Below are 142,962 nucleotides of genomic sequence, written 5' to 3'. Positions count from 1 at the left end.
GTCCTCTGGGGGAGGGGTGCTGGGCAGGGACCCCAGGAGGGCCTGTCTCCTCTGAGTTAGCAAAGTTTGGAGCAGCCAGTTTATTTACCACATGGGCGATAGGAGTCAGCCAATTAAATTTCCTTGCCGCTCTCTGTTCTTTTTTTTTCCTCCCCTTTTTTCTTCCATCAGGAAGCTCCATTCGGAAATGCAGCCTCAGGTATTCTGAGAGAGAGAGAATGATTCCTGTTTATATAACTCGGGCAGCAGCCGGTGTGGCTCAGCCTGGGAGGGGGTGGGAGCTGAGAATGGAGTCAGTGTGGTTCAGGAAAAGAAGAGCCCCTGAGGAGATGGCTTGGGCTGGGGCCTTAGGCCTGGGAGCTCCCTCATCCTGCCCTGGGGTGACCCAAACAGGGCACTAGGGGCTGGGGACAGAGAATCCACCCTGCAAAGTCTTGAGGAGACCCAGGCCTCAGGCTAGGCTTAGGGAGTAAAGTTTCATGCCCCCAGCGAGGGTTGGGTGTACCCTCCACTGCCCCTGGACTCCTCCAAGCGCCCTTAAGATGGAGCTCTTGACTAGAGGCCTTTGCTTCCTAGAAGCTTGTGTTTCGATATAGGCCTCTCTAGAGAAAGTCTAACCACCAAGGACAGGCTCTGACCTTAATTTTTTTATCAGGGCAATGGGCATAATTGAATTTTGTCTTTTCTCCCATGGAGGAGTCAAGGACTAATAAGAAACTTGTTTGAAAGATTGGCTGAGCTCTAGGTATCTGCCAGAGGGAATGTTTTTCTCTTTGAGAATGATGCAGAGTGGCTTGCTGGACAAGTTGGATGGAGGCATGACTGTCATGTACAGTTGGGTAGGTTGTTGACTGTTCAAGGAGGCTCAATACAAAAGGAGACTAGGGCCCGAAATCCATCTTAAGCTCCACTCAGCAAATCAGGTGCCCTAGTGGTAGACCATGTCCTTCCTCTGGAGGAAGGGACACTGTTCTCTAATTTACAAAATAGTTTTCATATACCCTCTGGCCATGGGCCTGTACTGCAACAGGGCCTCAGAGGAAGATATTTAATTCCCACAAAAGTAGCCCTCCTAGGGGTTAGGGATATACATGCTGCTTACTCTTTAGCCCAGTTCTTTTAACCTTGTGGACACCCTCCTGAATACGTGAGTCTGGGTCTGAACACATGGTGTGCAGGGACCTGGAGGTATTCCCTTCCACCCCCAAGTCTCTTTCCATACCCCATCAGCAGGCCCCTGTCTGTGGTCACACTGAGATTAAGTGAGGAGCTTCTTGGTTTCTCATCAGACCCAGAGCCTTCAGCCATCCACTTGCAGCTAGCAACCTCTTTTGTGTAATATAAACAGCTAATTAAGAACGTGGGCCTTGGAGTCACACTAGCCTGAATTTGTGACTTGCTAGCTGTGTGACTTCAGAAAAGTTATTTTGCCTCTCTGAGTCTCAGTTGCCTCCCTTGAGAAAGGGAGGGAAAAGGTTCTACCTGCCTTATTGAGTTGTGAAGATTACAGGTGCGTGAGTATGTAGGGTGCTTAGCAGAGTGTTGTTGCTGCTATTATCCCTCTGTCTGTCCCTTGGTTTTCACAGGGCTGAAGGCAGCAATTCCTCTGTTTAGTTTTCACATGACTTTGACCGTCTGCACCCCTGACCAGTCAGGACCACTGGGATCTGTCTCTGACCTCCTTCAAGGGACAGGCCAGTCCCTGAATGTGCCCGGGGCATCAGAACACGTTTGAGATTCCCACAGGTTCATTTCACTCTAGTTTCTGCCTCTTTTCTCCTCTCCCATCTGTCCCATGGTCCTTTGCTCTGGCTCAGACCTCACCAGCTTTGCCTAAATTGTTGTGGCAGCCCCCTTCCTGGTCTCCCAGTCTCTGATCCCCTCCCCACCGCAATCCCTGCTGCAGCCAGAACGATCTTTCTCTAACGCAGGTGGGATCGTGTCACTTGCTTGATTAAAACCCTTCCATGGCTCCCCATCGCCTACTGAATTAAGTCCAGACTCCGCACCGTGACATTCAAGGTCCTTGTAATCCGTCTGCATCCTCCTTTATCTCCCACTGTGCCTCCAATCCGACACTCCCGTGTTCAGCCACACCTGCCCTTCCACCTGAATGCCCTTCCCCTGAAGATCTTTCAGTGCATTAAAGACCCAACTCAAATAGTACCCATCCCGTGCACCCACCAAGTTGTCTGTCTGACTATCCATCCCTTCGTTATCCAGTTTAAAATATATATTTACACATCCTTGTCAGATGTTTACTATGTGCTAAGCACTGTGCTAAATGCTAGAGATACAACAGGGAACAAGCAGACAGGATCCCAGCCAACCGGAATCTGATGGTCCCGGGAAGGAGACAGACAATTAAACAATTCTCATAAGCCATGCTAAGAGCCAAGCCTCAGCAGAGGCTTCCAGGAGGAAGTAGTGGTTAAGCAGGGGCCTGCAGGTCGATTAGCAGCTATCTAGGAAATAAAAGGAGTGGGGCAGAGGAAAGATGGGGACAGGCTCCAGTCCAGGGAGTGAGGGGTACCCAGGTCCAGAGGTGAGAGAGAATATTGGAGGAACTGCAAGTTCATTTGACTGAAATGGAATGCAGAGAGCTTGGGGTCCAGAAAACAAGGCCAGCGAGGTGGGTGGAAGCCCAGTCCTGTGGGTCTTGAGAGCCAAGAAGAGCAGCTCAGGCTGCATCGTGAAAGCCTTGGGGATCAACTCAGGGTTTTCAGCAGGGGAGTGCCATGATGACACTGCCTTGAGAAACCTCACTTTGCTGCTAGATGGAGGATGGATTGAGGGGGAAGATGGTGTTGAGTGCTGCCTGTGGCCAGGTCTGGGGAGTAGAGGAAGATGGTGAGGTTGGAGGAGGAGGATGGCAGGGCTGGGAGATTGGGTAGACGTGGCAGACAGGAGGAGTCCCTGTTTCTAACTTGGGAAGCTGTGTGGGTCATGCAAGGAGTAAAGCTTTCAAGAGGTAGAAATCAGCTGTGGACAGAGCCTATGGGAGGTGCTGTAGGGGCAGGCCGTGGAGATGCCTGATGGATAGTTGTACAGAAAAGACTGGGCCACCCTGAGAGTTCTAGGCCAGAAATAGATCTTTGAAGCTGCAAGGATGGATGCGATCACCCAGGATAAGTGTAGAATGAAAAGAACCTTGAGGGACCCTCAAATTTCAAGGACAGGGACACCCCAGAAAGGTTTCTCTGATCCATCCAGATACACAGAAATGGCTTTCATCTGTACTGAGCCCCCAACAATTAGGTTTGGTTTTGTTTTTCCTATCTGCCATGTATCATCAACTGAATCCACAGTTCTTAATCAGGGGTGATTTTGCACCCTCCCCCCCCCCCCCCGGCTCAGGAGACATTTGGCGATGTCTAGAGACTTTTCTGGGGCTTCCTTGGTGGCTCAGTAGTTAGACTCCACCTGCCAGCACAGGAGTTGCCAATTCAATCCCTGGGTCAGTCAGGTCCTCTGGAGAAGGAAATGGCAACCCATTCCACTAGTCTTGCCTAGAAAATCCCATGCTCAGAGGAGCCTGGCGGGCTGCAGTCCTTGGAGTGGCAAAAGAATTGGACATGACTTAATGGCTAAAGAACAACAGAAGACTTCTCTGGCTGTCACAGGTAGGTGAGGGACTGCCCCTGGCATCCAGTGGGTAGGAGCCAGGGTTGCTGCTAAACATCCTACAATGCACAGGACAGGCTCCACAGAGAAGAATTATGCAGCCTCGAATGTTGATAGTACAGAGGCTGAGAACCCTGCCCTGGGTGAGAAGATCCTGAAGGTAGGCTGAGTTGTTTGATTTTTTTCGCCTGGCATCCAGCACAGCAAGTGACTTAGAGCTAACTACCCCCGCTGAATCAAATTTGGGTTTGAGGAGTGGGGGGTGCAGGGGTTTAGTTCATTCAGCAGTGAAGCCTACAATACCCACAACCCAGCCTCACCCAGGGTTGCCCGGCCCATCTCCAGCAGGCTGGATCAGCCCACGATACACGATGGACGGAAGGATGACTCGATGGGACAGACCCGCTGAAACACTGCCAGAAACCCCAGAGACTGAGGGCATATTGCTGTGTATATTTTGCCAGCCTTGTTTTTCCCTTGTCTTGTTAGCTTCTGTCATTTCTTTATCACCCGAGTAAATACATGTTATTTTTTTCTAACCAGGCAAGTTACAGATAAACAATCTGAGAAGCACGACAGCCCGCTGATTAAGAGCAAGGGCTCTGGAGCCAGAGGAAGCCAAATGTAAATCCTGGCTTTGCCACTTACTGAGTGAGCCTCTGTTTCCTCGTCCGTAAGGTGGTTTTAATGAACCCACCTTATGGGATTGTAGAAGAGTAAGTGAAGTGATAAAGACAAAGGGCTTAGCCCAGCGCTGGGTTTGTTGGAAGTCTTCAATACGGAGTCACTACATATGTGTGTGGGCTTCCCAGGTGGCTTAGTGGTAAAGAATCTGCTTGCCAATGCAGGAGACCCGGGTTCAATCCCTGGGACAGGAAGATCCCCTGGAGAAGGAAATGGTCAACCCCCTCCAGTAATCTTGCCTGGGAAATCCTATGGACAGAGGAGCCTGGTGAGCTACAGTCCTTGGGGTCACAAAAGAGTTGGACATGTCTTAGTGACTAAACAACAACAACTTGTGTGTGTGTGTCTGTGTGTGTAAATTTATATGTATGTATATAAATGTGTCTTTTTGTACACAAAGACATTTTTAATTAGCCATCATCCCACCACCATTTGGCTAACATTTTGGTGCATATCTTCCTGACTTATGTGGATTTTTTAAAAATAAAAATGGCATCTTGCTCTATCCATAGGCCTTTGTAACCTGCTTTTTCCCTATTCTCTATAATATATTGTAAATGTCTTGCCATTTCGATAAATATACATCTACATCATCATTTCTTAAGAGCTACATGACTCTCCACTGTGTGGCTGGACCATCATTTGTTTAACCAGCCCCCACTGTTGGACATTTGGGTTGTTGCCAGTCCTTTGCGATTACAAACAATTCTGCCACGAACATCCTTGTACACACGCCTTCATGCTCTTGTCCGATGATTTCCTTGGGGACCACTCGGACATTTTTGGCAGGAGGCACGTGGCCCTGACCAGATTCCTCAAGCAGAAGCCCTGGGGCCCAGAAAGGAGGGGCCGGGGGTCCCCAGGGTAAGGAAGAGGATGCTGGATGGCCAAGAAATGTTTTCGTCCCCTGGAAAGCAGGTTCTGATGTTAACACTGGGCTTCTCTAGGAGCGAAATAGCCCCACCCTCTCTCTCTGCTGTCACTGTGGTGCCTGCAGAGAAAGGTGCCGGGGGTGGGGAGGTGGGCTCTGTGTGTGTGTGTGTGTGTGATGGGCAGAGTGACAGGTACCAGGCAGGCAGGGGGACACAAGGTGGAGAGGCCCGGACAGGCTGATGGATGAGCAGCTGAGGCAGATGGATCCAGGTCAGTGGGCAGACAAGATGATGGGCAGTGATGGGCTGGACAGATTCAGGGGACCACAGACATAGGACCGCAGCTTCACAGTGAGCCCACAGGAGCCAAGAGCTGAAATCCTGTATTCAGGGACAACAGGGAGTTCCTGGGAGATGCAGCCAGGGTCCGAGGCCAAGAGGCTCCTAGGAATCCTTCTAGCATCCAAGTGGCCGTTCAGGATTTAGCACATCAGAGCTGAAAGAATCTTTAGGTGTGGATGGGCCCAACCCTCCTCTACAGATGGGGAGCTGAGACCCAGGGGAGGAGGGAACGTGCTGAGGGTCCTATAGGGTCTTGGCAACAAACTGGTTCCTCTGCCTCTAATTGAGTCCTTTTTCGTTTCCATTCTTTGAAACGAGCCTCTCACCTGGGCTTGAAAGGAAGAGGACCAGACTGGCAGAGGGGGAGGCTCTGACCTAGAAGGGGAGGGGAACCGGGAGGTCAGAGTGAGGCTGGCTGTGAGTCAGTCTGTCCTTCTGTCCCCCTCCCACCATTCTCGTTCTGCCGCCCTCCCGCGTACTTCTGAAAGCACAAACCCAGAAGCCGGACGGAAAGTTCCTGCCATGGCTCTGTCACCACCTCCATGACCTCTGGGTCATCTCATTTGTGCCTCAGTTTCCCTCCAGTACTTAACCTCAGAGATTTGTTGAGAGGATTACACGAGTGAATAGAAGTACAGCCTGGTTAAGAGTCTGCTTTGTAATGCAGGGTACGCAGGTTCGATCCCTGGTCAGGAAACTAAGATTGCACCCCCAGGGCTGGGGGGTGGGTACTAAGCCTGCACACTGCAACTACTGAGCTCACGCACTCGGGAGCCTGTACTCCATGACGAGAGAAGCCCATGCACCACGACTAGAGAGGGAAAAAAAGAAAAATAAAGAAGCCCTTAAGGGGTGCCTGGCCCCTGGGAGGTACTCCCTGATGTTAACTGCTTATACGCCATGGTCTTGCCTTTATTTTCCCTTTGACTTCTGTGTGGGTGGATGTGCACTCACAGGCGCTCCCACAAGCAGGCTGTATCCTCCTTGACAGCAAAGACTGCGTCTCTCTCGTCCTGTCTCTCATCTTTGCTTCTCGCCACCAGGGCCCTCTTAGCCAGCGGGGCACGTACACAGTAGGCGCTGACTAAAGGTGTCTCTCAAAAACGTATTATTTGTTTTTGGTTGCACTGGGTCTGCGTTGCGGCCCTTGGGTGTTCTCTGGTTGCGGCAAACAGGGGCTACTCTCTGGGTGCCGTGCACGGGTTTCTGACTGGGGTGGTGTCTCGTCTCTTCTCCTGGTTGCAGAGCTCCACGGCTTCAGTAGTTGTGGTGCTCGGGCTCACTTGTCCGGTGGCGTGTGGGATCCTCCCAGACAGGGGGTCTCACCTGTGCCCCCTGCATTGGCAGACAGAGGCTTCACCACTGGGCCGCCAGGGAAGTCCTCAACGAATGTGTCTTGACGTGGCTCGTGGACTATATGCTGTTGAAGGAATTGCGGGAAGTTCATCTGGGAGGCAGTCTTGGAGCTGTGTGTTGAGGTCCAGGAAGGCAGGGTCACGGAAGGGGTCAGGGAGAGGGTGGTGGGACAGCATGAAGGAAGCAGGGAAGCTTGGGGAACATTTGGGTGACAGCTCCTCACCTGCTGTGACCAGAGTCCCAAGCCCACAAAGGGAGGTGTGAGAGGCTGAGAAAAGGGGGGGGGTTAGCAGAATTCAGAAAGGTGGGCCTCTAGGCGGGGGAACGTAGGCCATAGGGAGCTGTTGATGAGAGTTTTAAGGATGATCAGGCTGCTGGCGTTGTTTTAGGATTAACTTGAATGGAAGAGAAAGGAAGCGGTGGGCAGGGGCAGCTGACAATTCCAGACAAGGGGGTTTGGGGCTTAAATGATGCTGAGGGGACCAGGGACCAGGGGGCCAAGGTACCGGGAAAACAGGATCAACAGGGCTGCTGCTTATGGAAGATGAGAGAGACAGAAAAATGAAAAATGATGTGGTCTCGGGCCTGGGTGTCTGGGAGAACTGGGGTGCCGTCAACCACGTTAGGGGACTATACTTGGGTGATGTGGGGAAAGCTGAGATGCCAGCTAAGATTATTCATCCATCCAGCCTCCCATCTAAGCTGTCTATCCATCCACCATCCCATCCATCTTCCTCCTGCCCACCCGCCTCCATTTAAACATTCAACCACCAAGTCCACCCCTTCCTTCTTCCTCCACCCCTCCATCCATTCACCCGTCATCCACCACACAGGTACCACCACTCCCATTCTTTCCATCTTCTGCTGTCCATTTGTCCACACTCATCCATCCATAATCCTCCAACTTATTCATTCATACGACTTACATTTCTTGTGAGCCTGCAATGTGCCAGGCTCTGGTAAAATATTTTGCTAGCTTGATAATTAAGATAGTGATTAGAAAAGCGAATGAAAGGGACCAGAATTCTTTTACCTGAAAAAAGGAAATTTGAGAGGACACTATCTGTGGCTAAAGTTATAGGGGATGCCCTGAAAGAAGGTGGCCTGCCAATCAGCTATGTTCTATTCCCAGGATAGAATAGAGGACATTGACTGCACTTGCAGCTGGAGGGATTGTGGTTAGCTTGCAGGGAGGACTACCTTAGTGATCATTACAGGTTTCTGAAGTACCTCCCTGATCATGTGTTTGGGCTAAAGGGGGAAACGAAATCTATAGGGGTGACTTAGAGGGCATGAGCATAGACTGGGGCATTGATGGAGACATGGGAGGAGAAGGACTCAGGACTTGCCTTGAAGAACAGTAGGGGATCGGAAGAGAGGAGGACCAAGGCGAAGGGAACTTGAGGGGAGGCAGACAAACCTGTGGCTGGGATGAACCAGGACACAGTAGGGCCCCTTAGTTTTGAAAACAACCCCTCACTCAGCCTCCTTCCCTTCATAGGCCAACATCTCTCTCTGATCCCCCAGCTCTTACACAGCCCTGTCCTCTTCCCAAAGCCTCTGCCCCGCATTTAGTTCTTGATCCCTTCCCAGAGTCCCTGTTCCCTCTTCAAGCCTTTGTTCCCCCAAGACCCTCAATCTCCTCACAAATCCCCACTCTCAGAGCCCACACCTCTTCTCTGAGCCCCCATCTCTTTGTGGGAGCCCTCTCCTCTCATGGCAGAGAGCCCCCAGACTCCCGAGCAGAGCTCTCGCCCCCGCTGCAGAGCCTCCACTGCCTCCTGGATCCCCAGAGCCTTTCGCTGAGCCCCAGCCCCTCCTGGACACCCAGGTCCCTTGCAGAGTACGTACCACTTCACTTCGCTCCAGGCCACTTTCTGCATGCATTTCCCTTGTTCTCTAACTGCACCTCTGTCCCTGCACCTCTGAACCCTCCTCTTCTCTCTGAGTGCCTTGCAGTTCCCTCATGGAGCCCTTCCTGCCACCCCCATCTCAGGGACCAGACCACACTCTCCAGGTTCTGTCTGCCAGCAGGCACTGACTCCAGCTCTATAGCCGTCCCTGGAGCTCTGTATCAACCCAGTGAACCCACAAGATCCTCCCTGCAGCCTGTGCAGTACTCTGGGGGGCTTTGGGGATGGCAGGGTCCTTCAAGTGGGCCGGACTCAGGGCGGAGACCAGGAGGTTTGGCAGCTCGGCTCGATTCCATTCTTGGGCTGGGAGAAGCTGGAGACTCTTGACTGCTTCTGGGTTAGGAAAACGACCACAAATTAGAGAAAATGCTTTGGGAAATTGCTCTGCTGGGGGAGAGGGAGGTCACCTCAGAACGGAGGGAAAAAAGCCCAAAGCCAGCACTGACTCCCTGTGGCCTCAACCGTAGGCTCCAAACCATCTGCTTGGCATTTGAGGCCCCAGTGTGTCATCTGACCTGGTCACCGGCTGAGTGCAAATGCCCACCTGGCCCAGCTAAGCCGTTGCTCCCAGGTCTGTCCTCACCTGCAGGCCTTTGTGCACCTGGGCTGGTCTCTTCCCCCTACTCAGCCTGAGTGCCCACTCAACAATGAGCCATTGTTACCCATCTTGACTCTGACAGTCCCTCAAGGACAGAAGGGCTTCCCCGGGGCTCAGCAGTACAGAATCCCCCTGCAATGCAGGGGATGTGAGTTTGATCCCTGGGTCGGGAAGACCCCCTGAAGAAGGCAATGGCTACCCATCCCAGTATTCTCGCCTGGAGAATCCCATGGACAGAGGAATCTGGTGGGCTACTGTCCATGGGGTCCCAAAGAGTCAGACACCACTTAAGCAACTGAACATGCACACACAAGGACAGGACCGATGCCTTCTACGAATGGCAGACAGGCAAATGGATCTAGGCACCCATCCTCATCTGTTACATACTGGCTGAGTGGCTTTGGGCAAGACTCTTTGACTTTCTGAGCCTCAGTTTCCTCATCTTAAAATAAGAATACTTTTCTTCTTATTCTTCTTATTTGTGATACAAGATAATCACAGTACCTGCTTCGTAGGGTGTAGTGAGAATTAAATGAACTAATATTTTTAAAGAAAGCAGTGCCTGGTACCTACTGAGCTCTAGAGAAGGGTTTGTCAAATGAAACTGATGAAAGATTCAGGGACGCAGGTGTGGACAGCACAGGTGCTCAAGCAGGGTAGGGAACGGGCTTTCAGAATTGGGCTTTTGCAGAGCTAAAGTTCAGCCAGTTGCCCATCAGACTGGCCTCTTCCTGAAGAAGGAGGGTGCGGGATGTTCTCTAAGTGAAAGGGCTTTTTCTGGAGACCACTGGAGTGCTTTGTTCAGAGGACGATGGGCCCAGGCACTCTGCACAGAGGCGCCTCTGCAGAGGGCAGCAGGGAAAGGCAGCCGGGCTTCTCAGAGGCACCTCTGAGCCCCGAGGGCCTCCCCTGCCCGTTTCTCTGGTCCAGGGGAGTCTCCTGGCATGACTGTTCTCTCCCTGCCCGTGGCAGGTGATTGCTATGTTCCTATGACCAAGACATCTGTCAGGGCATCTCAGAGAATTCCCTCCCACAGTCTGGCTGAGCAGGGAGTGAAGGGTGCGTCCTGGAACCCGCTGCTCTCTGTAGCACCGGGAAAGTACAGTGACCCAGGCATGGTCCTGGCCCTTGAGGAAATTTGGGAGAAACAGCCCATTCCTGGGGTCCCTCTTCCCCTGGGATTTCCGTTTCCTCGTGTGTCCTCTTCCATTTTACAGAGTGGTCCCTCCACCTGCCCCTCTTTTTCTCCTCCTCCCAAGGCTTCTCCCCAAGCAGAGGATGGGAGGGGCTCCCAGGGAGGAGAGGGAGTTTGTACAAACTGGGGGCATGACTGGAACTTCTGATTGGCTGGTCAGGGCTATTCTTTTCCCTGGTTGCCATAGCAGCCATTTCCTGAGGTTGTCAGTGATGAAACTCGTAACATTGTTTTCAAATAATCCGTGTAATTGAAATAACAATTGAGCTGTTAACTCGTCTCTCACACCCAGACTGGGACAGATTCTCCTTGCCTGATACCCTTCTGCCCACCCTAGGAAGCTCTGGTCCCTGTCCACCTCTCCAAGAGTCCAGCTCCTTCCTTGGTTTGGAGGAAAGAGGAGGAGGTAGATTTACTATAAAACCCAGGAAACCCAGGCCCCTAGAGTTGAATTAGAACTCAGAAACCAGAATTCACACCGCCCCCCCCCACCCCTGATCTTTTGCAGCCAGAGGTGCAGAGGAGGAAACCAGAGGTTAATCAGGGTCCCAGAGGAAGGAAACAGCTGAACTAAGATATGCAGTTTGGTTCATTGTTGGAAGTTGAACTTGATGTGTTACACTGAGGGACTTAAGCTTATACAAACTTTAAGGACTTGTCTGAATCTTTACCCACCTCTACCCCCATTTTTCAAGTGAATAAATGAGGACCCGGGAAGTTAAGTTTAATACGAGTGTTTTTTTTAAATAACTTTTCAGAAAATACTTGTTGAATAGGTGGATCTCAAAGAGAATAGACCACTTCTCTCTCTCTCTTCACTACCCCCTGCCCAAGCCAGGAACTAAGATCTAGCATCCTCATTCAGAGGACTTTTTAGAAAAGGGGGTTGAGAGCGATTCGGGGACTTGTGGCTTTAGAAAAAGAGAAGGACAGATTCCTGGAGGAGATAATGGGAGACATTCCTGAAATACTGAATCCCCATGCCCCCCCCACCACCATCCACCCCTGGTCAGAGGTGTGTATTCAGAAGCATAAATGTGAGGAATGAAGATCCTTGTTCAATCCTCAGTTTGGGATGGATTGGAAAATGGAAGAAGCAAAGCCTCTTCTATTAGTAAATGTCTCTGTGCACACGTAGGGAATGCAGGTCTGCACAGACAGCTCCCTGTAGTGGCAGCTCCACCAAGGATAAAAGCCTTAAGAAAAAGAAAAAAAGCATATCTGGTCGCTGTCCAAGGTACTTGCTGGGGCTGCAGACTGTGTGGGTGGCTGGGGCGGCAGGCACTTGCTGGGACTGGGGGTGGGGACAGTTCTCTGAATGTGAGACTGGGTAACAGCAAGAGGTTGGCTTCCTTCCCTGGATTCTGGAGTGCTGGAACCGCTAAGGGTCTTGGCAACCATCTACTCCCTCCATTCATTCATTCTTTCTTATTCAACATTTATTGAGCACCTACTCTGTGCCAGGCACTATGCAGGCCATGAGGATGTGAGACCTAGGGATACCCAGTTTTCTCCACCTTCAAGGACTCTTTCAGTCTTTTGGGGAATACACACACATACACACACCCTTCGTGGGGGAAATGACTTGGGCCCAATCTTGAAGGATGAATTGGAGTTCTTCAGGTGGATAATGGAATAAATAGCATTTCAGAGGGGCAGCATAAGCAAAGAAAAAGGAGTATTCACAGTTTAGAGAACAACAAGAAGTTCTGTGTGGCTCAAGTATTGGTTGCCTTTGAAGAAAACGAGTTCTGAAAAAGGTCGACTTATCCGAATTGCCACCCGGAGCTGGGGCTAAGACACAATACCTTGGTTTTTCAGAGAACCAGAATTTCAGAGCTAGCTGGGTCTTTGAAAGACTCTAGTCCAATCTGCCCATTTTTCGGATGGGAAAATAGAGGGTCAGGGATGCTCAGTACTATGCTTGGGGTCACATAATAAGGATGCAGCGGAGCTAGGATTTGAAATCTTGTCTGTTTGTTATCAAAGCCTGAACTGTTTTCATGAAACCAAAGCTGGGAGCGGAATGCACTCTCAGGGGCAAGTTCTGGTTGCCCCAGTAGGACCAGTGTGTGGAGTGGGATAGACAGCCAGGGCCAGCTCCTGTCGCATCATTGGCACTGAATACTTGCACAGGAGGAACACAACTCCAGCAGGAAAGCTCGGAAGCAAGAGGTTCCTCTTGGCTGGAGTGAGCTTGGTCCTACTTGCTGTCCTGCCCCGACTCTGGGTGACCTTGAGCAAGACGTTACCTCTCTTCAGGTCTCAGTTTCCACGATCATTTGTATCATAGCATGCTCCTCCTTGCCTTCTCTCTGGGGCAGTTGTTCTCAATGGCGAGGGGGAATGGGACACAATTTGGACCCCCCAGGGGACGAGTTGCAGTGTCTGGAAACAGCCTGCTTGACGGGCAGTGCTCTTGGCATCTAGCGGGTAGAGGCCAGGGATGCCGCTCAGCACTCTATACATGGAGGACAGCCCCCACCACAGAGAACGATCCAGTCCAAAATGTCAACAGAGCCAGGAAGGAGAGGCCCTGCAGCCTGAGCCTTGTTGGTGAAGACCAAGTGAGGCCACCAGGGCAGGCACCGAGTGCTGTGCAGAGATGCACCCCAAGCTGTAACGCAGAGAATCCGAAGTGGCCTTGATGTCGGGCAGCCCTGGCTGTGTTGAGAAGTACTTAACCTCTCTGAGCCTCCATCGCTTCATCAGTGAAACAGAGGCAGTAATAATAGCACCTATCTCCGGAAACTGTTGAGAGGGTGTGATGAGAACATGTATGCAGATGGCAGAGGAAGACGGCAACACGGGAAGTTGGGGGGGCCCACTTCCAGGGGGCCACCCCAAAACCCTCTGCTGCAGACGAAAACCCTGAGCCTTTCAGCTCCAACTCCAGAGCCAGCTCTGCCATGCAGAGCAATGGGATCTTAGGCATCTTAACCACTCTGTGCCTCAATTTCTCACCTGTAAAATGGGGATGACAATAGTACCTACCATAAAGGCTTGGGGGGAAGGTTAAAAATGAATTAACAGAGGTAAAGCCCTTAGAATGGCACAGAGTAAGTGCTATGCAAATATTAGCTACAAATGTTGTTATGGTGGTGATTGCTGTTTCTATTATTATTATATGGATTCTCTCTGGAGCAAGGCACCCACACAAGTTGCAGAAGGTGCCTCAGACCCTGGCCTATCCAGATGCCATCTCTCTATACCTTTCTGCCTGTCCCTCCCCCCAACCCAAGACCCTGCCCCCCATGGACCCAGCCTGGGGGCCCTGCAAGCCTTCCACAGCCGCTGCTGCTCTCTCTCAATCACTCCCACCCTGCTTGTCTATAGCTTCATGAATCCCATCTCCACCCTCACCCTCCTCCTCTCCTGTTGAATCTGCCAGAGCCAGAGATAGCTATTAGAAGCTGAATCTATGGGGAGGGAGATACAAGGTACCTGCACCTCACTCTATAACTCAGGCCCCATCACAGCAGCCCCTAGGCCCGAACACTCACATCCTGGGTCCTGGCCCACCAGGACTAGCCCTTGGCTAAGCCTTCAGAGAATGGGTACATTCTTGAGCACAGGGCTTCTCAGCCTCAGCACGACTGCCATTCAGGGCTGCATCGTTCTCGGTAGAGGAGGGCCTCTCACTGCACTGGAGGATGTTTAGCAGTCTCTGCCTTCGTAGAGACCATCCTCCAGCTGCAACAACCAAAAATGAGCCCAGACATTGCCCACTGTCCCCTGGTGGGAGAATCACTGTTAGAACCTTTTTATAAAACGTGAGTTTCTGTCTTAAACTGATAGTATCTTGGCAGAGATGCTTCTAAGACCCAATGAACATCCTTAAATTGGGCCCCTGATACCACCCTCAACTTTGTCTCATTTTCCAACCAAAATTCCGATCCTTTGACCCAGAGTCAAAACCAACTGGCCACAAGCATCAGCTTCAACTCCCAGACTCTCGGCCCTAACCCCGAATCTTTTCTTTTTTACTTTAAAAAATCTCATATATTTGGTAATTAAATGTCCACTTCTAAATGATGAGTAAATCTAAGAAGTTGTAACAAGGAAAATTAGAAAAAATTTGTAATAGAATAAAAATAAAAAGAAAATTTACCAGAATTTGCCCAAACCCTGAATCTTAACCTTAAATCTAAAACTTCAACCTGTTTCCCAAACACCACTCCTTAATTCAAATCCTATTTTTAAACACTTGACCTGTTCCAAAACTTCAGATTTCTTAGCCCCTGCCAGGTTCCTCTGTCCATGGATTTCCCAGGCAAGAATACTGGAGTGGGTTGCTATTTCCTTCTCCAGGGATTTTCTTGACCCAGAGATTGAACCCAGGTCTCCTTCATTGCAGGCGGATTCTTTACCATCTGAGTCAGGAGGGAAGCCCCTCTATATCCATCCACAGGTATATATATATATAGGCTTCCTAGGTGGAGCTACTGGTAAAGAGCCCACCTGCCAATTCAGCAGACATGGGAGATGCTGGTTCCATCCCTGAGATGGGAAGCTCCACTAGAGGAAGGCATGGCAACCCACTCCAGTATTCTTGCCTGAAGAATCCCATGGAGAGAGGAGCCTGGTGGGCTATAGTGCATAGGGTCCCAAAGAGTCAGACACGACTGAAGTGACTCAGCACGAACGCATGCACACGTGCGAGCGTGTGCGCGCGCACACACACACACACACACACACACACACACACACAAAACTGAATCACTTTGCTGTATACCAGAAACTAACACAACGTCGTAATCTACTTTGATTTCAAAAGAAGGAGAAATCAGTCAGTCAATCCAGAGTTTAGCTCCAATAGGAAATCTACATTTCCAGATCCTTCGAGCACCAGCTCCTAATACTGATCTCAGTCCCTTCTGGCCTCTGGAGATTCTTAGGTCAAGCTCTAGCCTCCTCCCCTCCAAGGTAACCTCAGGTCTCCAGGGAGAGGCAGGAAGGGCTGCAGGAGATAGAGGCTCCAGGAGGCAACTGTCTCATCACCCCTCCCTTGCACCACTCCTGGCAACCCATCTGGAAATTCTATTATTTATTCATCTGTTTATTCAAACATTTAATGAGTATCCACTCTCCAGGCTTTGTATTGGACACTGGAAAAACAGTGGAGAATTGAATCCATTGCTGCCTACTGTCTACTGGGGGAGAGAAAGAAATAGACAAACAAGCAGACAGCTAGTTCAAAACAGTGATTCCAGAGTCATTCGAGAAATGGCCACCGAGCACCTATTATATGGCAAGTGCCTTTCTAAGTGCTGGCGATACAGCCTTGAGCACAAAAGACAAAGCTCCTAGCAAGCTTCCATTAAAGGGCAAGGAGGCAGGTGATAAATCAGGGCTGTTTCAACAGTGCTGAGTTCTTTGGGGGCTGGGGCAGGGAGCAAGCAGGCCGAGAGGATGGGGGGTCCTGAGAATGGAGGGGCTGTTCTCTCTCAGGTTGTCCGGGAAAGTCTCACATTTAAACAGACATCTGAAGGAAGGGAGAAAGTAAACCTTGCAGGTAACAGGGGCAGAGGTGTTCCAGCAAGAGGACCAGCAAATGCAAAGGCCCTGAGGTGGGAATCTGCCCATTGGATTCAGAGAACTGTGTGACTGGAATGTGGGGGAGGGGTGGTGACGGGAGGAGGTGTTCAGAAATAACCAGCGGCTGTATCCTGTTGGGTCTTATGAACTATTTTACCCAGAGAAACGCGAGAAAGGAATTTGGAGAGAAGGAGTGTTATGATCTGATTTATGTTTTAACACCAAAACCAAGAGCAGTCTGTAGGGGGTTACTGGCAGAAACAGGGAGACCAGCGAGGAGGCTGTCACAATAACCCAGGTGAGAGATGCTGGTGACTTGGACCAGGCTGTAAACAGTGAAGGTGGTGAGAATAGTCAGATTCTGGATCTATTTTAAGGTAGAGCTGGCGGGATTTGCTGATGGATTGGCTGTAGGGTGTGAGATAGAGTGATGTCAAGAAGGACTCGAAGGCTTTTGGCAGAAGCAGCTGGGATCATGGAGTTGTCAGTTACTGAAATGGAAACGCTAGAAGAGGAGCAGCTTTACATTTATTTTCTTTTATTATTATTTGTGTGTGGAGGCGGGCGATGGGTAGATAGAAGTCAGGAGTTCTGCGTTGAACATGATGAGTTTGAAATGCATTTTAGACTTTCAAGTGGAGATGTTGAACAGGTAAGTGGATTTAGGAGTTGGGGTTGTGGGAGAAATCTGAGTTGGACACACACACGTGGGCATCATCAGCAAATCCATGGGGCTTCAAATTGTGGGATTGCATGTGGTGATGTAGTGAGTAGGTGTAGACAGAAAAGATAAGCGGCCCAAGGACTGAGCCCTGGGGCCCGTCAGCATATGGGGGGCGGGGGATGGGGAACAAGGTGGAAACAGCAAAAGGGACAGTGAAAGGCACAAAGTGGCAAGGTACGGGATGCTGGGAGGGTCGCGTGATGCTGTCTCTGCTCCCGGTCCCTCTCTTTTGCAGTTGCTCTCACACCTTTTAATGAAGTCATGAGTTAACACAGAGAAGTTGCTAACAGAGAAGGGAGTTGATCCTGGACGAAGGGAGACACCAAATTTATGGCAGTGGAGGAAGGCTTCATATATCAGAGGTGACATTGGAGCCTGGCTTTGAGCAATTAGTAAAGATCCCCCATCAGACAAGATTGGGGAAAAGCACATGTGAAGGCTCAGAGTCCTACGACCACCAGGGCGTGCAAACTGAGCCCCTGGTTCCTGACCCTCCAAACCCGCGACTCACTCCCCCTCGGGGAGTCGCCACTGGGGCCACCTTGGAGTCCTCCCGACAGGTCCCTCACCCTCACTCCTGCTGTGTCCGGAGGGCTCAGCCTCCTGTAGATCTCTAAACATAGTCCTCTCCTCTCCTCTTCCCTGCCCCGACCCCAGACCAGTTCCCCATTGTCATTCACCTGGACAGCAGTTACTTCTCCCTTGTTCCCCCCTCTCCGCCCACCGTTTCTTTCTCAGCCACCCCTTGAGGGGCCCTGCAGAAGGAGGGTGGGTGAACCACCGACTTTACACATGCAGCAGCCTGAGTGAGTTTAACAACAGGATAAGGTTCATGGCGACCCTCTGTTTCAGAAGCTTTCAACAACTTCCCCTTACTCTCAGGACAGAATTGACAGTTTAACGAGACCCACGAGGCCCCACGTGGTGTGGCCCCCTGTCTGCTTCTCCGGGCTCCTTTCAGCCCTGCTTCCCCATCACTACTGACGCGCCAGCCTCTCGCTGCCTTTCATGTTTCTCGACTCCGCACTCCATCCAGCCTCAGGGCCTTTACCCGTGCTGTTCCCTCCACTTCTCTGCTCTCTCCCTCCCCACCTCCACTGTTTCAGTTAACACCCACTCAGCCCTCCTGTTTGAGAAAATCAGACATCCTCAGGGAACCCTTCCCCAGCCCCAGACTGGACCAGCTCCCCTGTTTGATGCCCTGCTTGCTCCCTTGTAACTTTATTTGGTCATCATCATCATTTGTTTTTGTGGGTTTGTTTTTGGCCTCGATCAGTGATCAAACTCCCACCCCCGAACGGTAAGCGCAGAGTCTCAACCGCTGGACCACTAGGGAAGTCCCATCGCCATTTGTTGTAATGCTATCCAGAGTTGATAACGATAATGATAGCTAACAATTATTGAGAACTTCATGCTCAATAGTAAATGATGCTGTATTACATGTTTTCACATGTTTTTAGTCATCTAATTGTTCAAACAACCCTCTGAGGTAGCTACTATTCATGTTCCCATTATACAGAAGAAGAAACTGAGGCCCAGGAAGAGGTTATTTGTGCTGTAAGATCACACAGATATCTTTAAAAAAGAGTGGGTATAGGTGTACGTATAACTGATTCATTTTGCTGCGTAGCGGAAACTAACACAGCATTGTAAATCAACTATACTCCAATTAAAAATTTTTTTTAAAGATGAAACAGATAGTAAAGTGCCAAACTGGGATATGGACCCAGGCAGCCTGGCTCCAGAGCCTGCCAACATCTGTCTTTTCTGCTTGATGTTAAACCCAGGAGATGAGGGACTGTGTTTGTCTTGTTCACAGCTTCGTCCCCTGCACCTTTCAGAGGGCTCAGTAAATGTTGAATGAATGAATGAATAAATGAATAGGAGTTTGAGCGGTACAAGGTTCGTGGTGTGGGAATGCAAGCAAGGAGGCTGGCGTGATGGACAGGACGAGACGTGAAAGGCCCTGTGTGGCAGCCGCAGGAGTCCGGACTTGGCCCTGGTCCCTGGGAACCTTGGGGCTTCCTCCAGCAGAGGAGGGTGGAGCTCAGATGAATATGTTAGCGAAATCCTGCTGCTGGCTGTCGAGGAGGACAGCCAGAGGTAGGGTCCTTTCCTGCCCAGCAGCCAGGCGAAACTGGCACCTGCCCCCTCCCGCTTGGCCCTATTAGCATTCCACATGCGGCTTGGGCTCCACAATTAACACAAAGGTACAGTCATTCATTCTGACTGGCGGACTCGGGGGATCAGCCGATCGGGGGCTGGCTGCGCGGGGCTTCTGCTGGGAAGGCATGTCACAGCACAGCGGCCACCGAAATGAAAAGCTATTAATAATGATCCTGGAACTTCACTCCCATCAGCTGTTTGTTTAAAGGTGTTCCGTACTTGGAACCTCCTGATTTATGTGGGCAATAACGCGCCCGGGTCGGTCCGTACTTTTTAAAGCAGCGCTAATGGGGTGAGACGGAGACCCTGGGGGTTGCTGGGGGATAAGACTTGAAGGCCAGGCCTGGTCAGCCTCAAACCTCAACTTGCTGCCCAGCACCATCTTAAAAGGCCCTGGAGATGGCAAAAAAGAAGAGCTGAAAGAGTCAGGAGAGCTGGGTTCAAATCACAGCCCCTACACCTGATCAGCTTAAGCGTGTTTGTTTCCCATCCCACTCCCTCCAGCCTCAGTTTTCTCGTCTGCACTTTGAGTAAAAGAAAGTGAAAGTCACTCAGTCGCTTCTGACTCTTTGCAACCCCATGGACTATACAGTTCCTGGAATTCTCCAGGCCAGAATACTGGAGTGGGTAGCCTTTCCCTTCTCCAGGGGATCTTCCCAACCCAGGGATCGAACCCAGGTGTCCCACATTGCAGGTGGATTCTCTGCCAGCTGAGCCACCAGGGAAGCACTTGAGTAAAAGAACTGCAACCGAATTTGTTAGGAGCATTCAGCAGAAGCACATGAAGCTCAATAACGTCTTCATTTTCTCCCCCCTTCTCTTTGGAAAACTGTCTGCACCACCTGTCCAGTTCTCTCCAGGAAGGAGAAGCAGTCAATCCACTTCTGTGGTTGCAATTTGACATTTAAATTTCTGAAGGCCTCACAACAACACAGGGAGAGGGTATCGTGCCCATTTTAAAGGTGGGAAAACTGAGGCTGAAGGGAGAAAGAGATACGTCTAAGGTGACCCAGCTCAAAGTCCATATGATGTGAGTTCCAAATGGGCAGAGATTGGATGTCCACTACTGAGTACCCAGCTCTATGCACAATGCCTGTCACAGAAGTACAATGTATGATTGTTGAATTGAAAACAAAAGCTGTCAGAAGCATGAATCTTTGACTTGGAGGCCTATTGCCCTTTCCACGTTGAATCCCAGGAGTAGTCATAAGAGCTAGGTGCTGTCCCCACCTCCTGGATAAGTTAGATAATGGGGACATTGGATCAGATGACTCTACCACCTCCTGGATAAGTTAGATGATGGGGACATTGGATCAGATGACTCTACCACCTCCTGGATAAGTTAGATAATGGGGACATTGGATCAAATGACTCTGCGAGTGGTTGCTCAGCCTACTGACACTTTGGGTTGGATAATTCTCTGTTGTCGGGGGCTGCCCTCTGCACTATAGGATGTTTCACAGTGTCCCTGGCCTCCACCTGCTAGATCCCAGTAGCACCCCTCCAACTTGGACCTGCAAAAGTGTCTCCAGACATTGCAAATGTCCCCGGGGGTCAAAATCATCCCTGGTTGACAACCACTATTCTAGGAGCGTCCTTGAAACATCACACAAGCTGTTATGTTGTAGAGGTCTCGGGGGTTGGGGAGAAGACAACACTTGAACTCATGACCCCACCATGACCCAAGGAGAAATATCAGGTTGATATTTTCACAGAGTCACCTTTTCCCACTTGTCCTGTTAGAGGACAATTCTTCTCCTTGCCAGAGCCAATTGCCTGGCAGTTTCTGCTGATGATGCTAACCTGGTCCACACACAGGAAGTCACTTCCTTTTGTGTAAGGTGAAGTTCCCAGAACGCGTTGCAGTGAAATCTGGGGGCTGCTGGGTCCCTCTCAGGTTCAGAGGTGAAGGTGAGATCTCAGGCTGTTGGGGATGAAGGCTAGAAATGATGTGACCTGGTCTCCAGGGAGGCTCTGGAGGATTTGAAGAGACAAGAGAGAGTCATAGGCAGATCAGGGGGCAGGTACCACTTCAGCAAAGATGAGGCAGGAATGAGCTTGTATAAAATGGCCTGTATCCATTCTGGAAGGTTAAACATGAGGGCATCATTCTCCCACAGACCCTGCCTCTCACTGTCCTACCTGGGGAAGCCACCCCTTTTCCCAGGGGACACAGCTCCTCCTGGCTCCAAGTCCTTCCCTCCAAGCCTCTCTCCCACTGGGACTCATTACCCCGAGGAGGCCTGGAGGGGCAGGGAAGGTGGATACTTTGATGTTGGGCCCCAAGGGTTTCAATTGTAGCTGCAGTGAAACTTACAGCTGGGTGGCCTTGGCTGCAGCTGCATCACATGATCAAGGGTGACTGACATTCAAAATAGTTAACAACTGGAACTGCACAGGCCCTGACCAGTCAGAACAGATGACACCTGGAAAGGAAAAAAGGGCCAGTAGGACTGGCTGAACACCATCAGGCCTGCCTCTGCGCCTCTCCATCTCCATAGGATAGCGACATCCACCCCTGTGGGGCTGTGGGATGAAATAGAGGGAGAGGGCCCAGTACCGCAACTTGCAATCAATAAATGCCCCTTTACTTCCCCAGAAGATGCAGAAGGTGCTGAGGTTTGCATGCCCTGCAGTGGACCCCGATCCCAGCAAAGACTTCTCTTTCCAGGTGTTGAGGAAACTGTCTAACGAGCCCTCCCGTTCCCACCCCATCCAGGGCTCAGGAGCACAGGGTCTGGAGAGGTGTTCAGGGTCCAGATACAGCTACCATCAGCGAGCTAAGACTGTGGGCCCTGCATCCTTGCCCCCAGGAGTCTTCATCCTGGGGCCCAAAGGCCCTGCAGCCCCTCCATCACCCATCCCTGGAGGACCTGGAGCTGTCACTCCATCCTGGCCCAGCCAGCCCCCCTCTCAGTGTGTTTAGGCAGCTTGTCATTACGAAATCCATTTTCTTATCTCTTACCATATCTATTTTTCTAATTCTTACTTAACGAGCTCCCCTGAAAATAAGAAAATCATTGGAACAATTTCCTTAAGTGTGAAAGATTAGTCTGAAATCGGCATTAAGGGGACTAATTACCTTCATTCTCCCACCTTTCCGACAGCCGTTTGTTAGCAGCAAGGACTCATTCATCTGCTGCTCAGGGAAGGCCGTCAACATTTGGCTGCGATGGGATTCTCTGCTCCTGCTTTCACTCACAGGGCGTGTGTGTGTGTGTGTGTGTGTGTGTGTGTGTGTGTGTGTGTGTAAGATAGAGGGACAAATGAATGCCCCATGGGTAGGAATGAGGGTGAGGGTGGTGCCATATTCAGAATCAGGGGTGGATGGGTTCCTGGGGGAGGTGGAGGCTGGATCCTGCCACACAGGTTCTTGACTAGCGCCTCCCCAGGGACCATAATTCCCAGCCACTGACTCATTGAATGGCTTTGAGAAGTCACTTTGTGTCTTTGGGCATCTGTCTTCTCATTGGTAAAATAAGGGTAGGGAATTCCCTGGTGCTCCAGTGGTTAGAACTCCGAGCTTTCACTGTCAAGGGCTTGGGTTTGATCCCTAGTTGGGGAACTAAGATCCCACAAGCAGAAAAAAAAAAAAAAACACAAGTAAAATCAGAGTAATCTCCTGTAGCTACAGAAACATCTCTGTCAAGCTTTCCTGGAGACCAGGCTCACACAGGCAACTCTGCCCACTCTTAATCCTCACCATACCACCCAAGGACAGCTATCATCATTAGTGCAGTGTACAGAGACGAAAACAGAGGATCAGAGAGGTTAGGGAACCTATCCTAGGTCACACAGCGAATTCAGAGCCAGAGGTGGAACTGGGGTCTAATTCTGGAGTCATTCCCTATCCTCTCTATCTGGAGGTCAGACCTTCAGAATCACACTCCCAGCGAACATGGAGTCTGAAGACCTAGGCCCCAGCCCTATCTGGAGCTCATGCCAGTGGGATGACCAGAGGCACTCCAGGCATCTCTCTGAGCCTCGGTTTTCTCCTCTGTGAAATGGGAGTGGTTATCATGTTTCCCACCATTGAACGGTGTGGGGAGACCCACACATTGGAACCTGCCCTGTGAACTGAAACATGAGGTAGCCGAGAGGAGGATGGCAGGGGAGCAGCTCATCTGAGGGCAGAGGACTCAGGGAGAGGGAAAGATTATACAAGGACATCCTTGGAGTCGGCGGAAGCTGGGGACACAAACCCAGGGGTCTGGCCCCCAGGTGCCCTGCCCCTGGTCAGCTGCCCCCACTCCTGTGCCCAGCATCGAGGGGCTGCCTTCTGGAACAAGGCTCTGAGCAGCAGGAAACAGACAGACAAACGGGGACGCCCAGAGCAGCGCGCCAGGGATTATGGGCTCCAGCGTCCAGGCTGGTACCTGGTGTGGGGGAGGGGCCCTCACCCACCGCCTCTCCCAGGGAAAACTCATTGGGGGAGGCGGATAGGCAGAGAAGATGACGGGAACATCTTCCATTTTCCATTTAACCACCTGATATTGAATTATAAATAATTCATACACCTGCCAAACATTTGATTAAAAGAACCCAATTCGCACTGCATTTGTCAAGGGGTAAGAATTGCATTTGGTGTTTTTATTTTAATCTGTCCTTTAACTCTTTTACGAATATTTATTTATACTAGGCTGTCAGGTTTTATTCTATTTGCCCTGATTTTATTCTGGCTGTAGCTGGCGTTTTCTCCTTTCCCTTTTTATTTTGTCACTTCTGCCTAGTAGTCATGCATTTGAGAGCTCAGAGGTAATAAATAAGGAAGCGGGATTCCCTCTCTGCTCTCGGCATGCACTCCTACCCCACCTCTGTCTACACCCACTGTTTATGGACCCCCCCCCCTTACCCTGATCCTCTCCCCACCCATCCAGGCTAAGCTACTCTGGATGTAACTCACCACGTCCAGGGTGTCTGGATGTGTCCCACACATACGCACACATCTCTGTTTCCTGACCTCTGCCCATGCTCTTTCCTACCATCTTTCTTTTTTTAAAAAAAAAATTCATTTATTTGGCTATGCCAGCTTAGTTACAGCATGCAGGATCTTTAGTTGAGGCATGCCAACTCTTAACTTGTGGCACATGGAATCAAATTCCCCAACCAGGGATCAAACCCTGGCCCCCTGCATTGGGAGCGTGGAGTCTTAGCCATTGGACCATCAGGGAAGTCTTGCCGTCCTTCTTTGCTGCCAAGCATAGAGGAGGTCCTCTAATAATTATTTTTTGAATAAACGAAGCCACATCATTAAAATAATCAGTATTATTGTCTTTGGGGACAAAATGGAAAGTGTTGGTATTCACCAAGTCTGGTGATGAGAATTCACTGTCACCATGGACCTCGCACTCAACCAGCTTGAAACCTCTGCCCTGTCACGTACCAGCTGGTGAATGTGGGTGAAATACTTCAGTTCCTTAGGTCTGCACTCGCCCATCTGTAAAAGGCATATATTAAAATAGCACCCACGTCAGAGATTGATACAAGAATTAGTGCATACGCCCAGCACATAGTAAGCATTCAAAAGCTGGCAGCTGCTATTTTTATTATAAACTGCAATCTCTCTCTCTCTCTCAATGCTGCCCGTGTTCCCACCTGCCCTCCCTGCTTCTCCCTTGAGTCTGAAGTCTTGGTGTTTGTGATATTATCCGCAATGCCGGGTGGAGGTCGACAGATGTGTCTGACAAACAAGGGAGAGAAAAGCAGGCCATTGCTTTTGGCGGGCTACCTGATTTCCCAATAATGTGCTGTGTTTGTCGGAGGGCTTACACCGGTCGGTTTGTGAGTTGACATAAAAACTTGTTTCTGCCAAGTGATTCAGGTGAGCTGGGAATTTACTTGAGACCTTCTCAATGCTCTCTGAATACAAAGGGGCTGGGAGGCTGTATGCCTCAAAAAGCCCATGATTGTGACATTAAGAGCATCAGGGTGGGGATATGCGCTTTTTTTTTAAGTTTATGAGACATGTTCTCCTATACATCATGTGTATATCTCAAGCTCCTATAAAATTCTAGCATCTGTCAAAATCCAGCCAGCCGTCCCTCTCTCCCCTGGCTTATGCCAGCCCACCAGTTATCAGGATCAAAAAGGACCTTGGGCCCTACCTCTCACCTGAACTGTTCACCAGAGCCTTGCCACAGGTCTCCTCGCCTCTGGGCTTGTGCCTTCCAAAGCCACACTCCACACTGTGCATTCTTACTGAGACTTATCCAACCCCATCCCTCTCTTGATTAATCTTTCGATGGCTCCCACTTCCCTCAAAGTAGAGTTCAGGATGGCCCTTGCTTGTGACTGGGGTCTGCCACCCCAGTTAGATGGTGGAGACTTTTTCCTTTGTCATCAATAATTTAATCCTGGGGACTTCCCTGGTGGTGCATTGCTTGAGACTCCACACATTCACTGCAGGGGGTGCGGGTTCCATCTCTGGTTGGGGAACTAAGACCCCACACGCTGTGTGGTGCAGTCAAAAAAATAAATACATAAAACAATTTTAAAAATAATAATGGAACCTAATGAGAAACCAAGTCACAGCTTCCCTGGGGACCTACTTTATGTCAGGTACTGTGCCTGACACAGGGTTCAGAGGTAAATCAGGCTTCTTCGAAGAGTCAGGGAAGCTGTGAGAAGAGGGAAAGAACAGGAACCAACACTCACGGATCACCTCCTGTGTACCTTTTGCCCACTGCAACCTGCAGACTAGGTATCATTGTGCAGAGCAAGGAAGTGGCTTGTTTGAGGTTGCAGGCTGGTAAGTGTCGGAGCTGGGATTCAAACCCAGGTGTCTCTGAGTCTAATTCATGTGTGTGTGTGTATGTTTCCCCACCACTTTTTTTGCCACTGCCTCCCAGGAGCTAGTGGGTGAGGGTCTCGAGAGAGGGTGGGGCTTCCCTGGTGGTCCAGTGGTCAAGAATCCCCCTGCTGATGCAGCGGACATGGGGTCGATCCCTGGTAGGGAAGAGTCCTCGTGCTGTGGAGCAATTAAGCCCACGAACCACAACGACTGAAACCAGGGTGCCTAGAGCCGGAGCTCCCCAACAAAAGAAGCCACCACAACAATAAAGCCGAGCCCCCACTCTCCACAGCTAGAGAAAACCCACGCACAGCAGCAAAGACTGAGCACAACCGAAAATAAACAACTCTTTGATAAAAAGAAGAAGAGAAAGAGAAGAGGGGGCGACTCCCAAGCCAGCTGTCCACGGCCGTTGGGGCCAGACAGCGCGGCGGGGCTGTGGGCCTTCTGGGTAGAGGCTGCAGGCCCCCCTGAGAGGGAGCTCAGGGTCGGGTCGGGATGGTGCCCCCACCAAGATTATCCTGTGACAACAGTGACAAAGGCATTCTCATTCCAGAGCCTGAAGCCACAGAAAGAGGGGTCCAAGCTAGGCAGCCAGACAGCCCCAGGCTGGAATCCCGGTTCTGTCCCTACATGTCCCGCGTGTGACCTGGGAAACAGTCACATCACCTCTCTACTCCCCGATTTCCTTCTCACTAGAATAGAAATTACAATTCATCCCTCAAAGTCTCGTTGAGAGGATGGAGTAAGGTCACATGGGTAAAAAATGCTCTGTCAACTAGAAAATGAATTATACATTCACATATAATTCGGTCCTCCAAACAATTTCGTGAAATGGGCAGGGCAAGAATTTTTTAAATTTAATTTCTTTTCTTTCTTTCTTTCTTTTTTTTTTGACTGTGTCAGGTCTTAGTTGCAGAATGTGGGGTCTAGCTCCCTGACCAGGGATCAAAGCTGGGTCCCCTTGATGCATTGGGAACATGGAATCTTAGCTACTGGACTACAAGGGAAGTAAGTCCCTATGTTGATTTCTTTTTAAAAAAAATCAATTTTATAAGAAATGCATGAATCCATTCTCTTAGAAATCAGGACATTGTTGCTGAAACTTAGGTCCCCTTGGGGGAATTCCCTAGTGGTCAAGTGGTCAGGACTCCATCTTTCCATTGCAAGGGTCATGGGTTCCATCCCTGGTTGGGGAACTAAGATCCCACAAGCCGCAGGGCACCATCAGATAAATAAAGTCCCCTTTATTGCCACCTCCAATCTGGTCTCTTCCCCACTTCCTTAGAAATCACTCCTGTGATGAGTTTGATTTGTATCATTTCACACCATTTTTATACTTGAGCATACATGACATGGACCTCCAGAAAATAAGGAGCGTTGTTTTGTATTATTTTCATGTTAATGGATTCCTACTAGATGTATCATCGCCCGGCAACTGGCTTTTTTCTCTCCAACAATGTGTTTGAAAGCTATCCGTGTTGATAGATCTGGTTCATTCCATTTAAGTGGCTGTGTTCCATGGTATGAATATACCCCATTTTATGTGTTCCCTCTTTTACCAATAGACATGTAGAATGTTTTCTCTTTTCCCCTTATTACTAGCAGTGCTTCTGTAAATGTTACGTGCGCATCTCCTGGAGCACGTGCTGAGGTTTCTCCGGCACAGATGTGATCATAGATCCGGGCAGGGCTTGTGAATAATGATGATAGTTGTCCTGTACTGAGCGTTCGCTGTGTTCTAGAAGTATCACACGCATTATCTCATTTAACCCCCACCGAAAGTCATGTGTGAGCAAAGATCATGTCCAGTTTTCAGATGAGAAGATTGAGGCCCAGAGACATGCAGAATTTCCTCCTCGTTACACAGCTGGCCTTGATTTTCCTCAGCCCAGCACACACCTTGCACCAGCAGTGGTGTTCCCCCTCTGTTCATGGGGGTTTAGAGCAAGAATCTGGAAAAACCAACTGGGCACGTCTGCACCCAGAGCCCAGAATCCACAAAATTCCGAGTGACAGGTGTCCTCTGGTGATAGGAAAGGTGCCCGGTCATTTCTGGGACAGGAGGCTCAGCTTGTCAGCTGGGAGGACCAGCTTCCCACCTCCACCATTTGTTGTCATTGTTCAATAGCCAATTTGTGTCCAGTTCTTTGAGACCCCATGGACTGCAGCATGCCAAGCCTCTCTGCCCTTCACCATCTCCTAGAGATTGCCCAAGTTCATGTCCATTGAGTGGTGATGCTATCCAACCATCTCATCCTCTGTTGTCTCTTCTCCTTCTGCCTTCAACCTTTTCCAGTATCAGAGTCCTTTCCAGTGAGTCAGCTGTTCACATCAGGTGGCCAAAATATTGGATTCAGCTTCAGCATCAGTCCTAATGATGAGTATTCAAGGTTGATTTCCTTTAGGATTCCCCCCACCATGAGTTTTCCTTAGGCAGGGGCTGAAGCAGTCAAGATGTGAACTGGCAGAGACACTGAACCATGAAATGGTAGACTCCTGGAGCTGGACCTGGGAGGAGAAACTGAGGCCTGGGGAAGGGGTGAGGAGGACTCACTGATGGCCACATGGCCATCCAGAGGAGGAGCAGGGTGAGGAGGCTGCCCTCTCCCTGTCCAGTGGACGCAGAAGTCTAGAGAAGGGGCGTGGAAGCCTGGGCCTCGATTAAGGGTCAAGGAGAGGTGCAGAGTCAGCAGGGTCCCCAGGAGCCCAGGGCCACAGGGGAGAGTTGGGGGCGGTCCCTGTTCCCCCTCCACCCTCTCTCCTCCAGTTAGGTCAGATGAGCCTTGCTCTCTGCCTGTGCTCCTGGCTCCACTCTCCTGCTTCTGCCCTCTGGATTCCACTCTCAGCCCCTCTGTCTCTCCCCTCAGCCCCTGTCTCTGCCCTCAGCCCCTCTGTCTCTGCCCTCAGCCCCTCTGTCTCTGCCCTCAGCCCCTCCGTCTCTCCCCTCAGCCCCTCCGTCTCTCCCCTCAGCCCCTGTCTCTCCCCTCAGCCCCTCTGTCTCTCCCCTCAGCCTCTGTCTCTCCCCTCAGCCCCTCTGTCTCTCCCCTCAGCCCCTCTGTCTCTCCCCTCAGCCTCTGTCTCTCCCCTCAGCCCCTGTCTCTCCCCTCAGCCCCTCTGTCTCTGCCCTCAGCCCCTCTGTCTCTCCCCTCAGCCCCTGTCTCTCCCCTCAGCCCCTCTGTCTCTCCCCTCAGCCTCTGTCTCTCCCCTCAGCCCCTGTCTCTCCCCTCAGCCCCTCTGTCTCTCCCCTCAGCCTCTGTCTCTCCCCTCAGCCCCTGTCTCTCCCCTCAGCCCCTGTCTCTCCCCTCAGCCCCTCTGTCTCTCCCCTCAGCCCCTGTCTCTCCCCTCAGCCCCTCTGTCTCTCTCCTCAGTCCCTCCGTCTCTCCCCTCAGCCCCTGTCTCTCCCCTCAGCCCCTCCGTCTCTCCCCTCAGCCTCTCCGTCTCTGCCCTCAGCCCCTCCGTCTCTGCCCTCAGCCCCTCCGTCTCTCTCCTCAGCCTCTGTCTCTCCCCTCAGCCCCTGTCTCTCCCCTCAGCCCCTCTGTCTCTCCCCTCAGCCCCTGTCTCTCCCCTCAGCCCCTCCGTCTCTCCCCTCAGCCCCTCCGTCTCTCCCCTCAGCCCCTCTGTCTCTCCCCTCAGCCCCTGTCTCTCCCCTCAGCCCCTCTGTCTCTTCCCTCAGTCTCTGTCTCGCCCCTCAGCCCCTGTCTCGCCCCTCAGCTCCTCCATCTCTCCCCTCAGCCCCTGTCTCTCCCCTAAGCCCCTCCGTCTCTCCCCTCAGCCCCTGTCTCTCCCCTAAGCCCCTCCGTCTCTCCCCTCAGCCCCTGTCTCTCCCCTCAGCCCCTCCGTCTCTCCCCTCAGCCCCTGTCTCTCCCCTAAGCCCCTCCGTCTCTCCCCTCAGCCCCTCTGTCTCTGCCCTCAGCCCCTCTGTCTCTCCCCTCAGCCCCTCTGTCTCTCCTCAGCCCCCGTGGCCTCCCCTACTGCGATGCTTCTGTTCCTGGCCTCCGATTCCTGCGTCACAGTCATCCCCTTGGTCCTTTATGGACACAGGACACCCATGGCCACAGCATCCTCCCAAATCTCCCTTCACTGACCTCCAAGATCCCCCTTCCCTCCTGGATCCCTTCCTGCCTCTCTGAGCATTCCTTCTCCATCACCTTTGCCATCTCCTCCCCACCCGCCCCTCCATTTGTTTAAAAACATTTTTCTAAATATACCAAAATAGTATACAGAGGAAAAAAATGAACGAAAATGATTTGAAACCTCACCAGTTATTTTCCCCTGCCGATATATTTTTTTAAATAGATGTGGCGCATGAACCACACATCCAGGAATATGCTGTGTCCAGAGAGGCCCCCCCACAACCACTCTCCAGAGGCAAACCCTGATCACCCTGTCTCATAATTCTTCTAGAAAAATGTTTTGTTCATACTCCAGTGCCTATGTCTTTATGTTATTTTTATGTGCTCTGAAGGGATCATCCTAACACTCTGTTCTGTGTTTCTATCACCCTTTAAATCTTGGGGTTGGCCTGGGCCTTTTCTCATTCTCATTCCTCATTCTTGACCCAGGGTGGTGTCTTGGGGTGGAGTGGTGGGGCATGATGCCAAGTCACCTGTTGCCAGCTCTTGTTTCTTCTCTGGGTTCCAGACCCACACACTCAGTTGTGTAGTTGGCATCACCACTTGGGTGGCACCTCACACTTTTTGTGGGTTTAGCATCTTCCTGCCCACTCCCAGCCCCATCTTCCCATCACTCACCCAGATCAGCCACTGAGGTCACCGCCTGAAAGCCTGACTCTGTCTCTAGCCTGCGTCTGAAGCCTGGACGCCCCACTTCCGCCATGGAACCCCCCTGTGTTTCCGGTCCCTGGTGTGCCGTGTGGATTAAGAGCTGGGACCTGCCAGGTGCTCAGAGCCTTCCCTGGCACACAGTACCTGCCCTAGAAATGCTGGCTGTGATTATGGATATTACCCACGACCCCTCCCTTTCCTGACCACCTACATCCAATCCATCGCCTGCAACGGTCCATTCTCCCAGGCAGACTGGCTTAAAGCCCCCGTCCAACCTCCCTCCAATCAATGCATGCCACTCCAATCCATTCTGCTCCTAAGTGATCCTTCCCTAAACCTGATTACAGCCTCCCATGATCACCACCACGTGTTAGCTCCACGGTCTCTCCCACGGCTTAGTGCACAGCAGAGATTCAGCAGGGGATCCCATCTGTGTATGGACAGTGTCTTTTCTAATTGGTTGGTGCCCGGCTGAACTGACTGTTATATCTTTCGATGTGCCCCAAGTCCTGTACAGTCCGACTCTTGCACACCTCACCAGCCCCATCTCTCATGCCATTCCCCTTAAGGTTCATGCTTGACTGGAACAAACATCTTACAAGTCTCCAAACAGAACACCCTCCCTCTCTGGGCTCTGGACCTTCTCACATGGTGTTGCCTGGGCCTGAAACTCTCTTCCCTCCACCCCACCCGGCCAATTACTTATTCAACAGGTCACTCCCCAAAAGGATCCTCCCCACCCATCCCGCACCCATACCAGCCTTTTGTCAAGTTTATCACACTCATGATTTCTTGGTGATGGAACTCAGGGTCACCCTCCATTACTGGTTTACAATTTGTTCTTGCCTATGGCCTTTCTGCTTTTCTGAAATGCATGCCATCTGGGGGTGTGAGATCTGTTCACCCATTCACTGCTGTCTGCTCAGCTCCTGACACAGAGAGCGCATTCAGAAAATGTTTGGTGAATCACTTACTAATTCTTCCACTTAACAAATATTTGTTGAACTCTTCTGTGTCAGGTATTGTTCTCTGCCAAAAGGGTGCATCAGGGAATCAAACCAACATGAATTTTGATCTCAGGGAAGCACCTATGATGGGGTCGAGAGAGAAACAAGCATTAAACATAATAAAGAAGTAAATCGTATGTGAAAAGGTGATAAACACTTTGAAAAACCAAGAGGAGGGAAAGTGGGTTGGGAGAGTCTTGGACAGGGGCTGTAATTTCAGATGGAGTGGTTGGGTTGCTTTGCACTGGAAAGGTGACATTTGAGCAAAGATATTAAAATGTTAAGGGAGGGAGCCCTGCAGATATTTAGGGGAAAAATATTCCAGGCAGAGGGAACAGCCAGCGCAAAGGCAGTCAGATGGGAACACGTTTGCTGTGTTCAAGGAAAACCCAGAAGGCCAGCGGGGCTGGAGCAGAGGGAAGGGGGGACAGGATGGGAGGGAGAATGAAGTCAACCAGGCCGTGATCACAGACCACATAGGGCCTTGTAGAAACTCTGGCTTTTATGCTGAGAGAAATGAGAGCTTTTTTTTTTGACAGCTTTATTGAGGTGTAATTTACATACTATAAAATTCATTCATTGTCAGCATACAATTCGATGATTTTTAGTAAATTACAGACTTGTGCAACTCACATCACTATCCAGTTTTAGAACATTTTTTTTTTATCCCAGGAAGATCCTTCGTGCCCATCTGCAGTCAATCCCCGTTCTCACCACCAGCCCCAGGCGGCCACTAATCTGTTTTCTGTCTCCAGAGATTTGCCTTTTCTGGACATTTCACATAAACAAAACCATACAGTATGTGTGTGTGTTTTTTTTTCCATCTGGCTTCTTTCATTGAGCATAGTATTTTTTGAGATGTGTTCCATATGATAGCATATATCAGCAGAGCGTTCCTTTTTATTGCTTAATAGTATTCCTTTGTGTGGCTGTATGTTTTCACTTCTCTTGGGTTGATACCTAGGAGTGGACTTGCTGAATCATATAACAAATTTATGTTTAACTTTTTGAGAAACTCCCAAAATGTTTTCTGATGGTTCAGACAGTAAAGAATTTGCCTGCAACGCGGGAGACCTGCGTTCTGTCCCTGGGTTGGGACGTTTCCCCTGGAGAAGGGCATGGCCACCCACGCCAGTATTCTTGCCTGGAGAATTGCATGGACAGAAGACCCTGACGGGTTATAGTCCATGGGGTGACGCAGAGTTGGACACGACTAAGCGACTAACACTTTGACTTTTCGCTTTCGAAGTGTTTTCCATATGGGCTGCTATGTGGAGAATAGTCTACAGTGGATCAAGGGTGGAAGCTGAAAGACCAGTTGTTTGATGAATATAAGTAAGTGAGTAAACCCACTGCATCTGCGGAGAGAGAAATTAGGACTGTCACCAGACTGGTACCAAAGACGCTCATGCAAGACCCTCATGCAGGCCCCAGGCCAGGAGACCTCCCCAGCTGCAAACCCAGCCTTCCCAGGCCCAGAAAGGTACCGGGAGGACTGTCTCATACCTACCCCTCCCTCCACACCACCCAATCCCCAGACAGCTTCCACGAAGCCAAACCGTGAAAATCCCCAGTATGGAGAAGAATCAACGTTGGGACATGACTGTTCCGAGCCATGGAGCCCTCTCCCCCCCAGGGAGATGACAACATTTTCTTTGCAATTAAAATTCCTTTGAAACTGAGACCAAGGAAAATGCAGAGGAGAAAGCCTTTTAAACTAGGGGAAATACTCTTCTTAGCAATTACTATGTGTGCATTTCAACAAAAGCTGTTTCTCCTCCCTCCTCCTGCCGGCTGCAGGGAGCTGACTCTGCCGAGGCTTGGGTTCCACATCCACAGTGAAGCCAGTAGTCTCCCTTGGCCTCCGAAACTTTTCCCTGTCTGGTCCTTGCTTCTCTGCCCACCACCCACACTTATCTCCTGGATCCCTTACACCTTCCAGACTTCATTCCAGGCTTCTACTTAAAATGTCACTTCCTGTGAGTCCTCCTTTCCCAGTCCAATGCCTCACCTGCTAAAATGTTCTTCCGTCTCTGTGCTCCCTATCACTCTGTCCCCTACCCCCTGCTAACTGCCCCTCCCCATCCCACTTAGATCTTCGCTCCTCTGAGCGCACAGCCCTCTCTTCTGACCACAGCACTCTGGTAATATTAATATCTTGGCCGGGAGTGTGATGTCCCACACATTAGAAAGAATGGGGACATCGGAGAGCTGGATTCACTTCATCCATTCGATCAACAAATATTCATCGAGTCGTCACGATGTGCCTGTGCCCGTTGCCAAGTCCCAGGGGTGGGCAATTTCTGTGTTTAGAAACAGGAGGCTAGTTTTTTGGAACAACCCTTCAGCTGAAAAGAAGAGCTAAGAATACTGGATAAAATAGAAAAAGCATCTTATTAAAGCATCATCAAAGAGCTGACAAGCAAGCTCTTTGTAAGGAGTTACCAGGAAATATTAGGTCAAAACTGAGGGGAAGACAGAAACCCAGAGAAGTTCGAGAGCACAGAAATCTGTTTTTGTCCTGAGGGCATTTGCCGATCTTGAAAATTTTGAATTTGTTTTTTGAGGATCTCCCAGCATAAAGGGAATTGAAACTGAAGTCTGCAGCCTGTACAAAGTGGGCAGTCAAGTAGGAGACCCTCACCAAAATAAGCTGAGGCTCCAGGGGGCTTCACCCTTGCATTAAGGGTGAACCAAAGGTAACTCGAGTTTGAGTAAACTCCAGGAGTTGGTGATGGACAGGGAGGCCCGGCATGCTGCAGTCCATGGGGTCTCAAATAGTTGGATACAACTGAGCGACTGAACTGAACTGAACTGAAAGGTAACCCAGCCTTAAATCATGGATTGGTAGCCTCATCCACACTACCAGGGTATTCCAGGGAACATCAAACCCCGAATTTTGCTTAAAGCAATCCCAGAATGGTAGCACTGCAGCCAAATGCTAATCCTTTTTAGAAGCAAATGCTTTCATCTGAGGCATAAAATTCCTCTTAAAAATTCTTCCCCCCCAAAATTTCCAAGTACAATGGCGAACACATAGTCAAAGATAACCAGACATGCCAGAAAGCAATGCTAGTAAGCTAAGTAAGCATTAGAGGTACAGTGTGAGCAAACAAATACCATCCCCCTGTCTCAGAGGGCTTATAGTCCAGCAAGGAAGACAGACACCAAGACTCTTACCAAGGCCACTAGCAACCTCCACATTGCCTACTGGAGTCATTCTCCTCCTCAGTTTACTTTGCCTCTCAGCAGCTTTCCACATGTTGACCTCTAGTTACCGTTCTTGGTTTCCATGACACCAGTCTCTTGAATGGCCTCCAGCCTTACTGGGAGCTTCTCAGTCTTTCTCCTTCCTTTTCCTCCTCTGTTTTATCTCTAATGTTGGCGGGCCTCAGGAACCATTTCTGGGTCTGCTCTCTGTCTCACCCCAGGTGATTGCATTCATTTCCTCAGCATTAAATATCAACTACAAGCTGATAAGCCTCAGATTTATATCCCTTCTCCTCGGAGTCCAGACTGTTCCATCCAACTGTCTGCTACGTACCTCCTCTAGCATATCTTGTGAATGTCTCAAACATAACATACCTAAATAGAAACTCTTGCTTCTTACTGCCAACCCTTCCTTCATTTGCTCAATCACGGTGTCACACCATCCAGTTTTAGGCCAAGAATCTAAGAATCATCTAGAATCCCTGGTTTGAATTAGGGTGGTGATAAAGATTATGCAAAATGTCAACCTAGAGAGTTATTTATGGAGTAAAGTGAACCAGACTTAATAATAGATTGGGTGCAGAGATGAGAGTTGTCAAGTATGACTTCCAGCCTTCCGGCTTGGACCACTTGACGGATATGGATGCCATTCACTGACATGGAGCACCCAGGAGATGGGCCAGTATGGAGGAAGAAGAACATATGTTTGGCTTTTCACATGTTAGATTTGAGATCTCACAGAGGCATCTAAGTGGAAGTATTGAGAAGCTATTGTATCTTTATCTCTGGACTTCTTCAGGAGGGAGGGCAAAACTAAGCTTGGGAGTCATCATAGCATTGATGGTAATTGGAGCCATTGGCATGGCTGAGATCACCCAGGAAGAGATTGAGGAGCTTGAAAGTGGCATACAGGATGATAAACCTGCAAAGGAGATGCAGAAAGTATTGTTAGAGAGGTGGGAAGGAACCCAATTGCTTAGTTTCATGTTTCAAATGCTGCTGCGAAGTCAAGTAAAATGAGGCGTGGGAAACATCCATTGGATTTAGCAAGATGGAGGTCAGTGGTGACCTCTGTGAGCTGTCTCAATGCAGTGCTGGGAACAAAAGCCAGATGACTGTGGCTTAAGAGGAGAGTGGGAGGTGAGTAAAGGAATTGTGAAGCTACCTCCCCCGCCCCTCCCCTGCAGAGAAATTCTGCCATTAAAGGAAGGGGCTGAGAGGTGTCAGGAGGGGTGTGCCTATTTTTGTTTGTTTATTTTAAGATGGGATCTTCTTGAAAGGGGGTTCCCTGGTGACTCAGATGGTAAAGAATCTGCCTGCAAGGCAGGAGACCCAGGTTCAGTTCCTGGGTTGGGAAGATCCCCTAGAGAAGGGCATGGCCACCCACTCCAGTATCCCTGTCTGGAGAATTTCATGGACAGAGGAGCCTGGCAGGCTACCGTCCATGGGGTCACAAAGAGTTGGACATGACTGAGAAAGGAATCTTCTTGAGCACGTGTAAATGCCAGGAGTCCATCAGAGACTGGAGAAGATAAGGCAGAAGAAGGGGGAATTTGCAGAGTAAGTTTTCTCAGATGCCAGGAAGATGTGAGTGGGTTTCAGAACCCAGATAAGGGACCTGTCCTCAGACAAGAGAGACATTTTCTCTGTTGTAAAGAGCAAGAAAGAGGAGAGAGGAGATGTGTTCCCTCATCTATAAAATGGGGATAATAATAGTGCCTACCTCTGGGGCCAGTGGGGTGGGAATTCCATGAATGGATGCTTATAATGGGCTCAGCCTGGGGTAGTAATGGCAGGTAGTTAAAACTCTACAGATAGCAGCCACTATTATTATCTTTCACTCTCGAAGCTCTGATCCACTCTCGTGTATGGATAATAATCATCAAACCTCACCTGGTTATAGCACTTAACTCTTTCCAGAGGATTACTTAGATATTCATCTATGTGAGTCTCACAGTGAAACCTGGGAGGATTTATTTTCCCTATTCTACAAAGGAGAACACTGAGGCTCAGAGAAGTGAAGAAACCTGCCCAAGGTCACAAAGTTGGCAGCCACAGAGTTGGGAGGCCAGGTTTAATCCCCAATCCACTCCTTCTACACCAGCTCCTGCTTTCTCCACCAAGACAAACTCTGACTTAGGTCTCGCCTCTCCCCCATGCAGCTTCTACAGTACAGCCCTCTGTGGGAGCTCTGTTTTCCTCAGTGGTTGCAGTGTCCCCTAGAGAAAGGGCTGGGGAATCCATGGCTCGAATCTACAGCTTTAAGCTCAGGAAAGAGAGGATTAAGTTTTGAACAAGGTGCCGAGCTCAGCTTGCTTTCTTCTTCCAGCCGGAGACAGGAGATTAGGGAAGACGATGCCCTATCTGCCAGCTCCATCACTTGTCAGGAGAGAGAAGAAAGTGAAACCTCCTTCAAGGCTTGGCATCGGTGCTGCCTATCTGTCACCCCAGAGGAGGCCGTGCTCACAGTCAGGAGGGTGATTTGGCCAAACTAGTTTGCAGCTTGCAGCCCCAACCGTCCCAACCTGGGGATGTAGCACTTGTGAGAAATATTCTTTCCCGGTTCCCTTCTCCCATCTGTTGCAGGCACAACGAGGTCATAAGGAGTGTTTCCGCCTCTAAGTTTAAGACCTAGCCCCTTGAATTTCCCTGGTGGTCCACCTGCCAATGTTGGTGACACGTGTTCGATCCCTGGTCCGGGAAGATTCCACATGCTGAGAGGCAGCTAAGCCTGTGTGCCACGACCACTAAGTCTGGTGCTCCCTGGAGAAACCATCGCAGTGAGAAGCCCATGCAGCACAATCAGAGAGTAGCCCCTGCTTGCTGCAACTCGAGAAAGCCCACGCACAGCGATGAGGGCCCAGTGCAGCCAAAAATAAAGAAATAAAAATTTTAAAAAAGACCTGATCCCTTGCCAAGATGCTTAGCCTGGCCACAGCTTACTTTTCCATCCTCTTCTTCACCTCACAGTCCCACCCCTGCCCCGCAGCCTGAATGTTCCTTCCTCTAGGACATTGCCCAAGTCGTTCCTTCTGCTAGGCACTCCCCTTCTCCTTTGTTCTAAACGGTGAACCCCTCCTTATCCTTAAAGGAGCAATTCAAATGTCACCTGCAACAAAAAGTCTCATGTGACTTCCTTAGAGAAAATTGTTAGTCTTTCAGTCGTGTTGGGCTCTTTATGACCCCCATAGACTGCAGCCCTCCAGGCCCCTCTGTCCAGGGGATTCTTCAGGCAAGAATACTGGAGTGGGTAGCCATTCCCTTCTCCAGGGCATCTTCCCGCCCCAGGGATTGAACCTCGGGTCTCCTGCATTGCAGGCAGATTCTTTACAGTCTGAGCCACCAGGGAAGCCCTCCTTAGAGAAAAGCAGGCCTTTATTGAGCACCTACTATGTGTGGTCCGCAGGTTAGGCTCAGAGATGTGTCATATCGTGGCCTTGCTTCCAGGGGCTCGGGGTTGACAGTCTGGTAGGAAGAAGAGGCATGGCTGGAGGTCCCTGGGGATGTGAATGTGAAACTGCAGAGGAGATGGGAAGTGTCGACCGGGAATGGGTAGGCTGGGGCAGGCGGAGTGTTGATTTCAGGCCCCAGGCCTGATAGCGCAAGTGACAGGTCACTTTCCCTGACAAAGCAGCCACCTGTGCTTCTCCTTGGTATGCTGGCTCCTCTTGGCGTCTTCTGTCTGCTAACTGTTCACAAACAAGCCAGGTGGAGTGGAACAGGGGGAGCACCTGGTGAGAAGCATGGCTCTGATGGCAGACCACCTGTGTGACCTTGGGGACGTCTCCTGACCGCTCTGTGCCTTGTCCCCTCCACAAAATGACAATAGAAATAGGGCCTGCCTTGTAGGGATGTTTGAGAAAGTGCATTACACACAAGGTGCTTAGGATGGTGGTATCAGGCCCTCAGTGGATGTCGGCTATTTTATTACTATTTATTATTTTCATTGGCAGAAGATTTGGGCCCATTATCAGCTCCCACCATGTGCTGGAGAAATTCACTCTCTCTGAGCCTCTCTCCATCAGGAAAATTAGGAAAATAGTAGATTTCTAGCTCCGATATACGAGGATAGGAATAAAAGGGGGATAGTAATTATAAGGGGCCGGGGGAATAGAAAGACCCAGTGAGAAACCCCTCCCGTCCCCCAGGAAGCCTACCATATTGGTGAGCCACAAAAGGTGAGTATTGAGAAGGGAGTGAGCAGCTGGATCACAGAGAAACTCAAATGCCAAAGCAATGCTTTCGAGAGGTGACAGGGCTTGATCAATAATTTGGAGACCGTGTCTAATCATTAGAGAGATAATGGGTCCTTCAGAGAGGCAGCGATCTCCCCATCCCCAGGGGAAAGCGAGCAGAGGCTGAGATCTAAGAGAGGGTTCAGACATCAGATGGTGGGCTAAGGTCTTCTTGTCTTCTTTTACTTATTTATTTGGCTGCGCTAGGCCTTAGTTGCAGCACCCAGGATCTTTGGCCTTTATTGCAGCATGCACAATCTTTTAGCTGTGGCACGACGGATCTAGTTCCCTGACCAGGGATCGAACCCAGGCCCCCTGCATTGGGAGCAAGGACCACCAAGGCCACTGGACCACCAAGGAAGCCCTCTGGGTGGGCTAAGGTCTTAGAGGGCATGGAACCTGCTCAGATACTGCAGCCCTCCAGGAGCGGCCGTTGCAGGAAGAGGCAGTGACCGAGGAGCTTAAGTGCGTGCTGCAGCCCTGGGGTCACCTGCTTCCACAGTGAGTGACCCCATGCTCTCTGGCCCCAGTTTGCCCAGCTGTCAAATGGGGGTGATGGTTGCGTCTCGTATCGCAGACAGTGTGAGGACAGATGGGATAGCATGGACGTGCTCCTTTATTGCTGGGGTTCCTGTTATTGCTCCGCCATGGCCTCCAGAAGCCCCATTCTGCTGTCTTGGCCTCTCCTCTCTCCCATCCTAGGAGGAAGCGGCCGCACTAGAGTCTGGGGCTGACGAGGCTCCAGCCTGAAGCCTCCCTAAGGAGCTTGCCATGGTTACCAGCTGCCTGCAAGGGGAGGCCATAAATCCTGAGCCCGGGGTGGTAGGAGGGAGGGAACCCGTGTGTGGGGTGGGAAGGGGGGCAGCTAAGTGGAATTGAATCTTGTTTAAGGAGGAGGCCCACGCCTCTCCGGGCCTGTAATTTACTGCGAGGTTGACAAGATGAAAGCGGAATTTTCAGTGGCATAATCGCTGGGACCTCGGGGAGCCGTGGGAGACGAGCCGCGAGGCAGGCAGTGGCAGCAAAGGCTTTAAGCGAGATCTGGGGTGCTGATCCCGCTGTGATCACAGCGGAGGGCGGCAGACCGGGGGGCACAGGGCTCCGAGCAGGGCCAGCCATGCCAGCTAAGCCCGGGGCTCAGGCCACATCTTGTCCGCTGTCGTCTCCAGAGCCGAGGTCAGGCCCCGATTTTTCAGCCAATTTTATGTAGCGGAACATACCGCCCAGGACAGCTGTGACCGTGGCTGCCAACAGCACTCAGCTGAGCACCTTCTTTGGCATTGCCCTCAGCCAAAGGGAGCTGTCCAGCTCAAGGTCATGCCCGCTGGAGGGGAGGGCACAACTCATGTCCAATATCTGATAGGTGCATGGATTCAAAGGCGGGACCCCTTGACTCAACCTGGAGCATCCCAGCTCCGGAGCACCCCATGGAAGCAGCTGGGGCCTCTGTTGAGACAGCCTCATGGTTCAAGTTCTCCCTCTGCTCAGCCTTGCCTCTCTCACCCCTTCTCCCGTGTTCCCTTCAGCTCTCCCCAGTAAGCCTCCCACAGGCACATCTCTACCCTGGAGCCTACTTACAGGTAATCAGACCTAAGGCTTTCTCTCACCAGCGGGGTTGTTGTAGAACAGCTTTTGTGTGTAGTGCTGGAAGAGGATCACAGAGCCTCCTTTTCCAGATGGGGAGACTGAGGCCCAAAGAAGCAGAAAACTTACTCAAGAACACTTGGTGTTAGGGGCAAAAGCTGGAACACCAGACTCCCAGCCCACTAGCCCAACTCCTCCATTTTACAGATGGGAAGACTGAGGCCCAGAGAGTTACAAGGTACAGGGGAGAGTAGGGCATGGAGGCAGTGTGCTAGGGTGAAAGCTCACAGCTTTGGAGCTGGATACTAGCCACATGATCTTGAGCAAACCACCTCTTCTTAAGTGCTTCTATTTTTCATCAGTAACTAGAGAGACCATTCCCATCTCATGAGGATAGGGTGAGGCTTGTGTAAGTAACAATAAGAGCTGGCCCTCGCTGTGTGTTAGATGAGCCCTTCACACACGTCTTGATGAACCACTGTGAAAACATGTCGCTCATAGTAGGTACATGATGCTTTGTTACACAACATCCTGACCACATGGTCCAGGGGCTCCAAAATCAGCTTCAGAATCTGAGAGTAGGCTGTCCCAGGCCTAGGACACACTCTGGGCCCAGAAGTTCCTACATCAAGCCCTAGGTCCCCACCTCCTGGCTATGAGTTTGGGCAAGTTACTTCACCTTTCTGTGCCCCAGTGTCATCCTCTGTAAAATGATAATAATAACTAAAACAGACTGGCACAAATTAAACAGGGTAACTCCGGCAAAGTGCTTAGCACAGCGGTCAACAAGCACAGCTTCTTACTTTTAGTTCATCAGATACCCACATCTTGGCATGTAGAAAGCACTCTATAAAAGTTGCCTATTAGTGTTATTGTCACTGTTAGTGAATCAGATGCCCTGGGAACCTGGGGATATGGATTTTGAAAGAGTCCCTCTTATTATACTGCCAACATGACCCTGCTTCCAACAGGTTATTGGACGAGCCCTGGGAACCACAGTTTGACCTTCCATTGTACCGAAACCCGGAGAAGGTGGGGTCTTGCCCAAGGTCACCCAGCACAGCGGGATCATAGCCAACCTCCAACCCAGTCCACTTGCCTTCCATCCTGGAGAGCTTCCTCCTGCCTGTGCCGCAGAGGGACAGATCCCTTAATGTCATCTGCTCGGGTTGCAGTAAAAATTAACTACCCTGAATATGTGCATCATCAATGCAGCTCCAAGACAGAGAAGGGATGGAAATGAGATGTGTCACACACACTCCTGGGGTATCCAGGCAGGCTCTTTAATGACTCCTTGGAGGGCCCTCCACTCTAGGAGGACACCTCCCCCCAGAGCCTGCTGGTCTCCTCTGCTTTGGCCTGGGTGGGACCCGATGCTAGGCACAGGATGGGTGCCCCAAGAGGCCTTGAGTGAACAGGGCTGAGGGTGGGGCTTCACCCTTGACTCCCCTGGTTCCAATCCCCCCTCCCAACCCACCTGTAGTTCTTACTAGTACATCCTGCCCATCACCTCGGTTCTCATCCCAGCCAAGACGGCAGTGTTTTACTGTCTGAGTGAAGGTGATGGGTGAGAACTCCTCCCCCAAGTTTGCTAGAAGGAAAGCTGATGCCCAGAGGGCAAAGGATGGTGCTGTGGGTCTCAGTCTCAGCTCCTGAATATCCTCTACAACAGATAAACTTTAATAGAATCAGGTCTGTGGGAATTTCCCTCTGGCCTAAGCCACACATTCCAAGAACTGAGCGGGGGAGGCACATTCCAAGAACTGATACCAGAGGAAGTATCCAGGCCCCTGGTAGCATGGAGGAACTGGGATCAGGGATGTGTGATATGAACAGATATAGCAGACAGAACAGTGAGAGACAGACAACCAAGGAGGCAAAATGAGGAGAAGATAGAAGGGTTGGAAGAGACAGACTAGAAGAAAGAGCAGGAGAAAGGAGGAAAGCAGAGGAAAAGGGGGAATGACTAGAATGGATATTCACACGATGGAGTACTATATAGCAGTGAAAAGAAACACGCAAGAACAAAAATGAATCTTAAAAACAAAGCTAACAGGATACAGAAGAGTGTATACAGGATGATTCCATCTATCTCAAGTTCAAAAACAAACCTGACTGTTGGAATGCATAATGAGGTGGTAAACTGTATAAAAGGCAAGGGTCTGGTTATCACAAAAGTCTGGGAGAAGGGAAGCAGTGCGTTATAGTCAAAAAGGGGCACAGTAGGGGGCTTCTGAAGAGGGGACCATTTTCAGTGTTTTGATCAAAGGGCGATCCACAGGGCTCATTTTCTAATTATTTGTTAAATTCCTCATTTATGTTTCGTGTACTTTTCAGTATGAATGTTGCGTTTCACAGTTTTAACTGGTTACCAAAGTTAAGAAAGAGGAGGGGGGGCCACTCAGGAGTGAGAGGGAGAAGGACCTCCCGGGACTCTGCTCAGCTGGCCTCGCGGCAGGGCCCTGCCCCCCATTCGGCCGCGTTTGTAAAATGGAATAAATATTGACACGGCCAGGATGGTATTCAATTTGTCCTGATCACTGGGCTGCGGTGAGTTCTGACAGGGCGAGGTGTAAAACAGCAGCTCGGATGTAATTTCTACTGTCAACATGATGTACAGCGGGCTCTGCCTGCGGCACCAGCAGGCAGGCAGGATGGGGGCAGGGTGGAGCAAGGTGCAGGCCCCGGGCCCCTGGCAGGGAGGGGGCAGGTGTGGGTAGGTGTCAATGCGTATGCACATGTGTGTTCGTAACTTTCACGGGAGGTCAGGCTGTAAGTAGACAGCCAGGCCTGGGGTAAACAGTGTCAGGAGGCGTTTGGGGGAGGGACACAGCTCATCCTTAGAGCCAAATGCAGGCCTTTCCTTCCTTCCCAACAGCCGCTAAGCCCCTCTTTGCTCATTCTCCTTCCCTGCTTTCTGCACAGCCTGTTTGAATTCCACATCTGCTACTAGCTAGCTGTGTGACCTTGGGCAAGTCCCTCAGCCTCTCCTCGCCACTTTCCCTTCTTCTGTAACAGAAATTTTAAAGAGAGCTGCTGTAAGATTTCAGTCAGATCATTGATATAAAATGCCCTGGAACTAACTGTTGCCTCTTATTATTAGCTAATTGAATGGCACCGTGCCTGGCACACAGTAAAAGTGCTAAAAATGTTATCTATCATTATTCTCGGTGACTCAGAATCAGCTCAGTACATGCACCCTACCTCCCTTTTTTCCTTCTCTATTCTTTTCACCTGCCAAGGCTGTTTCCCCAAAGGAACAAAGCTTGGGACAAACCCCACTGTGTCCAGTCACCCCCCTCCTTCCTCCCCAATTGTGATCAGAGTGAAATGGGATTGTGAAGGGGGATGATGGTAACTTATCTTATGGGGTTATTGTGAGGAGTAAGCAAGGTAATGCCCATAAAGTGCTGGAACAGTAAGTGGTCAATAAACATCCCTTAAAAACCAGGGGTCATGCCCGATATTGCTCCCCCGTCATTCCTTACGTATGACCCATCACCAAGCCTGGTCTACTTTATTTCTTAAATAATTCAAATCTGTTGCTTTCTCTCCATCCCATAACGGCCTCCCTGATCTGTACCACCACCGAGTCCTCTTGGGTCCCCTTTTCTGGTCCTGCACCTGTACAGTTTGTCCTTTAAGTCTCAAGCCCATGATCTTCAAAACTCAAGTTTGATCATATCTCCTTGCTAAAAAGATTTCAATGTCCTCCCATTGCTCTGGAGCTAAAATCTAATCTTCTTAAGACCCTTGGTGAGCTGCTTCTCCCCCTCACGTGCTATGTGAATTTTCAGGCCCCTGAATGTGGCTTTGCACCTTCTATTACTTGGGCCCCAGTATGCCTCTGTCATCCTTTACCTTTTAGCTCAAAAGCCCTTTCTCTGGGAACTCCCCTCCCTGGCCCACCCAGCCCTAATGAGGTTCCTGAAACATTGTAGTCCCTGTTACCTTCCCTCTGTGGAATCTGCCCCCATTGGTAATTGTATATTTACATGTGAGATGATTGGATTAATGAATGTCTTCTTACACACACACATACACACACACAAACTCCAGGGGGACAGAGACTTTGATTTGCCTACAGCTACATCCTCAGCCTCTAACACAGTGCCTGGCATAGAGTAGGTGCTCAATAAATATTTAATGAGTCAATGAATGGAACGAACAGAAGGAAACAATGCCATAGACGGGCGGTCTGCAGGGAGGTGGTGTGCGTAACCAAGCAACCACAATGCATACCCTCCTGTCCATTCCTCCATCCACCCATGCCTCCATCCATTCATGCCCTCTTTCATCCAGTTCACTCACACATTCAGCAGCAGCCAGTCTGAGCATGTACACAGGTATGAACTGAAGGGCAGAGAGCAGTAAGGGAGGTGCCCAAAGCCAGCTGGCCAGATGCTGAGACCAAGACAAGAGAGAGAGCCTGGTTCTGAGCCATGGCTCAGGTGAATGAGCTCACTGGGGAGGTGGTGGAGGGGAGGCAGAGAGACTGCCTGGAGGAGAGGGCAATCGGGCTTGGCCCCATGAGAGGGGTCAGGGACGGATGTGGGGCAACATGGGAGGAGGGCATTCCTGGCAGAGGGACCAACAGTAGGAGAAAAGAACTAGAGGCATGAAAGTGTAAACAGTGGCTGATCCCATCTGCCCAGAGAGATGAGTGCATGGAGAGACGCCATGACAGCAACTTCCCTGGTGGTCCAGTGATTAAGAATCCGCCTTACAATACAGGGGATTTGGCTTTGATCTCTGGTCACGAGAACTAAGATCCCACATGCTGCAACTACTGAACCCGTGGGCAGCACTAGAGAGCCTGCATACTGCCACTAAGACCCAATGCAGCCAAATCAATGAATGCAAAAAGTCTCTTTGAAAACAAGGTGGTGACGGTAACATGGAGTGGGCCAATCCAGATCTCCCAGGGCCTTGAGTGGCCGTGTGTGCAGTGGCTAAAGGAACAAGCTTTGGAGCCCACAGCCCAGAGGTCGAATCCCAGTTCCACTTCCTCTGGATGAATCTGGGGCAAGTTTCATAAACTCTCTGTACCTCAGTTTCCCCATTTGATAAATGAGGACAAATAACAGTCCCCACCTCAAAGGATTACGTCTAGGCAGAGTCACTGAATATGAAGAACTCTGTTACTCTGAATGGTAACTAATGAATGCCAGGCCCAAGTCTGCACTTTATCTTGAAGGTGAAAGGGAGCTGGGGAGAGTTTTGAACAGAGCCTTCCAGATTGAGCTGGGCTGCATGAAGGTGCCTCTGGCAGCATGCCCAGGATAGACTGGGGGCAAGACTGGGAGCCCTTGGATCAGCTTTGCAGATGGGGTGATCCTTTATATGGGTTACATATGACCCCTCTTGTCCCCTCTCTCCCCTGACCTCCCACATTTTCCTCCCTCGATAACTGTCCAGCTACCAAGCCCAGAAGTTTTGGCATATCCTGAGCCGCCATACAAACACTCAGAGAGATAGTCCCTACCCCACCCAGCAATCCAGCACTGTTTACAGGACACCCGCATCACCCCCAGGGCCCCGGGAACAGCCCACGGGCTCAGCTCACACAGAGCAGGCCCCTATCCAGTCATCCCTGCACACTTACTGAGCACCTGTCACGTGCCAGAAGTTGTTCTAGCTGCTGGGATACTGTGCGCGTGCGTGCTGCCCCTGCACACATCATCACTGATGCAAAGGCACACATGTGCTCAGGCACACCCATGCTCAGCGCGTCAAGGCAGGGCTGAGGCAGTTACTGGTCTGCTCTCTCGCCTGTGACTCCGCCGTGCCTTCCATGGAGCAGGGGGGTGGGAACGGGCAGTGAGAGGTGGGCAGACACAACGTGACTCTGCCCCATACCGCTCCACACCTCAACAGTTCCTACATTACTCTGGGGTCCATTCTGGCCCGGAGGGAGAGTACTGAGCTGGGAGGGATCATTTCTCCCCCAGAGGAAGGCAGCAGCCAAGCAGAGCGCTCTGGGCACAGGATCCAGCGGCATGGAGCCCTCAGGACGCGGACAGGGCAGACAGGAGCCAGGCTGCCAGGCACAGTTCCCACTGGCAGACCTGGGAGCCAGGTGGGCATGGAAAGAGGACATATACATGTCAAGTCAGCGTGGGGCAGAGAGAAGGAATGAATGGATGAGAAAATGAATGAACAGCCTCTTCCTGCATTACACATCCCTCCAGAGCAACAGCCCTGCAGCCAGAATAAGCACCACAACCTGGTACAAGACTTCACTCTTCCTAGAATGAGGTGCATTCATGGGCTTCTAGCAGTTGTTAAATAAATGCACGAATGAATAAATGAATAACTGAGTGGACAAATATCTATGAGCCCCTTTCACCTGGTCAGGATACTTTTGTACACAGTAGGAGTCCATTAGTAATTTTATTTTACTTTTAAATTTGTTAAATTAATTAATTTATTTTAATTGGAGGCTAATTAGTAATTTTACAGTTTTTTTTTTTTTTTTGCCTCACCCCTTGGCATGTGGATCTTAGTTCCCCAACCAGGGATCAAACCCATGCCCCCTGCATTGGAAGCGAGGAGTCTTAAGCACTGGACTGCCAGGGAAGTCCCTCCACTGGTGTTTTTCAAGTGACCAGAAATAATAACAATAGCCATTATCATTACATTAGCTTGCATTTATTGCCAAACACTGTGGATCTCTTCACTTGGATCTCATTTATTCCTTACACTGACTTTAGGAGGTAAGCACTGTTATATCCATTTACTAAGACGCTAGAGAAAAGGAGAACATTACCAATATCTTACATACAGTAAAGCAATGGAACTGGGACTCAAATTCTGTTCTGACTTTGGACCTCATGACAGGGACCTCAGGTCCCCTGATTGTTAAATTCTGTCCCAGAGATTGGGGCTAGGAAGATTATCAGAAGTTGGGCAAGGAGGCACAGGTGAGGAGCCCCAGGCTACATGATGAAGACCCCCATCCTCTGTCCTGCCTGTGGGGTCACAGAGCCCTGCCCCCTTCTTAGTCTTGGCAGAGTGAGAGGCTGAAACACAAATGTGGGATGGGTTGGATAGGAATCCCTTCCTCTGTCCCCAAGGAGACAGCCAGATGACAAAGGCGGTCTGGAGCCGCTGAATTTGCAGTGCTGCAGCCTTGGCAGCAACGGTACTAGGGCACTAAAAAATCAAGAAAGGACACGCTGGTCACTCAGCCCAGATTCTAAAAGTACACATTGTGGACAGTTGCTGTGATGCCCACAGGAGAGACGGGGCCACAACAAATCAGTGAGGCTGGCAGCTCCTCAGTCAAAGGGAAGGACATACTGCCTGAGCAGCTCCCAAAACCTATCTGAGGCAAAACTCTCCTGAGTCCCTCCCAGGCCCCAACTCCTTGTTTGGCTCTGGCAGGTGTGTGTAGGAGGGAGCAGGGAGGGGTGGAAGAAGGAATAGGCATGATCTCTGCCCTTCAGAAGCTTGTCATCACAGCTGACACCAAACCTCAGAGGAAGCCCCAGCCAGAAAGGTCTGAAAGGGTTCAGAGGTAAAAAGAAAAGGAGAGTCTGGAGGAAGTAGGGGCCAGAACTGGATCATGAAAGCCCAGAATGGATATATATTTGGTGGTTCAACAACATCATCAAGGATACAGACTTTTCCATCATTTTTAGTAGGGCCCTTTGGCCTCATTGTCCCAAAATGGCTGCTAGCGCTCTGGCCATCACCTCATATGTGCAGGAAACAAAAAGTTTCTCCTTAAGACATCTCTTTTTAAAGACTAAAAAAATATATATCCAGAAGCTCTCCAGGAGTTATACTTCATTGACCAGAATTGTGCATATGATACTTTCTAGACCAGTCACTGGTGGAGAAGGGAGAATAGCTCTTACTGGCTTAGACTAATCACTGTTCAGAGGGGAGGAGCCCCGCACATGGCCCAGCTGTGGGAGGGTGGATATTAAAACAAAATTGAAACAAGAAGGTTGGGGGAATAAATTCTTTTTTAGCAGCCAGCCCATTTTTTATATTTCCCATCACTCTGTTTACACATCATAAAACCCAGCCAGACTGCTGAGGTAGGGGGCGGGAGCTGGGGGAGCAGGCAAAACGGACCTTCAAAAATCCCTAGGGGGGCTGCCACCCACTCACACATGTCTCCACATATTCTCTTCCCAGCCTCTCCTGAACCCACTTCAGTAGCACCAGCACACCCACCACTCGACCAAAATAGCTTTTGTCAAGGCCACTAATGACCTCTGTGTTGCTAAATCCAATGGTCAATTCAAAGTCCGCATCTGACTTGACCTATCAGTAGGATGACCATACAATTTATCATCCAAGCTGAGAGTAAAAGGGGGTAAGACACTATTCATAGTTATGCCAGGACAGCAGATGTAAAGTGGAACTGTCGCAGGCAAAGGTGGGCAGAGGGTCACCAGTTAATGCCTCCTCCCTCCTTTTTCTACTGGTTTCCAGGATACCTCCTCTCTCCTCGCCTTCCTTCCCCTCTCTTCCCTCTTTTTCAGGCTCCTTTGCTATTTCCTCATCTCCCCAGCCTCTACGTGCTGAGATGTTGGGCCTCTTCTCCATCTACATTCACTCCTTCACAAGCTCACGCAGCCTCAGCTCTGAATACCATCCAAATTCCCACAATTATACCTGCAGGCAGGACCTCGCCTCTGAACTCCTGTCTGTAAGTGCTAGTCACCTGCTTGATGTCTCCGCTGGGTATCCAGTAGGCAGTGAACATAGCACATTCGGGACTTGATTGTAATACGTCCAAATGAGTCCCTGATCACCTCCCCAGGTTTGCTCTGCTCAGGCCTGTCTGCAGCTCTGTGAAAGGGCACCCCATCATTTCTGTTGCCTAGGCTGCAGGTGTGGTCATGCTCAGTTCCTCCCTTTCCTTCACGCCGTTTCTAACCCACCAACATATCTTGTGGGGGAGATACCTGCAGGAGGAGCCTTACTTCTCAGCACTTCCTCTGCTCCCACTTGGTCCAAGCCACGTTTACTCCTCGGCTGGATTATTGAAATAGCTCCCTCGCCACCCCCCTCCCTTATCCCAGCTTCCCTCTGTTTTGAATCCACCAGCCAGAGGGATCTTTTAAAACACAGGTCAGATTGGGTCTTTCCTCTGCTCAAACCCTCCTATTGGGTCCCATCTCACTCCCTACAGACTCTGATGCCAACCAAGCTCATCTCACTGGCTTCATCTCCTGCTGCCCCTGTGCACTCACTCCAGTTCAGCAACACTGGGCTCCTTGTTGTTCCTCCTGCACACCACACACGCCCTGACCTCAGGATCTTTGCACTGCTGTCCCCTTAGCCTGGAATGCTCTTCTTCTACCCATGCGCACAGCTCTCTTCTTCGCTCACTTCAGAGCTCTCTTCCAATGTCATCGCCATTGCGGGGCCTTCCCTGACCACCACGTATAAACTATTACTTATAATACATGATTGAGAGAGAGAGAGAGAGAGAATCCCCACCCTCAACACTTTCTGGGCCCCAGTTTTGTTTTTCTCCACAGCGCTTACCAGCTTCTGACATGTTGTTTGTTTATTTTCTGACCCCCACTAGAGGTGCAAGGGCAAGGATTCTTTCTTTTCATTGTGCCGAGAACAGCATAGGGTGGAAACTCACAAACATCTGAAGAATGAACCAGTATGCACCAGATAGACACACCCACATATGCTAGCTTGCAAGATTGCAGACCCACGTCCACAGGCATGTAGGAACCACACCCATTTACTCCAGAGCCGGAGAGCACATGGGTTACAGGAGGTGAGGCTGACAAGCGGGCTGGGTGAAGCCAGCACTAACTGAGCCAGGCTGGGGCTCAACTTTTCATGGGATTCAACATGGGATTCAACAACTGCGCAGTAGGGTGAGACGTGTGGCCCAGAGAAGGCCACTAACACTCCCAAAATCTCACCGGGAGGCCCGGTGGAGCCAAACGTGACCCCACGGCACTACAGCTGTCTCCCCTAAAGGACTCGGAATGCCAGGACGGGGCCCTGTAGTTGACACCCACTCAGGACAAGCAGCTGGAACAGAAGAGAAAGGAAGGAAGGGAGGGAACAGGCTGGAGTGTCCGCAGCAGCCGTGGTAGAGTCGGCTGGCGGCCCGGGCAGCTGGCCAACACGCCCGAAGGTGGACCCGGTGGGCTGAGGTATGAAGGCCCAAGGAGGAAGGGAGAGATGGGGTCGTGAGGACCTTGCCCCTCAAACAACAGTTCAGGATCAGCACTGTACAAGGGCGCCTGGCCTGGGGCAGGTGGGGGCTGAGAGGCGGCCACCCTTGTCCTGCCAAGCGTGCCTCCTGGCCTAGGGCTGATCCACTCAGAGGGACATCTTTTCCCATCCTCCTAAAGGTGCCCTCTGCCAAGGGGAATCCAAGTCCTGGGTTCGAGACTCCACCCCATCATCAGGCATCCTGTGCAAATTTGGACCACACTCTTGGACTCCGCCCCTTTCTAAAGTGGGATCTGACCGTAGGCCTCTGCAGCCTTTCCATAGAGTGCACCCTCTCCTCTCCAGCACCCCAAACGCCACCTGCCCGAATCCTTCCTGTGCCTCAACTCCAACTGCCACCTTCTCTGCGATGCTGTCCCTACTCCGCGATTCACTAGACCTGACCCTCCAACGTTGACGGGCTTGCATCATGAAAGTCCCTTATGGCCGTGTACCATTTCGTTCTACTATGGTTTTTTACTGCATAAAGTCCCTCCAAGCCTTTCTCTGCACGCTCAGAATTAAATGGACACTGCTTCTCTTCCTCCAGTCCTGCCCAGCGTGGCCTGTACACCTCTCTCCTTCATCTTCATCTGTACTTCTCTGTGCCAACCACAGTGGCCTCCCCCCTCTTCCTCAGCTTCTCCCAGCCTCTGGACTTCTGTACTTACTGCTCCATCAAACCATACTGTCCCCAGCTCCGTCTCATTCCTCCAGATCAGCCAAATGTCACCTCCTCTGAGAGGTCCTCCCTGATACCTTGTCTATAATAATACACACCCTAACTCTTTCATCATCCTCTTCCTTCCTCTTTCCTGCTTTATATTCCTTCTTAATACTTACCACTCCCTGGAATTGCATTGTAGATTTTATTCCTTTGTTACCAGAAGGTCAGCTCCATGAGAGCTGGGACTTTTTTATTACTTTGTCCCCAGTGCCTAGCGCAGGAACTGGAATCAAGGAGGCATGGGTAAATATTTGTAGAAAGAGTCTATGAATAACCAGAAGAAATGCACCTCTCTCCTGTCACATTGCTGAGAGCTGATTGCATCTTGCTGTCTTACACAAAGAGATGATCTTTAAAGTGTGTTGAATGAATAAATGAAATGCATTTCTGTCTCCCCACTTGTAGCGGACACTAATGTTTAATGAATGGATGAATGATTGAATCTTAGTGTGTCCCCGTCTTGTAAAAGGTGTTATAAAGAAAGACATAAAGAAGAGAGGGGGATGGGGGAAGGAGAAAGAGCCACAGTGGGGTGCTTGCAAACACTGAGGGATCACCCCTGGTTCCCACTTCCTGCACCCCCCACAACCCTCCTGGAGATGGTCCCCACTTCCCCAAACCCTCCCTCCCACCAGCCCCTCCCCTTTGCATCCCTGCAGGGCTGTGATGAGCCCTGAAACTGCCTGATGGAGTCAGGGGACCAGTTCCTGCCGCACTCAGGGAAGTCATAAGCTCCAGGAAATGAAGGCCTCGGAGCGGCGCCTCCTCCTCACCCATAACTCCAGTCTCATTAGGACCAGCCCTGGCCATAACGTGGGGAATCGACGCTGGATGCCCAGAGGCAGCAGCACAGCTCAGGGACCACCCGGGTGGGGAGGGGTCTGCCAACATCTTCGAGCCTAGACCCCCCAGAGTGGGGTGAGGAGGGGGTGGGATGGGGTCCTGGGGATGCTCTCATCAGGGTCCCAGGTCCTCCTGATGTCCATCAGTTCAGGGTGGGTCCTAAAGGGAAAGAGGGCTGGCTCAGGATGCCTCCCTTCCATTCCTCCTTACGGACTGGGGGGTTTTTTTCCCATTTTCACTGCCCTAAAACGCAGTTTTGACCCCCTCACTACTGCCCCTACCTCCCAGCAGATGACTCCCTCCCCCAGAACCCATTCCATAAAGAAATTCTGGAGCTGAGAGGGGGAAAGAGCACTGGGGAGTTGAGCATCTGTGAAATGGGTATAAGACGCCCACTTTCACAGCTGTTGTGACTCACGTGACTTAGCGAGTTAAACTGCAGCAGGCCCCCAACTTTTGGCACCAGCGACCAGTTTCAGGGAAGACAATTCTTCCATGAACCGGGGGTGGGGGAGATGGTTTCAGGATGATTCAAGCACATTGCATTTATTGTGCACTTTATTTCTATGATTATTACATCAGCTCCTCCTCAGATCATCAGGCATTAGATCCCAGAGGTTGGGGATCCCTAAAAACATAGGAGAATTGCCCACTGGGGTCCTGGGTCACATGAGGCCCATGTCTTCTGCCGCTCCCCCCCCCCCACCCCCCCCCCCGCCACACCAAATTCCAGCCACTTCCTTTGTCCACAGGAGGACCTGGCTGGGGCCAGGCACTTTCGCAGATTCTCTGCTTAGCTCCACACACCTCATGGTTTCCAACCTGCCTCTCCAAACTAGCCAGATCACACCCAGCCTGGCTGCACACTCAGCTACCAGAATGCCCACCCCTTTCTTCTCACCCAGTCAGATGCCCCCCTCCTCCAAGCAGCAGCCCTGATATCCTTCCATACACCTGCGCCTTCCAGACAGGTGTCAGGTAGCACCCCCTTTTATAGCCCTGATTACATGCCACCCAGCATTTAAGTCATTACTGGGGGTCTTGTCTCCCACCCCACTAAACTGTGAGCTTATTTCATCTTTGTCTTAGCATCCAGCCCAAACCTGGACCAGAGTGGAAGCTCAGCAGAATGGAGTGGTTGAATTGAACTGGGCTGGGAGGGGGCAGGGAACTTGGGGATTCACCTCTGCTCACGCGTCTCAGGCCGAAACTCCTCCATGGAAGCAGCTTTGCTGTCCCCTGTAAACACCCACACGAAGCCATTATTCATCATTATGGCTTGAGTAGGAGTTAGTCCCTCAGATCCTTTCTGGCTGAAAGCAGGATCTGATGGGGGGGGGGGCATGGCGGGAAGGAGAGATGGATTGATCTGGGGAGGCAGTGCTGGTCCGGGGTAGTGGGGGGAGTGTTTCTCAGTCTCCAGGAAAAGAAGGTTTTCTGGGGGGGAGAGAGAGGGCGGGCGGAGACACCAAAGGCAAGCACAGAGGGGGTGTGACCCTGCCAAAGCCACAGAGGATGCCTCCAAGCAAGGCCCTCTGGGACTCAGGTGCCCCACTCCTGGAAGGGGGGTGCAGAGGGACTCCCGTGAAGTCAGAGGGCTTTCCCCGGGCCCTTGCTTTGGATGGAATGACTCCTTTGTGCTGCCGCGGGAGGGCCGGAGGGGTGGTGGGGTGGCAGGCTGGACTCTGTGCACCCAGGAAGCTGGGTCCTGGGAGCTCTCGAGTGTTTCTACAAGGGTTGGCTTCCTCTCGGTCAGGGGTTATGGGGGCAGGGGGCTACAGAGATTGTGGGGGCGGGGCGGGCAGGAAAAGCAGCTCAAGGGGTCCCTGTCCCTGTGGGCACGTAGGGTGGCCAAGGACCACTAAGAAAGGGCTGGACCAGGGGGGCTGAGGAAAAGGGATGCCGGGGGAGGAGAGGTGAGCCGTGGGTGTTCAAAGGAAGCACGCGGGGCCAGCGGAGGGAGCGGGGAGGGGCAGGACTGCTAGACCGTGGGCCCAAGAAGGCTGGGGCTACACTTTCCTCTTTGTCCCAGCCTGCACGGTGCCAGGCACACAGGAGGTGTTTAACTGGTACCTAAAAGGACGAAAAGATAGACCAAACCCGCCCCGACCCCGCAGAGCGCCTCCTCTGATGTCTTCTTGTTTCTCTTACAGGCTCCTGGGCGGGACGGCCCCTAGTTCCCGAAGGACCAGCCCGGCCCCGGCCAGCATCCCTTCGCCCAGGAACCATGGCGCATCCCAGACTCCGGAGCCGCCGAGGCGCTGCCTGGTGACCCGGCCGCGCCGGCGGCAGGGGGGCGCGGGCGGGGACCTCGGGGGGCCGTCCATGCCCCGGGTGCGGTCGCGCCCCCTCCCCCTCCAGCCGGGCGCCCCCGCGGCTGGGCGGCGATCAGGGCCGCGGGCCTGTCCGGGTGCCCCGTCGGGGGCGGCGCCCCGGCGGCCGCGCTGAGCCACCATGTGACCGCGGCGCCGCTCCGTCCTGGCCACCGAGCGGCGACACCCTGGTGCCTCCCGTCCATGCTCCTGGGCCCGGGTCCCTCGAAGGCCAAGCATGAGGCCGCGGCCTGAAGGCCGGGGGCTCCAGGCGGGAGCCGCGCTGTCGCCCGCGCTGTTGCTGCTGCTGCTGCTGCTGTTGCTGCCGCCGCCGCCTCCGCCGCTGCTGGGAGCCCTGTGGGCGGCGGGCACGCCTGCGCCGTCGGTGCAGGACGGCGCGCCCGGCGCTGGCCGCGTGAAGCGCGGCTGGGTGTGGAACCAGTTCTTCGTGGTGGAGGAGTACACGGGCACCGAGCCCCTGTACGTGGGCAAGGTAAAGTGGGACCCAGCACCCGCCGTCCTACTCCTAGAACCCCAGAGACACCCGCTGGCAGACTCGAGGGATCCCAGTTCCCTCCCACCCCCTCCCAAACCCCTTCTGCCTCCTCCCAGCTGCCCCGATGGGGCGGGCGGACCACAGGATCCTCACTCTGCTGGCATCCCTGCCCTGCGTCCTTCTCTGGACCCTCTTGCTTTCGCATCTTAGAGCAGAGAGGACTAGTAGGGCGCAAAGTCAGTGCGTCTTGTAGCTGGACCCAGCTAGAGTGCAGAACGCCATGCTATGCGAAGTCTCTTCAGCTGTGTCCGACTCTTCGCGACCCCATGGACTCTAGCCTGCCAGGCTCCTCTGTCCGTGGGATTCTCCAGGCAAGAATACTGGAGCGGGTTGCCAGAATGTAGAAAGGAGTTTGCATATCTGATCATGTCACACACAGACTCCCTGCTATGCTCAAAATTCGTCCATAGCTTCCCATGCACTTGGGGTCAAGTTCAAATTCTGCCCCACTGCTTGCAAAGATCCGGCTTCTCCAACCTCATCTCCTGCCACACTCTGAGTTATGGGCCACAACACCCTTCTGATACCTTTCCCTGGTCCCTCTGCTGCCCCCACAGGCTTCTGCCAGCCCCACACCCCCTTACCTACCTCGATTGCTTGCCTCCCCTAACTGCTCCATCCTGCTCCTTCTTTTTATTTATATTTTTGACTGCATTGGGTCTTCCTTGCTGTGCATGGGTTTCCTCTAGTTGCAGAGTGGGGGCTACTCTCAAGTTGCGGTGGTTTCTCTGGTTGTGAAGCGCACTCTAGCGTGCGCGGGCTTTAGTAGTTGCAGCTCCTGGGCTCTAGAGCTCTAGGGCTCAATAGCTGTGGTGCACAGGCCCAGTTGCCCTGCAGGATGTGAGATCCTCCTGGACCAGGGATCGAACCCATGTCCCCTGCATTGGCAGGCGACTCCCAACCACTGGACCACCAGGGAAGTCCCCATCCTGCTCCTTCTGTTGCTGACTTTATCTCATACTCAGGTCTCCACTGAAATGCCACTTCCTCAGAGAAGCCATCCCTGATCACACCCATCTGGGATGGATCCCCCTGCATGTGGCCCTTGAGGTCCCCATATCTTTCCTTCATAACACTTCATTATGTATGTGTTTTTGTTTGATCATGCAATTAATGCATGTCTTTCCTATTAGCTTGTGTTTGTTTTGCTCACCATAAAATCCATAGTGCCTAGCACAGACGTTGCTCACAAATTATTCATTGAATGAATGAATGAATGAAAGATACTTTCTCAAACTGAGGAAGTGTTAGTTAATGTGACTGAAGGTCTATGCCTTAAGAGTATATGGAACTGAGAAGGACTTTCATTCATCCCTTTAATCCCCAAGCCCCTCATGGGTGTGATGGTGGAGAGGCAGAGACACCCTGGTGCATAAAAAGCTTCACAGGTCAGCACCTGGCACTGAGTAGGTATTCATTAAGTGGTATCTATTGGCTGGCTTTGTGGAAGTGTTTTCTAAATGCCTGAGCTAGGTTTTAATATATGAGTAGGAGTTTGGGCTGATGGGAAGAGGGCATAGCCTATAAAAAGACTTGATGTCCTGACGGAACCTGGCTTATTTAGAGTCTTGTCAACAGTTGAGATGTTTATAGTGCATGAGTGAAGTGGGCTTCCCAGGTGGCACTGTGGTAAAGAACCCACCTGCCAATGCAGGAGACGAAAGAGATGTGGGTTTGATCCCTGGGCCAGGAAGATCCCCTGGAGAAGGACGTGGCAACCCACTCCAGTATTCTTGCCTGGAGAATCCCATGGAGAGAGAAGCCTGGCTGGTTACAGTCCATGGGATCGCAAAGAGTCGGACACAACTGAAGCGACTTAGCATGCACACACGCAATGACAGTTGTATATTTCATTACTCATAATTCAATGTTTGGTGCTGTGGCCTAACCTAGGTACAGGGGAAATGGAAATGAACAGCCATATGCTTGATCCAAGGCAGATTCTTAACTGCTGGACCACCAGGGAAGCCCCTAGTTGTTTATTGCTGTTTTCTCATCATTCCCATATGAAGCATTTAACTCTTAAACTGCAAGGTAGAAATCATTCCATTTTGTAGGCAATGGACTCAAGGTGCAGAACAGGCAGGCATAGAGTGAGCAAGTGGCTTAGCAAGGATTGAAACCCTTGTGCTGATTCTCCAAACCTCTACAAGACCTCCAAGCTTGGGAGAGAGATTTGGGTCCAGGAAAAGCCCAGAAACTCAGAGAGTGGCTGACACGTCTACCTGATTGTCAGCTACGGTGGTCTCAGGCACCTCGGCCATGTTGTCTGCCTGCCAGCTGGGGCTCTGAGAAGGTCTCCTCAGCCACCCACATCCCGAGCAGATGAGAGAAACCAGCTGCTGATTCATTCACCATTTCCCATCTGCATCCACCTAGCAATTATTGTTATGAGTCAAACACCACCCTTGTCTCATTGAACCACTGTCTCTCGGTGATGGGGGGCATACTGGTACCTGCCTTCCTGGTAAGGGGAAACTGAGGCCAGAAGAGTATCATACCGAAGCCAGTCAGCTTTCCAGGGACTTTTGATTAGCAGAGATGGAGTGAGTCCAGCACGGTGGTAGAACCAACCCCAAGAGGTGAGGTTCTACTGACACCAGGTCTGGCCCCGGTGCAATTTTTTAATAGGTTTTTTTTTTTTTTTTTTGGTAATATCTTGACCCTATTTATTTATTTTAACTTTTTGGCCATGGGGCATATGGGATCTTAGTTCCCTGACCAGGAATCGAACCCACACCCCCTGCCATGGAAGCATGGAGTCTTAACCACTGGGCCGCCAGGGAGTTCCTCCAATGCGATTTTTTTTAAAAACTTTTATTGGTGTATAGTTGATTTACAGCGTTGTGATAGTTTCAGGTGTTCAGCAAAGTGAATCAGTTATACATCTGCCCACTCTTTTTTAGATTCTCTCCCTGTATAAGTCATCACAGAGCACTGAATAGAGTTCCCTGTGCTGCATCGTAGTCCTGTATTAAACACCCTCTATGAGCCCCGCACTGTGCCCAGCCCCGGGGGTCCTTCTCACAGCAGCCTCTCCCAGCATCCCCACTGCAGTCATGACTACGTTATCTTCCCCCTCCATCATCTTCACCCAGAGGCCCTCCTCCCTCACTCTCAAGGCCACCTCCAGGAAAGCACTCTGTGCAGGGAGAAGAGAGAAGTTTCCATCTCTTTGCAAGCATGGGCCCAAAGCACCCTTTCTTGTGAAAGGTGGTATAGTGTGTGGTTCAGAGATGTATGTATACATCTATGTATATTACGTACGTGTATAAGTGATTCACTGTGCTATTCAACTGGAGCCAGACTGCCAGCGCTCAAATCTCAGTTCTGCTGCTGATTCCTTTTCTGACCTTGGCACATTATTTAACCTCTCTCTGCCTAAGTTTCTTCATCTGCTGAGTGAGGCTGTACCTGGCACCTTCTCAAAGAGTTGCAGTGAGGATTCAATGAGTTAGCATATGCCAAGAACCTAGAGAGCCCAGTAAGTATTAGCTTCTATTATGATGGATCTTGCCTGACTTTCCCACTGCCTTGAGCATACACCGGTATTATGAACCCCAGCTCCAAATCTCGAAAGCCTTCTTTGCAACCTGATGTGCTAGTTTCTCACCACAAGGTAGGGGAAGGTGGTCGCCAGCCCACCCCTCACTCTGGGAAGATGAGCTCATCCTCTTGAAAACCACCTGTTCCCGTTCCAGCCAAGTCCCACATTTGTACAAGTGGTTGTGTATGCACGCACACATACACACACATTCATACCACGCGCGCTCGCTCATCAGGGAGAAAGGACTTCTCCACAGTTTCAGTTAATTCACTGCTTCCCGGTCCCCGCCCCAGGGAGCCGCTGGGAGCATCCGTCCTTGTCGAATTCCAAAGGTAGCTTAGCAACAGCACCATCCGTGGAGTGAACCCCAGGCGCCCAACGGTAACCTATTTTGCAGCCGCCTCCTCCATCACTCACCGCCAGGCTCCTGTCGGCACCTGCAGGAAGCACTGGGCCCTGTGGTTGTCACCAGGGCCCCACACCAACAATTCCCTCCGCTGTCCCGCCCCCCGCCCCCCACCCCCCAACAGCTTGGGGGCTGCCTCTTCCCCACACCTTCTCACAACTCCCACCCTCAGAGTGGCCTCCCAACATTTCCATACAATCTGGGTACTTTGACTAATCCCTTTTCCGAACTGTAATTTCCCCTGAGGCTTCTGTCAGCTGGATGTGGGTTTTGTAGGATTTTTAATTCTTCTTTTTTTTTTTTAAAGAGAATTATGGGGTCAGCACTTATGACCAACTCCTGTGGGCGGTGAGATCTATTTTAGATATACGGCAGGATTAAAGTGGGGAGGAGAGCAGATTTAATTAAGTTGCTAATATTTAAAGAAAATTGATGAACTCCTGGTTTACGAGTAGCACAGGCATGAACAGATCCCTCATTCTGGGGGACGCTTTTTATTTGATTTGCTTTCCGTTTAAATCCTGGACTCGTTTTATTTGCGTAGCCGCACTGTCCGTTTAATTGTCTTTAATAAGGAAAACGTACCTCTGCTCGCATTTAATTTTGATTTAATTAGGAGGAAGTAATTAATGGCCTCGTAAATCCCATTTTTCAGCATCCGCCCCCCCCCACCCCCCCACCCCAGGATGAGAAGCCATCACTCTGGTGTTTTTCAAGTTGTTTATGATCCTGGGCTGGGGCTTAGGGAGGGGGAATCCCCTGCGGGGCTGTCTCCAATAGCTGCAGTGAAAAGAGCCCAGTATGTGGAGGCAGACAGGCCTTGGGCTGCCTCTTGTTAGCTGTGTGGCTTTAGGTAGGATGTGTTCCCTCGGTGAGCCTCAGTTTGCCAATCTGTACAATGGGGAGAGAATGAACTCTGAGCCACAAGATCATTATGCAATATCAAGGAGGTAACAGTAGAGGGCCTAAAAGTGTGCCTAGTGATTGTCCTTCCTAGTCTAGCTCACGGGTACCTGGGATTGAACAGAGTGACTGGATCCTCCAGAAATCCTGGAAGACGGTTGCAAAATTCTAAAGACAGTTGCAGGGCTTCCCAGGTAAGCGCTAGTGGTGAAGAACCCTCCTGCCAATACAGGAGACATAAGAGATATGGGTTCAATCCCTGGGTTGGAGAGGTCCCCTGGAGGAAGGCATGGCACCCCACTCCAGTGTTCTTGCCTGGAGAATCCCATGGACAGAGGAGCCTGGCAGGCTACAGTCCATGGGATAGCAAAAAGTCGGGCACAACTGAAGCAACTTAGCACACACACACACACAATGACAGTTGTATATTTCACTAATGTGTTCAATGTTTGGTGCTGTGGCCTAACCTAGGTACAAGGGAAATGGAAATGAACAGCCATATGCTTGATCTGAGTTCACCATCTCAAATACACACTTGCTATCTCTCTCTCACAAACACACACACTCACCTCTCCCACTCCTCCTGTATTTTCTCTGCATACGTTGTCAGGACACCTATTGTGTGCCTGGCATGGGGAATTCAGACAAAGATGAATCAAAGTTAGTCCCTGCCCCTGAATCCCATGAGAAGTGGGGAGACAGACTGCAATACAGAGGTGTTATAGGCAAATGTGGAGCAGAGGGGAGTGTGCATGGAGGAGGGCAAATGGGAGGGCCTCTGGGAGGGCTGCCTGCAGGAGGAAACGAGCTGAGTCTAAAAGGCAAGAAGACGGATTTCCCTGGTGGTCCAGTGGTTGAGACAGCACACTTACAATGCAGGCGATGCAGGTTCGATCCCTGGTCAGGGAACTAAGATCCCACATACCACGTGGCAGGGTCAGAAAATAAAAATAAATAAAATAAGAACAATAAAATAAAATAATACTTATAATAATATTTATAATAATATACTTATAATAATATAATTAGTGTAATATAGTAATAATACTTACAATAATAAACAAATACTTAAAAAATAAGTAAAAGACGAGAAGATGTTGCATGATGGCCCCCATGTCTCCAGTGGGTCAGGATTTGAGCCTAGGGCTATTATGTCAGGAGATGGGGGAATGGATGCACTCGTTGACCCTCAGTCTCTCTCGAGGCCAGGTGCCAGAAGCAGAAAGGCAACTTGTCTTCAGTGACCACTTAGTAAGTGCCCGGAGCTCCCACATGTTATCTAGTGCATCTTTAGACTCTGGGCAAGCCCTGTCAGTCTTATTTACTGTTGAGAAAACCGAGACTTGGAGGAAGGTAGCCTCTCACTCAGGGCCAGGCAACAAGTGGGTGACAGAGCAGACACTGGCACCTGGCTCTTCCTGTATCCAAAGCCCATCACCTCTTCTGATTTTGAAGTCCTTTTCCAAATGATGAGATAGAGGCTCAGATTGAAAAGGCCATCAATGACCATGGCCTGCGGATACAGGGTGGTACAGGCCTCTGTCGAAGCCATGCAGCCCCATGACTGCCCTCCAGCCCACCCCCCCTTCCTTTCTCCCTCTTCCTTAACCAGAAATGTTATAAGTGGACTAAGTGAAGTCAAGTGAAAGTCGCTCCGTTGTGCCTGACCAAGAAGGTCAGTTGGGATCTGCTTGGCCTTTCCCTTTTCCAGGGGAATCTTCCCAACCCAGGGATCGAATCCAGGTCTCCTGCATTGCAGTCGATTCTTTACCAGCTGAGCCACAAGGGAAGCCCAAGAAAACTGGAGTGGGTAACCTACCCCTTCTCCGGCGAATCTTCCCGACACTGGGGTCTCCTGCATTGCAGGCGGATTCTTTACCAACTGAGCTACAGGGAAGCCCTGTAAGTGGACTAGCCAGATTCCAAAGGCTGCAGAGGGACCAACTTGTGCTTTGGAGTCAGACAGACCTGGGACCATCTCAGTCTGTTCTCCTGGAAAATGGGGAGACATTTACATGGGCCACAATGTTTTCTTTTAAATGTATTTATTTTTGGCTGTGCTCGGTCGCCACTGCTATGCGCCAGGCTTTCTCTACTTGCGGCAAGTGGCAGCTACTCTCTAGATGGGGTGTGTGGGCTTCTCATTGCAGTGGCTTCTCTTGTTGTGGTGTATGGGCTCCAGGGTATGTGGGCTCAGTAGTTTCAACTCACTGGCTGTAGAGTGTGGGCTCAGTAGTTGTGGGCCATGGTAGTTGCCCCATGGCATGTGGGATCTTCCTGGACCAGGGATCAAACCCGTGTCCCCTGCCTTGGCAGGCAGATTCTTAACCACTTAGACTACCAGGGAAGTCCTGCCACAATGTTAAATTAGACTTCTGCAGAGGTTTGCAATCTGGCATGTAGTAGGCGCTCAGTAAATAAAAGCCCCATCCTCCAGCCTCGTAGCTGAGATTCTTGAGAAATATCATCCTGGGATAGAATGAGCGGCATGTGAGAGCGTGCTAGGTCACTTCAGTCGTGTGCGACTCTGTGACCCTGTGGACTCTAGCCCTCCAGGATCCTCTGTACACTCCCTCTCCACTCCAGAACCAGGACCCAGGCAGGGGGTGACGGGTGGGAAGCAGCCCCAACCCAGCCCAAATCTGCAGCTCTGAGCTCTTCGCTCCTCCGCAGGCTGACCGGCTCTGTCCAACTCTTCTGTCCCCAGAGAGCAGTCCCTGGGCCCCAGCATGAGCTCTCTGTCACACTTCACGGAAGAATAGCAGTGACATCATCGCTAGGTTTCACTCCCTCCTTTCCACTCCTCACTGGTAGGTGATCCCTGGCCAGAGGCTGAGATAAAATGTTAAGGGCTTCAGGGATGTGATGGAGACCCAGGAGACGGAAAGGGAAGGAGACAATCACTTACAGAGTGTGTTATTTAGTTGTTGAGTCATATCAGACTCTTTTACCACCCCATGAACTGTAGCCCACCAGGCTCCATCTTTCCATGGGATTTCCCAGGCAAGGATACTGGGGTGGGTTGCCATTTCCTTCCCCAGGGGATCTTCCCATCCCAGGGGTTGAACCTGTTTCTCCTGCAATTATAGGCAGGTTCTTTACCACCGAGCCTCTAGGGAAACCCTACAGAGTGTGTAGATCATGTTCCTGTTTCGTCTTCACCGCATCTGTGCCAGGTAGGACTTGATCTGATTTCTCAGGTGGAAAAATGGACCCAGAGGGATAAAAATAACAGATGGTGTGATAGATTGGCTTCCCGCACTTAGCTGGGTGACCAAGCAAACGACCTCCCCTCTGTGTTCCTCGGTTTCCTCATCTGGTAAATGGAACTAAGAATGACATTTCATTCTTATTAGGGTGGTGATGAAGACTAATAAGATTACAGCTGTTATACATTCCTCCAAATGGCATCTATTCCACCAGACTTCCAGGGAGGAGTGTGTGCTGATTAAATAAACCCGCAACGGGTCTGACTGGGAAGTGGGTGAAGTCATCTGAAAAGGGAACCCATTCACTCTCTCTGGTCCCCACCTCCTCCGGGCAGAGGTGGAGGAACAGCATAAACAGCAAACAGGAGAGACAGGTCCCCTCATCTCCAGCACTACCGATGATTCAGGGCTGATGTCTTGAGATAATTTTATTGGGGGTATTAAACTGAGTTATGAGGTTTTTACAATCCAGCCACTTATGAGAAATCTATTAACAGTAACTGGACAGGAAGAAGGCTTCTCAGTGGAGCCCAGGACGGGCATTAATTGGGGCAATCTATAACAGGACGGGGACCCGGAAAGGTTCCACCCGACGCCTCCATTTACTCCCCGCAATTTCTGCTGAGAATCAGCAGACTCGCCAAAAAGAGAGAGATGCCCATTAATCGGCTAATGAAATATGAAAATGTTTATGGGCCATTCAATCTTCCAAATGGCACTTCTATAATCCACCTTTCAGACACAAAGTTCCACCAGCAGAATTTATACCCGGGCTCCTCCTGCGTGGCAGGGGGTGGGCTTTTATTCCTCTTCGTGATGACTTCATTGGCACCTATTATCCTGCTGAGTGGGCTGGGGTACATGGCATCCTGGCCTGAAAGGGGCCTTTACGGATTCTCTTGTTCATGCTGCATCTTGGAGGAAGCTTCGAGAGGAGCAGAGAGCCGCCCAAGGTCACTGACTTCCTCGGATGCATTTTCTTCTGCTCAGAGCTGCCTGAGAGATTTGCACATTGTAGGATAAGGACTTGGGTGTTTCTATGTGGGTGAATAGTCTTTCTGCTGGTTCCTTGCCCAGGAGATCTCGGTGCAGTGAAAACAGCCTGGGTTCTGGAGCTTAGCAGTGCCTGGATTAAATCCCAGTTATATATAGCTAACATTTAATAATAATATAATAATAATGATAGCTACCATTTATGGGACATTTACTATGTCTCAGGCAGGACTGATTTTCAACTAATACCTACCAGTATAGTTGTACCAGTTGCTAAAATAGTGAAGAGGCTCCCTACCTGCGGTAAATAGTCTGTTTCCTCTCACTCCCCTCAGCTCCCTCCACCCCTCGGACCTCTCTGTGATCCAGCATCCAAAGTGTTCCCACCTGGACCAGCAAGGGCTCTGCTGTGGTACCACTCCATAGGCAGTGCCAGCGCCAGGCTGGCTGTTACATATTGTAAACATCATCTGGTGCCAGGCAAGTGCTAAGGGCCTTATGTGGACATTAGACTCAAGTAGCCCTCCATTTGGGCTCCCCAGGTGGTGCTAGTGGTAAAGAACCCCTCTGCCGATGCAGGAGATGTAAGAGACACATGTTCGATCCCTGAGTTGGGAAGATCCCCTGGAGGAGGAAATGGCAACCCACTCCAGTGTTCTTGCCTGGGATAATCCCATGGTTAGAGGAGCCTGGCGGGCTACAGTCCATGGGGTCACACAGAGTCGGACACAACTGAAGCCACTTAGCATGCAGACATGCCACCCTTTGGCACCTCTAGGAGGAGGTGCTATTATGCTCCGCATGTTACAGAGGAGGGACCTGAGGCCCAGAGAGGTAGTGACTTGGGCGAGAACTCACAGGGAGGTGATGCTGGCACCAAGGCTGGACCAAGCTGTACTGCTTCTTCCCTCTGCCATGGGCTCCTCCCAGGAGGCGTGAGGATGGAGTGAGAAAGCCTAGGCTGTGGACCAGGCCAGTTCCTCCAGGAGTCTGACCTTGAACAATTTATCCCATTTCTCTAGTCCTCAGTAGGAAAATGAAAAAAAAAAAAAATCTGCAAAGTGAAGATAGCAAAACCTACTCTAATAGTGATTTTCTTTTTAAAGAATTGTGCACCAAATAAATATGTAAATTGCTCAGCACACTGCTTGGCACATGGTAGGCGCTCCTCCAGTTTGCATCCCCCTTTCCCCTCTGTCCTTCCAATCCCTGTCCCCACCGTATGCCAAGCCCTGAGGCTGCTCTCCAGAGAAGTAAGAAGATACTTCTGAGGGCTCAAAGCCTAGGGACCCTAGACCTGTCACTCCAGCAAGGGTCATGGACAGCAGCTTGGAAATTTGCTAAAAATGCAAATTCTGAGGCCCCACTCCAAACTCCCTGGGTCAGAATCTGCTTTTTACCAAGATCTTGGGTGATTTGCATGCACATTAAGATTTAAGAAGCATGGCTACAGCAAACGTGATAACGATGGCTTGACGTCTTGCAAAGATCTTGGAGCGGAATGGCAGAGTTGGAGGTGGAGTGGGAGTGGGGGTGGGGGTGGGTCCAAAAAAAAGCTTTTGAGAAGAGGTGGCATTTAAACTTGCAAGATGTGGCAAGCCTTGCAGGATGAGGAGACTTTCAGTAGACAGAGAAATAAGGCAGGACACGCAAAGAAGAAGAAGAGAGGTGTGGAGGTGGCTTTTACTTCTTTGTAAGAGTGATAGGGAGCCATAGAAGATTGCATGCACAGGAGGACCTGTTCAGATCTGCCTCTGAGGCTGATATCTCTGGCCGTAGGGGGGAAGGTCAATTACAGGGGCAGGATTGGGGCAGGAAGAACCATGGAGGGCTAGTGGAACATGCCAGACCAGACAGTGAGGCTTGGGACTAGGATGACGTTTGGTTTCCCCAGCCTCAGTGACTTCAATGAAGAATGGGTATGTCAAAGAAGAGATGTGCTTAGGAAGAGGCCCCCAGTGGGACTTGGTGGGGGAGTGGGGCGCCAAAAGGAGCCCACCTGGGCCTCCATTCTGCCTTCCTCCCTGCCTCCCCAGATCCACTCGGACTCAGACGAGGGTGATGGGGCCATCAAGTACACCATCTCGGGCGAGGGCGCTGGGACCATCTTCCTGATCGATGAGCTGACGGGTGACATCCATGCCATGGAGCGCCTGGACCGGGAACAGAAGACCTTCTACACACTGCGGGCTCAGGCTCGGGACCGTGCCACCAACCGCCTGCTGGAGCCCGAGTCGGAGTTCATCATCAAGGTGCAGGACATCAACGACAGCGAGCCCCGCTTCCTGCATGGCCCCTACATCGGCAGCGTGGCCGAGCTCTCACCCACAGGTGGGCGGTGGGCTCCGGGGGGTGGGATGAGCCAGCAAGAGGGGAAGGGGAGCAGCCGGCTTGAGCGAGGGAGCCTGCTGGGGGGAGGGGAGTCAGGGCACAGCTGTGGGCCCAGGCGCCCAGGCACGGTCCTGGACAATCACTCAGCCCAGGGCTCCTGGTAGAAACGAGTCGTGGGCTGAGGAGTAAGCCGGCCACTACCACCTTCCCCACCACATTAGCCTAAGTCACCTGCAAGCCAGGCTGGACAGGGAACAGTGGCCCTGGGTCCTAGAACACATTCCACCTCTTTGGCCAAGGCACTGCCTCCTTCTTGGCCTTCCAGCTCTGCAGCTGCTCATCAGAGGCCAGAGGAACTTGGTTTCTTGGGGAAAAGTGCAGTCACCCCTGGCTTCTCTAGATGGGGCAAATCGGTAGGTAATGAGCGAGCAGGCGGTAATGGAAGAGAAGGGAGTGAACCAGAGAAGACAGTGAGCACAAAGGATGGTGGGAGAATAGGGAACAGTGAGGGTGTGAATGTGGGTGTGGGTTGGTGTTCACACACACACACACAGGTGTGCTGTTATTGTCTGCTGTGCATACCGTATTCTCACGCATGCGCAGATGTGCACGGCCTTTAAGACCCGTGCATGCATTTGACAGGTTATGTGTCTGCTGAATGAATTCATTCATTCTTTTAACAAATATGCATAGGCACCTGGGACACAGCGTGGAGAAGGCAGACCAGCCTCTCTGCTCTCATGGAAGGGATATTCTGGTCAAGGAAGACAGGCAGGAAGCAAGTTAACAAACCGATCCTGGGGTTGGGAAGAATACACTGAAGCAAAGACTCGAGAGAAGTGAGAACCTGCGCCCAGGGAACAGCAGTCTAGGCAGTGGGAACAGTATATGCAAAGGTCTCAGGGCTGAATTCCCTCTGAGGGGAAGCAGAGAAGAGACCAGATCAGGCAGCCGTGTGATCATAGTCAAGGTTTTGCGTTTTATGCTCAGCAAGCTGGGAAGTCAGTGGAGGGGCTTGTTCAGAAGAGTGACATGATATGACTTAATTCGAACAGGATCCTGTGACTGTTCCGTGAAGATTAGATGGAGAGGGGGGAAAGGCAGAAGCAGATAGCTCGTTGACAAGGATATTGCAATTACCTAGGCAGGAAATGATGGTAGCTTGAAACAAGGTGGTACCAGTAAGGGTACTGAAAAGAGGTCGGCTTCTAGATATATTTCAAAAGTAGAGCTGAAAGCATTTGCTAATGGATTGGATGTGGGGTGTGAGAGAAAGAAAATTCAAGGATGACTACCGAGATTTTGACCTGGGCAATTAAATAGATGGAATCTCCATTTACTGAGATGGGAGAAACAGTGGGAGAAAAAGATTTGTGGGGATGGAGGGAAATCATAAGTTTGGTTAGATGAACTAAGCTGAAAGTATTTATTAGAAAGCCAAGGAGAGATCTTGAAAAAGGCAGTTCAGTATCCAGTTTCAGCTGCAAGGTCTGAGGTAGAGAGATAAATTTGGAGGTTGTCCATGGCAGAGACCCAGGGAGTACGTAGAAATCAGTTTTGCAAGTGGGGAAACTGAGGCTCAGAAGAGCCGTCACGGGTCCCAGGTCACACTGCAAGTCACAGGTAGCTTATGAAGCCTCTGATTTCCCAAGTCCGGCAGCCCTTACTCCTGGACTCAAACTCTGGCCAAAAGAGACATAGTCCTGTCTCTCTTCACTCAAAACTGAACTGCATGTTTCCACATGGAAAAGCCAGAAAGATGGTGAGAGATGAGGCTAGAGGAGAAAGCTGGACTCATGCAAAGGACTTGAGGGAAGCAGGTAGCCTGGGAAAAGCTTAAGCAAGAAAGTAAGTGGGCAGACTTGCATTTTGGAAGCCTCCCTCTGCCTCAGGGTGGAGAGTGGATGGGAATGCGGGGCCCAGAGGGAGGTATAGTCCCATATACCCCATGCTGGCTTGCCCATCACCACTTCACTCTCACTGTGACTCTGAGAGGTGGCAGGACTGATTGCCCAAGGACTGACATTCCCAAGGGATGTCAGCATCCCTATTGAACAGATGGAAACACCAAGGCTTAGAGAGAGGAGATGATGTGACCCACGGTCACATAGCTAGTCAATGACCCAGCAGATCGCTGGGTTGGGCTCCCAGGCTTTTGGATTGTCAAGGTTCTTGTGTCACTCATGGGGAAAGTCAGACCGAGAAAAGCGCAAAGACTCACTCAAGGTCACCCAGAGAGTGGGAGGCTGAGCCAGCCCCCAGCTTGATGAGCCCAGCCGCAAGGAACCCCCGCCCCACCCCACCCCGGTTTCCCGGTCCACTGACTCTGACATTCCACTCAGGAAATAGTGGGGATTTAACTCGGACAAGCCGGGGGAACCCAGGAAGTGGGAGGAGGAAGCAGAAATTAAATTAGTTTATTTCATTTGAGCAACTTTTTGAAGGAAAAGCAAATCCGACACTTGGGTGCTTACAGAGACTCCAGGCAGCTTTGAAAATCAGTCACAATTACTGAGCCTCCTGATCTGGGCTGAGCGGGGCGGGGCCGACAAGCGGCACCGGGTCTGGGCGGCCTAGGAGATCAGAGGGAGCGGGACACAGCTTGGGACATGAAAGGCAGCGGCGCTCACAAATTAAACCACTCACAGCTTAAAAGGGAAGGGAAGTGTGCCGGGGGCCTCCAATGAGCCACGCTTCTAAAGAGGGGCACGCCAACCACGCTGAGCCTAATGCTGCAGCGCGGGTCCTGCATCTGACCGTCAGGAAGCCTGGCGCCCCGCGTGACCTCGGGAAAGCCCCTGCTCTTCTCTGGGCCTCAGGTTCCCTTCTGAGCACAGAGCAGGCTCATTCATGCCCAGATGTTTACTGAGAGCCTACTCTGTGCCAGAGACTGTTTCAGGCATCGGAGATTCTTAGAAAGCCTACATCTAGGGCAGGGAGAGAGATAGGAAAGAAAGAAACAAGTCAAGATATAAATACACTCTGTGGTGTAAGTGTGAGGGGAATTGGGACTTACATTGGGGGAGTGCTATTTTAGACAGAGGGGTCAGGAGAGACCTTTCTTTTTCTGTATTTATTCGCTTATTTGGCTGCATCTTCGCTGTATCACACGGATATTTTGTAGCAGCGCAAGGGTTCTTTAGTTGTGGTACAGGCTTAGTTACTCCAAGGCTTGTGGGATCTTAGTTCCCCTACCAGGGATTGAATCCACATCCTCTGTATTGCAAGGTGGTTTCTTAACCACTGAACCACCAGGGAAGTAGGGACATAAGGCCTTCATTTTTTGTAAGAGAACATTTGAACAAGGTCTGAAGGAACCAAGGGAGTGGACCAAAGAGCTATGTGAAACTCAGTTCTCAGTTCAGTTGCTCAGCTGTGTCTGACTCTTTGCAACCCCATGAATCACAGCACACCAGGTCTCCCTGTCCATCACCAACTCCCAGAGCTTGCTCAAACTCGTCCATTGAGTCGGTGATGCCATCCAACCATCTCATCCTCTGTCGTCCCCTTCTCCTCCTGCCTTCAATCTTTCCCAGCATCAGGGTCTTTGCCAATGAATCAGTTCTTCGCATCAGGTGGCCAGAGTATTGGAGTTTCAGCTTCAGCATCAGTCCTTCCAGTGAATATTCAGGACTGATTTCCGTTAGGATGGACTGGTTGTATTTCCTTACAGTCTGAGGGACTCTCAAGAGTCTTCTCCAACACCACAGTTCAAAAGCATCAATTCTTCGGTGCTCAGCTTTCTTTATAGTCCAACTCTCACATCCATACATCAGGATACATATGTACATATGGATGTACATACATCCATACATACATACTGAAAAAACCATAGCTTTGACTAGACAGACCTTTGTTGGCAAACTAACATCTCTGCTTTTTAATATGCTGTCTAGGTTGGTCATAACTTTCCTTCCAAGGAGTAAGCATCTTTTAATTTCATGGCTGCAATCACCATCTGCAGTGATTTGGGTGCCCCCCAAAATAAAGTCTCTCACTGTTTCCACTGTTTCCCCATCTATTTGGCATGAAGTGATGGGACCAGATGCCGTGATCTTAGTTTTCTGAATGTTGAATTTTAAGCCAATTTTTTCACTCTCTTCTTTCACTTCCATCAAGAAGCTCTTTAGTTCTTCTTCACTTTATGCCATAAGGGTGGTGTCATGTGCATATCTGATATTGATATTTCTCCCAGCAATCTTGATTCCAGCTTGTGCTTCATCCAGCCCATTCTCATGATGTACTCTGCATATAAGTTAAATAAGCAGGGTGACAATATACAGCCTTGATGTACTCCTTTCCCGATTTAGAACTAGTCTGTTGTTCCATGTCCAATTCTATCTGTTGCTTCTTGGCTTTCTACTTTTGCATTCCAGTCCCCTATAATGAAAAGGACATGTTTTCTGGGTGTTGTAGGTCTTCATAGAACTGTTCAACTTCAGCTTCTTCAGCATTACTGGTCGGGTCATAGACTTGGATTACTGTGATACTTAATGGTTTGCCTTGAAAATGAACAGAGATCATTCTGCCATTTTTGAGACTGCATCCAAGTACTGCATTTCAAACTCTTTTGTTGACTGTGATGGCTACTCCATTTCTTCTAAGGGATTTTTACCCACAGAAGTAGATATAATGGTCATCTGAGTTAAATTCACCCATTCCAGTCCATTTTAGTTCACTGATTCCTAACATGTCGATGTTGCCATCTCCTGTTTGACCACTTCCAATTTGCCTTGATTCATGGACCTAACATTCCAGGTTCCTATGCAATATTGCTCTTTACAGCATCGGACTTTATTTCCATCACCAGTCACATCCACAGCTGGGTATTGTTTTTGCTTTGACTCTATCTCTTCATTCTTTCTGGAGTTATTTCTCCCCTGATCTCCAGTAGCATATTGGGCACCTACCAACCTGGGGAGTTTATCTTTCACTGTCCTTTTTGCCTTTTCATACTGTTCATGGGGTTCTCAAGGCAAGAATACTGAAGTGGTTTGCTATTCCCTTCTCCAGTGGACCACATTTTGTCAGAACTCACCTCCATGACCTGTCTGTCTTGGGTGGCTATGGCACAGCTCATAGTTTCACTGAGTTAGACAAGGCTGAGGTCCTTGTCATCAGATTGGTTAGTTTTCTGTGATTGTGGTTTTCATTCTGTCTGCCCTGTGATGGATAAGGATAAGAGGCTTGTGGAAGCTTCCTGATGGGAGAGACCGACTGAGGGGGAGGCTGGGTCTTGTTCTGATGGGCGGGCCATGCTCAGTAAATCTTTAATCCAACTTTCTGTTGATGGGAGGGGCTGTGTTCCCTCCCTGTTGTTTGGCCTGAGGCCAAACCATGGTGGAGGTAATGAGGATAATGGTGACCTCCCTCAAAAGGCCCAGTGCGCCCACTGCTGCACTCAGTGCCCCTGATCCCGCAGCAGGCCACTGCCGACCCACGCCTCTGTCGGAGAATCATGGTCACTCACAGGCAAGTCTGGGTCTGTCTCTTGTGAGGTCACTGCTCCTTTCTCCTGGGTCCTGGTGCACAAGGTTTTGTTTGTGCCCTCTAAGAGTCCGTTTCCCAGTCCAGCGTAAGTTCTGGCGGTTCTATGGTGGGGTTAATGACGACCTCCTCCAAGAGGGCTTATGCCACACCCAGGTCTGCTGCACCCAGAGCCCCTGACCCTGCGGCAGGCCGCTGCTGACCCGGACCTCCTCAGGAGACACTCAAACGCAGCTCTGGCTCAGTCTCTGTGGGGCCTCTGGGTCCTGGTGTACACAAGGTTGGTTTGAGCCCTCCGAGTGTCACTGGCAGATATGGGGTTTGATTCTAAATGTGATTTTGCCCCTCCTACAGTCTTGCTGGGGCTTCTCCTTTGCCGTTGGACATGGGGTATCTTTTTTTTTGGTGCGATCCAACATTCTCCTGTCAATGGTTGTTCAGCAACGACTTGTAATTTTGGAGTTCTCGTAGGAGAAGATGAGCACATGTCCTTCTACTCCACCATCTTGGTGAGGTTCATGTGAAACAGTGGTTTTCAAAGTTTATTATACTTGGAGGACTTGTTAAAGCGCAGAAGGCTCCCCTCTACCCCCAGGGTTTCTGATTCAGTGTTAGTTGCTCAGTCTTGTCCCACTCTTTGCAACCCCATGGACTGTAGTTTGCCAGGCTCCTCTGTCCATGGGATTCTCTAGGCAAGAATATTGGAGTGGGCTGTCATTCCCTTCTCCAGGGGACCTTCCTGACTCAGGCATCAAACCTGAGTCTCCTACATTGCAGGCAGATTCTGTACCATCTGAGCCACCAGGGAAGCCCAGCATATCTGGTCTATTAGAAATGTTGGCATTTTTAACAAAGATGTTGTCAAAGCCGATGCTGATGCTGCTGGTTCAGGGGACACTTGAAGAACCAACTAAGCCTGCACCACAACTGAAGAATTCTTGCACAAAAGATCTGCAAAAACCAAGCTAGAGGAAGAATGTTCCAGGAAGAGGAAATAGCAAGTGCAAAGGTCCTGAGGCATAATGTGTTTTACCATGTTTGAGGAATAGCAAAGAAGTCAGTGTGGCTGAAAAGAGGAATAAAGGAAGGGGAGAGAGTACAAGGAGGTCAAAGGAGATACCAGAAGCTGGACCACATAGGACTTTTGTAGCTGCTGAAGGCTTTGTGGTTGTGCTTTGAGTAAGACGGGGTGGGGCAGAGGAGTTCTATGATCCAACGTAGATTTTAAAAAGATGATTTGTTGGCTGAAACTAAGCTATAGGGGTTAAGGGTGAAAGTAGGGGGATTGGTGAGGATACATCTGTAATTGGGGCAGGAGGTGATGGTGACTTGAATTCTGGATGTATATTGAATGCAGACCAACAGGGTTTGTAAGGGATTGGCTGAGGGGAGTGAGAGAGAGAGAAGACAAGGATGAGGCTGAGTTTTTGATCTGAGCAAATGGATGGATGAAACTGCTATTGCTGAGCTGGGAAATGCTCCACAATGAGCAAATTTGCAGCACAAAATTAAGAGTTCCTAATTGGACATGTTTAGGCGGCAGCAGCAGCAGACTGAGATGTCTACTAGAAATCCAAGTGGAGTTGTCAAGGGGACAGTTAGATCTCCAAGTCGGGAGGTCAGAAGCAAGATGAGGGCTAGAGTTATCACTTTGGAAGTCATCAGCAAAGCAAGAATTTAAAGCTTGAGGATGGGTGAAATCAACAAGGGAGTGAGTTTTGGTATGGAAAAGTTAGACTAGATAATCTCCTGATGCTGGGGGGCCCAGATCCCTTATGTAGGCTGGCAGAACCTGACCAGTGGATAGCAAGAGCATTTCACAGGGCTCCCATGCCCAGTTTAACTCCACCTACTTATTAATGCCAACTATGTGTAAGACAAAATCCTTGACACTGTTGAGGATACAGAAATGAGAAGTTCAATCCAGCACACATCTATTACCCACTACTTTATTCAGGGCACTGCTGGGGATGTAAAGATAAGTAATTGAATTAAATCCACACATGTTTATTAGCACCCATTATATACAAGGCCTTCAGTGTACTCGGGTCTGTAGGGGTTGCAAAGATGAGTCACCCAACTAACCAAACATTTATTAGTACCTACTTTATATATATATATAGCCCAAATGGGATAGAAAAATAAGCAGTTTTAATTCAGTAAATACATAATAGTACCTACTATGTATGTGGTCCTTTGCTAGGTATGTGAAGATGCAAAGATAAGCAAGATACTGCCACTGTCCTCAAAGTGTTAGCAGATCAGTTTCATCTCTGGTGCCAGCTCTGGTCAACTGGTCGTAGGGCTGTGTTGAGAAGGTGTCTCAGGTCTCATTCAGGCTTAGCAGGAAAAAATGCCACAATCGATTAGTGATGTCTGCTGGAAGCAAAGGAAGGAGACTATGGAGGCACATATGCCGTAGGATTGGCATTGCTGGACCCTGAGATTAGGGCTCAACAGACTGTGGAAACGGACAGGGGCCCTGCCACAGCCGCTTTCCCGGTATTGCAGTCCCTCCGTGAGCAGCATCTATAATAGATGGAAAAAGACTCTTTTGTAGTAGAGTCTGCACTTCTCGGGACATCCACTAAATAACAGCTATCAGCCAACACTGTTTTCACAAAGCTATTTCCCTTTATTCTCACAATCCTGGGGGATAGGCAGGGCAGGTATTACTGTCCTCATTTTACCAATGAGGAGATAAATGTGGAGAGAGATAAAGTAACTTGCCTGAGGTTCCATAGTAAGAGCTGGAGCCAGAACTCGACCCAGAGCCTGGATCCAGAACCTAAGCTTCTTGCCTCAGTGGGCATGAGAAACAGCCACAACCATCTTTTTAGTGTGCACAGGACTTTACAGCTTACAAAGCACGTTCACACCCCTAATCCCACTTCATCCTCCCAGAAATTCTCTTGGGTTAAGTGTAGAAACCCTCATTTTACAGCTGAGGAAACTGAGGCCTGAGAAGGGAGGGGGAGATAAAACCGGGAGGACATACTGTCTGATTGCCAAGGCCCGCGCTTGAGAGGACGGTGGCAGAGAGAAGAGGAGGAAGGCAGGGGCAGTGTGCTTCCCAGAGGTCCTGTTTGGGGAGGGCAGGGAAGGCTGGGAGCCTCTGACTGTCCCACCTGCTGCTGGAGAGAGTGTGGCTCAACAGCCCTCAGGCCCAAGCCAGGAATCAATTGCTGGCCTCTGCAGAGACACCTTCTAAAGATGTTTTTAATTAAAGTCCAGGAAGATCTATATGTGCAATATCTCCTTGCCTAGCAACGGCACTGGCTCTCACCACTCAGGATGGGGAGAAAAGGGGCAGGAGGTTCCTGGTGGAGAGAGGTGGCAGAGAGGAGCACAGGCCCCAGCTTCACTTCATTCTCTGCCTTTTCCATCAACAAATCCCTCAGCAAACATGAGCAGCCCCTCTCTGCCAGGCCATGTGCCCACGTGTCAGTGAGTACAAAGGTGACAAATGTGGCATCCTACCCTCAAGGGTCTAGCACATAGTAGGTGCTCTGTATACCTTGGGTGACCGAATAGAACTGAATCATAAACCAAAAATATTTGCTTTCTGCAACTGGCCAAGGGATGCTACTGCAGAAACTTAGAATGTTGCTGCCCCGAATAAACGAGGTGACCAGACTACTCCACAGAGGATCCCACTTGAATGTGGAGAGGATGGAAGAGTCAATGGGACTCAATTAGGAACAAAAGAAGAATCCCCTTTCTCAGGGTGGTAGATGAGATCCACACACACACACACACTCAAGTGTTGCCTGCCTGGGTGAGTCCACGGTGATCTCTTTCTGTCCCCGTCTCTGTCTCTCTCTCTTTGTTGTATATGTATGTATATCTGCCTCTTTGGCCCTCATCTCTCTCTCTCTATTCTAATTTCTCCCCACATGCCTGGCTACCTCTGTTTCTGTCACTTCTCTCTGCCCATCTCTCTGCATCTCTGTTTCTTGTTTCTCAGTCTCTGACCCACTTTCTCACCGCATCTCTGTATGCCGCCTTCTCTGTCCCTTGTCTCTCGACCTGCTTCCTCCCCCTCTATCTTCTGACCCCGCTTCCATGCAACCACTTTCCTGCACCTCCTGTGTATCATTCGTCTACATTAGGCTGCCCTGACTGGGCAGCTGGAAGCGGAGTTGAGGCCCGTGCAGTGAACTGGCATTATAAGTGATGAGCAAAGAGGGAGTTGACAGGGGCGGGGGGTGGAGGTAAGAGGGGGAGTTTGAGAAGGGACTTGTTTCCTGTGTAATCTGAATGTTCCCAGGGACTCGACAAGTGGTTTTTAATTTTTAATAGAAAGCATTCCACGCAGTTCTAGCAGCAGCAGGGGGTGGGACTCATTTTTCAAAAATGTTTGAGAAGCTAAATGTGAGCCAAGGGTTTCCCCAGGCCCAGCAGGGCAGCAGAGGGAGGTAGGGAAGAAACAGGATGATAATAATTACTAACATCTTCATAATAATGACACTTGGTCACCTCGGTTGGGGACTCTGTTCTTTTCCAAAGCGTTTCGTCTCTTTCATCTCATCAAGGGGTCTCCCTCATCCAGGATACAGGAAGCATAAAGTGTTATCTCCATTTTACAGAAGGGGAACTGAGGTCCAGTCAGGTTGGGGTAGTTGTCCCATAGCCACGGACGGAGCTGGAATGACAATTTGTCTTCAACCCCTGACCTCCACTCCACCTGGCACCACCTTCTCCCTGAGGAGCTTGGGGTTCTGGGGCCCATGTTTGGGCCTCAGTTGGATTTCATAAACAGCAAGGGTTAAAGGGAGAAGAGAAAGTGTTCTGACCTGGGAGCCAGAGCATGGATTCTAGTTCTGGACCCAGGATAAACAATGTCAGAGCCACCCAGATAAACTAGAAATGAAGGGTGGGCAAGCCCCCGCCCTCCTGAATCTGGTGCCCAGGAGTCTCCCACTCAGGGGCAAAGACACAGCCCCAGAGATCTTCTGACCATGTAGACAGAAGAGAAAGGAATAAACTCTTATTGAGTGCTTACTAAATGCTTGGCTTTACCAGCCTCTTAAATCCATCATCTCTAACCCCCATAACATCTCTGAGAGGCAGAGTGTGACCCTCTAACTTATCGATGAGGAAAAAGGCCAAACAAGGGAAAGACTTGATTGAGGGCACAGAGTGAGGAAGTGGTGGGATTTGAACCCAGGACTCTCTGATGCCAAAGTCCCATGTCTCCATGAATTTGCAAGGGGCATCTCTTTGCAGGGGTGTCCAACTTCTCTTGCTGATTCGGTGGCTTGTGTCATCCTTGCTGCTTCCTTTTGGGTGTCAGTCTCAGTGCAGGCACAGTGAGTCCAGGAGGGTGACATGCTGGCTGCAGAGATGTGGGCTGGAATCTTCTCCTACCCTTTACTAATGACCTGGGGAAAGGCTCTGAGTCTCTCTGTGACTCTGTTTCTTCATCAGTTCAATCAGGGGTTGCATCTTGGGCATCAGTTCTCAGTCTGGAATGCACTTTAGAATCACTGTTGGAGCTTTTAAAATACCCTTACCTGTGCTCCACCCCCAAGGGAGTGCTATTAAATTAATCTGGGTTGGGGCTCAACATCAGTTCTATTTTAAAGCTCCTAAGAGATTCTAATGTGCAGCCAGGTTGAGAACCACTGGTTTCTGTGCTTTCCAAGGAGCAGCCTTTCCACATCCAACATTCTACATGGAGCTCTGGAGTTCTGAGACCCTGTTTACGCAAGAATCTTTTGGGCAATCCTTCCTACCACAGTCTGGAATTAGGCCCTTAACCTCAAATAGCAGAAGGGCTGGGGGCAGCACCACGGACAGCGAATGGCTCATTCTAGCCAATCCCAGTCCTGCTTCTGAAAGTCTGGGCTTGAACTAAATACCAGGGTGGGAGAATCCTGAATCCAGCTCCTCGCTCTCCTCCTGCTCTTCCTTTCTGTCCTTTCTTCGGCTCTTCTCTCACTTGCCTATCTACTACTTCTATTGATCCGCAACCTACTACCTTATAAGGCAAGATACGTGTGTGTTTTGACATCAGATCGACCTGGGTTTGAACCTTGCCTCTCCTATTTCCTTGCCGGATGAATTTAGCCAGGCACTGTCCCAGCTGTTGAGCAAGGAAATCTATTTGAGTTCTCACAATGGTCCTGAGTACCCCCATTTCACAGATGATGAAATTGAGACAAAAGGGGTTCTTTATTAAACTTCACTCAGCCTCCATTTCCTTACCTGCAAAGTAGAAATCTTAATAGAGCTTACTTCAAGACTCTATTATATGAATTCCATAAAATACTATACATAAAGGGCTTATTATAACATGTAGTGCAAGGTAGTTATTTAATAAACAACCTCTTATTATCATCGAAAACATTTATGTAATAATGGGGTTCATTATTATTCATTATTAATTTACATTGTCATCCTTCGCTGTGCATAACAGTTTCCTCATCTGTAAAATGGAAATGATGCAGGAGTATACTGAAGTTTGCTTGTATCAGCTCATGAGAGCCAAATATTGACTTTCAGGAGTTTCATAAGCCACTTGATATCACATTGGTAGTTTGAAATTGGCCATGGTGAGAGTATTTACACCGTAGAGATCAGCAAACACTACAAAGCAGGGCATTTATCCCCACCCCTCCGTCCCCCACAGCCAATGGTTAAACATTTGCCAGCATGTCACTGCATCTACCTCATCGAGTTGGCATGAGGACTGAAGGAGAGAAGAGCCGTGATGGTGCATTGTAAAATGCAATCTGCTAAACTTAGGGGGATGGTACAAAGTGGTCCTGCAGCATCCACAAGCCTGGCACCCATTTTTCTGCTGATTCTGGGGAGCTGCTGACTTGTGAAGGAGGTGGGAGGGAGTGTGGGGCCTGGGGAACCAGGGGTGAATCACTGACCCTTCACCATCCCCATGTGTCTGCATTAACTGTAATGGCTGCAATAAAGAACCACAGATTGGGGAAATGATTCCATCATCCCTGCGGGAGTCCCTGGGATACATCCAGGGAGAGAGAGAGAGAGAGCTCAGCCATGTCCCTGGGGACTCACTCAAGCCAGCATTGTGTCTCGCCCAGGGGGTGGGGGCAACATGCAGAGGAGAGTGCCGGGAGATCCTCTCTCCTAACAGTTACACAGCCACTGTTTATTGAGCGCCCACCATGAGCCTGATGCTGTATGAATCGTCTCTCATTTCAGTATGTCTGTGAGGGAGGCTTGATTGTGCCATTGTATACAGGCATGCAGTGCCTCCTGAGAAGACAACAACAACCTGCATTTACAGAGTTCTTAGCGTGGGCTAGGCGCTGTCCTTGGTACTGAACACGAAAATCTATTTGAATTCTGAACTCGATCCCGGGAGTCTGGTGGTACTGTCACCCTCATTTCACAAAGGAGGAAATTGAGGCAAAAGCGGGGCTCGTGACGGGCCCAAGGTCAAACTGCTAAGAAGTGGCAGAGTCACTGACTGTAATTCAGTACACCAGGCCACCATCCAGGGTCACCATGTGTGTCTGTGCTGACTCTGGCTTCCAGAGGACTTTGACCTTAGAGAGTCCTGGGTTCAAGTCTCACCACTTCATCATTCTGTGCCCCCATTCAGGTCTTTCCCCCTGTTTTCCCCACCTGTAATTTAGAGAGGTCCACTCTGCCTCTCAGAGATGCTATGAGAATTAGAGATAATGGATTTAAGTGGCTGGTGAAGCTAGGCATGCAGTGAGTGCTCAGTAGGGTCTATTACTCTCTCTTCTCCCTGTTTAAGAGGAGGGGCCTGGGATCATGCCCTGGCCCTGAAGAGAAGACCCTTGGTTACCTAGCATCAAGAGGGAGGGGGCTTGCCCAAACCTCTTCCTCCCAGCTTCTCCAGGCAACTCTGACATGGTTGATGTGGAGCTGGAGCCGCCAAAAGAGAGAGGCGCATTGCAGGGCCGGTTTAGGAGGCTGGGAGGGGGGGACACGGAGAGGGAAATGAGAAATGCAAAAGAGTGAAAAATAAATACATGTGTCTGTCTGGAATGATCGAGGGCCCCAGGCTGGAGGAGGGAGAAGCGGGCGGCAGTCTGGGCTCAGCAGAATTGCTGCAGTAGCACTTCCAGAGCCTCACTCATTAGCCAGGCAGTGAACTGGCCGTACCCCCCAGCATGCCACCTCGCTGGCCCAGAGAGCCCAGCCCACCAGAAGGGTTCTATCTGGAACCTTAGCAGGGCACCCAGAAGGGGGCATCTCCTTGAAGTGATGCCTGAGTCTCTTCCCCCTTGGGTCCCATCCTGAGCCTTCATGAATCCCTTTTGTGTCTTATCCCCTCCTCTCTGGAAAGGTTCCGATGGACCACTCAGCTTAGCCTGTCCCTCCATCCAACCCCTCCCCCACCCCTTCCATCATCCGCACCCTGTCCAGCCTCACGTCCCAAGCTCTGCTTTCGTCAAATTGAACATGATGTCAAATTAGAGCCATCTCTGGGACAGGCCGAGAGAGGCTCCCAGTTTAATGAGGCAGCGTCAAAAATCAATAACTTAATTGCCGCTGTTTGATGGACTTTTATCCAATTTATACTCTCCCCAGCAGCCTACGTGCAGAGCATGAAGAGAAGTGTGTGCGTTGGGGCTGGGGGGCTGTCTGGGCACCCGGGGGGAGGAGCAAGGAGGACACCAAGGACCACAGCCAACTACTTCCCAAAGCAAGAGCTGGGTGCTGCTGTTCTTCTGCCTGGGGGCCAAGAGACACTGGCTGCTGAGTCTCAGTAAACTTGGTTGTCCTTCTGCATTGACCTCCGCACACACCCCCTCCATGGTGGGGATGGGAGTATGGAGGATGGGAGGAAGAAGGCAGAATTTCCTTGAGAAGTCAGGACGGGCTGGGATGGGTAGAAAGACCCCTGCTTAGGGAGTAAAGTGCGTGGTTTCCAGTCTCAGCTCTAACTCTGACGGGAATGACCTTAACTGGTAAAATTAACCATTTCCACCACCACTGAGAGACGGCTCTGAGCCCATTCATTGTAGACTGGGAGTTTAAAATGTGTTCCATCATGAACAAGAACCAGGATTGTCCCCATTTTGCTGGTGAGGAAACTGAGATTCAGAGAGGCTCTCTTCTCTCGCCAGAGTCCTGCGGCTGGGAAAGGAGTTTTGAATCAAGATCTGGCTCCATGGTCCTGCTCATGCTGCTGGGAAGGCCCCCAGATCTGGAAGCGGGTTGGGGCTTAATGTGGACAAGGGGACTGTGAAGGGACTGACTTCAGTGACCTCCAGCCTCAGTCTCCTTTCCCAGCTTGTCGTGGGTGGGAGGTGGAGAGGAGGAGAGGAGGAGCACAGCGGCGCCAGCTGACCTCTGTCTCGCTTGGTCCCCCGGGCCCAGGCACATCGGTGATGCAGGTGATGGCCTCGGATGCGGATGACCCCACGTATGGCAGCAGCGCTCGACTGGTGTACAGCGTGCTGGATGGCGAGCATCACTTCACCGTGGACCCCAAGACCGGTGAGGGGCGGGGCCAGCCCAAAGGGGCGGGACCGAGGCGGGGCTGGAGGCGTGGCATAAGGGGCGGGACCAGAGAGGCGGGCGAACCTCCGCTCTCCGCCTTCCAACCAACAGGGCTGAGGTTGGGACAGGATAACGAAGCATCTCATCAGATCCAGGAGACCCCAGGTCTCGGAGAGGAAGGGCGGCCAGGCAGGAAGAGAGGACAAAGCAGGAGGGGGAAAAATGGAGTGGGGGGGCACCTGCAAGACTGGCACGAAAACCAAAAGCGGGAGGCAACCACTATAGGCCTCCTGAAAGGGCGTCAGAGATCTGAACTCAGTGGACCCCCCACCTTGGCCTGAGAACTAAACTGGAGCAGATGCATCCGCAGTCCGTATGAGTCGGCCATGGTCATAAGTGTAGCTGGGACCCTCAGGTAGTGGGGGGCGGCAGTGGGCCTGTGCAGGGCACATTTTTGGCAGTTGTGAAACCTCTGTTCAAGTGACAGTTGTTAAGGATCTGATGGGAAGACAGAAGCCAAGACCGTTAGGGAAGGTCTTGGCTTACTGCTTTCCCCACCACCAACAAGCAGTGGTGCAGCACACCTCCCCACTGTCCACCGCTTCACTCGCTCTGAGGCTAGAACCTGAGTACATCCCGTGGGGGATGTGCTCCGGTGGCTGGCCGGAGGTGCACGGAGGACAGAAGAAGGAGGCTCAGAGAGGTGAACTGGTTCACTCCAGGTCCCACAGCTGGCTGCGGCTGCCGATGCCAAGAGCAGTGCTCTCACTGGTCCTGGGACTGAAGAAGGCAGGGTTGGAGACATCAGACACCACCAAATGTTTATTGAAAGTCACCATGGGGCTCCTAGTCCAGTGGGGGCAGGGGGACAGGCGTCTGCATGGGCAATGAGGATGCCAGTTTCTCGGAGACAGTGGTAGCAATCCCCAAAGGATAAAGTGCTGGCCAGACCGAGATGCAGAGAAGGGCATTCCGGGCAGAGGGCATGGTACAGGCAAAACTGGGAGGAAGAGAACAGCCTGAGGCGTAAGGGGAATTGTAAACAACTCCGGACTGGGGAAGAGGCTTGTGGAGAGGTGACCTGGAGAGGCTGGCTGGGGCCTGGCTGCATCGCATGCAAGGCAAGCAAAGCGCTTGGACTTTATTCTAAGGGCAGTGGGGTGGGAGGGTGTTTGATAGATTTGAGATTGGGATATTGTATGTGTGTGAGTTTGTTTTGTTTAGGGGGAGGGTTCCAGTCTATAATCACATGCTCTTACATGTAATATCTGCATTACTTTTTCTCCTTGCAAAACTAATACATTTTAGAAAACATTCAAACATGAAAGAAATGTTTTTAAAAAGAGAGAAAGGAAGAGCAGTCTCACCCTCAGAAGTTGCAACCCCAAAGGGAGCCACGTGGTGTATATATCCTAGGAGACCTTGAACTCATTCACTTGAAAAATATTGTTTAAAAAAAATTTTTTTTAATAGATAATACATTTCAAGATTTAAAAAGTCCAAACTTGGGAGCTTCCCTGGTGACTCAGAGGTAAAGAATCTGCCTGCCAATGCAAGAGACACAGCTTTGATCCCTGGTCTGGGAAGATCCCACATGCCATGGAGCAACTAAGCCCATGCACCACAACCCACAACTACTGAGCCCATGAGCCTAGAGCCCATGCTCTGCAACAAGAGAAGCCACGGCAATGAGAACCCCACATCCCACTAGAGAGTAGCCCCCACTTACCACAACTAGAGAAAGCCCACACACAGCAATGAAGACCCAGCACAGCTCCAAAAGATGTCCAAATTTGTATTTAATGGAAATTTTTCACCCCTTCTAGTCTCCCAGATACCTGGTCTGTATCCACAAAGCAACCAATGTAATTTTCTTGTGTATCTTTCCAGAGCTATTCTTTGCATGTACAAGAAAGTAGGTACATGTATTTGTTTGTTTGCTTGTTTTTTACACAAATGGTAGCTATAAACACACACTATACACACTGCTTGCCTTTTTCGCTTAACAATACATCTTGCAGATTATCCCGTATCAGCACATAAAGAGCTTCCTCATTCTTTTATTTAACAGCTGTTGTGGATACACTGAAATTTATTTCACCAGTCCCCTCTTGATGGACACTTACGCTGTTTCCAATCTTTTTCTACAACGAACAGTGCTACAGTGAATAACCTCATACATATATCATTTTGTGCTTGTGTGAGTGTATCTGCAGGATAATTTTCGGGAAGTGGAAAAGCTGGGTCAAAGAGCATGTGCGTTTGGAATCAGGATAGATAATGCCGAAATGTACCAGATTAGAGCCGCCTAGGAGAGAGCCTATTCCCCTCCCCCTCGCCAACCCTGTGGGTTCATTGATGACTTTAAAGCAGGAAAGTGACATGCTCAGGTTTTCATTTTAACAAGATCCCTCGGGCTGCCCCTGTATAGCATGGCTCAGAAGCAAGCACTGAATTCAGGGACACCCAGGAGCCTGGGGTGCCAGCAGAGAGCCCCGAAGGACAGAAGTCAAAGCCTGCACCCTTTCTTGGTGCCCACCCAGACTCCTTAACTTGCTTCATCTTGTTGGGGGCCAGAGATGATACGGGATTGCTAAGGAAGATTCGTTGAGATGCTGAGGGAGAATGAGGGGTGACAGTGAGATCCTGCAAAGGGCAAACCTTGAAGACCTGGGTGAAGGTACAAGACTAGATTAAGGAAGGGATCTGCGGTTTCCTAACATCAGAACCTGGGATGGAAAGGGGCACCATCTACAAAAACAGAAGGATGAGGTTGGCTTAAGAAAACTGTCAAGCGGCAGAGAAATTACTGAGTATGCTTCAGGATCTGGTGCAGAGCTATTTAATTTGATTTTAACTCTGTTGGCTTTTAGATGACAGGAGGGAAGAATCATCTAGAATGGGCCATCTGAAATATGGGTGTAAAGCTCCAAGAATGCTTGGGACTCTGAGCTTTGACTTCCCCGTGTGCACAAGAGAGATAATAATACTCATCTCCTGTGATTGCTGGGAGGGTCCAGTAGGAGAATTCATTCATTCATTCACCAACTCTTTATTGAATGCCTGTACATGTCCTGCTGTCTCCAGGCCCTGGGAATGCAGCAACAGACAAACCCAAGACCCTATCCTTACAGAGCTTTTAGGTAGAAAATACAGAAAACAAGCACATAAACATGTAACGTAATATTGAGTAGCAGTGAGTGCTAGGAAGACACCTAAGCAGGATAAGACAGTAGACTGAGATGAAGAAATCAGGACAGACCTTTCTGGGGAGGTAACATTGGGGCTGAGCCCTGAATGAAAGTGAGGGGGTCGGCCACCCAGTATCTAGGACAGAAGAGGCAGGCCAGGGAACAGTGAAGGTGTGATGGGCTCAGTGCAATCCCTGGGGATGATGGTGCCTTCAGCCTGAGAGTTCATCAGCTTTAAGATGGGGAGAAAAAGACAGGACAGAGAAATAAGGGCAGGGCCAGGACCGAGTCTGGCAGGTGACATGGGTGGGCAGATGAAGCATCAGACTCCAAGAGAGTGAGGAGGATGGCCAGGTTCTAAGAAAGAGCATCCCCCGCTGCAGAGTTGGGAGGAAGGTGGCAAGTAGGAGGCCGTGGAGCCTGGGAGGGCAGAAACGGTTCCCAAGAAGCTCGAAAGTGGGCACTGGGCAAGGCAAGCAGAGAAACACAAACGGGGTCCTTGTTTTCAGGATCCTTCAACTTCCACAGCCTGAAAGGGTCTTTGTGGAGGTGTTGCCCAGGAAGGACTCGATGTTTCCTCCCCGAGCCTTCGGCCCCACGGTAGGAGCCGCCCCAGTGCCATTTCCAGCCCCAGCTCCATTTCCCCAGCCAGGAATATGCCGCTGATGCGGGTCTATATTTAGCAGCTGCTGCGAGGTACAGTCTGTTCTGGCTGTGCAGATAGCAGGGAGCAGAGCCGGAACGGGGCCTGAGAGGAAGGTGTGAGAAGGGAGGAGGCGGGGCGCCACGAGCCCGTGCCAGAGGAGGAATTAGCGTGTGTGTTTTAAAGGCCAGGCCTGCCAGCAGACCCCCCGCTGGGAAAACAAGGATGGCATTTGCGGGGCTAATGAGGCGTCACTTGGGCTCCTGGGCCCCTTCTGCAGCATTTGGAGGGGACGGCGGGAGCGGGGAGGACAACAGCTGGAACTGGGGGCATCGGGTGAGGACAAGGCTGTGGGGAGCCAGGGCCAGGTTCTCATTGCCAGCCCCCGCCCAGCCACCATCCCAGCAAGAACAGAAAGCCTCTGGTTCTCAGAGACTTCAAGATCTCTGCTGAACATTCTCAGCTGAGCCAGAATCGTTGGCTTCCCGAAGAGGGAATGAAACTCACCCTTGTAAGTGCCAGATCCCGGGGGTCTGGATTATGCACTGGATCTGGTTTCTGCCTTCATGGGCTTTTGTTCCACCTGAGAAGTCAGATAGACAGACAACTATCCAGGCTGGGAGAGGCAGACAGAGGGTCTATGGTTGTAGGTCCATAAGTCAGAACGTTTATCGAACACCTACTATGTGCTGGACTGTATAGATAGGATGACGAGCAAGACAATGTGGATCTCTGCCCTTGTGGAACTGATTTATGGGGTCCACAACCCAGGACTTTAGGAGAGGGAATCCTCAAGGCATCTCCAAAATGTGGGACCTGCTACTGAAGCTTTGCCTCATTTAACCCACGTAAGAGCCCTTTCCACTGAGTAGTCCCATTTTACAGAATCGGAAACTGAGGCTCAGAGAGAGTTAAGAACTTGCCCAAGGTCAGGTAACATATAAGTGGTGGAAAGAGGGCTTGAACCCATATCTATCTGACTCTAAAGTCCCTCATTTTTGTGCTACTTCTTATCTGACTCTGTGTAGCCCTGGCACATGGTAGCCCCTCAGTAAGGCCCTGATAAATGAGTCAGTGAATGAATTTTCAGAGTCAGATGTTTGCTTTTTAAAAACTAATTTTATTTCTTCATTTATTTTTGGCTGTGCTGGGTCTTCCTTGCTGTGCGGGCTTTTCTCCAGTTGCGGAGAGTGGGGGCTCCTCTCACTGTGGTGTGCGGGCTTCTCACTGCAGTGGTTTCTCTTGGAGCACGGACTCTAGGGCACACAGGCTCAGTCGTTGTGGCTCACGGGCTTAGTTGCTTCTCGGCCTGTGGGATCTTTGCAGACCAGGGATTGAACCCGTGTCTCCTTAGCAGGCAGATTCTTCACCACTAAGCCACCAAGGAAACCCAGAGCCAGATGGTTTAAGAGCTGATTTGAGAATTTTCCCTCAGACTCTCAGGTGGACACCAGCCTCCAGGACGCTTCTCCCAGCATCGGGGGTAGAATGGGGCATGGAATAGAGCAGATGGCAAAATATGCCATCAAGTCCTCCCATCCCTGAATTGGTCTCCTAGAAAAGTGACTTCAGCTCTTCCCATCGAGTGGGGGAGGAGGGGTCTATTTCCCTGCCCCTTGAATCTGGGCTGCCGCCTTACGACTTGCCTTGGCCAGTGGAATGTAGCAGAAGTGATATTCTGCAGATTCCCAGATTAGGTCTTAAGAGACCTTGCAGCTTTCATGCTTCTCTCCTGGAACATGGTCCTGAGATCACGGTTTAAGGAAGCCAGCCCAGCCCATGGGAGGATGAGAGAAGGCCTGGTAAACAGCCAGGATCAACCGCCCAGCATGTATCAATGCATGAGGCCATCTTGGACCTTCCAGCCAGATGGCCCTCCCGTGAAACGCAGCTATAGGAGTGAGCCCAGAAGAGGAACGGGTTGGGTTTTTTCGATTTCTCTGTTAGCTATCTACCGCTGTGTGACAAACTGTCCCCAAACACGGTGGCTTAAAACAGCAACAATTTATTATTTGTCACGATTCTGTGGGTTGGCTGGGCAGTTCTTTTGCTGGGGTCACTCACATAGCAACAGTCAGCTGGCAGGTCAGCTAGGACAGCTGTGGCCTTTCATCTTGGATTTCTTCATGGCGCAGTGGTCTCGGGGTCCCAAGGAGACAAGCCCTGGCACACAAGTTTTATCAAGTTTCTCTGCTTCTGTCGCACTTACTGATGTCCCATTGGCCGAAGCCAGTCCCACGGCCCAGGCTGGAGTCAGTGTGGGAGGGGCTGACCCAAGGCGTGAATCCCCGCAGGCGTGGTTCATCGGGAGCTATCACCATAGCAACCTGTCATTGAGTGTGGCCCTGGGGGCAGGGTCCAGAGGCAGCACCTCCTCATTGTCCAGAGAGGGCACCTGCTCACACACTCAGCACGGCTTCTTGACCTGTTTCTAGGGGTGAAGACTTAAGTGTCCCCAGTTCCTCTGGGGTCAGAACTGACACGGACAGCAAGGAGGCCAGTCACACAAGCGTGGCACCTCACCCACAGGCATAGATCTCAGTCAGACCCCTGCTCCCAGACCCACTCAGAGCCAGGGTCACTGACGTTTTGGTCCATAAGCTCATCCATGCACAGTGGCCCCATCACCAGACTCCACATCAGTGACAGCCTAGACGTAAATGACAAAGCTCAGCCCATAGATTTCCCTGGTGGCTCACACGGTAAAGCATCTGCCTACAATGTGGGAGACCTGGGTTCAATTCCTGGGTCGGGAAGATCTCCTGGAGAAGGAAATGGCAACCCACTCCAGTATTCTTTTTTTTTTTTTAATTGGAGGCTAATTACTTTACAATATTGTGGTGGTTTTTGCTGTACATTCATATGAATCAGCCACGGGCACACATGTGTTCCCCATCCTGACCCTCCCTCCCCCCTCCCTCCCCCTCTTATCCCTCAGAGTCATCCCAGTGCACCAGCCCTGAGTACTCTGTCTCATGCATTGAATCTGGACTGGCGATCTAGTTCAGATATGATAATATACATGTTTCAGTGCTATTCTCTTAAATCATCCCACCCTCGCCTTCTCCCACAGAGTCCAAAAGCCTGTTCTTTACATCTGTGTCTCTTTTGCCGTCTCACATATAGGGTCATCGTTACCATCTTTCTAAATTCCATATATATGTGTTAATATACCGTATTGGTGTTTTTCTTTCTGACTTACTTCACTCTGTATAACAGGCTCCAGTTTCATCCATCTCATTAGAACTGATTAAAATGCATTCTTTTTAATGGCTGAGTAATATTCCATGGTGTATATGTACCACAGCTTTCTTATCCATTCGTCTGCTGATGGGCATCTAGATTGCTTCCATGTCCTGGCTATTGTAAACAGTGCTGTGATGAATACTGGGGTACACGTGTCTCTTTCAGTTCTGGTTTCCTCCGTGTGTATGCCCAGCAGTGGGATTGCTGGGTCATGTGGCAGTTCTATTTCCAGTTTTTTAAGGAATCTCCACACTGTTCTCCATAGCGGCTGTACTAGTTTGCATTCCCACCAACAGTGTAAGAGGGTTCCCTTTTCTCCACACCCTCTCCAGCATTTATTGTTTGTAGACTTTGATAGCAGCCATTCTGACCAGTGTGAGATGGTACCTCATTCTGGTTTTGATTTGCATTTCTCTGATAATGACACTCCCGTATTCTTGCCTGGAAAATCCCATGGATGGAGGAGCCTGGTGGGCTACAGTCCATGGGGTCGCAAAGGGTCGGACACAACTGAGCGACTTCACTTTCACTTTTTCTTTAGCTCACTGTAAGTGCTTGACTGGCCCGCCCCCCCAGCCCGCCTCTCTGCCCCCCACCACGTCTCTGGCCCGTGGTCATGCCCCTGTCGGTCCATCTGTCTGCGCTCTCCTTTCCGCTCTCCCACCTTCTTTCTCCATCCCTCCCTGTCCGTCTGCCTCTCTGGCGTCCCTGAGGAGGTCTGTCCACGCTGCCCTTGCTGTCCTTGGCCTTGCTTTCTCCTTTCTTTTGCTTTCTCTCCAGGCCTCTGTCTCTCCGTGGGTCTCCCTTTCCTTCTCCTCCCCTCCTTCCCCTTCTTCTGTGCCTCTGCATACGTGGCGCTCTCCGTCTCTTTCCGCTCTGACCTCTCAGATTCCTCTCTGTCTCTCTCTCCTTCCCTCTCGGCCACCTCCATCCTCCCCCCTCTCTTCTCTCTTCCCTTCCCGCTCTTTTCCTCCTTCAGCCCCTCAGGGTAGAGGACACACAAGGCCACCTTCCCAGTACAGCCCCTGCTATCCCAGCCTCGGGTCCTGCCCGAGTCCCCAGAAGGGATTCCTCTGACAGTCCCAGTGTTGAGGTCCAGCCCCGGGGAGATGGGCAAGGAGCCCAGTGCGTGACTGGAGCATGACTGGAAGCATGGCTTTCCTGATTAGGACGGAGAACCGCATAAGCAGCATCAGTCTATCAGAGGCTTGCGCTCTCCCCTTGTACCTGAGGCTGGGTGGGGCAGGGGATACCAGGCTGGCTGGGCAGGGGCCCTCCATCCTTACTGAGGTCCAGCAGAGCCATCCACAGCATGGGCTCCAGCCCCAGAGAGCCTGCTGGAATCCTCACTGTGTGCTTTCTACATGTGCGACCTAGGGCCAGTACTTAACCTGTCTGTGCCTCCATGTCCTCATCTGTAAACTGGGTATAATCACAGCACCGTCCTCATAAGGCTGTGGAGAAATTTAAATGAGGCAGTTCCCTAAAGGTGCTCAGAACCACAGCAAGCACAGGGTAAATGCACATCCATGTCAGTTATTGTTGTTACTGTCACATGCAATTCTCATGAGATGAAACTCTACCCCAGTGCTTCTCAACCAATTTTGCCCCCCAGGGACCATTTGCCAATGTCTGGAACTGTAGCTGGGAGGGGGAGGGTGCTGCTACCAGCCTCTCGTGGGAGGAATTATCCTGCCCGGGATGTCCACGGTGCCAGTTGGGGAAATCCTGCTCTTTGGGGAAGTATGTGATGGTCCCATTTTATAAATGAGGGAACTGAGGTCCAGAAGGGTGAGGGGTTTTGCTCAAGATCACCTGGTCAACAAATGGCAGATCTGGGATTTATCCTAAGTTCGTCTGCTTCCGAATCTCTCCTGCCCTTGGAAAGATCAGTCCAGGCCAAGGAGGAATCAGGAGGGAGCTTATTGAGGAGTCTTGAAGGTCACTGATAGAGGGTCTCTATGACCCCTGATTAGACAGACTGCACTTTCCGTATCTCCATGGGATCCCACAGAAGCAGGCCAACCCCCTAGATGCACCACCTCTGGCTCCCCCAGTTACACACACACACACACACACACTATAGCCTCTTCTCCCGTTCCTTTGCCTTTATTGGAGTCTAGGGACTGTCTGGGGCCATCAGGAGGGAGAGGCTGGGTTTTATGGGGCGCATCGTGGGGCTGCTGGTGCGTGACTCCACCTGGCGCTCAGGCCCTGGGCACCAGCTGCCACCACCTGCCGCTCACAGGTTGAAGTGGGTCAGGAGTGGGGGGGCTCTGACTGGTGCCTCAGCTCCCCCCTCCCTCTTGATCTCCCACCATATAAGCGTGTGTGCAGGGAGACCAGAAGTCCAGCCTTCCCCTGCTCAGAATTCATCTCATAGCCACCCTTTCCTGTTGCCCCTCTGCCTGCTTCCATTAACAGTTTGAAAGATTGTCTGATCAGCAATTAGCTGATGCCTGGACAGAGAATCTAGGGCCGGGCCCTGGAGGAAGGGGCTGGGGTCCCCAGGGCTGGGGGATGACTTAATCGTGGAGGGTATATGTGTGTGTGTGAGAGTAAGTGTGTGCTAGTAGCTATGTGTGTGCCTGTGCGTGTGACCTCATAGGTGTTACCTGTGTATTAATGTATTAATGTGTTAATAGCACATTTAAGTGTGTGAGACATATCAGTGTTTATGTGCGGGTGAGTGTGACTCCATCGTGAGTATGTTTGAGGGTGACTGTCAGGCCAGTTCACTCAGTTAAACGTTCACCAAGCTGCTACGCTGGGACTGGCTCTCGGCTGAGTGACACGGACCCAGAGATGAATCAGACAGAGGCCAGGCTCACCCAGAAAATGTCAGGATTCCCCCTCACATGGGGAAACTGAGACCCCGAAAGTGGGATCGGAGGCTCAAGGGGGGTCACACAGTGCCTGATTCTAGGCCCTATGCCTCTTTCTAGTAAACTAAATAGTCCATATTCTATTGCTTTTGTGTTGCCTGTGAGTGTGTGAATGTGCATGTATGTGTGTGAGTGTGTGGATGTATGTTAATATGTCTGTATATAATGTGTGTGTTTATGTGTACAAGTGGGTGGGAGGGTGTGTGTTTTAAAGTATACGTGCATGTATCTGGGCTTCCCCAGTGGCTCAGCGGTAAAGAATCCGCCTACAATGCAGAAGACGTGGGTTTGATCCCTGGTCTAGGAAGATCCCCTGGAGAAGTAAATGGCAACCCACTCCAGTGTTTTGGCCTGGAAAACCCCATGGACAGAAGAACCTGGTGGGCTACAGTCCAGGGGTCACAAAGAGTTAGACATGAACTGAGCTACTGAAGACACACGCATGTGTGAATCTGATGTGTGTGAGACAGCAGTGTGTGTGTGAGGATATGTGTGTGTGGAGTGCTGAGTGTGAGTTGTCTGTGAGCCTGTCTGTATAAGTGTGTGTGTGTGCGTGTGTGTGCATGCATGTGTGTGTGTATGCGTGCATGCGTGTGCACACGTGTGTGCACGTGTGTGTATATGCTGAGCCCCACACCTGCATGGTGGTCGTATCAGTGTCTTCTGCATCAGTGATTCCCCTCCTGAACTTGAATGAGCCTGGCCTCTTCTTGGGGAGGGGTCTCTGTATCGGTTGGCAGCTGGCAAGGGGCATCCCTGGCCTCAAACCCCCCACCCACAGGTGTGATCCGGACGGCTGTGCCCGACCTTGACCGCGAGAGCCAGGAGCGCTATGAGGTGGTGATCCAGGCCACAGACATGGCGGGCCAGCTGGGCGGCCTCTCCGGCTCCACGACCGTCACCATCGTGGTCACTGATGTCAACGACAACCCGCCCCGCTTCCCGCAGAGTGAGTGAGGCCTTCCCGGAGGGAGGAGTGCATCTGTGTGTCTGTCTGGTCATCCCTCCCAGCCACCCTCTGACCCCAAGTTGCCCCGCAGCCTTCTCGCCATAGAGGGACTCCCCGATCTGTCCATCTGTCTATCTGTCCAAGTCACCCACTAGCCCCCTCCCCCCTCCAATCTTGCCTTTTGCAGGAGACAGCCCCAAAGTTGTCTGACTTTCCACACATCCTGTAACACACCCTGCAGCTTGCTTCTGGTCAAGAGTGAGCCCCGTCTGTCCACCCACCCCAGCTGGTCCTTGCACACACCCCTGTCACACTTATTATGTGTGATCTGCTACTGACCCAAGCTTAAAAGGTACGCTGGGGATGGAGGGACAGACACAGGGGTCCTTTAGACATGCAGACAGAGGCTGCAGCCATGCCCAGGGGCACCTATCATTTTTCATAGAAATGCTAGGATCTGGAGAGACAGGTCTTTCCCTTCTCCTCTGAGCCTGCAGGACTCTGCTTCTAAACTGGGGGAGAGTGCTTTCCACTCTCCGCCTCCCCAGGCACAACAGAGTGGGGGTGACTTCTCTGGCCCAGTCCCCCACCTCCCGTCAGCCCAGCCAGCCCCTCTGTCCCAGCTTCAGACGGGAAAGCTGTGCCCAGGAAGCCGACGAAGCTGGCAGAGACTAAATGCCGTGGGCAGCTGGGCTGATTCCTATCAGGCGAGTCATTACTTGAGGTCTGCTGCTCTCACATTAGGCCCTGCCACAGGGGACTGACCCCCGAGAGATAAGGGAATCCAATCCCTTAGCTGAGAGCACAGCGCAGCCTAAGCGCCTCAGTCCAGACGCAGAGCGGGTGGGCAGAGCCCGCCAGCCAGCTCCCCGTCTTTGCTGTTGCCGGGGGAACCGGTCCAGCAGCCGCCCTCAGCCACTCCCCCAGCCCAGCCCCACTCACTTGATGGGGAAGCTTCAAAGCCCCTGTGAAGGGCGGGGGGCACCCAGTTTCCTGTGTGCGAGCCCTGAGCTGGAAGGGGTGGGGCAGCAGAGGGGCCAGGGCCCCTGGAAGACTTGTGTTTATTCATTCATGTATTCTTTCTTTTTTTTTTTTAACCTTTTCATTTTATGTTGGAGTATAGCCAATTAACAATGTTGTGATAGTTTCAGGCAGACAGCAAAGGAACTCAGCCATACATACACGTGTATCCATTCTCCCCCCAACTCCCCTCCCATCCAGGCTGCCACATAACATTGAGTAGAGTTCCCTGTGCTGGACAGTAGGACCCTGTTGGTCATCCATTTTTAATATAGCCGTGTTGCTCATCTGTTTTTTCTTTATTTCTTTATTGGGAAATACAGCACAGAGACAGAAATGCATAAAATATAAATGTCCAGTTCAACACATAATTACAAAACAAACATTCTTGTAACCACCGACCAGGACCCAGAAGCTGCCACAAGTCCTTTCTTGATCATAACTTCTCCCCCTCCCTCTTCCTCCAGAGTTAACCACCGCCCACTTTCATGATCATCATCTCCTTGCTTTCCTTTTTCTTTTTTATTGAAGTATAGTTGGTGAATAATAGGGGCTTCCATGGTGGCTCAGATGGTAAAGAATCTGCCTGCAATGCAGGAGACCCGAATTCAGTCCCTGGGTGGGGAAGATCCCCTGGAGAAGGGAATGGCAACCCACTCCAGTATCCTTGCCTGGAGAATTCCATGGACAGAGGAGCCTGGCGGGCTACTGTGCATGGGATCACAAAGAGTTGGACACGACTGAGCGACTAACACTTTCACTTTCTTTGATGTATAATATTATGTAAATTATAGGTGTACAATACAGTGATTCATAATTTTTAAAGGTTTACTCCATTTATAGTTATAACTAATTATAAATTAGTTGCTATATTCCCTGTGTTGTACAATATATTCTTGTAGTTTATTTTAAACCTAATAATTTGTACCTCTCAATCTCCTCCTCCTATATTGCCCCTGCCCGCTTCCCTCTTCCCGCTGGCAACCATTAATTTGTTCTCTGTATCTGTGAATCTGTTTCCTTTTTTTATACTCTTTAGATTATATATATAAGTGATACCATACAGTATATGTCTTTCTTTGTCTGACTTATTTCACTTAGCATAATGCCCTCCAAGTCCATCCATCTTGCTGCAAGTGGTGAAATTTCGCTTTTTTATGGCTAAGTAGTATTTCATTATGTATAAATACGCATGTATATCACATCTTCTTTATCCAGTCCTTTAGGATTGTTCACCCATGTAGGCATCACCTAACATTATATTTTAATTTTATAAGTTTTTTAACCTTATCTAAATGGAAACTCACAATACAAATGATTCATCTTGCTTTTTTATCTCCCCAAATTATGTTTGTGAAATCACATGTTATTGCATCTAGCTAGAATTTATTCATTTTCAGTGCTGTATAGTATTCCATGACTTATCTATTCTCCTGCCAATGGACATTTGGGTTGTTTCCGGTCTGAGGTTATTATCGAGGACACCACTTTGAATATGGTTGTATGTGTCCTACTGCTGTTTTGTATGCAATTTCATTAGTCTACAGAGGAGCAGAATAAACTCATCTTCAACTTTACTAAATAAAGCCAAATTGTTTTCCCCCATGAAGAAATGCATGTGTCCATCATACCATATCCTTACTGATACTTGGTATTGTCAGATCTTTCATCTAGTGAGTGTATACTAGTATACACTCTAGTATACAATCTAGTGAGTGTATACTAGTAACTCATGCTGCTTTTCATTCATTCACTCACTAGTCACTCAAACATTCCATTTATGTGACAGCCTGGTGTTCTGCCAGACACCATGAATGCCTGATGAATAAGAGATGTGGTCCCTGCCTTGCAGGAGCTCACAGCCCAGAGGGAGGGAGGGAAAAGAGAGAGGGAGGGGGAATAAACAGAAAATAATAGCGAGATGCAGTAATCCTTACAATAGAATAAGCTTGGGGGCCCTGGACACACAGGATCAGAGCCTGGAGGTCTGGGAACCTTCCCGTTACGGGAGGTAATAGTCAGTGAGACTAAAAAGGAGGGGAAACAGGGGAAGTGAAGGTAGAGAGAATAGAGAGGAAATATCTAGAGGTGGGACAGAGCAAGTCATCGTGAAGGAATTCCAAGAACTTCAGCCAGGCTAAGGCTCATGTTGAGGTGGGGAGTTGGAGACATGAGGCTGCAGAAGTCAGCAGTGGCCAAGGGGCTTGTACAACTTCACCCCAAGTGCAGTGGGGAGCTATGGCAAAGAGTGGGGGTTGGCATGGTCAGCTTGTGTTAGGAGTCCCCCTGAGACTCTTATGTGAGAGTCAATCAGAGACAGCCACACCACACAAGGGTATCCAGACCCGTGGGGGCTTCAGGAGAGACACATCCCCAGTGCCACAGCCCCTGCTTCCCCTGGCGGGCCCATCACTTAGCAAATCACCCTCACCTTCCTCTCCACTCTGGGAGGAGAGCAGGGAGCCATGTGAGTTCTACTTGACCATCGCTCCTTCTGGTTTCCCCTCCGCTTCCCCACTCGGGTAACAGTGGTCATCTTGCTATTCTTCAGACATGCCAGGCATTGCACCCACCTCAGGGCCTTTGCACCTGCTGTTCCCTCTGTTTTTCCCAAATATCTGCTTGACTCACTGCCTCACCTCCCTCAGACTTTTGCAGAAATGTTGTCTTTTCCTCGATTACCCCATTTACAGTTTTTTTGGCTGCATTCCGCAGCATGTGGGATCTTAGATTCCCGACCAGGGATTGAACACTCGCCCCTGGCACTGGAAGCACAGAGTCTCAACCACTGGGCCACCAGGAAAGTCCCAATTACCCTATTTAAAACTCCACACACACACTCTCATCATCATACCCCATTTCCCTTCCCAGTTTTATTTTTCTCCCAAGCACCATTTGACATCCTATTTTACTGACGTGATTGTTTAGTGTCTTTCTCCTTCCATTAAGAGGAAAGCACTGTGAACCCTGGGATTTGGGTGGGTTTTGCTTGCTGGAACCCCAGTGTGTACAGCTGCATCTGGGACATCACAGATGCTCAAGAGTCTGTGGAAATGAAGGAACCAACATCATTAACATCCACAGCAACAAAAAGTCAGTGTGCAGCCCTACTATGAATGCAATGTGTCCCATTTGTTGGGTAGGTAACAGATACTAGTGTCTATACTAAGTAATTGACATGCATCATCATCTCAGTTAGTTGGGAAATGACAGTGCTATTAGGAAGGCACTATTATTATTCCCATTCTACAGATGAGGAAAACCAGCGCTCAGAATTACACATGCAGGACTGACTCCAGAGCCGTAGCCTTTATCACTGTGCTTCTCTGTCCCCTGACTGGGCAGATGAGGACACTTGAGTCCCAAAGAACTGCTGGCACTTTCTCAAATCAATCAGGGGATAAGGCCAAGGTCAGAATTAGAACCCTCCTCTTTGCACTGCATCCCACATTTCTGCAGAGGAAGCGCCTCTCCCAGTACCAGTCCTGGCCAAGCAGGGAGCTCCAAGGAGCCCATCTGAGACCTCCCCCCCTCCTCTCCCCTAGCGCTGGTGGAAGCTGGGGGAGGGGCTGCCTTCCCATCCCCGCTCACAGCTGTATTCCCTACAGAGATGTACCAGTTCAGCATTCAGGAGTCGGCCCCCATCGGCACGGCCGTGGGACGCGTGAAGGCCGAGGACTCAGACGTGGGCGAAAACACAGACATGACTTACCACCTCAGGGAGGAGAGCGGCAGCGGCGGGCACGTGTTCAAGGTCATCACAGACAGCGACACGCAGGAAGCCATCATCGTAGTGCAGAAGGTGCGGCCGCCCTGGGAGCGATGGGGGAGGCAACCCCAGGGCAGCAGGGTCGGGAAGGGGGTCACTGAGCAGCCTAATACCCCATCCCACTTCACTCCAGGGATGAAGTCTCTCCAGAGACTCTGGACCAACCTGGGGAAACGCTGATGCTGTCCTTCCCGTTTTACAAAGGAGAACATGAGGCACAGAGAGATTAAGTGACTTGTCTGAGGTTGCACAGCTAGCTGTCAAGAGCCAGGAGTCAATCCAGATTTGAATCTGTGCTCTTACACACTATGCCGTGCTACTTTAAGTTCACACCAGGCCCTTCACACTCATTGTTTCCTTTCATCTTCATGTTACCCTCCGAAGGAAGACATATTATGACCGTTTTTACAAGTAATAAAACAGAATTAGAAAGGTAAAAGGGCTTGCCCAAGATTAAACCTGTGAGGGACAGAGTAGGATTTGAACCCAGGTCTGGTGACCCCAAAGCTCTTTCCTTCCTGAGTCTAACAGCCTCCTTACTGACCAGCCCAGGAACCAGAAGCTCAAACAGCAAACTCAGCACCCACTAGGGAAAGGAGACAGAGGTCAGATAAAAAAGCAAAAATCATCTTCCAGGGCTTGGTCACAGGTTTGGCAACTCAGGGGTGCACAGGCCTTTGACGCTGCCCACTCCAACCCTGCTGTTCCACAGGAGGTCTGAGTCCCCTGGCCTACAAACAGTCGCAAGCTTTTGTATACTCCCAGGGATGGGATGCTCACTCCCTACCAGTGTCCTGCTCCTCCTTCTCCCATTCAGCCACAGTCTATCTTACTCCTGTCAGCCCAGGCTCTACCTCCCGGGACCCACAAATACATCTGCCCTGACAGCCCTTTATTCACTCAATAATCAAACTCTCTCCCTGGCCGTGAGGGTTTGAGGATAGAGAAAACTCTGTTTCTTCAACTAGGATAAGAATATGAGGCTAATACTTACAATGAAGTGTTAATAGTGTGCCAGCCTCCTTTCCAATGCTTTCCATGTATTAACTCATTTAATCTCTACAACAACCCTCTCAGTACTATTATTGCCCATTTCATAGGCGAGAGTCTCAGGCCCTGAGTTCAGTCATTTGCATCCAAGGCCAAGCATCTTACAGAAAAGCTGTAGGGACAGGGCCCCAGGGAGTCTGTCTCCAGAATCCACCCTTTTAAACATTACATGGCTTTCTGACCTCCACTTGTCTTCACTGTAAGATGAGCCCATTTCACAGATGGGGGAACTGGAGGCCTGGGGCGGCCCAGCATCACAGAGCTGTAGAATCAGGCCCCAGGCCCAGCCTGGGGACCCCAGCACAGCATTTGCTCTCCTCCCCGGTGATGCCCCATAACGCTGCCCTCCACCCCGCCTGCTCCAGCAGTGGCGCCTGAGGTGTCTCTGTGTAGTCAGTGGTAGCTCGGGGAGCAGAGCCCCCGCCTGATTGATGAGCTGGCTCCAGAGCCCATCGCTCACTCCCAGGCCAGGTCCGCGCCTGCCTCCCTGCATCCTGATTTCCCAGGCAACAGGACAGGGGAAGGAGGTAGCCCTTCTTTTCTTTTTCTTTTTTTTTGTTAGAGAAGGGGGAGTGTGGAGGGGAGGTTCTGAGAGGAAAGGAGGGTCCCGAGACGGACAGCAGTTCTCCAGGAAGGTGGCCCTTGCTGCCCAGATGGCTCCCCCAGCATGTAACAGTGGTGCCCATGTTCTACCACTGCCCTTTCTCTTTGCTCTAAAGGCGTTGTCCTCAGGAGGCCAGAGCCCACGCAGCCATGCAGCTTGTCCATCAGAGGGTCACCCACCAGCACTCCCTGATGAGGACCAGGGCTCAGCGTGGCTTTAGCCAGGTCTCTGAGGGAAGCTCTAAGGCTGCCCAGCTTATCAGGCTCAACTCACATTAGCAGCTGCCACCAATAATACACCAGGAAGGCCTCTCTCACCCTCCTGCCCAAGGCCCAGAGAGGCCGAGATTGCCCGCAGACACACAGCTGGGCAGCCACATATCCAGTGCCTTTCCTGCCATGGGGTTAAGGGCTGGGACTTGACAGCTGCACTGCCGGGGATGTGAATCCCGCTTCTGCCAGGGACTAACTGCTAAGTGACCTAGGGCAAGTTACAGAGCCTGCTGGGCCTCGATGTCCTCTCGTGTCAAATAGGATGATAATAATAATACAAGCCTCTTTGGGATGCTGTAAAATTAGATGAGTCGCTACATTTAGAAAACTGGCAGGCAGTGCTTTGTAAATTAATAAATTATAGCCAGTCTCGTGTGCCGGGTAGCAGGAAGGCTGGACGTCAGTATGTGACCCTGTGTCCCTGAGCAAGACTGTCCCCAGCAGGGCCTGACTTTCTCTACCTGTAACCCGACAGTGTCAGTGACGCCATTGAGTCAGTGATGCCTCAGTCAACTGTGACCTTAAGCCAGCCCCGCCCTCCGGGGATCAGCCCCGCTCTCTCGGGGTCAGCCCCGCCCTCTCGGGGCCGACCCCACCCTCTTGGGGGTCAGTTCCGCCCTCTCGGGGGTCAGCTCCGCCCCCTCGGGAGTCAGCCACGCCCTCTCGGGGCCGGCCCCACCCTCTCGAGGGGTCAGCCCCGCCCTCTCGGGGTCAGCTCCGCCCCCTCGGGGCCAGGCCAGCACCCCCACCCCCCCACCCCCAGACTTGGGCTGTGTCCCGCCTGGAGGTGTGGAGTAGACCTCAGCCCGCTCACCGGCCCTCTGCTCCCTCCGCCCACCCCTGCAGCGCCTGGACTTCGAGTCCCAGCCGGTGCACACCGTGGTCCTGGAGGCCCTCAACAAGTTCGTGGACCCCCGCTTCGCCGACCTGGGCACGTTCCGCGACCAGGCGATCGTGCGCGTGGCCGTGACCGACGTGGACGAGCCCCCCGAGTTCCGGCCGCCCTCCGGCCTCCTGGAGGTACAGGAGGACGCGCAGGTGGGCTCCCTGGTCGGCGTGGTGACGGCGCGGGACCCCGACGCCGCCAACCGGCCCGTCCGGTGAGACCCCCGCCCGGGGCCGACGCCTGCTGCCTGCTACCCCGCCAGCGCCTGCGGACGGACGGCGGGCAGAGCGGGTGGGGACGGGGCAGGGGGCGGGGAGGCGACGGTGCGGGAGCCAGCGAGACAAAGGAATCAGATTCGGGAACAGTGGCAGCGAGACGGGGACTCAGGGTGACGGCAGAGAACCGGGTGTGACAGGCGCAGCGGTGACCTGGGCTCAGCCTCGGCCCTCCACCAAAAGGGAAAAAAAAAAAAGATAATTTCATCCTTCCAGCTTTTCAGGTCAAAAATGTTGCAAACATCCTCGACTTATGTTTTTCTCTCACACCTCCCTCCAATCCATCAGCAAAGCCTGTCATCTCTGCTTTAAAAACATCTCCAGAATCTGACCATTTCTCACCTCCTCCGCAGCTGCCGCCCCGGTCCAGGCCACCTGTTTCTCTTGCCTGATCACTGCCTCTCTCTGCTTTTGTCCTCACCCCTCTTCAATCTAGAATGGGCACAGGAGCCAGATTGACTCCCGCCCCAGCCTTCTCATGGCCCAAACCGCCCTCCACTGGCCCTCCTCTGCTGAAAGCCCTCCTAAGACACCTCTGGGGCTCAGGGCAAAAGCCCAGACCCTATGGGATGTGGCCTCACTGTAACCTCTCAGACCCCATCCCCTGCTCACCTACTCCCTGGTTCACTCTGCTTAGCCACATTGACCTCCTCACAGCTCCAGGGATACATCCAGCCCGCCTCTACCCCAGGGCCTTTGCATCTTCTGATGCCTCTGCCTGAAATGTTCTCCCGCTTAACATCTCCATGGTTGGTTCTCTCACTTTCTCCAAGACTTTCCTCAGGAGTCACCTTCTCAGTGCAACCTTCCCTGACCACCCTTTCTAAAATGTCAACCCCACCCCAACGTGTCCCCACACTTCATATCCATGTTCTTTCGTCCTTCATCACCATCTAACCTGCTACCCATTTTCCTGATGACTTTGTCCCTCTCCCTAAAAAGATAAGCTTTAGGAGAATAAGGATGCGTGTCTAAGTTCACCGCTGTATCCTCAGGGCCTCACACTGCCTAGCACTTGGTGAACGTTCCCTGATGCATGGTGAATGAATGAAATGGAAAAAAAATGAATGAATGAAATGGAAGAGAAAGACAGAAAAGAGAGAGGCTCCTGGAGAGGTAGTGAGACCAACAGTGAGAGGAAGTAAAAGCCAGAGAAGAAAAGCCAGTGGAAAGAGAGCAGGAGTAACTAAAGGACAGAGGAACCGACCTGACACTGTAGGAACAGAAAGAGGAGACTTGGAGAGAAAGCCAGACTCAGAGGCAGAGGCACGGGGAGTGCGGCACGGGGCAAAGGGGGGCAGCGGCAAGTGGGCAGAGGCAACGGGATGCTGTGGCGCTGTTGGTGTCCCTGGAAGGGTTTGCGATCTGCAGGGGCTGGGGAGTCCCTGACCATGGCCCCAGTTGAAAGGATGTCAGATAGAAAGTGATCCAAAGGAGGAGATCAGGGTGGGGTGAATGGCCACTGCTGACTGAATTTAAGCGTCTGGAGCTTCCTGTTTATTCCCTGAAACCCCTGTATGTAGTGAATGATCCCTGAGCCAACTGTGTGCCTAGCTCTGTGCCAAGCATTGGAGAAGGAGGGAAAGGAAGTCACTTTAAGGATCTCTGCATTACTCAACTCCATATGGGTAACATTCTCACCATCATTCATGTGAATGGCTCCCTCCGATTTGTCCAGTGCACAGCCTGTGCAACCTTACATGGCAACCCCAAGGTGAGGACACAAAGATGTTTAACTACCTATGGGCTCCCAGACTGGAAGCTACCCTCAGGGGTCTGGAAAGACTTCCTGGAGGAGGCAGGAATTATACTGAGCTGTGTACCTGAGTCTGGTCAGTGTAGCTATGAGGAGAAGGCTATTCCAGGCACAGGCATAGGAAGGCAAGAAGTGGTAGGTGTGTCTGGAGATGAATAGACTGTGATGTTTACAGGAAGCTAAGCAATGAGCCAACAAGAGAAATCTGACAGGGCTCAAAGATAGGCTGAGGGGCTCAGACTCAGTCCAGAGGTTCCGAATGCCTCCTAGGCTGCCTCCACCCTTCCCATAGCCAAAACCACCCCCCACTGCCTATGAACTCCTCCACCACCCTTCCATCCCTGCTGACAATAGATACAGTCTTTAAACATCCCTGTCAGCCTCTGGCTCAGCCCCAGACCTTTCCCGGGAGGGCATTATCACCCTTGTTTGGCAGGAAACTGAGACCCAGGGAGGGGAGGAGGTTCCCTGGGCTCACAAGAGTTACCAGGCAGCAGCAGGAGCCTCGTCCTTGCCTCCCAGGTCCAGCGCGCCCCTCTGCCTTCTCCCCTCCTCTCCAATATTGCTCTCCTCACTCCCCCCTCGTCCTCCCCCTCCACCCTCTGTTGACTTCCCTTCCCCCCTGCTTTCATCTGCACTGAAAGGGCCAACTTTGAAACCTGCTCCTCACCTCCTTTCATCTCTCTCTGCCGCCCCTTCCCTGGGGCTCCTCAGATGTGGAGGCGGTGAGGAGCTTGAGACAGGTCCAATTTCACACCACAAACATTTACCCAACTCCTCCTCCTCTGTGCCCGGCCTGGAGCCAGGCCCAGATGACTCAGCGAAGGGCAGAGCTGGGGAGGAGCGCCCAGTCTGTAAGGGGACAGATGGCTAGAGAAGGGGTCCTCACAGACCACCTGGGCAGCCCAGAGCCAGGCTTATGTTCCAGCTCCCTGAGTTCCAAGGGTCCTGGACTCCGTCAACACCTAGGCGTGTGAGTCATGTCACATCCGGCACTAATCCAGACAATGGGGAAACAGCGGTGTAAGACCCAGTCTCTCCGCTCAAGGAGTTTGCCTTCTCCTGGGGGGCAGGGGAGGCAGGGAAACAGCCAATAAGTAGTTGAATGTTTGTCACCACAAGTCAACAGATGGCTAAAAGGGGTCATTGCTGATAAGAGCTAGGAAGAAAATAAACAAGGTAATAGGATAAGACCAATTGGGGCCACAGGGGGCTACTCTGGATTAAGTGATCAAGGAGTTGACAAGTGAGTTGACATCAGAATGATCAAGAGAGAGCCAGCTAGATCAAGATGTGGCAAAATGCATTCTGGGTAGAAGGAATGAAAGTGAAAGTCGCTCAGCCGTGTCCGACTCTTTGCGACCCCACGGACTATCCAGTCCATGGGCCAGAATACTGGAGTGGGTATAGCCTTTCCCTTCCCCAGGGGATCATCCCAACCCAGGGATCAAACCCAGGTCTCCCGCATTGCAGGCAGATGCTTTACCAGCTGAGCCACAAGGAAAGCCCAAGGATACTGGAGTGGGTAGCCTATCCCTCCTCCAGTGGATCTTCCCAACCCAGGAATTAAACCAGGGTCCCCTGCATTGCAGGTGAATTCTTTACCAACTGAGCTATCAGGGATAGAAGGAATAGCAAGTGCAAAGGTCCTGAGGCAGGAACAGGCTTAGTGTGTTCCTGGAAATGATGTGATATCCTAGGCGATTCTGCCTAGCATGGTGGCACCTGGGAAATCCAGAGATGCAGATGTACAGAGTGACTTTTCTGAGTTGCTGTCCTACAGAGCATGGAAGATGCCTCACACTGTGGCATTTGGCCCTCAGGATGTAGTTTACTCATTTTATAGATGAAGAGACTGAGGGGCAGAGAGGAGAAGTGGCCCTGCCAATGTCACTCAGCCTGAAAGGGGGAAGGAATGGGATTTAACCCATGATTGTCTGATTCTTGAGTCCAGCCTTCTGCCATTTCACCCCTGCTTCTGATTCTCTTAGGGCTTCCCTCATAGCTCAGTTGGTAAAGAATCTGCCTGCAGTGCAGGAGACCAGGGTTCAATCCCTGGGTCTGGAAGATCCCCTGGAGAAGGAAATGGCAGCCCACTACAGTATCCTTGCCTGGAGAATCCCATGGACAGAGGAGCCTGGTGGGCTGCAGTCCATGGGGTTGCAAAGAGTCGAGCACAACTGAGTGACTAACATTTCTTTCTGATTCTCTTTGTAGTTTGAACAGCTTCCAACTTTATGCTGTGCCTTGCGCCATGTGTGAGGCACAGAGAGTCAGACGAGAGTGAAGGGGAAGGCTGGGGCCCCATATGAGTGAATCAAGTGAGAGATGTAAGATCAATGGGCTGAGCAGGGGCTTCAGGGCACAGGAGATCCAAGAAGGGGCGGATTCTCTGGGCACCAAGGAAGGATGGGGCAAGGATAAAGAGGATGGGGTTGAAATGGGAGGGCAGCATCCAGGGTGGAGTGGTTGTGAGAATCTGGTGGCAGGAACAGAGTCAGGGAGCCAGGAGGTCAAGTTCAGGATCAGTGAAGTCAGCTGAATGAGCTCATAGGAGGGGCGTTGGGACCAGAGAGGAGGTCGGGGTGGGGGCACTTGGGGACAAGCTGTGAAGGACCTTGACTGTCAGGTGAAGGTGTGGGACTTTATCCTTAGGCAGTGCGAAGTCTTGGAAGGCTTTGAAGAGAAAGAGAGAGGGCTCAGATGGGCCAATCTCTGGATCTGCAAGGCAGCCTTGCAGACAGACTGGCTATTTATCAGTCCATCCCCAGGCCTACCAGCTCCAGCCCCCTTGTGGAGTCTCCCTTGAGTGTCAAAAACAGGAAAGCCCACGCTGGACCAGAGAGACAGCGAACACTTCATTTCCTCCTAGCATTCCACAATGGGGTGCAACAGAAAGCACATGGGTTTTTAGAGTCAGAGAAAACCCAGAATGAATCCTAGCTCAGTCGCAGAATTATGGGAAAATCACTGCACCTAATCCAACCCTCGGTTTTCCCATCTCTAAAATGGGTGTCATGGTAGTTCTTGCCTCATTCATTTATTTAAAAAAAAAAGTACTAAATGTCTACTATGGGCCAGGTTCCAGCATCACTGGTCCCAGGGGTGGAGGAAGGATTAAGTGTTTGGCACATAGTACGTCCTCGGGAAATGGACCTTACCATTTTTCTCAGTGGTCTGGACACCCGGTACTCCCCTTCATTCTGCAACCAGTTCTAACCCCAAACAGATTTCTAGGCATTGTGTCTGGGCTTTGAGGGTGTGCTTTAAAAGGGGTGGCGGAGGGGAAAGTCAAAGGCAGGATGGAGTGAGCAGAGAGGAATCCCCAGATCAGGGGAATCTCCCCCACTGGGAGCTCAGGCGGGGGCTGCATCATGCAGCCTGCTGCGTGTGCACGTGTGTGTACACGAGCCCGGATACAGGAGCACCAGGCAGCCTGGACACCCATGAGTCTGCACACTTTCGTATTTATCATGCCTGCGTGAGCTATATATGCACAAACCCACATGCGCCCTCAAGCCAGGAAGACACACCCTCGCCACTTCTCTCGCCCTGACCTTGACAACAGCAGTGTTTTGTGCTGTTCCCAGCGTGTGGGAGCGCCCGCAGGTGTACCCAGCTGGCCCTGAGGCAGCTGCTCTTAGTTAGACGTGGGACTCTGCACAGATGAACATGGCTTGGGAATCTGGCTTTGCCACCCATCAGCCCTTCTACCCCAGGTCAAGGCGCCTGGCTTCTCTGAGCCTCAGTTTCCCCATGTGTAAAATGGCAGCAGCAGGGATGACAGTTATCTGCAAGGCTGGGAGGGGCTCCTGCATGTGCAGCCCTTAACACAGGCCTGGCACAGAGTTTTGCTGAGCAAATAAAAATGAGAGCGAATCCATACGTCATGCGGCAGGGGCCCAGTGCTGTTAAAAGTGTTTTATTGGTGTTTTATTGGTAGTACTTGTCTAATCCTCACAACCACTCTGAGGTAGGTGTTATTATTAGCACCATTTTTAAGAGGGAACCAAAGAGCTTAAGTGACTGACTCAAGGTCACATAGCTAGGTTGCAGACCTCGGCAGATGGCCACCAGATCCCACTCCTGACCACCAATGCCAGGCTTTCTTGCACTTGTGTGCACACACACACACACACACACACACACACACACACTAGTGGACACAAACCTACACTCTCTCACTGCACTCTTCCACTCACACCTGCTCCTGTTCCCTTCCTGCCCTCCAGGTGCTAGCTGACCAAATGAGAGGTGAGATTTGAGCAGAACCTTCTAGACCACAGATGCCTTGCTCCCATGTCCACACATGGTACCTCCCACCCCCAGGCCCGCAGACCAACACACTGGGCTGGGGGGCTCCTTCGTCTCTGGTCTTACCAGACATTTCTGAATTGTCATTAAAATAACAATAGTGCTCATTCATAGAGTCATTTTCCTGGAACCCAACTAGGCACCTGTCCCCCAGCTAGGCACGTAATCCTCCCAACTACTTGCAAGACAGGAGTAAAATCACTTTTCCATTTTCCTTAAAATTAAGGCTCAGAGAGGAAGCAGCTTGCCTGGGGTCATTGTGGATCCTGCTCCAAGTCTGAGCGCCCGCCTCTTGTACCTTCCAGCTGCAACACAGCATCACACACACACGCTGACCACCTGCAACACAGACCAGACACACACACAGACCAGACACACAACTTGAGTGCCGCCAAGTGAGGGCCTCAAGCCTCCCCCGCTGCCCCCCACACCTGCCAGGCCACGCGCCTTGCCACGTGCCATGCCCTCCACCCACCCCTCTCTCTCTCGCTCGCTGGCTCCCTGAGCTGGAACAAAGCCCCCTGGTCTGGGCAGCCACACCAACCTGCAGCCCCCAGTCTTTAGCTGGAAGGTGGCGGCTCCCCACACCGCCCCCCTCCCTCCCCATGGCCTTGGGAATAGCTGCCTCCACTTAGAATCCATCCTCCTCTTCCGCTCCAGGAGGAAACAAAAGAGTAACTGGGAGGAAAGAGAAGAGTGGACAGAGGTCTAAGCAGAGAGAGGAGGAGAAAGAAGAAGGCGGTGGGCATCCTCCCATCAGCCCTGCCTCATGCCCAGCCCCGACCAGGCGATCAGGGGCCCCTGACTGTCTCTTGGACTCACTTCTACCTGTAAAATCAAGAGGAGGTCTCCATGGTTCCTTCCAACTGAGCCGACACTACTCAGAGTCTGGTTCTACCTCCTTTGGACCCAAACATCCAGCAGTTCAGGCTTGGGTCCACAGTGACCGGAGACTCCATGCATTGCTCCTTTGGATGGTTCAATGCGCTAGAAAGAACTCTGGGTGTAGAGTCCCAAATTGGGGTACAAATTCCAGTTCTCTGACAGTCCCCGTGCAACCTTAGGCAGGGTTTTCACTAGCCCATGCGGCACATTTTGTAAATAAGAAAAAGGTCCTCCTTTGAGAAGATGCTCCCTGAGCTAGCACTTGTGGCTGGCCAAGAAGAACACCAGCTGGTCTTCATCCCCTCTACCCCTCTTCAGCCTAGTAACTTTGCGCAGGACACAGCCTGCACAAACATACTTGGCAGCCCTAAGCTTGGGAAGCTGCCTGTCTCGTCCTCATCTGCAAAATGGGATGACCACACATCAGCCTTACAAGATGCCAGGCAGGGTGTGGCCTCATCTGTCTCATTTGCCATTTTGTCCCCCAGAGCTTAGCACAGAGTGGGCTTCCCCTGTGGCTCAGTTGGTAAAGAATCCGCCTGCAATACAGGAGACCCCGGTTCGATGCCTGTATCGGGAAGATCCCCTGGAGAAGGGATAGGTTATCCACTCCAGTATTCTTAGGCTTCCCTCATGGCTCAGCTGGTAAAGAATCCACCTGCAATGTGGGAGACCTGGGTTTGATCCCTGGGTTGGGAAGATCTCCTGGAGAAGGGAAAGGCTACCCACTCCAGTATTCTGGCCTAGAGAATTCCATGGACTGTATAGTCCACGGGGTCTCAAAGACTGACTGACTTTCACTTTCACTTTAGCACAGAGCAGCACGGAGAAGGCATTCAGCTAAAGTTTAGGCAAAAAGGAACCAAGGGAGGGACGGCTGGCGGGAAAGTAAGCTACAGACTGTTAAGTGTTGTCCTGAGGGGAGGAATTATCATCTTAGATCTGACCCAAACGTTTTCACCCAGGTCAGGAGGACCCAGGCTGAGCAGGGCCAAAGAGGAGGTGGCATTAAACCAGGGATTCGGGGGACCTCCCTGGTGGTGCAGTGGTTAAGACTCTTTGCTTCCAATGCAGGGGATGTGGGTTTAATCCCTGGTCAAGGAACTAAGATCCCACATGCTGTGTGGCATGGCTGAAAAAGAAAAAACCTAGGGCCTCAGGAGACTAGCTGTAATGCCCACTACACCCTCATGCCCAGCCCTTTGCAGTCTGCCACAAGCTTCCACCTCCACTACAGCAGTGAATATGAAAACAGTAAGGGCTGTCACCATTGCCCGGCTCCATGGATTACTTCCTCTAACCCACACCAGTGAGGTATGAATCACCCTATTTTGCAGACAAGTAAACAGAGGCCAGTGAAGTCCAGTGCCTAGTCCAAGGTCACCCAGGTGTAAATACGCAGAGGATTCAAAGCCAGCTCCACCTGCTCCCAGAGTTCTGCAGTCCCCCTGGTACCACTGTGTTCAGTAGTTTTCGACTCTTGGCGACCACATGGACTGTAGCCCTCCAGGCTCCTCTGTCCATGGGATTTTTCCAGATAAGAATACTGGAGTGCATTGCCATTTCCTCCTCCAGGGGATCTTCCCGACCCAGGGATGAAACCTATGTCTCTTGCATCTCCGGCATTGGTAGGCATGTTCTTTACCACCGGCTACTTGGGAAACCCCTCCCACATGCACTGGGTATCATTATCCCCATTCAACAGATGAGGAAACTGAGGCCTGGAGCGGTTTGGTAATGCAGCCAAGGCCCGCTGAAGGGTCATCTCAGGGCTTCGAATTTCAGTGCGGGGAGGGAAGGGGGTACTCTGGTGTCGTCCTCTCCGTGGGCCTCAGTGTCCGGGCTCCGGAAGATGCGGGAAGGGCTTGTTTCCTCCGGCTGGAGAGACGGGGAGGGGTGCCCCGCCCCACCAGGCTCCATTGTCCCCGCAGTACAAAGAGCCCTTGCTTGGCATTCGGGGGCCTTTGTAGGCCGCGCAGCCTGGCGGCGCCCCCGCCCGCGTTATCAGCCCGGGGAAGCGGCGGACAGAGCTGGCGGGGCCTCTCTGGGCCGCCGCCGCCCGAGACATGTGTTGGACACGGGCCTTTCAGGCCTGGAGCCGCCGCACAAAGGCCCGGGAAGGAGGCGGAACAAAGGGCTTTTTCACGCGGCGAGTGAAAAGCCGCAGATTAGCCCGGGCGCGCTGCGCTGGCGCTGGCGGGGAGGGGCCGGCGGCCAGACTTCAGACCCCTTCCCGGCTCAGCCCGCGTTCCAGGTCTGGGGCCTCCGGGGAGCCAACTCCCTCCCTCCTGCTCAAAATCCCCCTAGGCTCCCCAGGACCCCCAACGCCCTGAATTCTACACTCTGCTTGTTCTCAAGCCTCCTCCTCCGCACTTGCCAGTTCTGGCCGTTTCTGCACCATTTGCCGTCCCCTGAATGATTCTCATTAGCGCAGTTCTCACTTTGCAGCCTCTGTTCCCCATGCCTGGAATGCCATCTTGTCCCTTTCTCAAGTCCAGTTCTAGGGTCACCTCTCATGGAAAGATAAGAATCAAATACCCCGTGAGTGCTAACTCTGCTGGGCCCTTTACCTTCTTCCCGCCTTCACAACGACCCTGAGATGAAAATTATTAGCCCCGTTACCCAGCTGAGGAAGCTGAGGCTCAGAAAGGTTGAGCGTTGCCCCGGGTCACACGTCAGGAACCCAGTGCAGCTGAGATGCAAACTCGGATCCATTTCCACTCCTCCTCTGCCGGAAAGGGTCTCTGCTTCCTGTGTCTCCCAGGCAGGTGGTTCCTCTTTAGGAGGGTGGAGGGACATGGGCACCGGTCCCAACGGCGCCAGGACACCTTCAATCAGCCCTGACCTGCCTCTCTTAGGTACGCCATCGACCGCGACTCAGATTTGGACCAGATCTTTGATATCGATGCGGACACGGGTGCCATCGTCACCGGCAAGGGGCTGGACCGAGAGACGGCCGGCTGGCACAACATCACAGTGCTGGCCATGGAGGCTGGTGAGCCAGGGGGCGGGGCGAATACGGAAGGGAGGGGCGATGACCGAAGGGTGGGGCTATGGGCGGGGCAAAACCCAGTGGGAGGGGCCGAAGGCTGGGGGCAGGGCAAAAAGTTAGAAACTGGGCGGAGCTGAGGTGGGGGCGTGGTCGGCAAAGACTGACCCACAGGAACACAGATCTGGGAAGGATCCCAAGCCAAAAACGCAGGGCCCAGTCTTGAGTTTGGCTTTCTTCCTTCAGCTTTTATTGAGCACCTACTATACACCAGCCCTTTTTTATAGAGGCTGGAACTATAGCCCCTAACAAGATTAAAAAAAAAAAAAACCTTCTGTCTCCATGGGCTAGAGCTAGACCCTCAGCAAACTTCAAGAAAGGGTGTTCACGTGTCAACTGATGCTAAGTGCTAACAAGAAACTGGAAAAGAAGAAAGCAGAGGAAAGGGATTAGGAGGGAATTGTTTCTCTTAGGGTAGGCCTCTCTGCGAAGGAGACTATTCAAAAGAGAGCTCGATAAAGTGAGGGAGTCATGCTGCCATTGGAGGGAAGAGAGTTCTGAGGAGAGAGAACAGCCAGTGCAAAGGCCCTGGGGTCATAATTGGAGAAATAGCAAGGAGGCCAGTGTGGTTGGTGAGGGGCAGAGTGTCTGCCATTGCAGGGTCTTTGGACTTGACTCCAAATGAGGCGGGAGTCACTGAGGGGTTTGAGCAGAGGAGGGAGGTTGCCTGACATGATACCTATGGCTGCTGCATTGAAAATAGATTGTCTGGGGGCTGCAGGGCAGGGGCGGGGTGGGGGGAAGGAGCAGGGGCTCAGCTAGAATTTACATGCAGCAGGTCCCTGAAGATGTGACAGTGGCCTGGCCCAGGGTGATAGCCATGGAAATGGTGAGAAGTGGTCAGCTTTTGGAGGCAGGCTGAAAATAGAGCCCCCTGGACCTGCTGATGGGGTGAGATGGAGGAGAGACGGAGGGTCAAGAATGACTCCGAGGTGCTTGGCCTGTGTCGAAGAGTGTGGTGTGTGTGCTCGCATGTCACAGGCAGTTTGGTGCAGCTGGGGAGGCGTGTGAGCTGAGAAAGAAAGAGGAGGCCCTGGGACATGGAGTCTGGACAAGTCAGGCCACGGAGGTGAGGAGCTAAGAGCATAGGGGTTCACGGCACCCCAGGAGTGGGGAAAGGGCAGTTCAGCAGGCCTCCTCCTCAACCAGAGCAACACTGCCAGTGCCAATGCCGGACCGGCTCCACAATCTCCCCGCCCTGTCAGCTCTCCAGGTCTCAGCGGCCAGCAGAGCCTCCAGTAACCGATGGTGACAGCAGGAATACTCAGAGTCTCAGCCTTGGTGGGAGTGGGCGCCATTCAGTCTCCCCTCTGCAGACCTGGGCCCCAAGGCCCTCCTGCCCCTTCCAGCCCTCCTGGAGGCTCTCCTCCTCCGCCTTCCCCAGCTGGTGCCTCCCACTTCCCTGGCCCCAGCAGCCCATTCCAGCTGAGGAAGTCCCTAGGCTGAAGTTCCCTTCGTCTCTTTCAACTTCGGTTTAAAAGAAAATACAAAGCTGGCTCAAACCTCAGTGCCTGCTGCTCCCGAGCCTTTGAATCCACTTCTCCACCGCATGAAAGGGAGATAACAAAGGTGGCTGGAGAGGAAGTGGCGGCTGGACTGGCGGGAAGGCAGCTCCCCCTCCTTACCTCCCTGATCCTGCTTCCTGGGCAGCCAGGGGGCCTGGCCGGGCTGCTGGGCAGAGACGCCCCCTCTCCCTACACAGAACATCTCCCCACCAGCTGTCACACCGCCCAACGGCCCACCACTAGCCGGTTCCTTCTTGGGTTAAGCATTGTGCTTCTGCCCTGTGAATCTCTTCCAGAAGGCAGCTAGAGAAGCATACAGAATCTCTAATGCTACCATTTCAGAGAGAGTGTGTCAGGGGACTCTCCCCAGCAGAGATTTTTACAGCGTTTGCCTAATAGATACTGAGCTTGATCCTTTCTAGCACATACTTCTATTGAATCATGATCAGTTACAGGTCAGCACCCATTTTATTGATGGGAAAATCGAGGCTCAGACTATTAAGGGCTTTGCCCAAGGATGTGCATTGGCAGAGCCGGGATTTGGGGCCGAGTCTTCCTGGTTTCTTCCACAGCTTTGCTCCACAGCCTCCCTTTTCCTGGTACTCTGCTCTGGGCCCCACCCCTATTGCCCCCACACCATCCCAGTAACTGACCGTGGGGAAGGAAAAGACTGGGCTAGAGACCACTCCCCTCGGAGCCGCAATTCACAACTCCTGCCCAAGTCTCACTGGGGATATTAATCAATGGGAAAATGAGTGGTTCCCACTTCACTGTGCTGGTGGGAGGATTAAACAGGATAGAAAGAACTTAGCCTAGTACTTAGTGCTCAGTTAATGATATCTATCCATCTGGACTCGGTGCACTTGCCTTAAGCACTAACTCTGTGCCAGGCGCTTTACAGTTCTGTGTTCGCTGAAGCTCCCCACTTATCAGACGTTGATTCTGCCATTGCCCACAACGTATGGATGAGGAAACTAAGACTCGGGGAGGTGAAGTCATTTGTCCAAATTCCCGGCCCCAGCCAGTCTGACTGCACGGTCCGGCGTTCACCCAGCAGCCCCCGAGTCATATGTCTTTGGTGCCAGGCACGAAGCCAGGAGCGGCGCCAGCGATCCACCCAGTCCAGCTTCTTGCCCTCTCCATGAGACGAGGACAAATTGTTATCCCCACTTTACAGACTGGCAAGTAGAGGCTCAGGAAGGAACCGCGATGGCCCCAAAGTCGCAGAGCCAGTCCCTGGGGGGTGGGTGGGCAGGCCTCCCACAGCCAGGCCAGAGCCTCAAGGCCAATGCCCTGGGGTCTCCCCACCCTGGTGCCCTTCTGCCAAAGCCGCTATTTGGCTTCTCAGAAACAGGGGACCACGGCGGGGGTCTGGTGGCGGGGTCACGGTGCCCCGCCTGCTGCGGGTGCAACAAACGCGAGGTGACAAGAATCAGAGGGGAAATATTTACACACAGCGGCGGGGCCTCGTGAGCCCCCTGAGCACGCAGCACTGGGGCACAGCCGCGGCCTGTCAGCCCGGATTACCTCAAAGACTCCCCAGCCACTTAGCATGCGGGCTCCCCTCTCCCCCGAACTTCTGAGTCATCCATTCTGCCCATGCAGACGCTGCTTCCACTGACATTATCTTTAACGTTTTGTAATCATGAAATATTAATGACCGATATTGAATTTAAAGTACAATTTGTGTCTGAATCCTTCAGTGGAAAAAAGGGCAGTTGTAAAGGGACAGTCTTCAAAGAGACAGAGGGGTGGCGGGCGGGCTGGCGAAGCCGGCGCTGGGTTAGAGGGGGCGGTGTGCCAGGGGGCTGCAGCCAGCCCCCTCTTCCAGGCCCTAAACTGGTCTGGAGGGGTGGTCTCTGGCTGGACAGCGAAGAGTTAACTAGATTAGCTAGAGCTACCCCATCTGGGTCACCCCAGACCAAGTCAGGATTTCACAGGCTCCTGATTTTCCCTTTCTATCACAGAGCAGGCTTTGTGATTTAGGTATGCATTTGTGTGCCGACTTTGTTGATCTCTCTTCTCCTGGGAGAAGGACCTCCCGTGAAGGCAGCGTCTCTTCCGTATCTGTAGCGTTCACACTGGGCCTGGCGCTTAGAAGGTGTGTACAAGTATTGGGGTGGCCAAAAAGGTCATTCGGGATTTTCCGTAACATCATATGGAAAATCCCAAACGACCCTTTTGGCCAAGTCAATACTTCCTGAATAGATGGTAAGTGATCTTGCCTGCCCAGTTAGGAAGGCAGGGCAGCGTGATAAAGAAACACTGCTTCTAGTGGTCTGACTCCCAGCTGAAAGTATGGACAGTCATTTCCCCTCTTCTTGCCTTGATTTTCTCACCTATGAAATGGCACCCTATTGGATAGCTATGAGGATAATAACAGTTACTGTTGACTTTTAATCTTGCATGCTCAGTTGCTTCAGTCATGTCCAACTCTTTGCAACGCTATGGACCATAGCCCTCCAGGCTCCTCTGTCCATGGAATTATCCGGGCAAGAATACTGGAGTGGGTGGCCAAGCCCGCCTCCAGGGTTTCTTCCCAACCCAGGGATCGAACCTGTCTTTCATGTGTCTCCTGCATTGCAGGCAGATTCTTTACTCACTGAGCCACCTGAGAAGTTCATAACTATTCATTATAGTGGCTTCTATTTATTTGAAGCTCACAATCTGCTGGGTGTTGTGCTGAATGCTTTATATAAAGTGTCTGCTGGGGGCCTCTTCTCACCCACTGGGCCTGGGCACTGGAGTCCGGGGGTAGAGTCTTGGCCTGTGACCTCGGGAGGTCTGACCCTACTCGAACTTGCCCTGGACAGCACAGGGTAGAGGGAGGGGGCGGTGGGCTCTTAGGAGGTGCAGGCAGGGGAAGAAGGCAAGAAAGCTTTCCCAGAGGAGGGGACGCCTGAGTTGGGTCTCAAAGGTTAAGGAGAGTGGGGTTGGGAGCTCCCAGCGGAAAGACACCTGCGTGCCAAGGCCTGCAGGCTTGTCCGTTCTGAGAAACGGGGTGTGGCCGGAGGGTGGCTGGAGCAGGTGAGACGAGCTTAGCATGCAGAAGCTCAGTGGGGGCCTCTGCAGGAAGGGCCTCGGGTGTCCTGTGAGCAGCTGGCTGCAGCTGGACATCTCCTGGAGATGACAGGGAGCCAGAGCAGGTCTTTGAGCAGAAGAGGGAGATGGTCAGATGTGCAGTCCCCTGCGGCCACTTGGGTTCGTGGGGGAAGGGGGATGGGAAGGGTGCAGCCTGGAGCAGGGAACAGATGGGAGGCTGTCAGGAAGACTCAGCTGAGACATGTGCTGAGGGTGGAGGGCAGGCAGGAGGACGTGCTGGGGAGGCTGACTGTAGTGGTCTAGGGAAGAGGTTTGGCATAGCCCTGCATGGAAGCGGTTGCTTCAGAAGGCAGTGAGCTCCCCATCACCAGAGGTGTGTAAATCAAGCCTGGGTTCCACTTGGACCAGGTAACTCCCAGGATCCTGAGCTGCCTAGGTACTTAACTGATCCCACCAGGAACAAAGATTTTTGTGAGGTCCATGGAGTCTTTGTAGGAAAGCCCAGAGTATTAGGACCAGCTCAGCCCTAAGAAGGAAAACTTCCTGCCACCAATGATTCCAGGGCCCCTATTTTACCCAGAAGTCCTCCCCTACCCTTTGGCGGATGAAACATCCCCACCTCAATAAGGTCAAACTTCCAGTCTCCATGTGGAAGCCAAACAGATAATCAAAAAAGCAGAGAAGGGCGCCCTAACCTCGCGCTCCCACTGGAGGTGAGTGGGGACCGGGCCAGGAATGCAAGGCATCCTCCCCTGACAGCTCTGACACCCCTTCCCTGGAGCACCCCCACCTGCTCACCCAGTCCCCCTCCCCGCAACCCCGCCATCCTGCCTGTCTTGGCCAGCTCGTAATTGGGATGATAAATCTTCCTGCCCAGCTGGGCAGCGCTAATCAGAGCCTGGTGTTTGGATGCAATTTAATTCCCTCGGGAGGTGGTGGGGGCGGGTGGAGCTGAGGGAGCTGTGGAGCAGAGGGTCCAGGCTGTCCTTGCACCACTGCAGGTGAGGGAGAAGGAGGTACCTTCCAGCAGCCCCCCACATCTGTGGCCCCCTCCCTCCACCCTGTCCCCACTTCTCTGTCTCCTTCCCACACCCAGTCTTGCATCCTCACTTCTGTCTCTCTCCCTGGCTTCCCTCTTGCTCTATGACAATCAAGGAGAACCTCGGAGTCCAGCTCCATTTGTTTTACAGATGAGAAAACCTTGGTCCAGGGAGAGAGGCAGGAACAGGGTCAGACAACTAGACTGCTCCCTCGGTGATGTGATTCAGGAGGGGATGCGACCCCACAGACTTTGTCCCTCCAGAGGTCTTGATTTCTCCCTGTCACTCCACAGCAGCCCAGCACGGTTAGAGATGCCACAGACAGTGAAACCCATTCATTTGACAAATCTTTATTAAGCACCTACTGTGTGCCATGCAGAGGGGCCTGGGGAGACAGCAGAAAGCACAAGAGACCAAAAATCTGCTTACTTTCTAATGGGGGAGATAGATGATGGGTGAATTTAAGTAAGTAAAAATATAGACAGAGGATGAGCCAGTTAGATAGCATCACTAACTCAATGGACATGAGTTTGAGCAAACTTGGAGACAGTGAAGGACAGTGAAGCCTGGCGGGCTACAGTCCATGGGGTCACAAAGAGTCGGACAAAACTTAGCAACTGAACAACAACAAAAATACAGGGATGTTGGATAAAGACTACAGAGAGAGAGCAGTAAATGGAGTATCTGGTGGAACTGCAAGGAGCAAAGTAACATAAAGTCATCAGAGGAAGTCTATCTGAGAAGACAGCTGGGCAAAGAGCTGAAGGAGGGAAAAGAAGAAACTTGGACCAGAGGAAAAAGGAGAGTGGGGCGAGGGACAAGGCCAGGGAGGAAGATCACACAGGCCTTATGGGTATGTAGGTCTTGGACGTATAGTCTGATTGCCCAGGACTGAGGGCAGTCAAGGAAAGCTTCCTGGAGGAGGCAGAGACATTTGGGGCCTCAAGGCAAGCCGGCCTCAGGCAGCTAAAGGTGGTCAGAAAGGCCACATCATTTGATGGGTAGAAAGTCCCTGTTGTGAACCAGGCTCAGGTTCCTTGATTGTCCCCTGTGAAACTTTGGGCACGTTCTTTACCTCTCTGAGCCAGTTTCCTCATCAACAAAATGGCAGTAATTCAAATCCGTACCTCCCACAGGGGCTGACAGAATGAAATGAGGCAGAACAAACCCTGGCCCATGGCAGATTCTCTATATGTGTTTGCTGGTGGCCTTCTGGGAAACACACATTCCTGGGAGTTCCATAACAGGGACACCAGGCCAGGCCCTACCCCCTCTGCCTTTCCCAGTGGTCTCCAGCCCTCTAAGTCCAGTTTGGTCCAGATACTGTATTAGGAATGGCCAGGGGATGGGGTCTTCCTTAGGAGGAATCCAGAGTTTTACTATCTACAGATTCCCCTCCCACCCCAGGACCTTTGCACATGCTGTTCCTACTGCCTGGAGAACTCTTTCTTCCCATCCCCTTCACCTGATCACTTCCTAGTTGGATCTCAGCTTAAAGGTCCCCTGCTAAGTGCTAAGTGGCTTCAGTTGTGTCTGACTCTTTGCAACCCTATGGTCTTTAGCCCACCAGGCTCCTCTGTCCATGGGCTTCTGCAGGCAAGAATACTGGAGTGGGTTGGCATGCTCTCCTCCAGGGGATCTTCGCAACCCAGGGATCGAACCTGCATCTCTTACATCTCTTGCGTTGGCAGACAGGTTCTTTATCACTGGCGCCACCGTCCCCTACTTCAGGGTAAACATCCCTGTGCCCCACCAGGGTAGGAGCCCCTGCCTCCTCCTCTCACAGTCCTGGACTTTTTTTCTCTCAATTCTTATCAAAGTCTGGAATGCTGTCTGTCCCTGCCATAGACCAAGAGGCAGTGTTGGTCTTGTTCAGTATTGTGTCCTTGGTACAAAGGAGACGCTCAAACTGTAATAGTCAGCAAAAAACAGAAGTCTCAGTTTCAAATTGCACAGTCCGGTCCCCCATCTGTTATACAGAAGGGACTCTGAGACCCAGAGAAGCTAAGGGGCCTGCCAATACTGCACACTGACTCTCCTGCCCAAGCCTGCTCTCTTCCCAAGGCACCCACCCACAGAGTGACCCACGCTTCTCAGCCCCTCGACCCCCCAGGGCTCCACCTGCCACCTCCTCGGATTAATGGTGAGCCAGCTCAGAGAGGAAGCACCCGGCCGAAGCACGTTTAATTTTAATTTAGGAATCGGTTAAGACTGCAGGCCTGCTCAGCTCTGGGCTGTCAATCAGCCTTCCTCAAGGCTGCATCAATTAGTTTAAAAATATTGAATGTAATTTTGCCTGACACAACATATTGCAGCTACTGCAAAATATAATTTATTTTAGAAGAAGAAATAATTAAACTAATTTGCATGTCAGTCAGCTGAACTGAGATGCCAGGGGAGGGTGGGTGGGACCCCTGGGGGATCCAGCCCTGGGAGAGGGCGCCTACCGCTGGGTGTGGGGTGAGGTCAGCCTGGGCCTCGGTCCGAGCAGTAGCTGCATCTGGATGGACAAATGTTCAGGCAGCGGAAGGGCCCACTGGCATTGCATCTGGACTAAGCCCTGGACTCGGAGTCCACAGACCTACAACCCAACGCCAGTTCTGCTACTGACTTTCCTATGGCTTTGGACAAAGCCTTACCCCTTTCTGGGCCTCAGTTTCTCCATCTGCAAAATAGGTTTAGGGAATTCTCTGGCAGTTCACTGGTTAGGACTCGGCACTTTTACTGCCCGCACCTGAGTTTGATCCTTGGTCAGGGAACTAAGATCCTACGAGTTGCACGGCATGGCCAAAAAGAAATTTTTTTTAACGGGTTTAATTAAGACCTCCTTTATGAGTTGTTTTGAAGATCCAATGAAAGATAAGAAAGTTTGTTATAAATTGAAACTTTCTGCATGAAGAGGAAATTATTGATGGATTTCTTGTGTTATACCAGAAACATTTAAGGCGGTAAAATTATGCATTATTATCAATTATTACAAATGATGCTGTGATCCATAGGGGTTTGGAGAAGCCAATCAGAGGCAAGATGTCCAGTTGGACCTCCCCCAGCACCTGCCAGTCACCCCCGGAGTTTGTAAAACTTGCTATGGATACATATTATATAGATTCACCTGGAGTTATAAAAAAAAAAATCAATGACCAAGTCTTGGGCATCAGTTCATTTTAAAGCAGGACTTTTTTTAAAATTTGTATTTATTTGCTGCATCAGGCCTAAGCTGCGGCTCACGGGAGGTTCGCTGCATCGTGCGGTCTTTCGCTGTGGCGCATGGACGCTACAGCGTGGTGCACAGACTCTCTGAGGCAGGGAGGCCTGGTTTCTCCATGGCATGTCGGCTCTTAGTTCCCTGACCAGGGATTGAACCCACGTCCCCTACATTTCAAGGTGGATTCTTAACCACTGAACCACCAAGAAAGTTCCTTCCCAAGTGATTCTAGTGAGCCAGGCTGGAGACTGCCATGATGTCAAGAGCATGGAAGTGCTGCCTTTGGGTTGGCCCACGAGCTCTGGGGTTCCAGGACAGCCTCCAATTCAGGGGGTCTCTGAGATAAGCTATGTAGGTGGCAACTTTGGCAACATAGAGACACACCTCTTGGCTGCCCAGCCTCTCAGATCTGAGATGCTCTCTCTTGCCAAAGGACTCAGGACTTTGCCAAGAAGTGACCCGTAACATTTGAAAGGAGGAGCTAGGACAACAACGAAACGGTAGCTTTGTAAAGTAAGGCTGTACTAATTTTTTGTGACTAGCATTTTGCAATATCTATGTGTATTGAATCACTGCATTTTACGCCTTAAACTTATACAGTGTTATATGTCAATTACATCTCAATAAATCGAGATAATTGAGATAGAATTACAGCTCAATGAAGAGATGGGAGAGGCCCAGGAGAACCCAGAGGAATGATACAATGATGGGTACTCACCAGCAGTGGACCCAAGCCTCCAGTCTGCCCACTGAGGATCTTATCCAACTCCGAGCACCCCTTCTGCATGGCCCCACAGGACCCTACCTCTACCTCCAGCCCTAAACCGCCCCCCATTGAAGGGGAAGCTGGCCTCTCAGCCCCTACCCTCGCTCTGCCTCAGTGGGGAGAGAGGTGCCCGTTCCTGGCGATGGACCTCACCCTCCTCTCCTCCCCTCCTCCTCTCCCCACAAAGCACCCTCTGGCTGGCTGTTCTCCGGCAAAACGCTCTTAAAAATAACAGCTCACCCGGCATTCCCAGTCACGACTCCTATCTCTCGCCCCCGGAAAAGCCCCCTCTAATCGCCGAAGCGGCAGATCTGGGTGAGCTGAGAAGATAAGGTGCCCCTGGCTAAGGGGAGCTCCAGAGAGGAGTCGGGGTTTGAGTTAATTAAGGACGCCCCCCCACCCCCAGCCCTTCCTTTCCCTGACCCGGTGGCCACACCTACCTCCCAATCTCCATTTCTGTCTTTATCGACACGGGAGCAGCTGCAGTCGGCATCCGATGGGGCCCTTGAGTTCACAGAAAGGAGCAGTCGACCACCCCCCTCATCCCCCCAAAAAACTCATGGGGTTCCTGGCTGCCTGTCCTTGATTGCACTGTTGGCTGGAACATGTCAGTAATGAACTCATGGCTAAGATAGCCAAGGACACGGCACCCCTGAGCACTCAGAGGTCTGGGGGCTGTAAAGGGCCAACGTTCAGGGTGCTTCTCGGAAAGGACAGGAGGGGATGGGGTGTCCCAGAGCCCCGAGTCACCGAGTCATTGCTGAGAGGATCCTTCAAGGATCCCTGTTTGTTTAACAAGTCCTTATGTAACACTTGTTGTGTGTTATATATACAGCTTTAAGTGCTTTGCAGATATTGACTCAATCTGTCCGCCTAACCAACTCTCTCCTAACAGACCCATTTTGTTGAAGGTAAGAAAATCAAGGCCCGAGAGGTCAAGTGACCTGGCATGAATCATAGAGCTGCTAAGTGACACCACTGAGATTGGAGCCACTTGGTTCCTGAGTCCTTGCTCTTAATCACTGTGCTCTGCTTTCCAGGTGTGGAAACTGATGTCAGAGAGGGGAAAGTTTTACCCGAGATCAAACACGGTGTCAGGGACAGAGCCATGCCTGAATTGCAAGCCTCTGTCTGTCTCAGTGTTTCCAGGTTTCTCTCATTCACTCAGCAGATCTGTTAGAATCTAGTCTGTACCACATGCCACAATGCTGGGGACCCAGGAACCAATGCAACGGAAGCCTTGACCTCAAAGACATCACAAATGGAGGGGTGGGGACTGCATGGTTTTGGAGGTGAAGACTCACCTCCAGTGGACTTGTCTTGCCCTCTCAGGATCGAGTCTAAAAGAGCAAAGGTTTGGGACTTCAGTTGCCAGCTGACCGATTCTTTAAGCTCTCCAATGTTCTCGTTTCTCTTCTGCAATATGGGGATAGAAATTATACCAAACTACCGGATTTCTGCAAGGACACCTGAAATGATGGGTATGGATGCTGCAGGAGCATTCTGAGCACGCTGAGGTGAAGGAGTAGGGTGGCAGTGTTGACTGTAGTGTGGTTGGAGGTGGGAGTGGGGGATAGTGGTGCTGCGGTAGTGATATGGGTGATGATGGCAGGGTCACGGCAGTGTTGGTGGGGCTGTGACTGAGATGGTGGATAAGTGAATGACTGGAGATGGTGGTGGTGGTGATATTGGTGATTGTGGTGTCGGGGGGGTCCTGGGGTTGGTAAGGGTGGTGAGTGATGGCCTTAATGTCTGTGATGATGGTGAAGATGAGGGAGGCAGTACTAGTGGATACGATGGTGGTGATAATTCTCATGCTGATGGTGATGATCATCTGTGGTGATAGTGACAGAAGTGGGATGGTGAGAGCGGGAAGGATGGCGATGGTGGTACCAGTAGTTATGCTGGTAGAGGTGGCAATGCTAAAACTAATGGTGGCAGCACTACTAGTAATGGTGATGGTGAAGGTAGTAGTAGTGATGGTGGAGATGGTGATGGTGTTGGTGATGGGGTGGTACTGGTGATTATGGTGATGGTAACGGTGATGGTTACAGTGATAATGGTGCTGATGATGATAGCATCACTGGTAGTGGTGAGGACTGGTATGGTGATGGTGACCCATTTAGCCAGATGTCCAGCTTGATCAGCACACAGATCTCTCAATGCGACCCCACTGCCTAATGTCCTAGCAGTAGATGGGGGGCTGTCTAGATCTCACACTTGGAGCCTCCCACCCCACAGCTGTGCTCTTGTTACAGACAATCACGCCCAGCTCTCCCGGGCTTCCCTGAGGATCCGAATCCTGGATGTGAACGACAATCCCCCGGAGCTGGCCACACCCTACGAGGCAGCCGTGTGTGAGGATGCCAAGCCAGGCCAGGTACCACTGAGGGGCTGGGGGCTGGGGGTCCCTACCAAGTCGGTCGCCGGGGCAACCTCTGTTCAGGCCCAGCATGGGCTCGGCCTCACCTCAGTCCCCTGGCCCCTCCTCACCCTTCAGCTCATCCAGACCATCAGCGTGGTGGACAGAGACGAGCCCCAGAGCGGGCATCGCTTCTATTTCCGCCTGGTGCCTGAAGCTCCCAGCAACCCCCATTTCTCCCTGCTAGACATCCAAGGTGAGTGACCTCTGAAGGACCGCCAAATCCTAGCATTCATGGAGGGAGGAGCCTAGCCTCCCTGTCCCTTTCCCATGTTACAGAGGCCCCTAGAGGGGTGGGTCCGAGATCACACACGATGTCTGCGCCACACTGGAGCCGTTACCAAGCCTGCTGGCCAGACTGAAGAACAAGCAAGAGGTGGGTTGGTGGAGTTAAGGGGGCACAGCTCCAGGGTAACAGGGGTAGATAGAAAGACACAGAGAGGGAATACATGAAGAATGGGAGTGGGTGCAGCTCCAGGGTGGAAGGAGCCCCTGATCTAAGTGAAGACTGGAATAAGCCAGGGATCCCGGGTAGCTCAGACGTTAAAGAATCTGCCTGTAATACAGGAGACCTGGGTTTGATCTTGGGTCAGGGAGATGCCCTGGAGAAAGGAATGGCACCCCACTCCAGTATTCCTGCCTGGAGAATCCAATGGACAGAGAAGCCTGACGAGCTACAGCCCATGGGGTCACAAAGAGTCGGACACAACTGAACAACTCACACACACGCATGCACGCACACACACACACACACACACAACTCCTACCCTTTTGTTTTAAAAGTGCTTTATCCCTTGGGACCTCCCTGGTTGTCCAGTGGTTGACAATCTGCCTTCCGATTAAGGGGGTACAGGTTCTGCCCCTGGTCAGATATCCAAGATACCACATGCTGAGGGGCAACTAAGCCCATGCGCCACTGAGCCCATGGGCCATGGGCAACTAAGCCCATGCGCTACTGAGCCCATGGGCCACAACTAGAGAAGCCTTCGCACTGCAGCTAGAGAAAGCCAGTGTGCCTCAGTGAAGACAACACAGCTGGGAAAAAAGTGCTTTAGCCCACTCTCGTTTCTCTTTGCATCCTCATGGTCACTTGAAGGGGAGTTTTCTTACCCCTCCCCTCATTTTGCAGGTGATGAAACTGACACTTTAAGAGGATAAGGACTCACTCAGGGTCACATAGGGAGTCAACATGAGGCTGGGATTCAAACCCACACGTGTGTCAGTTCCAATGTGCTTCCTTCTCCCTACCTTGAAAGCAAACTGCCCCACCCAGCCTGAGCTGATCCCATTGTGAAACCCACCCCTGCAGGTCCCCCTTCATCAGGAAGTTGAAGTCTGAATCTTTAAGGAGTAGATTTGGGGGGAGGATCAACACACGGGGAGTGAGGGACCTGGGTCTCAGTTCAACTTCAGTTAATGGCTTCCTGTGCAGCCCTGAGGTCTGCCCCAGTTTCACCATCTGTAAAATGGGGCTGAAAATGCCTGAAGCAGCTAGGTGGCCCCAGTGAAATGTGGTCTACCAAAGTGTAATGTCAGCGCCTGGAACATGGCATCTCCTTCATTCAACAACTATTTAGTGAACATTTATTGAAAAGTGTCTATATGCCAGGCACTGTTCTAGGTTCTAAAAATGCAGCAGCACGTGAGACAAAATCCCTGCCTTCATGGAGTTTACATTCTAGGGAGGGAAAACAGAAATCAAACAAATAAATAATATGATGAGGCTAGCAAGTGGCCAGCAGGGAGAAATAATGCAATCTTCACCAAAGTCTGGACTTTGTTCTATTCAGTGCTGGGCCCTGGGTGCCCGGCACATAGCAGGTATTCACATACACGTGTTAGACAAAACAGGAGGAAATAAAGCCAGGTAAGAGTAGAAGCTGGGCTTCCCAGGCAGCGCTAGTGGTAAAGAACCTGCCTGCCAGTGCAGGAGACCCACGTTTGATCTCTGGGTCTGGAAGATCCCCTGGAGGAGGGAATGGCAACCCACTCCAGTATTCTTGCCTAGAGAATCACCATAGACAGAGGAGCCTGGCGGTCCATAGTCCATGGGGTCGTCAAGAGTCAGACAGGACTGAAGCGACTGCGCATAGCACAGCACAAGAGTAGAAGCCACTTTAAATGAGGTGGCTTAGGAAGGCCTCTGTGAAGGAGTCAATAGTGAGGAGGGATCTAAAGGAAGTTAGGTGAGCCATGCAGATAACTGCACAAAGAATGATCCAAGTCCAAGAGACAGCAAGTGCAAAGGCCCTGAGGCAGGAACAGGCTTGCGATGTTCAAGACCTTCATAGTTGGGGTGAGTGAGTGGCAGGACTGGAGGACATGTAGTCACAGAGGTACTAAGGGTCAGATTATGTGAGTTCCTTTTGAACCTGGAACAGGTCTGGGTTTCACCCCCGCCCCCGCGACCCAAGACTTTGACATCCCTTCCCTCAGTGGCCTCTGAAGCCAGACCCATGTGTATTTCCAGGAGTCCTAAATGGATTTAACAACCAGTGCAGCTCAGATAACCAATCAGGTCACTGATCATAAACCTGGAGTAGGACCCTGGGGCCTCTGCGGAGCCAGACTTTAACCCATCAATGACTTGATTGTGTTGAAGTGGGGTTGTGCTGGTGGCTCAGCAGTAAAGAATCTGCCTGCCAAGGTAGGAGACATGGGCTTGATCCGTGGTCCGGAAGGATCCCACATGCCGTGGAGCAACTGGGTCCATGCACCACAACTGTCGAACCTGTGTTCTAGAACCCAGGAACCACGACTGTTGTGCCCATGAGCGGCAACTGCTGAAGCCCTGGAGCCCGTGCTCTGCGATAAAAGAAGCCACTGCAGTGAGAAGCCCGAGCACTGCAACTAGAGAGTAGCCCCGCTCCCAGCAACTAGAGAAAAGCCCGCGCGGCAGCAGAGACCCAAGCACAGCCAAAATAAATACATTAATTTCTTTTAAAAGAAAAGTTGGGGGTGTGCTTGAGGGAGAGGCTGAGGCAACAGGGCAGGAACTGGGGGACTCAGAGTCACGGCTGTTTAAATCGTAGTAGTTCGGTATTTTAACAACTTTCACCATCAGTACTGTCCTGCCTGCTCATCATTGCTGTGGAATCCTGAGCTGGGCATAGGAGACACAAAGAGCCCTGGCTTGACCTCTTGACCTCGCCAGGTTCACAAATCTTTCCAACCCAAGGGGCTTGAGGTTATGCCCCAACTACCCCTCTGTGATCGAGGGGTCGGGGGCTGCGTTTACCACCACGGTTCCCTCCGGTGTGACCCCCCTGGCCTGAGTCCTGGGAGCCAGGGCTGCAGCAGCGTGCTGAGGTCAGCATAGGCAGGCAAGGACTCCTCCTTCCAGCCCCCCAGCCCCTCCCCATGGCGTGCCAAGCCCCCTCCTCCTCACCATATAAATATCCCAGTTGACAAACGGCTACCCCAACCCATCTGTTTCTTTGTACAAATTTGTAGCCAGTTTGGAAACGTGATTTATAAATATTGCTTTTGCAGCCAGGGATTGACACTGATGTATGTCAGGCCAGATGGATGGATGCAGTGCTGGGCGCAGATCCCGCCTAGAAGGGTGGGGTCGGGGTCTGGGGTGGCCAGCGGCTTCCCCAGATGAAGCCAGCTGCCAGGAGAGGAGTGAAGAGGGATGGGAATGAGGCTCAGGGATTTCCTCTTATGGAGTGAAACAGTAGCAGGGACCAGAGCTCCAGAAACATATGGCTCCCGTGGTCAAAGACAGCAGCCCTGAGAAACAAATATCCCCTTTCTCCTCCTCTGTTCTTACTTGGGAATTTGAGGCTGAGCCAGAGCCAGCCACTCATTTTTCAAATCTGTCTACTTCTCAGTGCCTCCACGACCACTATTATTTCACATCTAAAACATACAACAGCTTCCTAACTGGTCTTCCGCATCCACAATTGTGTTTTAGATTAGAGTCACCCTTGCTTAGAAGGTAGGCTCCGAGAAGGCGGGGATTATGTCTGTCTTATTCACTGCTCTATCCTCAGGGGCTAGACTAATCCTGACTTCTTGTTGTTTAGTTGCTAAGTCGTGTCCAACTCTTTTGTGACCCCCATGGACTGTAGCTCACCAGGCTCCTCTGACCATGGGATTTCCCAGGCAAGAATACTGGCCTGGGTTGCCATTTCCTTCTCCAGGGGATCTTCCCGTCCCAGGGATCAAACCAGCATCTCCTGCATTGGCAGGCGGATTCTTTACCACTGAGCCACCAGGGAAGGCTTATCCTGACCTATAGAGGGTGTTTAATTCTTATTTGCTGTTGAACGGAGGGATAATATGTCACTAGGTTGCTTCTTTGCCCACCAATCAGTGGCTTCCTTTAAGAAAATAATGCAATTCCTTGCCATGGCCTCTAAGATTTTCTATAATGAGCCTCTGCCTCCCTCTCCAGCCTCTTCTTGACTTGCTCTAATCATCACCCTATCCCTCCAGCCACAAAAGACTGCTGTCAACCCCTTGAGTTCCTGTGCCTCTTCCAACCACAGGACCTTTGCATGGGCTATTCCCTATCCTCGAACTCATTGTTCAGGGTTCAGCAATAATATCATATCTTCACCCAAAGAGTTCTCCCCGACCTCCCAGACTTAGTCAGATCCTCTGTTAAATGCTCTTCCTCTACTTTTCCTTCTTAGCACTCCTCATGGTTTGCAATTGTAGACTAAACTGTGGGTTTATTTGATTAATATTTGTCTCATATTATCATGTAAGACCAGATCCAAGATTATGGTTGATTTAGGTCTTCATTATTTCCTTCCTATGACTAGCATGGTGCCAAGCACACAGTAGGTACTCAATAAAGATTTATTGGATTCATGGATGGAGAGATAGATGAATGGATTGTTGAAGGATGGATGGATGGATGGATGGATGGATGGATGGAGGATGGGTGGATGGATGAATGGAAGATGGATAGTTGGATGGATGGATTGATTATAACATGGGTGGATGGAAAAGATAGCTATGCCACCAATTCACAGAATAAATTCAGACAAGTCCATTCTCTGAACCTCAAATTCCATGTATTTAAAATAATGTTACAACTCTTGATGTTTGTGAGGATTAAGCATTTCCACCCAGTCATTGATGCGTTAAAAAATATGCAGTCAATGCAAAGGAGTCCCACGCTATTCGTTTTACCCCTCATCTTGCTCTTCAGCCTTTCATCCTCAGGGGAAGGCAGATGTGGTCACAGCTGGCTTGACTGCCCTTTGACAGGAGGCTAAAGCCAGAACTTGAGGAGCTGACCCAGGACCACCAGTTACCCCTAGAAGATGTGGTTCGTTCAAGCATCATTCTTTCAGATTGGCTCAGTGCCAGGGAAGAGACAGGCAAATGCTACCTTAAGGCAGCATGACAAGTGCTGTAACAGAAGTGTGCGTGGCACCTGCGTAGTCAGAGCAGGGCGGGGGAAGCCGTAAATCCTTCCTTCCCAGAGAAGCGGAGAAAGGCGGCCACAGAAAGGAGGTGACATTTAGCTGGAGCATGATGGATGAGGAATTTGCCCAGGCAAGAAGGTGGAGACGGTGTTCCAGCTAGCAGGAACTTGGTGAATAAAGTCAGGGCAGCCTCAACAGAGAGCGGGCATGGGGTACAGTGTGTGGGGGTGGAGCATGAAAAAAGTAACAACCAGCATTCACGGAGAGTTTCTGCTTTGGGGGAGCTATTGTACGGGGCATGGATGAACTATACTGTTTCATCCTCACACCTGCGTGATGCTGTTTTCCTCAGTTTACAGATGAGGAAACCGAGGTCCCGAGAAGCTAAATGAGTTCCCCCAACTAGTACATGATCAACTCAGCCTTAGTTATTAACATTTTAATGAAAAATTTCCAATATGTATAAAAGTAGAATCACACAACAAACTCTTATGTGGCCATCACATGACCTTCAACCCATGACCAGTCTTGTTTCAGCCAGATCTCCAGGCTACTTCACAGAGGTGCCCAGGCCCACAAGTCGGCCCTTCCAAGGGCTCTTGGCTCCTGCTTTATGCCCGTGATGGGGAAGGCCAGGACAGGAACACTGCATGGGGGCCATGGAAGAGGCTGAGTTAACTGGGGGCTCGAAGCTGGGGAAGGGACCCAGGCTGCCAAAATCCGAGGTCAGGGAGACCTGCCTGAGGTCTGTGAACGCAGAGAAGGACTCACGAAGGAAGCCTGAGCCCCTCGCGGGAAGTGGGGCCCCTTTTGTGGGGCTGGCTGTCGAGGGTGGGGGCAACAACCAGCAGCCAGGTGGGCTCTGAGTACTTCCACCAAAATAATGGCAGGGGAGGGGGTGGTCCATGATGGCCTGGCCCATACAGGGGAGGTGCAGAGGAGTCAGGAAGCCAGGGGAAGTGGGCATGTCTACACATTCTCCACCCGCACTCCCGGTGCCAGCCTGCAGCAGTGTGAGTATGACTCATGTGAGTTCACTGTCTCCTCTGGCTGCCAGCATCCAAAGGAGAGACGGGTGAGGAGATCTTGGTGCCCTGAGGCATCCTTATCAGGCCCCAAGGGCATGTCCCTGGCTCTCCAGGCTCAGCTCTTAAAGAGACCCCTGACAGCAAGCTCCCTCAGCCAAAGGCAGGTGCCAGTCGGAGTTTCCAATCTTCTCTGATGACCCAGAACTTGTCGGAGCTCAGGAAGCCACAACCCCAAAACCACAGGACCCCAGGGTCAGGATGTATTTGACAGCTGGTGTAGAATCTGGAACAACAACAACAAAAGGCTGTTGAGGCACATGGCAAAAAAAAAAAAATGACATAGCCAGGGACAGGACCTTGGCCCAGCTGGGGACGGAATCTTGGAATAACAGGGGACAGGACCTTGGCACAGCTGGGGACAGAGTCTTGAAATAGCTGAAAGCAAAACTTTGAGACAGCTGGGAAGAGAAACTTAGAACAGCTAAGGACAGAAGCGAAAGCTCGAGGGCTGGGGACAGAACCTTCAGGCATCTGGGGGGCAGAACTGGGGGAGGTCAGGTCCGCTGGGAGGCGGTAGCTGAGGGCAGAGTGAGGCAGATGCCAAGGTGGACTCAGGAGGGGCTGGGACAGGCAAGGCTGACCCCGAGCCACTCGCCCCTGCTTTCTCCGGAGCAGACAACACGGCGGCAGTGCACACGCAGCACATGGGCTTCAATCGGCAGGAGCAGGACGTGTTCTTCCTGCCCATCCTGGTGGTGGACAGCGGGCCCCCCACGCTGAGCAGCACGGGGACGCTGACCATCCGCATCTGCGGCTGCGACAGCTCGGGCACCATCCAGTCCTGCAACACCACGGCCTTCGTCATGGCCGCCTCCCTCAGCCCCGGCGCCCTCATCGCCCTCCTGGTCTGTGTCCTCATCCTGGTCGGTGAGTCGGCCCAGAGCCAGCCCCACCCCCAACCTAACTGGCCCCGTCCTCCGGCCCCGGATTTCCTTCCCCAGCGGCCCCCGGGGGGGTCTGACTTTCCCTGTCCGCACAAGGAAGGGCTGGCTTGATGGATCTCCAAGTTCTTTCCGGGATCCCCAGGCTGGGAGGCCTTACGTGGGACTCGGAGCCTTCACAACAGGCAGAGAACTTCTTTGGTTCTCCAGTTTTCGGGGTATCCATCTGGCAGGTATGGGATTTGATTTTATCGTGACTGCGCCCCTCCTGCCGTCTGGCTGCAGCTTCTCCTTTGTCTTTGGATTTTTTTAGTGGGTTTCAGCATCCTCCGGTCGATGGTTGTTCAATAGCTAGCTGTGATTTTGGTGCTCTCGCTGTAGGAGATGGGGGCGTGTCTTTCTACTCTTCCATCTTGAACCAATTGCCTGAGCTCCAAGCTCTAACCTGCAGCTCTTATAAGAAGCCTCCTAAGTACCGAGCAGCCACTTTGCCAGCTTCAGAAGCGGTCAGCACCCAGTGGAGATTAAGTCCAGCTGGCTCTATATGGCCTGAAGTCCCCCCAGATTTTTAAAAGCCAATCCTAGTTCTCTCATGTCTATTGTCCTATTTTATTCTCTACGTAGGACTTTTAGTAAAAAGGGCTTTTATGAACCTTACAACCATGCAGCCAGATGTATCAACCCCATATTTCAGATGACAAAACTAAGGCTAGGAGAGGTTAAGTGGCTTGCAGAAGGGGACCCAACTAGTCTTCTAACTGGGTCTTCCTTGAAATCAGGTCTTTTCAGCCTGTGTTTTCTGTTCCTTTAACTACCCCACCTGCTGGGAAATCTGGGCTTCCCCCATGGCTCAGAAGGTAAAGAATCCGGCTACAATGCAGGAGACTGGGGTTGGATCCCTAGGTCGGGAAGATCCCCTGGAGAAGGGAATGGCTACCCACTCCAGTATTCTTGCCTGGAGAATCCCATGGACAGAGAAGCTTGATCGGCTACAGTCCACAGGGTCGCAGAGTCAGACACGACTGAGCAACTAACACTTTCACTTTTTTTCACTGCTAGGAATTTAAACTGGGGGCAAAATCTTGGGGCAACTGGCTTAAAATCTTAAGGTATTCGGGGAGGGAGCAAAATCTACTCTGGTATCAGTTGCACCAGCAGCCACTTGAACCCCCAAAGTGTCCCCAAGGAAGAGGTCCAGTTTCAAGAGCTCAACTAGACCCAGTGGCCACAGTGCCGCCTCTCGCTGTGGAAGAAGGGCTTCACCTCAGCCCTGACCTCTGGACTTCACAGAACACCCAAAGCTGGAGGAGCTCAAGGAAGGGCCAGATGGCAGATCCCAGGTTTGCTCGGTTCTCTGGGAGATTCAGCTGCGTCCTACGCCTCGCTGTCCACCCCCGGGACCTGCAGAGGCCCTGGGCAGGCCCCTCCTAGCTAGGAGGCTCCCCCCACCCACCCCGCTCTCTCCCCTCCTCAGCCCATGGCTCAGAAACCCTTTTTCCAGAGGGTGCACTTTACAGCGGTTTCATTTTCCGAGGCAGTGCAAACAAATTTCTGCCTAATTGCCCACAAACGAAGAAAGTGCACATCAGTGCTGTAAAGGTGACGGGCGGAATCGCTGATCAGGCCTGGCACATCTGTCGCCCGCCGCCCACGCTCCCCACCATCTGCTCTCACGGGCATCGCCCTCCGCAGCTCCGGCCTCCAGCTCCGGAAGCCGTCCATCCATCTTTCCCACTTCTCTCCTGACGCCTTTCCTCCCTCCCGACCTGTCCCCCTGTCCCCCACCTCCTTCCTTGTCATGGGCCACCTTGTTAGGTCGTGAGCCAGCAGCCTGCCCCATGGCCCTCGCAGCTGGTTCTGGCCCCTGGCCTAGCCCGAGCTGTTTGGAGCAGCAAGAAAAATCCAGTGCCTGACATGATACCCAGCGGGTCTCTGTCCATTCATCTACCCACCCATCCATCTAATTCTCTGTCTGCTCCTCAGCTCCCAATTTATCCATCCATGAGCCCCACCCCCATGTGCTCAATTATCCTAGGCACTGGGATTCATCAGTAAATGAAAGAGGCGAAAAGCCTCGAGTCACTGGGAAGTTGGGGTTGCCGTTGCTGAGGCGGGGAGATGGAGGGTAGGAAGGAGGAAAGATTATTATATCAAATTTCAACAGGTTAAGTTTGCGATTCTTCTGGTCACCCCCTGGTACTTGTTGGGGCAGATACTGGATGTACAATCTTAGGTTTCAAGGGAGAAGTCCAGGCTGGAGGCTGCAGTATGGGAGCTGTCAGCCTCTAATTGGAATTTAAAGCCACAAGACAAGGAAAGCGCCATGACAGAGGATGTGAATAAAGGACCAAGGACTGAGTCCTGGGACATCTGATGTTAAGAAATCAGAGAGGGGACTTCTTGCCCCTGGTGGTCCAGTGGTTGGGACTCCGTGCTTCCAAGGCAGGGGGTGCGAGTTCAATCACTGGTCAGGGAACTAGGATCCCACATAAGGCATAGTCAAAAAAAAATTTTTTTTTAAATAAAAGAAGTCAGAGAGTAGAGAAGAGAATCTTGCTTAGAAGGTTGAAGACGAGTTATCAGTGAGGTGGGAGGAGGAAGGGCATGCGGAGTCCTTTCTGGCAGGTGAAGAAAGCCAAGAAGGGACAATTCATTTATTCTCTCAACCTTGCAACACCCAGGTCTCCATCTATTTCTTCATTCAGTCATTCATTCAATAAGCATAGTTCTCACGCTTACTGCGTGCCAGGCACCCTGCCAGGGGAACATGCCCCAGGGTCCTCCAGGGTAATTCAGAGTGTGGATTCGAGGTGAGAGGAGACCGACATATGGCAGGGTCTATGCTATGAAGGAGCGGTGGCTTTCAGACCTGAGCTGCCTGGGCATCACTTCAAAGCCTTACTGAAACAGATCCAGTAGATCTAGGACACAACCTAAATACCTGCATTTCTAAAGAGTTCCCAGGAGGTGCCGATGCTGCTGATCCAGGGACCCAAGCAGGGCGATAGAGAGGAACCCTCACCAGGGGAGCTTGGAGGTGATGGTGCTGAACCTGGCCTGCAGGAGGTGAAGGGCTCCTTCAGGACATACCTGGATCTGAGACCCAAAGGGCTAACAGGGTGATCAGGGCCTCTGGAGTGGACAGAGAAGGACAAGGGTGAGAGAGACGTCAGGGTCAAGGACATTTCATTCCCTCAAACCTCAGCTGCCCTCTTTCCACGCACCAGCCCCCAGAGACCTCACAGGGATGTATCTTCATAGAGTTGAGGATGAAGACCTCAGAGGTTGGGTCCAGCCCTACAACATACACGAAATCTCTTAACACCAGCTGTCTGTCCCCACCGCCAGTGGGGGTGTAGCCTTGATTTGCACACCTCCCAAGATGGGCAGCTCACTACCTCTCCAGATAGCCAGCTCTGTTCAGACTGTGAGAAAGGTATTTTTGCACAGAAATCTAGGAAGCCTGCATGAGCTTTTAGGCTGAGCCAGTTCTGCTGGGCATCAGGAGAAGGGTGGTCCGCAGGGCCACCCTGGGTGGGGCTGGGCCCTCACGGGCTCCCACTGCTCTCTCCCGGCAGTGCTGGTGCTGCTGATCCTCACCCTCAGGCGCCACCACAAGAGCCACCTCAGCTCGGACGAGGACGAGGACATGCGGGACAACGTCATCAAGTACAACGACGAGGGCGGCGGCGAGCAGGACACCGAGGCCTACGACATGTCGGCGCTGCGGAGCCTCTACGACTTCGGCGAGCTCAAGGGCGGCGACGGCGGCGGCGGCGAGGGCCCCGCAGGGAGCGCGGGGAGCCCCCCGCAGGCGCGCCTGCCCTCGGAGCGCCACTCGCTGCCGCAGGGGCCGCCGAGCCCCGAGCCGGACTTCTCGGTGTTCAGAGACTTCATCAGCCGCAAAGTGGCGCTGGCGGACGAGGACCCGTCGGTGCCGCCCTACGACGCCTTCCAGACCTACGCCTTCGAGGGCGCGGGCTCGCCGGCCGCCTCGCTCAGCTCGCTGCACAGCGGCGGCTCCTCGGGCTCCGAGCAGGACTTCGCCTATCTCAGCGGCTGGGGCCCCCGCTTCCGGCCCCTGGCCGCCCTCTACGCCGGCCACCGCCCGGACGACGAGGCCCCGGCCTCCTAGCCCGGCCCTCCCTGCCGCCCGGGCCCGACTGCACCCCCAGGACAAAGCACGTCCGTCCCCTGCTCCACCCCCGTTCCCAAACCTCCCACCCTCCCAGGGCGGCCAGGAGTGGGGCCACCGAGCGGACCCTCCGACGGCATCCCTCCCCGAGGGGGTGGGCAGCTTTCGCCCAGAGGTGCGGGAATTAGGATCAACATCACGGAAACTGCCCTGAGAACGGGCGCCGCTCGGCTCTGGGGCTTACACAGAGAGAGGGGTGTGGGGTGGGGCGTGGCTCCCTCCTGGCTTGGGGGAGAAGCCGGAGAGAGAATGCTGCCGAAGTGCCCCCCCTTCCCCAGGTATCCCCCATCAGAGTTAAGAGGAAAGAAGGGCTGTTCATTTACTAAGCGCCTACTGTGTACTGGGACCGTGCAGAGACCGTCTTAGTCGTCATGGAAACCGCGAGGTGGAGCCCTGAAGGTAACAGATGGGGAAAGCCCCCCCAGAGCAGTGGCTGGGACCTGTCCAAGGACACCTGGCCAGTGTGCGGTGGAGCCACGGCCCTTACTGGCTACCTGGCCGTAGGCAGGTTACCTCCCTTCTCTGGGCCTCAGTTTCCTCCTGTGTCAAGCGAGGCAAATGAGCAGAACCTACCTCGAAGAGTCCTGAGGATAAAAAGGTTTCATATGTGTCAAGTGGTCAGGACAGTGCCTGGCACATAGTAGGTGTTCAATAAATGTTAGCCTTTGATACTATTATTCTTTTTGTCGTTATTAGAAGCCAGGCGTGTCTGTCTCCCAGGTCTGAGCTTTCTCCCCACTTTGTCTATGTTTCTAAGGAAAGAGAAAAGGTGCTCCTGCTCTGAATGGTCCGAATGGAGGATGGGGGACGTAGGGACATTCCCAGCGACTGGGATTTCAGGCGACACTGAAACGACACTGGGCAGGGGTGCCAGGAGAGGACAAGGTGGGCAGCTCCTTGGCTCAAGTGCAAGGGCTGCTGGGAGATGGAGGAGTTGAAAGCCACGGAGTGTGATGAGGACCTTATTTTTTTTTAGCTTTACCTTTTGACCACACTGCACAGCATGTGGGATCTTAGTTCCCTGACAAGGGATCAAACCCACTCCCTTTCAATCAGCAGCGAGGAGTCTTAACCCACTAAACTAACAGGGAAGTCCTTGAGGACCTTATTTATTTGGTCTGAGACCCTGCAGTTTCCCCAGCCATGGACCCTAAGTTAAGGACCCCAGGGCTAAGTCATCTCTAAGAGCCTCCATTTCTAAAACCGTTTGATTATAGGATACAGGTAATTTGCCCTCACACCCTCGTCCCCAAGTGATTCGTTCCACATTGATTGGCTGTGAATTCCAGCTCCTGCTAGGTAGGCATCCTTCATCAGGGTCCTCAACTGCTGGAGCCTCAGTTTCCTCATCTGTAAAATGAGGCTAATGATAATCCCTTCCTTAAAGGATTGTTAAGAGACTTAAAGGAAATAATGAATGTTAAGTTCTGATCTCAGTGCCTTCCTTCCACATTGAAAGTGCTCAATAAATGCTCTCTTGCCTTTTTCTTTTGCCCTCCCAGGGAGCATTCATTCATTCCCTCCACATTTGCCAAGGTCCACTGTGACAGATCCAGAGATAGTCATTCTGTCATGAGTGCCCTACCTGTATTATCTCATCTAAGTTAGATACTGTCAGGCTAGTTCACAGATGAGAAAACTGAGGCTCAGAGAGTAGTAACCCATGCAAAGTCATTAATACACAGAGCATAAGTAGTTCCTTCCTTCCAGTAACTTCCAACTTGGGGGAGGGGGTGCAGGGGACCAGAAGCAGCCAGTAACAATGCATTGGGTAAGCATTGTAGCAGAATTAACAGAAAAAAAAAAAGTTGCTGGAAACACTGAAGAAAGATTGAATAGTTCCCAGAGGAGGTGACTCCAACTGGATCTTGAAGAATGAGTCTGAGATATATGAGATAGCCGAGCAAGCAAGAGCATTACAGGCAGAGAGAAGAGCATCCCCAAAGACTGGGGGTGGGGAAGTGGCAGGAAGCATGAGGCAGCTTCAGGAGTGATGTGTGGTCCCCAGGGCTGGACCACCAGGTGGAGGAATAGTGAGATGTGAACGGGGAAGGCTGGTTAGAGGCCAGCTGGGAAAAGACCTTGAAGGCCAGGCTAAGAAATGATGCTTTGGTCAACTTGACCATGTCTCCTAAAGTCCACTGAGGGATGTGGGGCATTGGGACTCTCATCCGTGTAGGAGCCCTGGTAACTTGCAGACCCCTGAGAAGACGTGATCCTCTCCCTCACCCAATTGTGTGCCCAATTCTCGCATACAGAATCCCAACAGTTCTCAGGTTGGTATTGCCATCGCCATTGTAGAGAGGGTAACTGAGATCAAAATCCAGAGAAGTAAAGTGACCGGCTCAAGTTCGCCCAGCTGGTGGGGACAGAGCTGAAACAACACAAGACCTCTGATTCCAAGTCTCTGTCCCTTCCACATGTGCCCCTTGCATTGACAGACTCTGTCCCTGCCGAGAAGATTGCAGACAGGTTGCACGTCCAGAGGGACAGAGTCACAAATACCCTTGAACATTTTGTCCAAACCCCATACGTGGAGAATGACTTTCTTGAGGTCACACAGAGTTAAAGAGCTTGCCAGAAATGAAAAAATGTTATTCATCCAGGTTCACCTTCTGAGCCTCTGGCACTTCTGTTTTCCAGCTGTGTGACTTCGGACAAGTGTTTTACCTTCTCTGTGCCCCTATTTTCTTCTCCATAAAGTGCACACACTAGAACACCTACTCCATAGGGTTGCAGTGAGGATAAAATACAGAAATAACCCCTGGCACTGAGCATTTCCCACCCGCCAGGCATTACTCAAAGCTCTTCATGTGAATTACCTCTTTTAATCCTTCATCAGTCCAGCGAAGTAGCCCTCATTTTATTGGTCAGAGAATGAGGCACAGAGAGGTTAAGTAACTTGCCCAATATCAAACAACTAAGAAGTGGAGATGCCAAGATTTAACAGGGGCACTCTGACCCCCGGAACCTACGCCATCTGTAGCACGTTTGCTGCCTGACCCACAGGAAGTCCTGGACACGTGGCCTGGGTGTATCTGATGTCACCTTCTTGCCCTGGGAGAGCTTTTCCTCCACTTACCACCATGTTCTACAGGCTGTGGAAGTCCTCAAGGTTCCCTGTGACTTCTGATAATCCTAGGAGTGGGGCTGGAGGGCTAAGGAATGCCCCCTCGATCCCCTCTGCTTCCAGCTCCTGCACCCTCACCCGCCTACTCCACTGAGCTCTGAGCAGCCCAGGAGTGAAATACGTGAGCCCAGTCCCTCCTCTGGGTTCCACGAGGTGCCTGTCACGTCATGTATTTTGTGAGCTTTGCACCCTTCTCTGAGGGTCTGGGGTCACAGACAAGGGTCTCGTGGCAGACACAGTGTTTGCCCATCGGCCTCACTGATTCTCACCAACTTCCCCCACAAGCTCCATTTCCGCTGCCTGTATTACGCAGACAGCACAGCCACCCCAGCTCCAGGCTCTAACTGGGCACACCCAACTCTATCAGGGAGCTCAGAAAACAAAGAGCCTTCCCTCTCCCATGTCTGCCCCCCTTTCAAGGCACAGGGAAAACGAAAAGAAAAAAAAAATCCCTTTTATTGTCATCATCTCTGTCACCATCAGCAGCACAGGATAAAAGAGCATTCAGGGTCATGAGCAAGAATTAATGTATAATTGGCTAAGAATTTTAGAACCAGGGATATTAATGACAATGACAATGATGGTAAAAGATGATGACAGTGCCCTACATGGCTCTTGCCGCATGCCAGACCCTGTTCTAAGCTCTGTACATAATTACTAGCTCAGGTAAAACCCATGGAGGGTGGACTCAACGTGTACTGTGTTTAGTGCTTTATTTAAGTGGCCTTGTTTATTTTAAGCAGGTACCTCATTAGCTCCATTTTACAGAAGAGGAACCCAGTGCTCACAGTTGGACAGGGGGAGGCTAGATCAGGGCTGCAGAGCTTATAAGGGCCTGGACCATTTCACACACACCCCACCATTGATTCTGTGCAGAACAAGGACAGCTCGGATTCTGAGTGGAGTTTCTGGAGGTGTGGGGAGGAGAGGGAAACAGTTGGTGAGAAGGGGAGGCATTTCAGACAGATGGCAGAGCTGGGCAGCAAGGTGGAGGTGGGGCCGCGGCCACGGTCCAAGCCCGGGTCTGCGTCTCTGGATGTCCCAACACGTGTGCGTCTGCACGTGGATGTGGGCATGCACCAGAGAAGTGGGAAGCCAACACCAAGTGCACAGGTCAAGAACTAACCTCCCACCTCCTGCTTCAGGCAGCTCAGAGAGCCCGCTGCTGTCATAGGGGGCGGCTGAGAGCTGCATCCGTCAGCCGGCCGTCATGACCGCCCACCCCCGGGTCACGAATCAGCAGCTCCACTTACCTCCTGCCAGCCAGTGTGCTCAGACCAGCTCTGTCACTGGCCGCTGAGCCTTTGGAAAATGTAACCCTGTCAGCCCTCACTCGGAAGCAAGAGAGGGTTCACGCTTCAGTGCGTGCACGGGGGGGCACGAGCATGCCCACATACCCATGCCAGCGTACAGCGCAGGCACGTGTGTACCTTCAGACACGTTCCTGGCTGGGCGCACGGTGCAGACATAGGGATGCTCCCAGCCACGCACACAGAGCATAACTCCTGCAGGTCTGCAGATGTGGCCGTGTGCCCACACACCATGCGTGTACTAGAGGCACACTCTCATGTGTGCACTCACATTTGCACACAAGATATGTGTGCCTTCCATAGCTGTGTTCTCTTGCTTGCATGTATGTGTTTGCTCACTGATACCCTTTCAGGATCCAACACATTTCCCCATTCAGGCATGCATGCATGCATGTTCATGAACATATGTGTGTCCCCAGACACTCCCAGGCAGGTATGTGGTATAGGAATGTATGTCCCCTCAGATGCACCCAGGCATAATAACTCATAGGTCCATGCACGCATTCATAATGCATGTGCATGCACAGGAAAGCATGTATAGCCTCAGGAACTGTCAGCCCTGGTACATGGGTGCACGCGTGGAGATAAATTCAACTCCATGATGCCCAGAGATGTGTATGCACATACGAGCACATAGGCCTACGTGTACATAATATACATGATCACTTACAAGCATCTAAACACTTAGAGGCATCCTCCAGTAAGCCTCAGATCAACACCAAGGACACATACACGTGCAATGATACATACCCCCATATGCCTGCCTGCCTACACGTGTGCACCACCATTTCCACACCACGCGTCCTCAGGCACCTCACCACCTCTGTCCACGTGCGCCGTCAGGCTGACCTGCCACAGTTCACCCACAGCCATGCCACATGTGTCTGACTCCACACCCAAGCATGCACACGGATAGACACGTGCCTCCAAAGCCCACCTCCCACATGGGTGTGGGGTCAGAGCCCTGTCACATGGGTGCACACACAGCCCCTCTGGGAAGGAGCCCATCCCAGCCCCAGATTGTCAGGTGTGCTGGGGACAGCAGGAACGGTGCCCACACACAGAAATCGCCACTCACGCAGAATTGCATCTGCCTCAAACTTCTCATCTGCTGTGCAAATGATGATTAAATGTTATTGTGCAAGAGAAAACGGCAAGGAGGGATTCATTAGCTTTATTGTCAGAAAGGACTCCGTGGGCTCCAGCTCCCATCTCCAAGGCTGGCTTAACCCACTGTGTGCTGGGGGCATTGCATTCCGATGTGGGCTCCTAAAGTATGACAACCCAGGAGACAGAGAACCCAGTGCTGGGTCCACATGAGCCAGCTGGGTGCAGAGAGCACTGGGGAGGGAGTTATGAGTCCAGGCGGCCACTGTAACCTTGCCCTTCACTTGCTGGGTAACCTTGAACTTGTCATTTCGTTCATCAAATAATCTCACACCCCAAACAGTTCCCAGGAATATAGAGATGGACAGAGGCCATGGTTCCTCCCGGATACATGGGGCTTCTCAGATAGACAAGGGCATTCCAGGCTGACAAAACAACTCAAACAAAGACTTGAAGCCTGGGAGACACAGTGGCAGGGCCTGGCTTGTCCAGAAAACACTGGTCTTGGACAGGTCAGTTGGAGGACAGGTTATAAAGGTACCAGCATATCCCTCCAAAGAGCTTGAGCCTTTTCTCAAAAACAATGGAGAGCCGTGAAAGGTGTATGCAAAGAGTTCACAGATAAACTGCAGGGTATCCAGTTGTATTTGAATTTCAGATAAATAATAAATTGCTGTTTTAGCATTAGTATCTCCTAAATATCACCCTGGCCACACTTATATTAAAACATGTGTCATTATTTATCTGAAATTCACATCTTTAACTGGGAATCCTATATTTTTCTTTGCCAAATCTGGCAACTCTATGGATTTGTATTTTATAAGGATTACCCTACGTTGCTGTGTCCAGGGTAGATTAGAGGGTGAAAAAAGAGAGAGGGAAACCCGTGAAGAGGTGAGGAACTCCCATTCTCATCTTCTTCTTTAGTCAGAAAACCCCAATTTTGGGCTAGGCATTTGGCCCCCTAATTCAGGGGCCACATTTCCCAATCTCCATTACAACTATGTATTACATGGACTGAGTCCTAGTCAACAATCTAAGCAGAATTGCTAAGTGGAAGCTTCTGGGAAAAAATTCCTTAAAAGACTGTTGACCCACACCTTTAACCTATTTTTCCTGCTCCTTTCTCCTTTCTGTTGGAGGAACGCAGCTGAGATGGCTGGCACTCAAGCAGTCATCTTGGAACATGAAGATAAATGCTGACCCTGTGGTTGCCAGACAGTGGACTGGACAGAAACTTTTAGGTTCCTTTTAGCCTCATGGAGCCACCATACCAGCCCTGAACTGCCCAATCCACACTTTGATTCCATGAGAGAGAAATAAACGTCGAACTTGCTGAAGTTACTATTATATTGGTTTTCCATTCCAAGCAGCCAAGCTTAATTCTAAGCTGATACAAGGAGTTAATACAGGGACTTCTCTGGTGGTCCAGTGGTTAAGAATCCGCCTTGCAATGCAGAGGACGTGGGTTCAATCCCTGGTCAGGGAACTAAGATCCCACATGCCGTATGCCAAGGAGCAATTAAGCCCACACACTGCAACTACTGGGTCCGTGCACCACGGCTAGAGTCCAAAGACCCCTCATGCTGCAACTAAGACTCAACTCAGCCAAATAAATAAATACATTTTTAAAATAAAAGCTAATACAGGAGTCTCAGAGAGAGAGAAGCTGAAGCTTAAACTCGGTCAGCAACAGTGGATTTAAGAAATATTTAAGCGGAAGATCCAGTGGGAGTCAGCAGTTGACTGGATGTGGGCACGGCGGAGAGAGCAGGTCAAAGGCTTCAGACTTGAACGGCAAGGACAGAGAAGCTGGTAATGAACTAGGGAACCCAGGAGACGCCCCGGATCAAGGATCACAGAAAGTCGGTTTGGCTCCTGGCATGTTGAGTTTGAAAGCCCTGCGGGCCATGTGCGCAAGACAGGGAAATTCCAGACTGGAGCTTGGGAAAGAGGAGGGGCTGACAAGAGCTCTGCGGTCACCCTCGTCTGCAGAATCGCTCAAGTCGCAAGAGCTAGAGAGCCAGGAGCGCTCAGAGGGTCAAGGGTGAGCAGTGAGGAAGCATTAGAGGTCAGAAGAGGAACCACTTGGGCCTCAGCTTCTCCAGCTCTAAAATGGGAGCAGGGGAGAGGGATGATCTACCTGGTACCAAAGTTCCTTCCTGATCTGATGTTCAAGAAGTAACACGTTGTCTTAGACCACTTATTTCTCCTCCCTGGGTTTGGTTTTCCCTCTGGAAAAACTGGGCTAAAATAGTCCCTGTCTTGTGGGGTTGTTTGGAGGGTCTGGTGACCCAGACCTTCACCTAGTTCAGCCCGAGTAAGAGCAGAAGCTTCCTTGGTGGCACAGATGGTAAAGTGTCTGCCTACAACGTGGGAGACCAGGGTTCGATCCCTGAGTTGGGAAGATCCCCTGGAGAAGGAAATGATAACCCACTCCAGTACTCTTGTCTGGAAAATTCCATGGACAGAGGAGCCTGGGGGGCTACAGTCCAGTCAGTTCAGTCTCTCAGTCGTGTCCGACTCTTTGCGACCCCATGAATCACAGCACATGAGGCCTCCCTGTCCATCACCAACTCCCAGAGTTTACTCAAACTCATGTCCATCGAGTCGGTGATGCCATCCAGCCATCTCATCCTCTGTCGTCCCCTTCTCCTCCCTCCCGCAATCCCTCCCAGCATCAGGGTCTTTTCCAATGAGTCAACTCTTCACATGAGGTGGCCAAAGTATTGGCGTTTCAGCTTCAGCATCAGTCCTTCCAATGAACACCCAGGGCTGATCTCCTTTAGGATGGAGTGGTTGGATCTCCTTGCAGTCCAAGAACTCTCAAGAGTCTTCTCCAACACCACAGTTCAAAAGCATCAATTCTTCAGCGCTCAGCTTTCTTCACAGTCCAACTCTCACATCCATACATGACCACTGGAAAAACCATAGCCTTGGTAGACGGACCTTTGTTGGCAAAGTAATGTCTCTGCTTTTTAATATGCTATCTAGTTTGGTTATAAATTTCCTTCCAAGGAGTAAGCATCTTTTAATTTCATGGCTGCAATCACCATCTGCAGTGATTTTGGAGCTCAAAAAAATAAAGTCTGACACTGTGTCCACTGTTTCCCCATCTATTTCCCATGAAGTGATGGGACCAGATACCAAGATTTTAGTTTTCTGAATGTTGAGCTTTAAGCCAAATTTTTCACTCTCCTCTTTCACTTTCATCAAGAGGCTCTTTAGTTCTTCACTTTCTGCCATAAGGGTGGTGTCATCTGCATATCTGAGATTATTGATATTTCTCCCAGCAATCTTGATTCCAGCTTGTGCTTCTTCCAGCCCAGCATTTCTCATGATGTACTCTGCATATAAGTTAAATAAGCAGGGTGACAATATACAGCCTTGATGTACTCCTTTTCCTATTTGGATCCAGTCTGTTGTTCCATGTCCAGTTCTAACTGTTGCTTCCTGACCTGCATATAGGTTTCTCAAGAGGCAGGT

The 142,962-nt window shown here is 51.4% G+C and overlaps 1 protein-coding gene across 1 annotated transcript; it reads left to right on the top strand.

The window, feature by feature from the left end:
• Window positions 1–54,951: 54,951 nt before the first annotated feature.
• CDH22 (cadherin 22) lies at window positions 54,952–133,869 on the top strand. The gene is made up of 11 exons (XM_065919820.1): window positions 54,952–55,206; window positions 66,364–66,658; window positions 81,482–81,601; window positions 92,351–92,518; window positions 97,147–97,340; window positions 100,080–100,333; window positions 110,208–110,344; window positions 122,215–122,336; window positions 122,457–122,574; window positions 129,469–129,720; window positions 133,313–133,869. Exons 1-11 carry the CDS (start codon window positions 54,952–54,954, stop codon window positions 133,867–133,869), a joined length of 2,472 nt encoding a protein of 823 aa, XP_065775892.1.
• Window positions 133,870–142,962: the final 9,093 nt, after the last annotated feature.

The sequence above is a fragment of the Muntiacus reevesi genome, chromosome 2 (genome assembly GCF_963930625.1).
Source record: "Muntiacus reevesi chromosome 2, mMunRee1.1, whole genome shotgun sequence".
NCBI classification, from domain to species: Eukaryota; Metazoa; Chordata; class Mammalia; order Artiodactyla; family Cervidae; genus Muntiacus; species Muntiacus reevesi.
The sequence above is the reverse complement of the archived record's forward strand: the minus strand, read 5'-3'. Positions and strand labels throughout refer to the sequence as shown.

Excerpts from the sequence above, each read along its gene's own strand:
- CDH22 (XM_065919820.1), top strand. The coding sequence starts at position 54,952 with ATGAGGCCGCGGCCTGAAGGCCGGGGGCTCCAGGCGGGAGCCGCGCTG. Across the intron at positions 81,602-92,350 it reads CACCGTGGACCCCAAGACCG|GTGTGATCCGGACGGCTGTG; the intron begins GTGAGGGGCGGG and ends CCCCACCCACAG. Across the intron at positions 129,721-133,312 it reads CTGTGTCCTCATCCTGGTCG|TGCTGGTGCTGCTGATCCTC; the intron begins GTGAGTCGGCCC and ends CTCTCCCGGCAG.